General features: G+C 39.6%; 3 protein-coding genes across 3 annotated transcripts; all 3 read left to right on the plus strand.

Annotated features, from left to right (window-relative positions):
• The first annotated feature begins 21,263 nt into the window (after positions 1 to 21,263).
• LOC131948572 (protocadherin-11 X-linked) lies at positions 21,264 to 72,115 on the plus strand. The gene is made up of 10 exons (XM_059310164.1): positions 21,264 to 21,620; positions 22,118 to 22,456; positions 35,399 to 35,613; positions 36,193 to 36,354; positions 36,794 to 36,942; positions 37,385 to 37,617; positions 38,053 to 39,327; positions 63,581 to 63,685; positions 69,162 to 69,294; positions 69,944 to 72,115. Exons 1-10 carry the CDS (start codon positions 21,333 to 21,335, stop codon positions 70,399 to 70,401), a joined length of 3,357 nt encoding a protein of 1,118 aa, XP_059166147.1. The 5' UTR covers positions 21,264 to 21,332; the 3' UTR covers positions 70,402 to 72,115.
• Positions 72,116 to 82,910: 10,795 nt separating this feature from the next.
• Positions 82,911 to 88,080, plus strand: LOC131948573 (uncharacterized). The gene is made up of 9 exons (XM_059310165.1): positions 82,911 to 83,169; positions 83,635 to 83,716; positions 84,577 to 84,692; positions 84,875 to 84,901; positions 86,178 to 86,253; positions 86,674 to 86,789; positions 87,147 to 87,173; positions 87,396 to 87,512; positions 87,877 to 88,080. Exons 1-9 carry the CDS (start codon positions 83,052 to 83,054, stop codon positions 87,936 to 87,938), a joined length of 741 nt encoding a protein of 246 aa, XP_059166148.1. The 5' UTR covers positions 82,911 to 83,051; the 3' UTR covers positions 87,939 to 88,080.
• Positions 88,081 to 121,299: 33,219 nt separating this feature from the next.
• On the plus strand, positions 121,300 to 127,529 carry LOC131948574 (serine protease 1). The gene is made up of 7 exons (XM_059310166.1): positions 121,300 to 121,566; positions 122,589 to 122,634; positions 123,014 to 123,284; positions 124,333 to 124,454; positions 125,149 to 125,325; positions 125,754 to 125,948; positions 127,210 to 127,529. The coding sequence occupies exons 1-7, from the start codon at positions 121,432 to 121,434 to the stop codon at positions 127,371 to 127,373; spliced, it is 1,110 nt and encodes a 369-aa protein (XP_059166149.1). The 5' UTR covers positions 121,300 to 121,431; the 3' UTR covers positions 127,374 to 127,529.
• The last annotated feature ends 16,650 nt before the right edge of the window (positions 127,530 to 144,179 follow it).

The raw sequence follows: 144,179 nt of genomic DNA on the forward strand, positions 1-144,179 counted from the left end.
GCAAAAAAAAAAAATCGAGATTTTTACAAATCTCGACGTTTTACACCTCACTGATACGGAAAAACATAATTTTGCAATCTTTTCCGTATGTCTGTGTGTGTGTCTGTGTGTGTGTCTGTCCGTGTGTAAACACGATAACTTGAGTACCGTTACAGCTAGGTTGATGAAATTTCATATATAAGTATTTTATCAAAATCGTAGATCCGTATCAACTTTTGAGCGATTTCCGATAACCGGAAGTGGTACTTTTCCTACTTTGAATTTTTCAAAAGCCTATAACTTGAGTACTATTTCAGATAGATAAATGAAATTTCACATGTAAGTAAAAGATCTAATTCTCTACCTTCTGTTAAATTTTGAGTAATTTCCGTTGACTGGAAGTAGTAATTTACGCTACTTCCGATTTCTCAAAAAACTAATGTAAATTTTTAAAGTACTAATAATATTGCGCACTATTATACGCGTTTTTATTCGGCGTTTGCTTGGTGCGCAATGTTTTTTTTATGAGATTCTATTCTATTTTTAAAAGTTTAAGTATTTAAAATGGATTAAAAATCATAACTATATCCCCAGTTACCATCCCCTGTTGTTTTATATAAGAATATTCGAGAAAGTTTAGGGGAGATCACTACCGGTTTATTTAAATTCATTTTTGTGTACTCATTTAAACGTCAATGCTTCATTTTAAATCTGATTTTTTTTTTTTTTTTTTTTTTTTTTTTTTTTTTTTTTTTTTTTTTTGCTGTTATACCATTGTCGGAAGACTAAACTAGACCGTAAACCTAAACTTAACTCCATCCCCACCCCAGCGCTACCATCTAACCGTAACCCTAAGCGTAAATCTAACAGGTGAAAAACAACATCGATGGCGCTTGACCCATATATGATAATGTTTTATAACCGCTGAACTGTTATAACATACAACCACTAAAATAACATACAACTACACTTACCGCAGGCTCCGATAGCATAAATACTCTCTATTAACAAATCCTACCAGAGCCTACCACCCAACTTGAGATTAAATCTTTTATTTTAATTAGTAAATTAAATATAAAGTAAAGTATTCTCTTTAGACCTAGAGATTCATCGGGCAGATGAAGTAAAGCTCATAAAAAATAATATGTTTCTTTACCTCGCGATATGAACGGGAGGTGTGGTCAGTATTTAGCCCAGTCTCCTTTCTTTCCCTAACATGAGTTAGGTACCAATTAGAGCTGGGTGGACTCGGTGACGTTCTACTGACTTGTACCCGGATTTGAACTCGAGACTTTAAACGTTAAATATCGTTATTTTTAATCCGTTAGATAAAAAAATTATACCGTTTCAACGTTTGGTTCTCTTGATTAATTTATATTAATTATATCTGAGCGTATAAAACAGTTATTGCATTATTTATATTATTCTCCTTGTTTGTATTTGACGGTAACTCAGTTAATGAACCTTAACCTTTTATACAAAGAGATCGCAGAAAAGGGGGAAAAAATCTTTATTAAATCGTTGTTTGATCCGAAAAAAATGAAACTTTGATAGAGCTAATGAAGATGTATCGAGACAGGGGGAGACTATCAGAGCACGAATGGGCAGGGGAGGGTACCGGAGCACGACTGGACAAGGGGAGACAATTTCAGCACAAATGGACTACTCCGGTTCGATTTTTTTCTGATTTATCACCCTGTCGAAAATTATCAGCGAGGGTGAAATCAGTTAACCCTTCTCCCCCCTTCAACTCCCCCAATATTCCATCAACCGTTTCTCATTTAATTTGGCACGCTTAAAAAACGGGCTCCCCAGTTTGTTGCTAATTAAAAAGAATAGATTTGCAACGCTTGAGGTACTTAAGTTTTAAGATTGTATTTGTTTAAATTAGCTTCGTTTTCGCAGAGGTTTTAAAAAACTAATCTCAGACCCAAAGTTCAGCCAAGAAGGGCGGTAATTCAACCATATTTTTATTTATAGCTTGTATCTGAAGTAGTCTCACAGTATCGTGTCAGCGAGTACATTTTTCTCAGAGTGGTTGGTTTAGTATTTGTACTAAAAAAAACAACCAGGATCGATATTAACGGTGCTTCGATACTTCAGCCGTAACGTATATCCTAACCTGAAATTTGGCATACTACTTTTGAAGAAAAAAAGCCAAGTTATCCATTGATCGTGTTAACAAAGAGTTGGTCACAGCGAGAGACGCCTTTATGGTATGGCCCTGGAAAATACCATTCATGTTTTACAAGACAGCACTTTGTAGAGCGATGGGACGGCATGGTCTAAGCGTTAGAGCGCTAGGCTGCTAAACCGAAAGTCTCGAATTCGAATCCGGGTTCATATACCAAAGCCAAGAAACAAACATATGAACTCTACTTCATCAGCTTAATGGATTGCTAGGCCCTACCATTTGACGCGGTCTAGACTCTGGTCCAAATACACCCGACTTAGAGAAAAAAATGAATTGGGTGCTTGTTGAGTTGGATACGATTGTGCAGATTGTCTGTGATGTTGGAATAGTTGCATGATTCTCCAATATAAACAAAGTAGCACCCGTTTCTGTGACCTCGGCATATGAAGGAGAGTGGTCAACCGTATTTATTCAGACGGGAGCCCGGGATCCGAACTCTAGACTTGGTTAACAGCCGTAATCTAAACCATTCTACTACGCCTTTCACAAAATGAGCGTTTAGATGAATTTCACAAAAAGATATACATTTTAGAAGCTTTTTTTTGTGTCCTATAAACAAGTTCTTATATCGTCTCAAATTGCCTCATTTGCTATTTCAGAGGGCCGCATGCAACCACATTATTGGTCCCTCATATAACCAACGTTCCCGCTGACGTTTATTTTGTGTGCACGAAGTTCTTAAAGTCTTATAAAAGAGTATCTATATATATATAATTCTCTTCTGGGAGACGTTAGAAAACAAGCTGTAAGCGCGCCGAGCAGTCCCCTCTTTTCCTCTCTAGGCATATCGCAACCACCCCCACACCCACATGGTCTGGTGAGCTGTAGTTCACGCTAAATGTTTACATCGTAGAGCTGGGTTTAGTGACGGCTATTAGGGGCAGATAATTTAGTTTAAAAATATTTTATACTTAGGGGAAGTAACTAAGTGGAGGCTGCTTTCACGTGGGTGGGGGTGGGGGGGTAGGGGTTGGGGGAAAGGAGGGTTTTAGTATTTTAAAGCAAATATTTTTAGTGGCAGCATTGGTACTGTCGAATTCACAAATTATGAATTACTAAAAAGTAGAAAATAAAACAACTAAATAGCGGCGTATGATACGCCGCGGGTCGGCTCGCATTATGTATTTTACAAAATGACTGTGCGGCGGTTTGGAAACTACTGCGCTGCAAAAAAAAAAAAAAAAATTACAGAAACTACCGTGAACACTATTTATCGCTAAGTCATCAAAAGTGGTTTCTTATATCTTCTGTAAGAGTTGGGTTTGTTTCATCCATAGATCCAGAGGAACAGGTCACGAGGTGGGGAGTAAACATAGTATACTCTAAAGTTCACAAGGTGGGAAGTATACAAAGTATACTCTAAAGTATACTCTATAGTTCTTTCAGTGTTGGTGTCAGTTACTTTACGTCACCGTCACGTGATGAGGTTCCAGACTTACCAACCGTGCCAGACCTGAAGTGTTTCCGTACCGCTGGTCTGACCACCCCCTGGATCTAATCCAATTTGGACGGTTCGTAAAACGGTTAGATCATAATGGCTGGAGATCAGTTACGGGAAACGCACATGGTACGTTATTTTGTGACGTAGTACACACATTACCCTTTACACACCACTGGTCGCAGAGGGCATAATACACGGGTCAAATTTTAAAAAGTGACCGCTATATATTGGTACCAATTTATACGTTATTTGTTGTATATTGTATCTAAATCTTACTTAATTACAGTCCAACACCCTTGCAAGTGTAAGGTCAGCTAAATACAGATTTCCTTAATCCTTTATCCTGAGCCATATTTTCCAACTATTTCGTCGTATTACAAAACACACAAAGGTCTCTAAGACAGGGGTGGACTGGCTGTATCCAAGAGGCCCGTGAAGTTTTAAAAAGGGACCCCGACCCCAGATTGAAATTGTTATTGGGCATTTTTGTTTTCAACCAAAGCTTGAATTTTACGCATAGGTATGAATAAATGGTAAAGTACCAACAATTTAAAAAAAAAAATTAAAACCTTATCTATTGCTTTAATAGGACGTTTACAGCACAGTTCTTCAGTGTTTCTTCCGGACTTTTTTATCCGAGGGAGGGGGGGGGGCACTTGATATTTTCGGGGGGGGGGGGCGGTCGACATTAACCGGGGGGGGGGGTACTCTAGTAAAAATATATGTTTACCATATAAATTCCACCTCGTTCGGGGAGGTGGGGGGGGGGGGGCGGAAAGGGGGGCGTTGCGCCTCCCTCCCCCCCCCCCCCGACGAAGAGATGCCTGGAAGAAACTCTGCAGTTCTTGTGGCCCAACTAGTTGTTTTCTTCCTGTGGGCTCACGGGATTCTCCCGGGAGACCGGCGGGCCACTCACCCCTGCTATAAAATATCTAAGTCTTATTAATTTTTTTTTTCCTAAGTACTACTAGATCCAAGACTTATTAATTTTTTTTTTTTTTTTTTTTTTTTATTAATTCAATTGTTTTAAACATTTAAATCAGTAATAATAATATATTTGATAGATTTTACATAGCATCAAAGACATGAACAATGAACATCAATTGCATATATAATAATCAAAGGGAAAAAATAAAATGGCATAAGAACTAGATTAAAATAAGGTGTGCAAACTAGGTTTCTCTTCACTGCTTAGTTTAGTGTGCTGCGGAATCAAAAGTTCACACTGTAGCCACCCATGGACAGAAATAGAAACGACCTTGGGAGAAGTGTCTCTGTAATCATGTACTGATCTATCATTCTAAGTCTTATTAATAAATTAATTTTTTTTTTTTTTTAAATACTTTTATTTGCAATTAAAACAAGTACATCAACATCAAATTTTTTAACATAATTTTGAACACCAAATGAAAACGAAAGGTTTTGCAAATGTACATAATATGAATATTTACATTATGTCATGTATTTGATTATAAAAAAATTGCAAAGGATGACAGTAAAAGGGGTGAAGGTCAAAAGAAAGTGTCAGAAGTCTGGGTGGGGAGAGGAAAGGAAATTTTTTCAGAGAGGGTCAATGGGACAGTGAAGCATTTTCTATGTAGGGAAACAACTTAAGTTGACTAGTTGAAAGGGTGTTGTAGTGGTCGCATTGAGTTTTCAAAAGGTTGCAGTGTGAAAGATGAGGGGAAAGAGACAAGATTTATAAGTTCTGGATATTGATGTTGCGGTGGGTGGTGGGGTCGTTGGAACAGTTAAAGGGATTGTTTTTTTTTTTCTATCTTTTTTTTTTTTTTTTTTTAAATACTTTTATTTGCAATTAAAACAAGTACATCAACATCAATTTTTTTAACAAAATTTTGAACACCAAATGAAAACGAAAGGTTTTGCAAATGTACATGACGAATATTTACATGATGTCATGTATTTGATTATTAAAAAAAAAATTGCAAAGGATGACAGTAAAAGGGGTGAAGGTCAAATGAAAGTGTCAGAAGTCTGGGTGGGGAGAGGAAAGGAAATTTTTCAGAGAGAGAATAAATTAAAATAAATGTAAAGAGTCTTAAGATTGTATTAAGTCAAGATCTAGATACACTTTCAGAAATCTTCTTTTTTTTTAATAACATGAACACTGTTTAAGGATAAGAAACTTTAACTAATAAAGTAAATATCAACAAAAATAACCAAGTCGATATCACTTATTAAATAGGGTACACAAATCTAGCAAAAATTTAAAAATAAAAGATGTAGCTATTCGAGACATTTAGAGTAAGTCAAAACGTCAACAGATTATCTGGATAAAAACGTAACAGTTCTGTCCCTTTATTACAGTTGTCGCCCCTGGTAGATCACGTCTGCGACATTCCAAGGCTTGCACAATGACACATCCAACACCAACAACCACGGCATTTGTTGGATGTACGTGGTGTCCGTATCACAATGTTCTGAGGTTCGCGGGTTATCTGCGTGGAATTATTTCGGTTAATTCCCCTTGTTTCTGTTGGTTCGGACTAGTTAGGATTAGCGCTCGTTTGTTCTAGGATTATAGTAAGAACAAAGACGTGGAGAATTTTCTTGTGTTATTAGACGTTATCGGTTTGTTTAATAAAGGTAGTACAAGAATTAAAGGTGCTAAAGTATTTGTACAACAAGAAAAAAAATATCTTCATTGGGCGACTGCAGCTATTGTTTAATGTGAATGCTCTTTATGTATCATTTAATTGTAGGACAGTATACGACAGCCTTTTAGGACATGACAGGACACTGTTTAGCTAATCTGGTAATAATTTTAGGACCAGACGGCTGAATGAGAGATGCTGTTTAAAATTCTTGAACAGTGGTGTAGGTCATTATTTTAGGACATTGGTCCCCTGTATAGGACATTACACATTAACATAATGTTGTGTTTTGTAGCATAGTGTTATTGTACAGATTTGTAGCACATAAACGTTAGGACCTCAAACAGCTGTATAACCCATGATGTTAGGACCTCAGACAGCTGTATAGCACATGATGTTAGGATATAATATAGCTGTACAGTACATCCGACTGCAGGACATGATGCTAGGACATTGAACTGCTGTAGAGTACATGATGCTAGGACATTGGACGGCTGTAGAGTACATGATGATAGGACATCAGACAGCTGTATAGGACATGATGTTAGGACATCAAACAGCTGTATAGCACATAATGTTAGGACCTCAGACAACTGTATAGGACATGATGTTAGGACCTCAGACAACTGTATAGGACATGATGTTAGGACCTCAGACAACTGTATAGGACATGATGTTAGGACCTCAGACAACTGTATAGGACATGATGTTAGGACCTCAGACAACTGTATAGGACATGATGTTAGGACCTCAGACAACTGTATAGGACATGATGTTAGGACCTCAGACAACTGTATAGGACATGGTGTTAGGACATCAGACAGCTGTATAGGACATGATGTTAGGACCTCAGACAACTGTATAGGACATGATGTTAGGACCTCAGACAACTGTATAGCACATAACGTTAGGACCTCAGACAGCTGTATAGGACATGATGTTAGGACCTCAGACAACTGTATAGGACATGATGTTATGACATCAGACAGCTGTATAGGGCTTGATGTTAGGACCTCAGACAGCTGTATAGGACATGATGTTAGGACCTCAGACAACTGTATAGGACATGATGTTAGGACCTCAGACAGCTGTATAGGACATGGTGTTAGGACCTCAGACAAACTGTATAGGACATGATGTTAGGACCTCAGACAGCTGTATAACCCATGATGTTAGGACCTCAGACAACTGTATAGCACATGATGTTAGGATATAATATAGCTGTACAGTACATCCGACTGCAGGACAAGATGCTAGGACATTGGACTGCTGTAGAGTACAAGATGCCAGACAAATAGTGGTCTAATGTGTATTCGAACATGGGACAGCTTGCACTTTCAGCATTATTATCTAGCTATGCTGTAGCCACCAAATACTGACGTCATTATCTGGTATTTATTAGCTACCCGTGACAGAGATAGCCTCTATATAGCCTGCTTAACACTCCATAAACACTCGATACTCAACAATCACTTCAAACGTCAAGGTAGCCATAGGCTGCTATACAATCAAGTCTTAGGTAGCCATAGGCTGCTACACAATAAAGTCTTAGGTAGCCATTGGCTAAATCATCACTCTGAACTTGTAGTTAGCAAATAGCTAATCAACAATCACTCCAATCCCTTAGGTAGCCATTAGCTACTCAGAATACAATAAAAGCTAGGTAGCCATTGGCTACTCTACTACACAATCAAACTCCTAGGTAGTTATTAGCTACCCAAAATACACCAAAGGCTAAGTAGCCATTAGATACTCAACAATCACCCAAAAGTCCTTGGTAGCCATTAGCTACTCAAAATACAACAAAAGCTAGATAGCCATTAGCTACACACAACACAACAAAGGCTAGGTAGCCATTAGCTACACACAACACAACAAAGGCTAGGTAGCCATTAGCTACACACAACACAACAAAGGCTAGGTAGCCATTAGCTACACACAACACAACTAAGGCTAGGTAGCCATTAGCTACTCCACCGTCTACTCCAAACATCCCACCCACGATGTACTTGTCACTTCGCTATCACATCCAACACAAAACCCCCAACTAAATTGTCCGAATATCCCTATCTCTTCCGGCCTAGTGGTGACATCGTATGACATCAGATGTCAAGTCGCAATTTGTCCGACAACTCAACCGATCCGACGGACGAGATTTCAGCCAGACCACGTGACCGGTGACGCAAGGCGAACGGGAGGGGGAGGGGCGTATCAAGGCTTATTATAAAGTGAAGTTGAGAAATGGAGCGGTGTCCGACTTAGACAAGGGCAGACAATTCGGGATTTGATTTAGAGTGGCTCCCCCTGACACGATTTGGCCGGCGATGTGCAGGAAATTGAAACCTAAATTGGTTGACTCCACCGGCCAGATTTCTATCAAATTGTTTGCAGCTTATGTGTTGGGTTCGGGTCTATTTGCAGATGACACTTTTATTTATTTTGATACAGCGACAAATTGTTTGTCATTATCCTGGTCATGTAAGGGTGGAGATATTTACGCCTTATCTCGACTGCCCCCCCCCCCCCCACCACCACCACCCTCCAACACCTCGCCTAGCTTTCTGATCTGTGGCCAGTGTTTCTTCCAGACTTTTTTCTCCGGGGGGGGGGGGGGGGCACTTGGAATTTTCGGGGGGGGGGGCGGTAGACCTTTTTCGGGGGGGGGGGGGGGGGGGGCGGACACTGTTAAAAGTATATATTTTCTATATAAATTATATAAATTTAATTTCGTTCGGGGTGGGGGGGGGCGGTAAAAATTTTTTCGGGTGGGGGGCCTTCGACCCCCCCCCCCCCCGAAGAGATGCCTAAAAGAAACTCTGTCTGTGGCCTATTTAACATGCATTTTTTAAAATGCAAATGGGGACGACGTGGACGGGCAGGATGCCACTCGACAGCTACCGCGAAAGTCTCTAGTTCAAATCTCGTATTCCATCCAGCACTGATGGGTACCTGAAATAGTTCCTTTTTAGACAAGACAGTCCATACCGCAGATGGAGCAGAGTTTGTCTGCTTCCTCTTACAGCAGCAAAATAAGGTTTTATATGCATTGCCTACACGTGAGGTGGTGAGTGGGTCGGGGGTGGGGTTGGTGGTGAGCACCGGTGACACCATTCTAGAAGGTGACACTAAAACCAAAAAAAAAACAACAAACAAACAATAAATAGTAATGAGAACATATACTTTTTCCAATATATTTTAGAAGTTATGTACATCGTTATACACATAATGATTCTGTCCTGGAGTGAGAAGGGGGGGGGGGGGGGTAACAGTAAATCGAGTATAGTTTTAGTATAGCAGATATATAACCTTTGGTAGAGAGGGGGTGACACCCTGGGATACCACACCTAGAGACGCCACCCATAGCAACGCAACCCACAGCCTAGCTTCTCCCATTTGCCAGCTTTACTCTGCCGCCTCAGACTTGACTATTTGCTTTATCAGTCACATTTTTAACTCAAAACAATGAAACAATATAAAAATATTTTAAAAATCAACAACAAAACAACAACAACAGAACAATGAACTTTAGATGCCTGACCACGGTTCTTTTCGACGTGTGTGTGGGGGATTTACTGTCTGGAATTTGGAAGTGCCGGGTATCAGATTTTAGCTGAGGTATTCCCTGCTCTCCCCCTGGTCTACCGGAGCTATTGTCTGGCGCGAGGAGCTGGAACCTGGCGTTCTTGTGTGTCTGGCACTATGTCATGGGGGTGGGGGAGGGTCAGTGTTTTATCCAGGCATCTCGGGGTGGAATCCCTTTGACAAAATAGAAAAGATATATTTTATATGGAAAATATAATATTAAAACCATTGTACGCTACCCCCCCCCCCCCTTCCATTCCCCCCCCCCCCACCCCACCGGAACAAATGTCTGAATGTAACCTTGTTGAGTGAGTGTCAAGACAGAAATGTATTGTACAGCCAATATGTTTGTCACGTCTTAACGTGGCAATATGTCACAGTAGAATGGTCACGTGATCTGTAACATAGTCAGTTATTCATTCACAATGGTCGCACTTTTCTGTTTTAATTTTTAATGCAGCTAGCTTCTTAACATTTGTTTTTTTTTAATCTATAATTATCAAACTGTGAGAATGAACGTTTATGTTCAATATCTTGCTGTTAATCATTGTTCTTCTTCATATAGTGATCCGTGGCTTGTGCTAGTTTTCCTCAACCCCCCCCCCCCCCCCCCACTTCACATTCATAAGATCCACAACATCCCAATCCCCCTCTCCAAATTTAACATCCCCCATCTCGACCCCTCCCGCACTTCACATCCACATCATCCAACCCACCAACCCCCCCCCCCACCCCCTCACACACACACACATCTGAATATCCAACCCCAACCCCCCTCCCCCTCATCTCACAAATTATCTGAGAGTTAGCCCCTACGAATATCTTTGGCTCTTGGTTCCCCACATTCCCTTGTTGATTGGCTGGGATAAAGAATGTTGTCTGCTCTATATACCCCCTCCCCCTCCCAAAAAAAATATTTCCCGTCTCAACGAAAAAAAAAATTCAAGCAGAATTGACCTAATTCACATATGCGGTTAAGTAAATCACAAACAGCCTTAAAATCTTGATTCTCATACAAATTATATCTGTTCGTGGTTCCTATCTTTGTTAGAGGCATAAAGTTAGGTAACTCTCTTCAAACCTCTACATCACATGACCTCCCGGCATGCTGTGCCGTCATACCGCTGTCATATATGGTTAGTGTTGGCAGTTGTTATAGCCGGGCCCGTTGTTTCCAGCAGATTTTAGTGGTAGTATAAGAAATAGTTGAGTTGTGAGAATAGACGAAGTGTGTGAATAGATGGGTTGTGTGCGTAGAAGGGCTGTGTGAATAGATGGCTTGAAAGCATAGAAGTGTTGTGTGAATAGATGAGTTGTGTAAATAGATGAAGTGTGTGAATAGATGGGGTTGTGTGCGTAGAAGTGTTGTGTGAATAGTTGAGTTATTTAAATTCAAGGGTTGTGTGACTAGATGAGTTGTGTAAATAGATGAAGTGTGTGAATAGATGGGGTTGTGTGCGTAGAAGTGTTGTGTGAATAGTTGAGTTATTTAAATTCAAGGGTTGTGTGACTAGATGAGTTGTGTAAATAGATGGATTGTGAGCATAGACTGGTTGTGTGAATAAATGAGTTGAGTAAATTCAAGGGTTGTATGCATAGACGAATTCTGTGAATAGACGGGTTGTGTGAATAGATTATTTGTGTGTATAGGTGAGTTGAGAAAATGTAAGGGATAGATGAGTTGTGTGAGAAAGAGGGTTGTGTGAATAGACGAAGTGTGTGAATATATGGGTGTGAGCATAGTTGTGTTGTGCAAATAGACGACTTAAGTAAATGCAAGGGTTGTGTGAGAAGGTGGGCTGTATGAATAGATGTATTGTTTGAGTAAAAGAGTTGTGTGAATAGATTGTTTTTGAGTGTGTGAATAGATTAACTGAGTGGCTAGATTAGTGTTGTTTGTAAAAATGCTTTCTTAAACTGTTTGTGTGGTTGATTGATTGAGTGAATCATTACACAAATACATTTTGAAACATAAATCGTAATAAACAGTGTAAACGACGTACAATACGTACAATAATACACGATGTAGACAATGTCATGTACACGATACTATACAATAAGACAATGACACCTACATGACATTCACAAATAAACCGCGGGAAAGTGGTTTGTCTGGCCTCGGGTTTCACGTCTGTCTCCTCTAGTCGTCTGCTCCGGTAACTTGAGTGCTCGGCACTTTCTCCACCCTCGGCATGTTGCTCGTACATTGCTCACGTTCATGTCTGGCATTGCTTGCTCTCGTGGTAGTGTTGTGGTACTCACGCTGGTCGGACGCACGTGCTTTACCTGGCCATAGGAACAACGGGGGATGAGTACGTTGGATTTGAAGGGTTTAGGTTGTGCTGGTCAGTCGTCTCTGTGGTGATGAATGATGTACAGCTAATTCTCCTTTTTTTTTAGTAAAATTTTTTTTTTTACAATCACGATTTAGTGTAAGCAGTAGTAAAGGTGGTGGGTATTGGAATACTAAAGTGAAGCCTAGCAGGTCTACAACAGAAGGGGGTGGGGGTTAGATGTGTATCCCCCTGACCACCACTACATTGTCCCTAATCTATTCATCCTACAAGACTATTCAGCCAACTTTGCTTCTCACATAGATCTATCTACTTGCCTGATTGTATATCTACATACTTAGCGACAATTCTTTTCTACTTACTTTTTTTTTACTTACCGATTTTGCAACCTACTTACAAATACACTAACTTACTAAAATACCAACATAACAACCAAGTCACCAAAATACCTATTGTCAACAAAATACATTTCAAATTCCCCACCCATCCACCATCCTACTAACTTATCTACATACCATCCTACCAACCTATCGACCTACTAATGTTCCAAATGTAATAACCTACCGATCATTGACCAACCTACCTCACAACAACCCACATCACGTCTAACACACCAATGTCTTCACCAACCCACCAGCCCCCCAGCCCACCAACCCACCAATCTACCTTGCAACGAACCAAACCAACCTACTTCTTACCAACCTAACACATAGTTACCAACAACCCACTCTAAAAACACAAATTTCTCCACTAAACTACCAACCCACCAACTTCCCATTTCACAACCTACCACCCACCTACACCACACCACATACCCACCAACCTACCACCCCACCAACCTACCACCCCCACCAACCTACCAACCTAGCAAGCCTATACTTCACAACCAGCACACCACACACACTGCTAGTTACCCTGTCTCCTAACCTCCCGACTAATGACGGCGACACGCCTCTAAGGTTGAGCGCAACGGCTAATCAAACGGATGTGTTGTTTGGCTAATGAGTTATAATTAAACTAACGAGCTGAACTGTGTGCACAGGGGGCGTGTGCGTTTCCTGGTGAGTACCAACATTTGTAAACCACGTATTTTGTCTGGCACGTTGCTATGGCGACTGGGGTTTCCTTTCAATGTAAAAGCCTATTCACCTGCATACATTGATATTTTCATCTTTCTGATCGCAAAACTAGCTCCAATACTGACTGCATTCAACATATATATGTCATGTACGCCTTTACAGAATAGTTTCATATTCCTATTGTTGAGAAAGTGTCGATATTATGTGAGCTAAGGCTCCAGAAGTACTTGAATGTAAACATAATTAGTTATAGTAGTAAGTAGTAGTAAACTTCCCTTTCAAACCTGACGGTCTATGGGGCAAGTGAAGTAGAGTTCACTTATTTCTGTGACCTCGGCATATGAAGGGATAGTGTGGTCAGCACTATGCCCAGCTGCCTTTACTTACCCTAACGTGAGTTATGTACCCATTAGAGCTGGGTGGACTCAGGGACGGTCTACGGACTTGAACCCGGATTCGAACTCGACACTTAGCGCTAGGCCACTCTGTCCCATATAATTAGTTTTAATTAATCCTATTCACCTTCTAATCCAACTCTAATGCAGTCTTGTCTTAATAACAGAACCGCCATAATCTAGGCCTATATTTTATTCTATTCCCGTTTCAGATTTTCCTGCAAAATACAATTAGCTTTACATAGGCTATTGGTAAATTTTTTTTTTTTACTGCTTATCCCTTTGTCTGTTATGTTCCATATGTCCAGTCAGTGGCGGAACTAGAAAAAAAGGGCCACCCCGCAAAAAATTTTTTTGGGCCCCATATATACGTATATATATATATATATATATATATATATATATATATATATATATATATATATATATATATATATATGAAAATGTATATTAAGCCCCATATACATATTACACAGGGCGTATATGTATATATAAACAAAATACGAAAATACGATCATATACTACTCATTTCGGTCTTGTTCAAGTACTGAAAAAGACAACGGTCAAAATAATATATAGCATGAAAGGTTTGTATGTGTAATGGTTTCTCGCGTTATGTTTATTTTTATGTGTTTTTGTATTTATATTATTAGTTTTAAATACATTTCCTGTTCATACTCTGCCATTCTCTATAATGTATTTTTTAAAAATAATAATTAAGAGAAGTAATTGTTTTTTTTAAATTTGTTTAGTGCCAATCTATTAAAAAGTGTTTAAGAGCACACATATTTGACTATTTAAATAAGGGAAATAAGTCATGGGAGTGGTTTGAACGTTTGCCCTTTCACACTACAACTCATGTACATTTTTTTTCTTTTACGCAACAGCGTGTGTTAGCCACTGTAGAACATCGCTACTGTAGTAGATCTGTTTGTTTTTTACAAAACCACTATCAAGGTGCCAGTGGCGGAATTATAAAAGGCTTAGTTGTTGGGGCGCTAGTTTGTACACACTACTACAAACATGTCACGGTTTACAAAAAGAAATAAACGTACATAAAACCGAAATAGTACAGCATGATAGTTCTACCAATGCAACAAACGAACATTTTACATTATAAAATCACAATGGATTGTGGGTCCCTAATCAAAGTTATAGAGAAGCAAAAGTCGTCTTAATATCTAGCGGTCTCTCTCGCGATGAATAATTTTTCAAAAGAATTTTGCCGACAACAGAATGTGTTTGATTGTAGAAGAAAGAGGACTCGGGATGGTGTCCATAGAATAAAGATAATCAAACCGCGGCTACAGTATTCTTTTTACAAAACAAACATCAAGTAAAAAATCCAAGAAAATTGTCTTTTTTTAACTATACAAAAATTGATTATGGCCGCCTGTGGGCCCCTAAACGGCCTGCCCCCCCCCCCCCCCCCCCCCCGCATTGCGGGGTCTGGCGGCACTGTAGTTCCGCAACTGTGTCCAGTGACCCTACAGCCTTCACCTTAGTTTTTTTTTTCACGCTGTTATCTAATTTAAGCCTTACAGAAAAACGCGAGCAACGCTTTTATAGCGAGGCTACCCCTAATTCTCTCCCCTCCCTTCACACCCAGTCAACTTTTCCATTCGGTGTCAACACAAACGCTCGCCATTTCTTTTCCGTGTGAAATCATTTTATTCTCTACCCTTTTATTCTCTCCCTTTATACTTCTCTCCCCTTTTTTTTTCAAAAATTTGTGTGAACCTGTTACAGCGGACGTTGATTGGTCGTCACCGTGACAGGTAGGCGGGGCCTTCCCGCCGTGGAGACGAGACGCGCCGCGCGCCGCGGGACGAACGTGTGACTACGGTAGCGAAGTGGTCTCGCGCGGCTGATCAATGTGAGAAAGTAGCCAGTGTCGGCTACTTAGTGCACGATTTAGGAGGCACCAGTGAACGTTTGGGTCAGCGAGATGATTTTCTCACAGGTGTCTGCGAGTGATATTTTCTTCTATTGGAGTTTTATAGTGCTGGAGTTCTGAGTTAAACGTATCGAATCTGTGACTTGTGATTTGAACTGTGATTAATGAATCGGTTAATTAATTTTAAGTGATACGTATAGAAATATATTTTGGATCTTTGGAGTAACAATTAGCAGGTGATTATAATTAACTTAATTTTAATATTTTAAATAAAGTAATGTATTTAAATTAGTTCTCATGTTTAAATAAAAAACACAGTCTTTAACAGTTTAAAACTGTTTTCGATTCTGGAACGACTTCCTTTACGCCGACTTTAATAACATTACCTATTATCCAACGGACCTTTAGTCCAAACCATAATCCAATGTACAAGCGTATGCAATATTTCCAAGAGGGTACGGTGACATAATTTCAAAAAGAACGAACAATTGTCTTAGCCGGTCCACACAACGCGGCTACGGTAAAATTTGCTGGGGGATAAACTTACTTTCGAGTTTTAAAGACATGTTTACTGTTTACGGCTTGAGGGTTAAGGTTAAGGCTATTTTAATAATTGTATTTTCTTGTTCACCCTAACACTTAGATACATATGATCACATAGATACTTCACTAACCCCAACCCAAAAGTTCCGTCATTAACCCATCTTCACTTAATCCTAAACACAACTCTAAACCTTGCGCTTTCTACCTCAAGCATATGAGGCAGCCTGTTTTCTTTATAAAGAGTTTCTAGAAGTTAAGGTACTCCCAGCGTAAACTATTTTCCTAAGTCCATACCACGAATAGCTCCATGAATATGATACATATAGAAATTACCTTTCTAAGTCATTATTAATTCTTTTTAAAAAATCGGGTACCTTCTCAAGTCTTTGCCTATATAGAAAAGAGTTTAACTTTCTAAATATGTCACATACAGAAATTCGAACACCATCTTAAGTTATATCTAAAAATTAGTACATCTCCCCTAAATATGTCACATTTAGAAATTCGAGTACTTTCCTAAGTCTATGTTATATCTTAAAATGAATACAAGTTCCTAATCTGTCACATATATAGGCCCTACCTTCGGGTAAATTCCTTATAATCTCGATATATATTTGCTAACCGTTATGGCTAGTGTTAGATGTACTTGTGCACGGCAACCCCATATGTACAACACAAAATCACGTTGAAGTAATCAACATAACGCAAACTTTGAATGATTGTCTGTATTGTTTTATTTGTGACACGTTCAGACATATAACATACAATCACGCTGAAGTAATCAACATAACGCAATCTTTGAATTATTGTTTGTGTTTTTTTTTAAATTTGTGACACGTTCAGACATACAACATACAATCCCGCTGAAGTAATCAACATAGCGCAATCTTTGAATGATTGTCTGTGTTGTTTTATTTGTAACACGTTCAAACATACAACATACAATCCCGCTGAAGTAATCAACATAGCGCAATCTTTGAATGATTGTCTGTGTTGTTTTATTTGTAACACGTTCAAACATATAACATACAATCCCGCTGAAGTAATCAACATAACGCAATCTTTGAATGATTGTCTGTGTTTTATGCGTGGCACTTGTCGTTCAGAAATACAACATACAGAACATAAAAACTAACAAAAGCCAGCGGAACAGAAGAAATGTTCTGGGTTATAAATTGTTACGGTTATTATACACATTTTTTGGGTCTGTTGTGAATTAGCTTACCCTCGTGTCGCGGTATTGATCTAAGCGTCTTGGGCATTGAGAAAACAAAAACCCTAAAGACAAATGCATGTACATGTCTTAGATCTAGCAAAATCCATTCCAATTGTGGTATTGTAAATGGCTTCTGTCAATTCCGCGACGCTTAATTCTATCTTAGACAAAAGACTCGAGGTAAAGCTAGTATTATGGGATAGCAGTGTGGTACGTCTAAGCCAATTGTACCCTAGTTATTATTAGGCTCGAATCGACAAGCCGTACCCACTAGTTCAAGTAGAGGGGTATAGTTGACAATTGTACTTGAACTGTAGAGGTAAGGGTTAGGTAAATTAGTTTAGGGTTACTGGGTTTAGTGTTGGAGTAGCGTCGCCGTTGTTTCTGCTAACTGTACGGTCGAATAGGGTAAGGGCTAGTCTACCGTCTTAAGACTAGCGCCTATTTCAGTTTCAATTCATTGCCCGGGGTCAGTTTCTCACCCCCACACCCCCCCCCCACGTTTGTCCACTAGACTGCTCTCCATTACGGTCACGTGACCACCGCCATATTGTAAACTTGTAACTGTACATACCTATCGATCACATGACTTATATCAGCCCCTCCACACACACGCACACAACAACACGAACACACACACACCATGTCTTAATGGCAATTATTTTAATTACCCGTTCGTGGAGACACAGGGCAGGTCCTAGCCTAGAGCTAAACTAGAATTTATTTGTTTCAGTAAGTCTTTGTGTGGGTTTCTTGTGTGTGTTCTAACTAGTAAGGTTGATCAATACGAATTCATTCGCATCCTTATTGTGTATATATCTATATATATATATATATATATATATATATATATATATATATATATATATATATATATATATATATATATATATATATATATATATATATATATATATGATGCGTTCAGGCTGTTAATAATGATGAATATTGTGTTCATTTGTCTGTTCACTTCCCTGTGGAGCGTTAACATATGAATACAGTTATTCTAGACAGGCCATGCACACCCCTAACGTTTGACGAATGATCCCTTTTGTGCTCTGTTTTTAGTTGCGTTTGTCACGTGTTAACCGTCACCGTTTGTCTACTAGCCTTGCATCTCACACCAGCATGGAACTGCAGCTTTAAAATTTAACCGCAGTTCCTCCTGTTTTTAATAATTAAGAACCGTTACATGTGCATTATAAACATATGGCAAAACTAACAACCCTCGCCTCAAATGTAATACCGAATCAAATCCTCTACAGTCTACAGCCCACATGGGGGGGGGGGGGGGCATCATAATATACACACATCGAAATAAAAGTATGCTAATCCAATAAGCCTTTGAAAAACAGGGTAAAATAACATTTTCTAGATCAAGTTTTTTTCAGTTAATATTTTTAAATTTATCATAAATATGATTCACATTATGAACTGGGGATTCTTTATGAGCCTCAGGTCGATGTATGTTCACGTGGTACCCGTAACTGAAAGTAAAAAGAGATCAGCAAATGTATTTAGAAAGACGTTTGTAATTATGTGGTACCACATGGATAGCCCCCATCTTCTGTAAGTTGTTTGGGGGTGGCAGGGGGGGGGGTGAGGTGGGGGAGGGTGGAGTTCTGGTATGAACCTTTAAAAAGAGTGAATTCTTTCACCAACATAATTAGTTTCCCGACTAGACGTAATTAGTTTTCCGTCCTACTGTATCTACCGAGGTTGAAAACAACAAGATGAAAGTGTTTTAAAAGAAATTGCGACCAGTACTGTTTATGTACATAGCTTATAACAGAGGAAGCTAATTACTTTATTAATATATGGATAGGGTAGCATATATTAAACATCAATGAAAATAGTTATTTTGAAAAACATCAATGAAAATAGTTATTTTGAATAAGTAGAGATGTCGACTCCGTTAGTAAAAAGGATCTTAATTATATTTAAAAATTAATTTTCGACGAAAATTCGCAACAAATGTTGGGATAACTGGGCAATTGGTGGGATATGTGTAAGGATAATAGGATAGCCAGTAGAGTGTAGTTACTTGAAAAGCAGGATGTTAGGATATTGGTACATTAAGAAGAGTATCATGAAAGTTAAGTAGATAACGGTAAGCTTTCGTAACTGGTTTTCCGTGGGGGCAAACGAATAGCTCACGTGTTTCTGTGACCTCGGCGTATGAAGGTCTAGTGTGGTCAGCACTATGCCCAGCCGCTTTTACCTTCCCCAATGTGAAGGCTGGATAAACTCGGGGGCATCATATGTACGCGAGTTCGAGATTCGAACTCGAGATTCGAACTCGGGACTTTCAGGTTAGGGTTCGTGCGCTCTACCGTCTGACCACGCAGTCCCATTCGTAATGCAGGTGATAGGATACTGGGATTGAATAAGAGTAATACATTAGGATAATTAGATGACTGGGATATTGGGGTTACTAAAAAACAGACCACTAGGGTAGCAGGATTAATATAGTTGGGGGACCTACACACAGGTAACTAGGACAGTAAAATGTTAAGCGCAGTAGGTCGATTAGGATATGCGCCACTAAGATAGTAGTCTGACCTGAATAGAGACATGTTTGTTTAAATAGGAAAAAAAATTTGACTAGAGATTTATAGCCTACTACGGCACTAATATTAGCAGTACTTTTACCCTCCCCCGCCCCCACCCTCCACTAAAAACTAAAAAAAAGTGCTGTTTCTCCAATGACCTTTGTCACGACTAATATTAGCCGTGCTTTTAACCCCCCCCCCCCCCCCCCCCACTAAAAACTTTTTAAAAATTCTGTTTCTCCAATGACCTTCGACACGACTAAAATTAGCAGTACTTTTAACCCCCACCTCCACTAAAAACTAACTTTAAAAAGTGGTATTTCTCAAATGACCTTTGACCCGACCGTTATCGGACAACCTGTCGCACGCGCTGCTCACACGTAGACTATCAAAGCACCGTGCACCGTCACCTATCACACGTCTGTCTCCTCCTGCCCTGCTCACTACATGCGCGCGTGAGTTCATACGATAACTCCGGGCTATTTTTAGTAACAGCTTCACCAGGCTTTTCACATCCGGTATCATTACATGTAAGCAAAGCTGACTTTCATGTCGGGGGTTATCGCCGCTTACATCACGACGTTGTAGTCGTCGTGAGATAGATGTATTTAGACTACGACAGACTACAAATAAACAACGGAAGTCGTAATTTTTAGTTTTACTGTGAGATAAGTTGTTTTGGAGAAGTCAAGCTTAGGGCTATTTTAGGGTTCGTATTTCACACTGTTATCATCATGATGAAATGTCTTGGTTGAGTGGTAGAGCACACGGGGACTGACATAAAAGTACAGTTAACGGGTTCGAGTCATATACGTTGATGGTTAAATGTCCCCAGCTGTAAATAATGGTATATAGTCATAATCAAAAGTCGCGGATACTTGAACTCTACTTCACCTGCGCTTGCTCGCTGTATTATTATACGCTAAATTTACTGTCCACTATTTTGTGGGGAATCACATTTTTTAATAAAAAAAAACAAAATGGGAGGGTGGGGGCGTCTTTTTTTTGTTAGTTCAATCTTTAAGCATCGTTTAAAAAATACGTCAACGTAGTGAAATTCGAACGGGGTAAAGGGTAGGTGGGCGTGGGGGGGGGGGGGGTAGTGCAAGTGCATCGTGTAGTTAACTACCTATATAGACACGCGTGTGGTCTGTGTAACATAAACAATTTTAAATAGTTAGTTTTTCAGCTATAGTTACTGTTTAAGTAACCTCTACTAAGCCTGAGTTAAAATGTATACGTAAAGTGGTTTTATTATTATATGGGCCTGTTATATGTGGTTTTCCTTTAGTACGTCATTTTATTCCGTCGTTAATATTAGTTTGTATATTAACGTCTCTAAATCGACTAGTGAATAATTTGTGTTTAATTCATTATTTTTGTTGATTTTCAGACGTGTAAAAATCGGATTAAAACCACATGAATTGAAGGTTTACGCTGAGGTCAACACTATCTTCTAATCAAGATACTAACTCTGTTCTGTGAACAAGATCAATCACCAACATTCGATTGGACCTTACTGTGTTGAGCAAGAACTCCAAGAAAATGGAGAGCTCATTCCGCAAGAGTTGCTCGCTCTTGTCAGCCAGGGGCGTGTATCTGGTTCTCCTGGTGTGGGGGTCCGTGTGTAGGGGGAGCCAGGGCGCCGACCCCGTGGTGGAGCTGGGGGTGGACGAGGAGACCAACGTCGGCATCGAGCTGGGGAGTCTGGGGGACGATTCGGTGCTCCCCCTGGGGCTGGACGCCTCCGTCAGGGGCTCGCTGAGGTACAGCCTGCTGCCTCAAGGTTACCCAAGGTCATCGTTGTTCAGGGTGGATGAATACACCGGACAGGTAAGATTTTGTTTCTATAGGTAAAGTTACCTGAGTTTTAGATGGAGAATACCTGGATGAATGGAAGGCATAGGTACTCATGCTCGAAAACTGGTTATTCTATTGTCTATTTTAATCCGTGGAACCTCTGAGTTTGTTCAGCTATGATGAGTACCTGTCATTTCCCCCTGGCCAATGTCATGATTCCCTTATGCCCTTTCATGTAAAGCGTTCAAGAATCATATAGAGTGTTGGTTTGCCCTATAGACTACATGTATAGAATCGTACATATACCATGTGTTAAGTTTGTCCTGACAAGTCACGAGTCTTATAAATATAGTACATAATATATTTAATATATTTTGTATAAAGATACTTGCTTAGTTTTTAAAACAGCCACATATTTTTTACATCAGATATAAACATTTTAAATGCAGCAATGCTGGGCATTAGCCTAACAATACAAACAACTTCTGTGTGAGTACTATTCACGTATTTACTAACCCTCTGCTCACTAGGTGTTCACCAAAGAGAGAATCGACAGAGAAAGCTTGTGCGGCTCGGATAAAAAATGCGACCTCGACCTCCAGGTCGCGGTCCAGTCGGCGGTCACCCAGTTCTTCAAGAAGGTCAAGGTCACGGTCAGGGTCGCGGACATGAACGACAACGCGCCCCGCTTCCCCCGCCCCTCCATTCAGCTGAACGTCATGGAGAACGCCGCCGTTGGCACCACACTCCTCCTGGAGGCCGCCACCGACCTTGACAGTGACGTGTACGGGGTCAAGGAATACGAGCTGACCCCGACCAGCGGCCCCTTTTATGTCAACGCGAGTAAAGGCGAGGACGGCAGGAGCGTGGTGAGTACTTGGCCTGTCTTACACAGTCAGGGGCGTAGCTCTTATACCCACATTCGTTTGGTGTATTTTTCATTATAAACTTGTTACCCCGGGCTTGTCACCCCCATGCGTGTTACGCCGCTACAGTCCTTTTGTCGCATCTCTTCCGTTTAACTTGTATATAACTTACACTACATGATATGAACAGTGGCGGAGTAATGTGAAGGCTGACCGGGCAGCAGCCAGGGCCCCTTTATAACTATACCAATAAATAAATACACACCCTGATATATTGAGTCATTTTATGCCAGGAGTTCTGCTCCACCACTGAAATTGATTAAACCATTACTAGCTATGAAATGTAATTTTATAACTTAGATAATTTACGCTATGAACATCTTATGAACATTTTTCCCAACGGTATCACATTTGTAAAAATAAGTCTTTACAATTTCCCTATCGCCTTAATGTTAATTTCCATTTCATCTCTTAAAAAGATGTTTTATAATTTTCCTTATCACCCTTTAAAAAAAATCATTACAGTGTTCGCTATCGCCTCTTTAAAAAAAAAAAAAAAAAGAAACGCCCCAGTTGTTTCCGTTCTTCACCCCCCAATAAATATTATTCTTATCCCTAACACCCCCGTCTTATCTACAACTACCCCACACTTCTCTCTCCCCTGGTTAATTGAAATCTGTCAAGTCGAATAACTCTAAGCGGTAGATCGGAGTAGCTTCCCCTTGCAACATTTTCCTTGTTGATACGTATGTAGCTTTCTCTGCTCCACCAGAGCTATATTTCATCAGCTGGTGCCGTAGGTTTATGAACTGTCGGTACAGGCTTGTCTTTGAGTGATTCTTTTTTTTTCTCTCGGAGGCATCATGGTGTCAAAGAGAAAAAAAATGGGGAGGGAGGGAGGAAATAATTGTGTTTACACAGCGAGGGAAAGTTAAAGTGAGGAAGGAGGAAGGGGGGGGGGTGTTGAGATTGTAGAAAGGATACATGGAGCTCAGACATGCTTTGTTGAAAACTTGACTGAAGCCATCGGATTTTGGGGGAACGGGGAATAATAGATGTGTCAAGGATGTCTTGGGAGGGGAATTACTTTTTTTTACGGAGGGGGGGGGGGGTGTCTTCTCTGTTAGTTCAATCTTTGAGGATCGTTTAAACAATACGTCAAGTCGGTGGCGTCAAATGGGGAAGGGAAGAAAGTGCATTGTCATCGCTACACTTTTATTTTTTATATTTTTTTTTTGACTTCTTATACGTCCGCTTCTGGTACGGCTGCTTAATTTCAGTAGTGGTTGTGGTCTTTGTAGTTTTAGTGACGAGAGAAAGATAATTCTTGTGTAACGTCACAAAGTCATATCTTGTGTCGTCACATGCTCGTGAATTGCATGTGATGATGTCATTGGTAATAATGTGACGACAGAAAGTAACGTTTACTGTTGTGACATGTATTGTCATGCTATTTAAACATCCGTGGTGTCAACTACTACTTGTGTGTGACATGTCATAATACACTTTTGACATATGTCAGTGACACGCCATTGCTTTATTTTTTTAGCAATAAAATGAATTCACAAAGAAGATTAACTTTAGTCTTAATCCAAAGCATCAATCAAAGATTAACTGCGCAGCTTACTAGTAAATATAATAAAAACGACTAAATTAAATTTACTCATAAATTATTGGTCAAGTTTATTACAGTCAAATGAACCTATTGTCACTTTCTCTAAGGGAATTCACGTTGCTGCTATAGAAATAAAATTACGTTGTTTGCCTTTATTATAAACTCAATCTGCTTCTCTTGCAAGCAGTTCCCAATCTGTTCAAATCTGCATTTGGTAATGTAATTAGGATCACCCCACACTTCACCCCCGTGTAGTGCATTCGACAAGGCCGGCCCGGGGGTGAGTACACTCTGGCCATCTCCAGGCTGGCCATCAGGCACACCGCAGAAATGACTTGAGCAGGGATGGTTGCTGGTTTGTGTTAGGGTGGAGTGTAGCCTGGGGTTTAGTGGGGGTAAGGCAGGCCTAGTTGTACCGCGGGCGAGGTGTTGTATGGAGGAGTGGGTGGGGTGGAAACAAAATGGTGTGGAAGTGGTTGAGAGAGGGGTCGTTTGGTGGTGATGTGGTGCTGGTCAGTAATGATCGGGTGCTAAGGTTTTGGGCGTTGACCAGTGGTCGTTTTTTTTTTACTGTGGTGCTGGTCTTTGGTGCTTACCACTGGTCATGTTATGCTAGTCACTTGTGTTTTGGTGCTGTGGGCAGTAGCGTTTTTTTGGGCACTGACCAGTGGTCATTTAGTTCTGTTACTATGTTGCTGGTCGTTGGTGTTTACCAGTGGTCATGTTGTGCTTATCAGTGGTGTTTTGCTGCTGTGGTCATTAGCGTTTTGGGCATTGACTAGTGGTCATTTTGCTTTGTCACTCTTGTGCTGGGCGTTGGTGTTTACCAGTTGTGCTCATCAGTGATGTCGTGGTGCTGCCCAATGGCGAGTTGTGCTGTTGTATTAACAATTCAACAAAGATCCAACAAATTTTTTTTTCACCAAAACCAACTATTTTTAATTAATGTACCCTCAGTAAACAGATAAATCCGCTTGATGTTTCTAGATCCCTGAATCACAGAATTCCATGAAACTGTTTCTATCGTCTCATTAATAAACTAAGACAAAGAAATATCAAACGGATTAACTCCCCTTTCCCCTGGGGATAGATTAATTTTTCAAGCCTTATATCCGAGATAATTATCCCCCACCCTCCCTCCCCTCATTAAAACATGCAATAATTAACGCGGTCTGCATGTGGACACTGCTCTCATTATTTCCTCGTCCAACCAGTGTTACTCGTTTGTTTTTTGGTTTGTAATCAGAGAAAAATGTTACCTGAGAACGCAGGATGACACAGGTAACTGCAGGTGTTGCCTGCAGGTTAGATCAATTGACAGGCATAAAATCGATCTTCATTTTCTTCTTAAATTATTATTACATAATTTTATTTTTTAAAAATTTAATATTTTCTCTTTGTTTCCTGCTCAACATTGTTATTATGAATTTAAAACAGATTATTACTGTTAATCCTTTTCCCCCCTATCTAAATCATATGGATTTCAATACTGAACTGTATATAGGGTTGATAACCACATTGAAATGGCGCTAACCGTAAGACTTGGTTGGAAATATTTAGTCACCATCATTTCCGGGTTGACTCCGTCTTCATGAAATGGTTACACTTGATGCTGTTGTGGGGGAGTAGGTCTTTTTGAAGATGTGGTAAACCATGTATCGGTGATGACGAATACATATAGTGATAAGTATAGTACAAATAGTAAAAAAAATAAAAAGTAACGTATTAATGGGGGGGGGGGGTAGAGTAAAAAAAATGCTATATCGGAAATATTTTGAAAGTATGTATTAGTCACTCGTTTGTATAAATCCGTGGAATTCAGAGGTGCAGTAGAATAATGTGTAAGCCTATTGAGTTGTAAATCTCTAGAATTTCGGCAGACGCCGAAGGTGGTACATGCGGTGGGTCATAATTGAACCCAGGGAGATCACAGCGAACGCCAATGGGGAGTGGATACATTGTTTTGTTTGACGAACGGGGGGTGGGGGGGGAGGGAGTTCTAACAACTAATGCTTTAAGAAGAAATACAAATTTCGTTTTTAGAAAACGAGGGACACCACCCCCCCCCCCTCCCCACAGGTTTAGGGAGGGTCACATACACGTTACTTGAAGTTGGGCTCGGCCAGGTATGCGCTGCCTCTGCAGGCCGCTTTTTGTCCAGCTAAATGGACACGTTGGCTTACAGGATGATTGGTTTATGGGCTAGACACGTTTATGGCGACTTCCATGGTGACTGACCAGCGATGACGAGCCTGGTGTCCGGTCATGTGGACACGTTTTATGATGTCCAGCTACCCCAGCGTCCAGCTTGGACAATGGTGACCTTGTCAGGTCAGTCAAGTGTGGGTCAGAAGGGGGAGATTTATGGCAGGTCTGTTAGGTCTCTGTGTGTACAGGTGCGGGGTGTTTATGACCGGGGTTCTTGACGTGCAGGGGTTTGTAGGTTAAACAATGGATAGGTCATGTTGTGTTTGGTCTTTATTGTTAAATTTGTTTATTTGGTAGGTCACTTACACGTTAGGTCGTGCGAGAATAATTTGATAAACTGTTAGGTCATAAAATTGGTTTTCAGTAAAACTTAGGACAGCTAACTTTTTGGTCAATAAAGTATAATGTCATTTACGTGGTAGGTCATTTATATATCTCAATTGTTAGGTCTTTTAACGGTTAGGTCTCTAAATCGTTAGGTGTCATGGTAAATACCTGTGGTTACATGTTTCTACTGCTGTTGTGCTATGGTTTCACAATGGTACTGTTGTATAAGGTTCCACAATGGTGCTCTTATGCTGTGGTTAACCCATAATCAAAAGAACAGTTTTCAACAACAGTGAATAACTGCCGAACTTAAAAATCAGCAATCCAACAATCGTTTTTTTATACGTTCAACCAAGTTGACACGAAACATACAAATATCTCCACACTAAATGAACTCGACATTCGTGAACGAATGTACAATCCTACATTCAATATTAGGGACAATTGTCAGCGTACGAACAATCATACATTCAATTTGCCTGACATTTGAAATCCTTGCCCACTTCACGCTTGAGTGAGCGATTGTTTTATCAGAAGACTAGATCAAATCAAATTGAATTGTAAAAAAAAATTGGCATGGCGAAATGGTTTTTCTGTCGTACCCCGGGGCGCTGTTAGGATGGGGTTAGGGTGGGTGGGTGGGGGAAGACAACCAATGAATTCACTGAAGCGTTTAATTATACTAGTGTGGGATATTCGAAGTTTTCTATCATCGTAGTTTTTCGTTTCACATATTTGATTTGTTTCGTTTAATAAAATCCCGGTGCCGTTTTTAATGATGTATGTAAACGAAAATTAAAACTGGCTTTTAAATTGATTTATATCTTACGAAATTTTTTCAAAAAGTATTAAAAATAATGTATTAATATACTGGATGTAAATTAATTTTCGGAAAAAGTGTTTAACGCTAATGGGTGTAGGTGTGTGTATTTTAGATGGGGGGGGGGGGGGGGGGTATAGACTACATAAAGATTGTATCCAACAGCTTTTCCTACTTGTAAAAATATTTCTCATCCGTTCATTCTGTTCTTCTTTTGAAGTGCTGGTCAGTAAGAAAAATGCTTTCCAAAAGTCTCACTACCCACGGTCTCACCTTCACCTGTTGTTTGGTCAGTGAACCGGTCAAATGGGCAGGAACCATTAGGTTAAGTCCCTTTACCTATTAACCTAATGGTTAAGTCCCTTGACTTGTTTAAAGAACTTACCCGAAGAGTTGGTCAAGCAAAGCGCCGAAACTAGTTTCAAGGGAGGCGATCGGACTGAAAGCTAAAGGGGAGAGCATCAAAGGCCGCGTTTCAAGTCTTAACGTTTTTCTACAAAGGCCGAAAATATTTCTTCATGTGATCAGAATTGTAATTATGTTAATGGCATGAACGATAACTGTGACTCACACAAGTAAAAAAGGGGAGGCGAGCACGTTCTGTAAACATTATTGTGTTACGCGGAAACGTCTCTATTTTCACGGGTCACATTTTAAAATAATTAATTAGTTAATTTATAATTTAATAAATGCATTGAAGATATCATATTTTAATCATTCTCTCCCGATAATAAAAATTCCTCCCAAGCTCTGTAGCATTATTTGGACGTCAGATCCGGTTTCGCGTGGTGTTTTCATACGGGTTAAGTCCGAGTGGCTAGTTTTTCATGGCTGGAATGTCTGGTGCCAACATGGAGCTGAGAGTGCCAGAACGGTCACTCTGAAAGGTCAGTTCTGTCAACAGAATTGACCACACCCGGGGCAGCTGCAAAGCTGGCGGTGTCGTGTCCGGTGCAAGAGGTCAAGACGAGTGGTTACCGCTGTTGTTGGTGGGAGCTGAAGTTGGGTGGGGTGGGGGTAGGGGTATAGAGTAGTTGAAGTGTGGAACGTTGAAAGATGGTTTGTTGGTGGGTAAATGTGTGGTGTGTGTTGGTGAATGTACGAGGTGTGGGTCGGTGAATGGATGGGGTGTGGGTAGGTAAATATGTGGGGTGTTCATGGGATAAGTGTGAGGTGTGGGTTGGGAGGGTAATGTGATTGGAAAATAGTTAATGTATGATCTGTGGGTGTTTGAATGTATAAGGTGTGGATGCTGTGAGTAGGACATATAATGAACATGGGGGTTGTGATTAGGTGTGTGGGTGTGTTGGTTATGTGTGGGTGGTGGTAGGCAATGTTCCCTCTAAGGGGAAAAAGTTAGTGTGCAACGTATATTTTGTGTGCGCGGTGTTCTCAAAATCTTATAAAAGGATATATTTTTTTTACTAAATCACTGCGCGGCAGCTCAAAACTACTGCGCGGCCGCGCAAACCGCGCAGCTTAGAGGGAACACTGGTGGTAGGTAAGGGACTCTGGTGACTACATTGGGTAGAATACCATGAAGTAAAAAGTTAAGAAATGTTTGGGATGTGGGTGGGTGAATGTGTGGGTTTGGGTGGCTACGTGTGTGGGATGTGGGTTGGTGAGTGTGTGGAGTGTGGGTGGGTGAAAGTGTGTGGCATGTGGGTGGGGGTGTGGAATGAGCGTGAAGAAAAGAAAGCTTGAGTCTCAGGTCAGAGCCTTAAGTGTATCGATCTCCAGAGCGCTATTGATTAGATCAACACGACAGTTACAGTGACCTATCGAAGTGTCCGTCTAAACCGGACGTGACGTAAAGGACTTTTCAAATCGATCTCAACAGCTTTTGGTTCTAGCAACCTCTGACCCAGAACTGATTGGCTTTACTTCACTATTATCGATCTCTCAATATCTCGGCTGGGAGTTACGTAGCTGTTTTGTTCGCCAGATTTCTACATTTTTTTTCGATACTCTATTCCAGATAATATTAGCACATTTTTGAATATGTAAGTAAAGTACCCTTTCAATCTTTAAGGTCCATGAGGCAGGTGTAGTAGAGTTCACCTCTTTCATTGACCTCGAAAATTGAAGGGATAGTGTGGTCAGCACTGTGCACAGAAGCCGATACTTTCTTAACGCTAGTAAGGTACCCATCAGTGCTGGGTGGAATCAGGGCGTTCAAACTCAAGACTATTGGGTTCGCAGTCAAACGCTCTACTATATGACCACGCCATCCCTTTTTGAAAATGTCTTAATTTAGATGTACCAAGAATCACACTTCAACTATTATTTCCGACTGTATTACTAATACAGTTGGGGGTGTGCCTAACCCACAAGAAATCATACTATTACTAATACAATACTAGCTTAACAAATAACTCAAATTCTTTCTAGTTCAAAGAGGGTTTACGGCCCCCACTCCCCCAGATACACGCATAAACACACCTACACCCACCCCACACACACACCTAGATTTATACCACCGATGTAACCAGCCAACAGGTGTGTGTGACTCACACACACAACCATTGACCCGTGTCCAACAACTTCCATTCTCCCAACCACCGTACAAAGTTGCCTTTTTGTTGCCGCTGCTGTTAAACCCTGTACCCCATAATTAAAATAAACCTTTTCAAATCTGAATGCATCAACTTCAATGCTTTACCCCTTGTTCCATGGATTTGTTCCACTTCTTGCGTTCCTCGTCACCCACTTTGCGAAAACATTGCGTAACGATTGTTGTGAATTTCCTGAACTCTGTTAGTTTTTTGTTTCCCACAATGCCCTTTCTGGCGATAATAAATCGATAATTTTCTTTATTTTAACTTTTTTTTTAACTCTAGATCCCAACCTTAATTATTTATAAGTGATCAGAAATGTTAAAATGTTTTTAAAAGATGGCTGATCTTCATAACGGAAATGTAGACATACTACTATAAGTAAAAAAAAAATAATTAAAATTTCGTCCAGATATTTACTTTAAGGTGTCAAATTCTAAATTTCGCGTCATCCAAAAACAAAAATTAACGTTAAGAAAACGCGAACTGTTTTCTTAAAACCCTGACAGACCCAGAACAGACCCCCGGGTTGATTAAAATCTGATCGCGTCGCACCCGGCGAAAATAAAACGGAGTTTGGCGTTCTGCGGTCAGCCAAGCGAGCGATAGAAAAACAAAGCGAAACACGTTCCGCGCGCCGGCTATAAATAGTTTCCGCCCGGGATCCGCGAAGCGTAAAATTGGCAGGGAAACATGAAAAGATACTGCGATGACGCCAGTTTGTAAAAATGCTTTATCGCGTTTTCGTATCTAAGTTGTGTTTTATTTACTTTCGAAAAAATGTCATTTGTGACTGATGTTTTACACACTGCCTACGGCAAGGTAGGGGCGACAGAGTTTTTTTGCCTAGATTGCCGTGGATTAAAGTAGATTTACACAATTTACAAAACAATTAGATGCAGGATTTACTTCGCTCAGTACAAATGCTGTTGTATATAAAAAGAAAAACACATTAATTCTGAATTGGCCAACATTACTTTACATCTATTACTTTTTTTGTTCACAAAATAGATGGGTAAAAAAATAATTAACGTTTATTTTAAAATGGATTTATCTATCTGGATTACGACTGACAAGGAATAGAGTCTCAACTGGATTAGTGTAATCTTTAAATTGATTGCTTCTAGTGGCCATTGAGATCTAACTGTAGATCAGCTATCCTTACCGTATGAAAGCTTTGATTGCTGCTAACTGTAGATCATCTATCCCTACATTATGAAAGCTTTGGTTGTTGCTAACTAAAGAGCAGCTATCCCTACATTATGAAAGCTTTGGTTGTTGCTAACTGTAGATCAGCTATCCCTACATTATGAAAGCTTTGGTTGTTGCTAACTGTAAATCAATTTTCCCTACATTATGAAAGCTTTGGTTGTTGCTAACTGTAGATCAGCTATCCCTACATTATGAAAGCTTTGATGGCTGCTATTTATGAGCTAACAACACCTTCCTTAAAATAACCTTAATCACTTTTTCCTTTCGTCTACCCCCCCCCACACATCCCCACCCCTTACAACAATCCTTGACCTCCTGAGTGACCCCAGCACTCACGCGCGTCAAGACAGCCGTCTGTCCATCAACGGTCAGCCGCGTGAGTTGTCCACCACACATGCGAGCAGGTGCACTCACCCCACCATCCCCGCCCGTCCCTCGCTTGACAGCGGCATTCCCCACTCCCCTTCCCGCGTCAATGACGTAACACCCAGACTGCAGACCGGACGCTACCGTCAGGATTCTTGACCCAAACGGCACCGGGATGCCTCTAGGGCCGACACATCTCGCCAAACTTCTGAGACATTCCGAGATCGCGTTCTGTCTCGCGAGATTTGATCCTAATTTGATATCTTAGGGGCAGCTGCGGGATTCTGGACATTCTGTTTATTCTTGAGTCTAGCATGAGCTTTCTGGAAACCGCCAGGAATTCTGGGGCAGTTGATATATAAATGATAAAAAAATAAAACTTTCTAGAAAGATATTTGTGTTACTTTTAGACCAAATAGGTCTGAAAGAATTTTTTTGTCATTGAAATTGGTGTAGATTCACGTAGAAATTGATCATGTTCTTTATGTTCAAAGCGTTAAAGAATGGGGTTCAAAGCGTTAAAAAATGGCATTCAAAATAATGTGAACACAAAAATTAAATTTGTAGACATCTGCCTAAATAGTGAATGAATTAGAATTGATATTTCTTTTGAAACGATAAGTGATTGTTTTGCTTAACCATTATAATGTCTAGCTCGCTTAATGTTTTAAATACTGAACTAATATTAACTACCGGTGAATCAGAGTATCAAAAAACCAACCATACGACTATTTCACCATTTCCAAAACGCGGTCTTCTAGTGCTAGTTAAGGAAAATTGTTCAAGCGGAAGTTGTGGTACTCTGATGTGCTTTGAGCGTCCCTGGCAATGAACAGACTTTTCCCATCCCGACCCCCCCCCCTACCCCCCACCCCTGACACACACGGTAACTGTCCATTACCGCGACCAATATGCTGCTCCACCGAAGACCAGGTCAGACCTCCGTTATCGATTCATAGTCACGTGGTCAGGGTGTGTTCCTCCGGGGGGGGGGGGGGGTCGGGGTAAGGCAATAGGGGGCGAGCGGAATCAGGGGACGGATAATTTTTTTTTGAGAGATAGGGATCTCATCAGAAATTATTGGCTCTGCGGGCTGTATCATTAATTACCATATTAATGTAACCTTAGGTCACGTGGGGTGGCTGGTTTTTATGAACTGTGTGTATTGATGTGGGGGGGGGGGGACTCAGTGTTGGTGGTAGGGTTATAGAGATACAATGTTATAATAGGCCTGGTGGTAGGTTTATAGACACACAATATCGTATCTCTATAAATATAGAACAGACAGTATTGTTATAGCCCTAGACAACATAAAATAATGTTTGAGGTGCATTAGCATTTAGCCAGTCACAACGGGAGCATAGGTCGTAATAAACTATGAAGTTAAAAATACACACACATAAACACACACACTATTATTAGAAATAATGCCTTTTGTATACAAGCATACATCTAAGCTACTGTTAAATCTTTAGTTTATTAACTCATTCGTTGAGTGCGTTTAAGTTTAAGTCTTGTTAGCAAACGATTAATTTGTGAAGTTTCATTGCTGAACTCTGCTTTACCTACTCTGTCAAGTGACAGTTGATTAAACAATCCATTAAGGCCTAGAAAAAGAAATATGATTCGTTCAAGTAAAATAAAACATAAACTTTTCCGCCATCCGGATATTTTTAACAGTAACATCGTTTGCATTCATTAGACGTCGACTTCTTAAAGAAACATCTGAACGTGAGACAACTGGTTTAACGCCAAAGTCTCAGCCACTTTACTTTCAACTCATACACACACTACATTCATCCCAGTCCTCAGCTTATCATCCAAATAAAAAAAAAAATCTTTCAGTAAAAGATAGAAATAATTCCCATTGTGCTCGCTTTTATCACTACCAAAGAGCGGGAAGCCCCGATTGAATTTACTTTCACTTTCGCAAATCTACTCCATTGTCAAGGAAAGATAACTCCCCGAAATCACTTTAGCTTTACTTATCTCCCCTGGTTAACCTTCCCCCTTTTAAGCCCGGTTCCCCCCCGTATTGTTTTACCTCTAATTTGTCTCTCACTGCCCTTTGTTCCGCGTTTGATGTCGGTCATGCGCAGTCCCACCGGGAACAAAACCCCATTTATCTCCGCAATAAAAGAATGCTAGCCGGGAAATGTTTCCATTGGTCAGCCTCCGACTTTCAGGTGCTTTGTTATTTTATATCCGCCCGTAACCCCTGGCAATGAGAGGGGGAGACGATAACGGGAGCATGCGTGATATGTTTTGCATGTTTTTGTATGCATTCAGACAGTAAAGGGAAATAACTCTATTTTTAAGGCGGTAAGACAACCCCCAAGGGACATAATTCTGGCTGGTTCTCAAGTCAGCCAAAGTCTTGAATGAAATTCCGCACTTTCTTGCATCTCACTCATGTTTTTTCTTTCTTTTCTTTATAGCTTTCATTTTTATATTTAAAAAGTATTGCAGTCTATATGTAGTAATTTTATTGTGGGTTTATGTAAGGATTTATCTCACGGGACTTTGATACCTTTAAGCTAGACCAGGGGTCTCCAAACTACGGCCCGCGGGCCGTATGCGGCCCGCGAGGTCCTCTCATCCGGCCCTCGGAGATCTTTTTGTCCACGGAAAAAAAAATGTTGGAAGTGGCTGAGGAAAAATTCAAAATAAACTGAAAATGTAGCATCGGATGCAAATACCATTGAAGCAAATGCGGCCAGTTTCCCACCAAATGATCACCTTAAAGACAAGTCAAATAAGGGCGGGTGGGTTTTATAATTATTTCCCCAACAAAGACTTACCTAATATTAAAACTTTTGCATCAAAGTACCTTTCAAGTTTTGGAACAGCATACAAACTTTATCGAGAATAAAATAGGCCTACGTGAAGAACAATTTGACAACAAACTTGGACCTCGAGTGTGTTGTCGGTCCCCGACAGTGTTTCTTTCAGACTTTTTTCTCTGGCCGGGGGGGACGGGACGGGGCGCTTGAAATATATATATATATATATATATATATATATATATATATATATATATATATATATATATATATATATATATATATATATATATATATATATATATATATATATATATAAATTCTGTTGGGTGTAGACCTTCTTGGGGGGGGGGGGAGGTGCTCCGCCGGCCCGAAGAGATGCCTGAAAGAAACTCTGGCTCCCGAACTTATATTTGATTGTTGATGCGGCCCTCGGGCTTAAAAGTTTAGAGACCCCTGAGCTAGACCATCATATGGCAATAGTTTTTTTTTCAGAGAGGCTCTCTTAAAAAATATACCCCACATTAGATATGGAGAGCAGCACTGATAGTATAACCTAGGCTCAGGATCAGCGTTATGTTATAAATGTAGTTTATTTATATAATATACTGTTTGTAAAATGGCCCAAGAAAACCAAACACGTTGATTCAGTTTACTCCTACTTGTCACCTCTAGTTTAAACCTAAACCATACATTTATATTAAGGATTAAGATTAGGATATGGGTTAAACTTGTATTCATCTACTACTACAATTTTACAAATCATTTCATTATGATAGTATTTTACATCCTGGGCAGGACGTTTCATTAGTTATTTTTGTTTGCCAGTATCGCTAAACTAACCATAACCATAAGTCCGCCTTACACTAAAACCAATGACAGTATTATAATAAAAAAAAACTGCTGTATCCCATACACGTACGTTTTGTTTTTACAAGAACCAGTTTTAATATTACAGTAGGCTAAATTCCATCAAATTATACACACCATACGCATACACACGCACTATGTGACGTCATCACCACCACAAATCTATTTTTGTCAACTTTTGATTGACAGGTGAGTCTCGTGCTGCGCCAGGAGCTGGACAGAGAGACCAGGTCGGTCATCACCTTCACGCTGACCGCCAAAGATGGCGGCCAGCCCCCTCTCTCCGGCACCGTGGCCATTGTGGTCAACGTGGAGGACGTCAACGACAACGCTCCGGTCTTTGACAACTCTCTGTACAACGTCAGCCTGCCGGAGATCGCCGCTATCGGAACCAGAGTCATCATGTAAGGGCTTTTTTTTGGGGTTTTTTTTTTTTTGGGTGGTTTTTTTTGGTCGTTTTTTCTTGTTTTCTTCTGGTGTTTTTTTTTTTTGGGTGGTTTTTTTGGTCGTTTTTTCTTGTTTTCTTCTGGTGTTTTTTTTTTTTTAGTTTGGTTGGTGAAGGGAAACCTTCTCTGCGTAACATCCAAATTACGGGACGGTTTGACCTACGCGGTAGAGCACTAGGCTGCTCGTCCGAAGGTCTTGAGTTCTAATCCAGGTCCAAGTCAGTACTACGTCCCTGAGTCTATCCAGCTCTGATGAGTACCTAACTCATGCTGATCACACTTTTCCTTCATATGCTGAGGTCAAGAAACATATTCCCTACTTTATCTGACCTATTCATCGCTAAGTCAAACGAGGATTATTTTATAACACCCACAGTATGATGCCCCACTTAGTGCTAATCGGACTAGCCCCTTATATGCTTTTTATGTTACCTCTTTAGCACTGAGTCTTTTAACATGCAGCCTACTGAAGTCAACTGAGTTATTATCCATAGCCTTAATAGATGTTTCAACGTTATGTTTTGTTACTTCTCACAGCGTGACAGCCACTGACCTTGACACCCCACCCTACGGGATCAAGGAGTATCGTTTTGCTTCAGTCAACCGTGAAGACGTGACGAAATATTTCGCTATGAACTCGTCCACAGGGGAGATGGTGGTGAGCGGGTCTTTGTTGGAGAAACAGGGCGAGACATTCAGGTGAGTGGAGGCTAGGGGTAGGGAACGTTGGGGGTAGGGGAGGGTGGGGATGGTGGTGGCTGGTGGTGTTGGAGAGTGGAGAGTGGTGGTGGTGGAGTGTGATGGAGGCTGGTTGTTGTGAAGGCTGATGGTGGTGGTGTATGTTGGAGGTGGAGTGTAGTGGTATTGGAGGCAGTTTGTTTTAGGGGTTGGTTGTGTTTGGTCAAAGCTTTTCCAGGAACAATTGGGTGTTTTTCTGGTGATGAGATTGTCCTTAGTAATTGATGTAATTCTCTAGTAAAAGGTCGAGATCTTCAGAGGCCAGTCTGGATCTTTAGTGAAGAAATGAAGATATCCAGTAATGATCTTTGATAATGAGATTATCTATATTTATAATCTAATGATCTTCGGTGATGATGAAAACAACTTCTCTAGCACGAATATGATTGCAATTTTCCAGGATATTTGTAGAGTGCCTGGACAAAGGGTTACCGCCCCTGGTCTCTCGAGCGGAAGTGGATGTGACGGTGGAGGACACAGTCAACAGTGCGCCATCCATCAACACCAACATCATGTTTGGCGGCTCTGTGTCGGAGTTGGCCCAATCAGGTAACATCGATGGCTCTCTGATAATATTATTTGTTCGGTGACAAAACATAATAAGACGCGTGGTCAAGGTGTCCAACACACAACTGCTAACCTGCAAGTCTCGATGTCTGGTCGTATCTCTAAAGTCCACCTATCTCTTATAGGGCTGGTAAGTAGGTCACCAACCAGTTCTACGGCTCAATAAAACCTGCATGAACCATAGATCTGGTTGGTGACCTGCTTACCAGCCCTATAGGTACTTGATTCATGGTAGGAAAAGTAAATGAGGTTGTTCATGAAACTAGCTTTCTATAGCTTATATCCAACTCTCTGTATGCTGAGGTCACAAAAACGATTGCATCTGTCATATAAACGATCATGCTCGAAAATGTTACTTTACTTTTACTATTGCCCTTGTTAATAACCTACCTTTACTCCCCCCACCCACCCCTCCCACACACAGGTACAGTGGTGGCACTGATTGACGTCATAGACCGTGACGCAGGTCTCAACGGCATCGTCTCCTGCTCCATCGTCAGCGACGCCTTCGAGCTGCAGCCCCTGTCTATCAACGAGTACAAGGTCATCGTGGTCAAGCCCCTGGACAGGGAGGCCGAACCTGTGCACAACGTCACCATTTTCTGTGAAGACGCCGGCAGTCCCCGGATGTCTGATTCTGTGAACTTCATGATCAAGGTAAGAACGAAACCACCCGAGACCGGCATGTTAAATTATGTGTTAAGATATTAATACATTGACAACATTTGTTTTCTCATAGTAAGTAGTAGAGGGAAGGTGTGGTCAGACAATATAACACATGATTACAAACGCTATGCGTAAATGTTTGAATCCGGGAGTGACCTGGTATTAAACGCATAAGGTCCCTGAGCTAACTAGTGATGTGATTTATACTAGTTACTAAAATATATACATTCCACATATTAAATTGCCTGAATACTAAACAGCCAATCCTGCTAATGTTATTACTATTGTGTTATGCCTTATTCAAAAGGTGACTGAATATCCAAAATCATTTTGTCTTTATTATGTTTTTAAAGCTCTGTATGACATTTTGATGTCTCTTATAAAAACACGACCTTGACATCTTTAACCGGTTTCCGTTGTGTCTAGGTGAAGGACGAAAACGACAACGCCCCCTACTTCACGGAGCAGGTGTACCAAAAGTCGGTGCCGGAAAACAACCGGCCCGGTCAGATCGTTGTCAAAGTCTCCGCCAACGACAACGACAGCGGCGACAACGCCCGCATCACCTACACCCTCATCGACGCCCCGGAGCAGCTGAGAATCGACCCCCGGGGCAACATCATCGCCGTGAAACCCCTGGACCACGAGACCCAGCCGGTGCTTAAGTTCAAGGTCATGGCCAGCGACAACGGCGTCCCGCGGCTGTCGACGACGGCGGATGTTCTTATCGAAGTCACGGACATCAACGACGAGGTCCCTGTCTTTGAGAAACCTTCCTACGTGTTTGAAGTGATGGAGAACATGCAGGAGAACACCACCGTCGGACAGCTGACCGCCACAGACAACGACAGCGGTGAGAACGGCGCCATTTCCTACTCCATCTCCCCCACCCTCACCCCTTTCCAAATCCTCCCCAACGGTCTGATCGTCGCCCGGGAAACGCTGGACCGCGAGCAGAGGTCATCGTACAGCCTGACGGTCTACGCTGAAGATCACGGCAAGCCGGCGCTGACCGGAAGTGCCAGTGTTTTGATTAAAATTGGCGACCAGAATGACCACAAGCCCAGAATCATATACCCACGTAGCGGGAACAGTACGGTTGCTGTAGCTTTTGATGCCAAGCCTGGAGCGGTTGTGTTGAGTATTCTCGCGGAGGATGAAGACGACGGGTCGAACAAGGAACTCGAGTACCATCTTGCCTCGAGTTCCGGACGCTCGATGTTCGAACTATCAAAAGTCAAAGGTGATTTGATTCTTAGTCGGGCTTTAACTTCCCAAGACGCAGGGCGTCATAGGTTAACTGTTGTCGTCACCGACAAAAGCGCCACCTACCCGCTTGTATCCAATACCACATTCGACGTCATCATATTCGCGCCCAACGAAACCGAGGCTGCAGGGCGGGATAAAGAGAAAGAGCACGTGATGGTGGTCATCATCCTGGGCGTGGTCACCGGCATCGTCACCGTCGCCGTCATCATCACCATCGTCGTCATCCGGCGCGCGGACATCCATCGCCGGAAGTACATCCAGAGCCGGACCAAACCCCCGCCGGATGTGGAGAGGCTGGAGACGGAGAAGGTCAGCGTGGGGTTCGTCATCAGCAACACGGTGCAGGACGGATCGAAAACGAGGGGGAACAAAGATGGCGGGGATGACGCGTCGCGTGACGTCACACAAGATGAAGGATTTGCGGACAAATCGGTGAGTACTGATTATCTTTCTTAAGCATCGACCTGATGGTGCTAAATGCTTGGAAATAAATCTGAATTAGGCTCCACATGTTTAGTTATTATCGGCTCTAATGAAACAAATCATGAATAATGAGCAATAATATGAAATGTCTCTATTAACTCGTGCGACTAAGTTTCCCACAACTTCTTGTTATAGTTCAGCTCCTGTAAATCTACGTCGAGAAAATTACTTGTTAATTTCTTGTCAAGTGTTTCATAACTTGACACTCAAGTGGCGAGAAACTTGACGTTCAAGAGAGAGCTAATGATGGGGCGATAAAGCTGACGAGATTTACCTAACGATCGTGGCTAGATCTTGGAAGCGTCATGTTCCATTCTCGCCATGTTCCATCGTTGTCATGTTCCATCTTTGTTCCACCGTTGTCATGTTCCATCTTTGTTCCACCGTTGTCATGTTCATACTTGCTCTACATACTCTTATGTTCGTGTTATAATACTCCAATTCTGTATTATACGTTGTATGTGTCCTATCCCCTACTACTTGTTACATATTGTACCGCTATATGGTATCTGTTTTTTTTTTTAAATTTTTACCTAATCCATGTACCATATTTTAATCTCATTGGTTTTTCTAGTTTCGATATCAACGTTTTTGTTTCGTTTATATTTTTTGTTCTATTACACATGTTCCATGTTTTCTAAAATATTTCTCCATATTCCAACCTTCGTCTTTATTGCTCTACCTGTATCCCACAATGCCTTAAATATCTTTTTCATAGCCCAATGCTTCTTGTATCGTATTCCATTTTTATATTTCTATCTACTTTTACCCCATTTTAAAATAATATTATTACCTGCTCATGCATCGAAGTCATGTTCTCCCATATCCCATGTTTGTTGTTCCCCTTCACCATGTCTAAACATCCCATATCCCATCTTCCTTCTTCTACATTCCCAAAATCCATGTTCCTATAATGCTTCATGCCACATTTTCCACGTAATGAAATTTACCCCCCCCCCCCCAATCCACCAACGTACACCGTATGTTTTATTTCTCTTTGTAAGCAAAAAATATAAAACAAAATAAAAACTTGGAATTCCGTTCGTGATGGTCTCGGCTCCGAAACGAAATTAGAAAACCATAATTCTTCTTTTGGCCTCGTCATTAAAGCGGTAACATATGTTTCTGGTTGGCCAACCCTTCGTTTGATAGAAACTGGTTGGGGTTGGTTAGTTAGTACCAAATGGCAGTGGGGGTTTTTAAGCGGGGGATTTTAGGATGTGCTCTAGGTCTGACTGCGGTCCTAGAAGGGTGTTACTGGGGTGGGGTTAGGGGTGTGTTAGGGGTGGGGTTAGGGGTGTGATAGAGGGCGGGGTTAGGGGTGTGTTAGGGATGTGATAGGGGGGTGGGTTTAGGGGTGTGATAGGAGGGTCTGGGTTAGGGGTGTGTTAGGGGTTTGATAGAGGATGGGGTCAGGGGTGTTTTAGGGGTGTTATAGAGGGTGGGGTTAGGGGTGTGTTAGGGGTGTGATAGAGGGTGGGGTTAGGGGTGTGTTAGGGGTGTTATAGAGGGTGGTGTTAGGGGTGTGTTAGGGTTGTTATAGAGGGTGGGGTTAGGGGTGTGTTAGGGGTGAAATAGAGGGTGGTGTTAGGGGTGTGTTAGGGGTTTGATAGAGGATGGGGTCAGGGGTGTTTTAGGGGTGTTATAGAGGGTGGGGTTAGGGGTGTGTTAGGGGTGTGATAGAGGGTGGGGTTAGGGGTGTGTTAGGGGTGTTATAGAGGGTGGTGTTAGGGGTGTGTTAGGGTTGTTATAGAGGGTGGGGTTAGGGGTGTGTTAGGGTTGTTATAGAGGGTGGGGTTAGGGGTGTGTTAGGGGTGTTAAAGAGGGTGGGGTTAGGGGTGTGTTAGGGATGTGATAGAGGGTGGTGTTAGGTGTGTAATGAAAATTGGTGTTGGCGTTAAGTTTGTATTGTGATAGGTATAGATGTGTAAGCGCTGGAGTTTGTGTGGTGTACGCGTTAAGTGTATGCGGTGTACATCCGTCTACACGGGGGTGAGGGGGGTGGGGGGATTGTTGTGTTAGAATTGTCCATGCTGATATGCAGCATATTAGACAGGTTGTAAATATACGTGTGTAGACGAGAATGGTTGACAAGAAGTGTCATAGAAAATGTGGAGTAATGTATGGTGTATGGACAACCCGATCTGTTACTGTCTTGCTTTTGTGTGTTTATGTGTGTGTGTGTGTGTGTGTGTGTGTGAATGTGTGTGTGTGTTTAGAATAAATTAGGTTTTATTTTTTGTGCTGTAAGGTTGATATTTGGAGCATTGGGTGCAAGCTGGCTTAGGATGAGACAGGAAAAGACAGGAGAGTAAAAACAAATGCGAGAAAAAAAAAGTTTTGCGTGTGGTCTTTAGAGTGAAAGTATGGGACTACGTATAACAAACAACACAATTTATATCAGGATAAAAGAGTAATTTTTTCTAATATGTCGAACTCGTTTAGATAATTCTTTAGGTTAACTACACGAAAGAGAGAGTAAAAACAAATGCGAGAGAAAAAAAGTTTTGCGTGTGGTCTTTAGAGTGAAAGTATGGGACTACGTATAACAAACAACACAATTTATATCAGGATAAAAGAGTAATTTTTTCTAATATGTCGAACTCGTTTAGATAATTCTTTAGGTTAACTACACGAAAGAGAGAGTAAAAACAAATGCGAGAGAAAAAAAGTTTTGCGTGTGGTCTTTAGAGTGAAAGTATGGGACTACGTATAAAAAACAACACAATTTATATCAGGATAAAAGAGTAATTTTTTCTAATATGTCGAACTCGTTTAGATAATTCTTTAGGTTAACTACACGAAAGAGAAATTAAACTGTTTGATAAAGTTATATATTCAAAGAAATTATAGTCCGTAAAGCTAAAAAATCGGCACCCTCACACCCCCCCCCCTCTATTATCCACCCCACCCCTCCTCCGATTCGAACAATGAGTGATTTGTCTGACAACTCTTCACGCCGGTCACGTGACTGAAAAGGCAGAAGTGGTCTTTGATTCTAATGAGACACTTGAAACCTAACGTTTCTCCTGAGACGTTCGCGGACCTCCATCTGCGTCCATCGGAGAACGCCGCCATTTTTTTTCTTCTCTCGCAAGCCGGCACGGAAAGGGTTAATGTTTTAGAGGCGAAAATTGTGGGGAGAAATTGAGAGTTAAAACAAGGGTTAATAAGATACTTGTCGTCAGGGTCTTCCGGTTCAGGTGGCATAGGGTTAAATCGTGATATTTAATAAAATAAGTGGCTGTTCTGATAGACGAGTGAAGCGTTTGTTTATTCTGTCAGTGGAATGTCCTTGAGTTTACCCCGCTCTAACTCAAGTTAGGGAAAGTAAAGGCGGCTGGGCATATATATATATATATATATATATATATATATATATATATATATATATATATATATATATATATATATATATATATATATATATATATATGAAATCTACTTCATCTGCCCAATGGATCGTTATGTCTAAAGAGGAATATTTACTTTTGTCAAGACATATGTGAAACAATAGCTAGTAGTTTGGCGTGTTTCTTCATTGATCAATTTTCGCCTGATGATGTAGCCATATTAGGCCTGTCTTACCAGAAGTAGATAGACAGGAACTTGCCATGGACTTTCCATGCAACTTTATCCTGGGCAAGTAACTTCTACAATGTCCCGTTGTACCTAACATCCTATCTTGTGCCGTTTGCAATTCGCTTTTCTTAACGACAATTAGATTACGACATTCGCTTTGTATTCTGTTTAAGTATATTATTATATCATATAAGCCTTGGCTATATAGTAATAATGTAGATATAGTATACTTTTTCGAATAGCATATGTATATACATGTATATAAGTGAATATAATCTACAAGAACACCAACTTAACACTAGGAAGCGACCACATATATCTGGTTACAACTCGTATACCCCACCCCTCCAACCATCACGCCGCTCGCATATTCTCATATTCCACTTTAGAAAGTTGCTCAACATTTCTGATTGAAGGAGCAAAGGGAAGTAATCCCCGAGCTGCAGCGTAGCCCTGGGCTGTACTTGACCTTTAGGGTCACTCCAGATGAACGGGTCTCGCCCTATAATCCCGCAGCAGCTAATACCCGTTTGCTTGTACTCCAAGACTTAAAGAATTTGCATTGTCCGAACTGTCCCCTGCGCTTCAAAACCCCCCAAACTGCAAAGAAGATTGTATCCTGCAGCTAATCCGTCTTCAAAAACTGCTCCGGCTTTTTACCCCCCCGAGTGTAATATTTACCCAACAGCTCACGACCAAGGGGGGCGTAACTCCCCACGCCGTAATTACTCGCGTAGATGGCGCCTCGATCCACCAAAGCTCGTGTTTACACTCCATCGTTTCAAAGTGTTTTGAATTAATTTTCGCCCTGCCCCGTGTGTGATGTTGTCGTTGAAGCTTCCTCAGGTGCTAACCAGTACGGGAATTTGGGATTTCATTTAAATTTTCGCCCTGCCTTATTTGTTTCGGTACGATTTTTTTTTTTTTTGCCAGAAGTTTAAAATAATAATAAAAACTCCTCATCTAGTTCCGGAGTATCGTCAACATACGGGTAACATATGTCCCGTCCTGATCGCTTTTACACGACGTTTCTCGGTACACCCATCTCAATAATTCAATCAGATTTGGGCATGCTCCTTCTGTGAGGATACATATTTGATGTCGTTCCTTGCGTCGTTCCCGTTCTCTCCTCGGATGCGCCGTCACGGTTTGTTCTTCTGGTTTTAATTAAACAAGCCCGTTTGATCCTATCTGGGAATGTGTCTCGCATTTGCAAGGGGTTATTTTCTCGTGGTATTTTGTCTAGAGTTAACGCACTTTGTTGTTTTATTTTCTAGAGTTGTCTTCCCTTGTCATTGAGCAACCCGGAATTGTTTACTAACGTAGGCTTTTTTTAAACCCTTTATAGCCTGGGTTGTTATCAATAAACCATTCTATACGATGTTTCCATTGCCATGCATCATTCCTACTGCCTCAGGAAAATCGCTTTAGGCCTCCTCTTTGTGATGGACATTTGGGCCTGTCGTTTCTTGTTATACCCTATATTTTCTGCCCGAGTACACTAAAGTGATAGACGCAACATTTCAGATATCGAGTTTTCCATCCACACTCGGTTAATTGTTTTTTTTTATCTAAAAGTTTCCCTTAGAACCTGGCGGTTTATGGTGCAAGTGAAGTAGAGTTGACATGCTTCTGTAACCGTGCATATGTGGTCAGCACTATGTCCAGCAAACTTTACTTTCCCTAACGTAAGTTAGGTACCCATTAGAGCTTTTTTTTCAACCTAATCTCGATGACTACAATCTTTCTCACCATACTATCATTTGCTATTGCTTAGCTAAATACAGACCTGTGACCATGTCCATGTTTGTGACCAGTTTACCTTAGTTTCAACTACTATTGACCTTTCTGTTATTGACTTATCAATAACCTCCCAAAAAATCACCCTCTGGCTATATTCCATAGACGTTCTACATATATTGATCATATTTTGACGACAGCCTTATACTGTTTTACTTTCTAAACTTATTTCTCTGATTTCAAACCTGACCAAAGACTTAATTCACCTTATAAAAAACACAGCAAACCTATTCTTTGTTATGTAACGTGTGTTATCGACCCAGACTACACATTCAAAACACATAACGTACCCCATCTATCACCCAACTCTCTTGTTGACATTCACCGGCCTGCAAATTCTCCCCCTTGATGCTGTAAGCGCTCATCAAATTGTCTCCCTTCCCCCTGCGTCACATCCACTAATAGCTATAAAAAGCTCTTGTTTGAGGTAACTCCAGTTCATCTTCTGCGCTTTACTTGCAATGGAGTTGCATTAGCCAAAAGCGCCATCTCCCCCCCTTTTAAAATGGCTGACTCTTTCCCCCTCCAAAAACTATCCCTTCCTTCCGTGTCAAAGAAAATTGAAAATTTGCATCCCCTAATTGGAAGAAATCTTGGCCGCTGATTTACGCTGCAGTCCCCGGGGGTGGGGCTAAAACTTTAGCCTCTTTTCATTAGTAGGAGGGCCTTTTAAAAGCTTTTCAATCCATTCTCTCTCTCTCCGTCTGTGATACTTCCAGTTTAGTTTTTGGAGTTTCCGGTCTATTTTTGTTTGTGTCTGTGACGTCAGTTGGTCCACCCCGTCGTAGTTAACAAATGACCAACATAAATAATATTAGCATATGTCCAGTAAATACCCAGACATACAGTAATTGAAAATTGAACATTAATCCTTATCAGACTTCCTCGCAAATACCAGTTTCGATTCAGTAAACCAATACACTAATAGCCAACAGAAAAAAAGATTTTTCACAGAAAAAACGCAATTTCAGATTTAGAAAAAAAAAACTCATCAATTTAATGCTTATAAATAACTTGGAATTAACTAATTTCACTCCAATTAGCACGAAATCGGACTAATTACGGTTCCATCTGTTAAATTAACACAATCACCAGAAGAGGCACTAGCTTTAGTTCCTCCACTATACACCTCCCTTCCACTATACACCTCTCTTCCACTATACACCTCCCTTCCACTATACACCTCCCTTCCACTATACACCTCTCTTCCACTATACACCTCCCCTCCACCATACACCTCCCGTCCACTATACACCTCCCCTACACAACATACCTCCCCTACACAACATACCTCCCCTCCACTATACACCTCCCATCCACTATACACCTCACCTCCACTATACACCTCCCTTACACAACATACCTCCCCTCCACTATACACCTCCCCTCCACAACATACCTCCCCTACACTATACACCTCCTCTCCACAACATACCTCGCCTCCACAACTCACCTCCCTTCCACTAAACACCTCCCCTCCACTATACACCTCCCCTCCATAACATGCCTCCCCTCCACTATACACCTCCCCTACACTGTTTACACCCCCTGATCTCCCACACATCTAGATAGAGCTGCCTACATTATCTCTCTGCTACAGTTTGTTGTTGGAGATCACGTGCCACATAAATATTTACTCACCCTACCCCCTCCCCCTCCCCCCCAACCGCTGCCAATGTAGGGCCCACATATGTGTCTATTAACATTACCGCCATCCCAGTCTTCATACCTCAATAGTCAATTCTTTGAAGTAATTAACACGACTGCTATTTTAACTGCTTCTCCTTGTATAAGTATGAGAAAAAAAGTAATGTCAGAATTTCAGTTAATTTTTCCGAATAGTTGTCGTCACCAAAAAATAAAAGCAAGTATGAAATTCAACTCTGTTCCAAAAACACCCCACCCCTTCCCTATTTATCCTGAATATTTGTACATGCATCTGCTCTTATTGTGTTTATTTTAAATCAACGAGGTGCAATAAATATTTATTCCTGTTATGTTAATCAAAGAGCTGTTGTACATCGAACCCCCCTCATCACAGCTAGAGTGTAATCCGTTTCCATGACGACAGGTACAGATTGGCCTTCTGTCTCCAGACATGCCACTCGCCTCTATTTTTTCCCACGTTTTCTTTAACTTGCTTTCTCTGTTTGTTTGTCTTTCCAATCAAATCTTGCGATCGAAATTTCTGGCACTTCCCAGTTAGCTAGCGCGCTGAAATTTTCAGGGAAGCTTTCTTTTGGATGACCATTGAATATTCAATTGTTATTATTACTAAATTGATCAATGGAAACATTTTATTGAGCATTTTAGACCGCTATATAATCTATATATATAATTCTCCTCTGCTAGCGTTAGAAAAAAAACCAGCGACGCGTACCTCGCGCGCAGTGAAGCGAACGATCACATGTCGCCACAGGCTTAGGGGCAGAGAATTTAGCTTGAACCGAGTTTAAACTTACAGGAGGTAGGCCAGTTTGGAGGAGACGATATGGTCGAGTGGTTGGGCACACGATTGCTATCCCACTCGACACGGGTTCAAATCTATGTGTTCTAGTCAGTAACGTATTCAAACAACGTGTTTTTTACGAGTTGTCTTTTTACGAGTTGTCTTTTTACGAGTTGTCTTTTTACGAGTTGTCTTTAATAATCATTAAAAAAGTTTTAAAAAACCCACGTTTTCTGATTGAACTAAAAAGTAGAAAATAAATACTATACATCACAATAATGCAAGCGATCACTCTACTATAAGCGATCAAAAACGTGGGGCGCCGTGATTTTCTTACAGTTTGTAATACTGTTGACTCTCTACAAGCTCCCTAATAAAAGTCAATAGTATTGTCTAATCAATAGTAATATAACTTTTACTTCGGCGCCCCACGTTTTCATCGCTTATAGTAGAGTGATCGCTTGCATTATTGTGATGTATAGTATTTATTTTCTACTTTTTAGTTCAATCAGAAAACGTGGGTTTTTTAAAACTTTTTTAATGATTATTATTGCGACTTTCCCCCTCGCGTGTTCCTCTCCCCTCCCCTCTCGTGTTCCTCTCCCCCTATCATGTTCCTCTCCCCTCCATCTTTCGTGTCCCCCCTCTCTCGTGTTCCTCCCCTCTCTCGTGTCCCCCCCCTCTCGTGTTCCCCCTCTCTGTCTGCACGTGCCTCTCCTCCATGACGCCATTTAGGCTCACCCGCCAAAAATCAATGCCAGGACGTCCCGTGCTATTGTCTGCGTGCTGACCCTGGGTTTCAAAGGTCGGCTAATTTCAGGGGTACTGCGCATGTCAGGAGCGCACTCTCTCACGTGACACGCTCGCCTGTCATTGGTCACTTTCTCAACGCGATAGTGTGCGTGTAGAAGGGAAAAGTTCGAATCCTGAAGCAAATGAGTCTATGTCTATGTCCTATGTCTATGAGTCTATGTCCTGAGTCCATGTTTATGTCCTGAGTCTATGTCTATGTCCTGAGTCTAAGAGTCTATGTCCTGAGTCTATGTCCAGAGTCTATGTTTATGTTCTGAGTCTATGCCTATGTCCTGAGTCTATGAGTCTATGTCCTGAGTCCATGTTTATGTTCTGAGTCTATGTCTATGTCCTGAGTCTATGAGTCTATGTCCTGAGTCCATGTGTATGTTCTGAGTCTATGAGTCTATGTCCTGAGTCATGTCCTGAGTCTATGTCGAATTTATTGACCATGATAGTTCTGCTAACATGCATCCTCTCACTCGAACTCAAACTCGCTCTCACGCGAGACTTAACCAACTACAATCGTGTGTTTATTAACGTTACATAATGAACATTTTACTCGGCGTGCTCTCCCTTTACGGCAGACAGATAACAGTCACCATGTGAATTATGGTTTTGGGCATCTCTATGGAAATTTTAAAAAATAATCACATGATTAAATTAATTTTGAAATGGAAACGTTTTTGAAAAAAAACTAAAGGTTTTCTATTGAACTCTGAAGGCTAAACGTCTCTTTATAAGATGAATTTTTTCTCACAAAGATAGAAATATGTAATGTAAATTTAATACTACATTTTAGCGTATAAAGATAGAAATTAAATAATAATGGATACTTCGTGTTTTATAATGTAACTACATAAAAATTTTATAACAAATACCTGTCTATGTGGCTTATAACATTTGATGTAACACAATACAGAAAATATGCATTACTTCTTACTGTAAATAATGGTGAACCAAGTAAATATGACACTTGCCCGTCGCTATAGCAACGCATGTTTAGCTGGGTAATAATGTTTTATCTGGTGACTATAGCAACTGCTGGGTCGTGGAAGGAGGGGAAGACAACCATGTAATAGGATTTCTCCCATGGTCAAAGGAAGGGTCCGGAGTTCGGGGTCAACTGTGTGAGCCGTGAGTAAACAGTGCATGTGAGCAGGGTTCACGAGGGTGGGTTTGTGGATAATAGGGTGTGAGTGGGTGGGAAGGAGGGGGAGGGAAAGATACTGGTCGTAAGGGTACTGTGGTGTTATACTTAACCGGAAAGTTCTGTATTTTTATCTTTAAAGAATATCAACGTAATAAAGCTTTCGTGAACTCTTCTAACTAGAATTTTTATTGTTGCAAATACAACATTCATCTACACTGTTAGTAATATCCGTCTTTGGAGTAAAAAAAAAATTAATATAAACTCCTATCTGATTAATTTTTGTTTAATTTGTTTTTCATTTATTTTTTCAGCTATTTTATTTTTGTCATCAGGATGCGCAACTTTATAATTATATGTCTGTTTCTAATGCTTTTTTTTTTTAAAAAAAAAACCTAATTATTTCACAACATTTTTTTATCAAACAAAGCAACAAAGCCAACCGGATTAACTTTTTTTTTTAAAACCATGAATTACGGTCTTATTATTTATAATTAATATCGCTTCCCGCCAACAGCTAAATGATTTTTTTTTAAAGATGCGCCTATTGTCATATTCACCCGCTTCTAAAAATAATTCCCAGTGTAAATTATTTACTCTAGCCCTTGTTGTACTCAATGAAAGAAATAATCTTGTTTAAAAAAAGCAGAGTCAATAGCGGGTCTAATTAAATACCTCACCTCCCCCGATAAGATAGAACTATAATATTACAATAAACCCACCCCCGTAGTTTCCACTCCCCCTGGATCCACCAGTAGCCCCCCCCCCCCAGCCCTCCAAACAACTGGGACCTGATAGAGTCAACACAATCTCCTCTGGCACTCCTCGGGTTCTGTTGACCGATGCATGCTGGGAGGTTTCGAGTGTCTTCTCCATCGGTCTGTGGGTACCCGCGTCCAGCCTTGACCCAGGCGCCGTCCACACAACTTCAAGAACGGTTCCAGAGAAATTGTTTCCTCAAACATTGGATCCTCTTCCTCGCTAGTTCGTCAATATCCTCACATTTTTTAAAATCTCAAATGTAATAATACTACATTCCACGTTCTCCGAAATATCATCTTTTCCCGTTTTTGCCCAAGATACATGGGGTGGATGAAGTAGAGTTCATCTGTTTTAATGACTACGTCTTATACAGAGATAATGTATCCCTAACGTGAGTTGGATACCCATCTACTTACTTGAACCCGGATTCGAACTCGAGATTTTCGGGTTACTAGTCTAGCACTATCGTTCGGTTACGCCGTCCCCTCTACAAAATATAAATGAGCTAAAGTAAATCTCACAGATTTCATTCGAATCACGATCGACCTTGATACAGAGAAACTTACGCTCTTCTAGCTGATTGAGTGCTGAATAAATTAGTTAAATAAAGTTGTCATTTACATCCCCCAACTATGTTACCCGATTATAACTGGGTTTACTCATAATTTGTAGGTATCAAAATAAAAGCCCTTGCATGAGAAATATTCAAACCCAGGGCCCTTATGAAACAACGCTCTACTGCTGTTTTTAACCAAACGTTTATTTTAAAATCAATGAATATTTAAACACTGCTGCAGAATCCGTTATCTCGCGAGAGTCTCGCACAACGGGACGTGATCATCACATCAGACGATCAACACTCCCCTTTTCCCTGCCACCCCTGAATCAATACCCCTCGTCTTGTGTCCATTTTGACTCACCCCTCATGCCTCAACATCTTCATCTTTTTATTTTTTATTTTTGCCATAGACACAAATTTTGAAGAGCATACTGCAATTCTCGCATACTCTCAACCTCTGCACCCTGACTTCAATGATGAATTCAAACCACACTTGTAAAGCCGTTTTCATATTTAGAAATGAAATCTGTGTTATTCTAACTCCCCCTGACCTTTTTTTCCCCATCCCCCCACACTGTGATTACATCGTTTGTGTTAGAACTACCCCACTCCCCTCACACACACACACACACACACACACACAATTTCCCTACCCCCCACCCCAACAATTGCGATTTTTTTTTGCGATTAAAAAAAATCGCACAATTCTGTTGAGGAGGAGATAACGATGTTTGAAGCGCCACCTTCGTGTTGCAACATAAAAAATAACTTTAATGAACTGTCGTCGAACGCCCTTCCACCCTACCTCCCCCACCCCCCATCCTCACACCCACTTGACAAAGAAAGTCCATGTTTGATGATTAAGGGATTTCACCCGTTTCCTAATGAATAATTGCCAGAGTTTTGGACACCGTGTTTTAAAACTCTGGTCTTTAAGCCGATTCTCAAAAAACATTTTTTTTTTTAAAATCATTTAAGTCAAGATTTATTTCTTGTGTTATTTCAAACACCGACGCTTCCTTTCATCGGGTTGCAGTTTGCGTCTTCAACAATGGATTAGGTTTAGAATTATGGTTTAATCTCTGATTTGTTTAAGGTTGTCGTTTATTTATTTAGCCTTGGTATTAATTAAACTCTGAATATGGCAAATCCCAAATGGCCTCACAAGTTTTAAATACGGTGGGAAAATGGTTTGGTTTTAGATTATTAGCCATTACTAGTTTTACCAAAAAACCCATTTACCTATAGAGTTTAATCTATATAATTTTATTCCTTTTGATAAATTCTCCATTTAACAATGCGTCGTGTTATATTATAGAATAGTAGTATAGTTGTGCAAAAGAAAATGACAAATGTGTATTGTAAAGTAAACCTTAGTTTCGCGCCTATTACGACTAAAGAAAAGTTGACAATGTCTAATTGAAACGATGAATGAAATTCTTAAAAATTTCATTTCCTTACAGAAATGAATGTGTGTTATGTATCTATTTACACATACAATAATAATATGACCTGTGTTTTTTTTTCTTAATATTTTGTCCGTGTTGTATTTCTGCCGTCCATATTTTTTTAATTATCCCACAATCCCACATCAAAGACCGCCGAGATAATCAAAATCTCGATGACGTCATTTCCCGCACTAGAGGGTATTTGAAGACATGGTGAAACGTTGTGAAGACTCTCGCTTATGAGGATAAAAGGAGTTCATTAACTCGGGCTGGAAATATCCTGCAAGTTCAATAGCGAAACCTCCATTCCGTCATAGGTCACGTGGTTACCGTATACGTGAGTTTACAAACCAGTTCCCGGGGGAGGGGGTTGTATTTATGACGTCATGATAGGAAAGAAAAACAGATCTAGTTCTAGAAAAAAAAAAGCGTTTAAAGTGTTGAAATAGCATCGCTTGTAGTGAAGTTGGGGTTTAGTTTTCATTTCGCTTTTTTCCCCTCGCTCTTACAAGACGAGAACTTTTCAAAATGGTATCTTGTTGAGACGCTTAGCGTTTGTTCTTCACCGCTCCGGCTTCCAAACACCTCCCGGGTCCATCTCTTTGAACAAGTACACCCCCCTCCCTCCTCCACCCATATACACACCCCTCGACCTCCCCTGGGCCATCGACACCCCCGTCAATATGGATTCACTAGCCGTTGTCTGCTGGTGTTGCTGGATCTGAAGAACCCATTGAGGCCGGCAGCCGTCTAGGGGAACACTGGACGGCCAACAATAGTGGACACGAGCAGTGACCCCCGGGCTATGACTAGCTGATGGTCGGGGCGATGGGACACGGGAGGGGTACGATCAGTAGAGCGATGGAAATATGGGAGGGGTACGGTCAGTGATGTCCCACATCAAGGTGGGTGTTCTTTCCACGTCCGACAGTCGTTTAAAGTGGACGAGAAATTGAATTCAAAAGTTAACACAGCTTAAAGATCCTTCTATCTTACATTTTGTTTTCTTATTTCATTAGTTTCTTATATAATCATCGTTATTTATGTTCGTAAACTGAGAAGTAAATACTGGATTAGTTTTAATCAGCTTATCGAGTGATTGTTTATTTAACATTTTTAACACGAGATGAAACAAATAGGGCCTACTTAAATCCTGTAATATATATTCATGTTAGGTATTTTATTGACCCCTAAAAGAAAATCAACTAAATTGAAGATAGACCATACCAACACAAGAGCTAAAATCTCGGTCATACAAATCTAACATTAATTTTCACAACAAAAAACGTTAAATATAATTCTTTTTTTTTCCAGTTTGAGATTCCCAACAATTTCCTTATCTCTAGGCTTATGTAAGCTCCATCACATTTACCCCGCGACAAGTGCACGCACTACTTCACCTATAATAGTTCGCGTAAAAATCTACTCCCTCTCAGCTCATGTCGGCCCGGTCCTAATGTTTGCTTAACATTCCGTTGTTCTTTCATTCCAACCCAGGATCGCCCCTCCCCCCAGTCGGTCTAAACCCCACAGGTTCCCATCTTCTACGCACATTTGAGACGCGGACGGCTAATTAGTTAATAGCCGTACACCAATTAATAACCGGTGTTTTTTAACCGCATCAAAGCGCCATGACTCCGCGATACTCAGGGGCCCCCCTCCTGAGATTTACTCAACTCTGGAATCTTCTCTGGCGGGGTTGGAGACATTCCGTCTTGATCCTCCCTCTCAAGTATTAACCCCCCCCCCCTCCTCCCTCTTCTCTTTTCGCCCCACGTCCCCACTCAAAAAATGTTATGAAACCGTCTTACTCTGAAAGGATCGACCCCCCCCCCCCCTTTCCACCCAAATAGTTATTTGTTAGTTATTTTCTCTATTTCTAATCTCTCCTCCCCCAACTACGTATTCAACCGACTTACCGTGTATATAACCCATTTTCAAAATTTAATATGTGATTTCTAAGAAAGCAATGATGGTACATAGTATCATATAAAAATATAAGTAATTTTTAAAAAAAAAACAAACATGTTTACTTGGTTACAGATATTTTAATTAATTTTTTTTCATGTGAAACCATTGTTTTTAAGTTTATTTTTTTTTAATAGAAACATGCTTAATTAATCTGGTTTTATCTATAATGTGAAAATGCAATTGTAAAATGTGTTGATGGAAAGGATCAGCCTTATGAACATAATCTTCGAGCGTGACTTGAACGCTATCTGCGCCAAAATTAGAAAGTTCAGTTAATCTTCTCCAGATAACCCACACGTTTTGAGTTCGACAGCCCTCCCCATGAAAGTTTTGTGACGTAATACTGCATTTTTCAATCTCATCTACTTTCGTCACAAAAAAATAGCAGTACTTTACTTTATATTTGTACCTACTACGTGTAAGCAATTACCATTTCAGTTTCAAAACTTTGGAGACGTTTTACTTAAAATAGCCAGTGCAACGCCTAACCGGGACGGCTAGATAAATATTCTAGCACTTGCATACCCACATGTATTGCTGCGAAAACCAGCTTATGCTTTAAGAAAAAGATGGCTGGAAGAAAATCGTCTGATTCACGTGCGCTAATGCATGAAATATGAGTGAGCTCAAACGCAATCATCTGTGTGAGTAAATGTCGTTTGGTGCCAGCCTGAGTTCGTCTGCTCATCTGCTTTAATGAGCTCCATATCCACCCCTGGATTCCGCGAGAAACCCCAGCAGGGGAGGAGGTAGCGACGTAAATCATAAAGTTTATTTTCAATTTATAAACATTTTATTAAATCACCTCCATTTTTTTCCCCCATCGCGTTAAGAACGGGGAGTTAACTCTCAGGGAAACGTAACTCCCACCGCAGCTGTTTTTAAAAGAGTTGGTGTTCGTAATTCAGGTTCGATAATAATTCGGTTCAACATTCCAAGTCTGTCTTAGGAGCTGAATATTTTATCAGCCTCTCGGCTCTAGAGAAACTCGACTACTTTTCTCTCGTCTACTGGTGGAAATTCTACCCAAACAAAACTCGGCTGGAAAGTCTGCCGAAGGTTGTTTAACCTTATAAATTATTGCTGCGCCTTCCCGGTTTCACGCATGCGCAATGTTACATCAACATTGTAATTACCATTTTTTTTTTGTAACGCTTTCTTTAAACACAAAAAAAAAAATGCACCAAAAATATAACCGATGATGTAAAGTCGGTCCCACACTGCCGGTTAAACCGGGTGTCATTGAACCGGCAAAAAGACCACCTTCCCACAGCACTGAGTGCACCTAACCCCCGACCACCACACCGGTTCTCACTTGGCAAAGGGGAATAATTTAAAACCGCTTGAACCGGCAGTGCCTATTTCGCTAAGCTGATGGGAAAAGCCTCTAAAGCCGGCAGCCGGATCCAGCCTTAGATAAATGAAACTAATTTGACTTCTTGTCTTACGCTTACTGTAGCCACCCCTCCTCATCTACACAACTCGCAGACTCTTGATCCCGCCAACTCTCGTCTTTTGACGAGAGGCGCCGGCGTACCGCGAGAATCTCGCCATGTACCGCGAGAGTCTCGTTCATGTTCAACACGAATCTCTTCTCGTTACAACTCGTAAACATAAAACCCCCTTCTTTACTGAAAGGTAGATATGTCCGTTTGTTTTTAAAACACGGACAGGAGAGAAAAAAAAAGGAAATAAAAAATGTGGATTTTTACAGGTGAAGCGAAACGCAAATGTGCGTGTCAGGATGGGGAGGAAGGGGGCGGGGATGAGTTAGACAGATGAAACGGGTTAGGGTTATTTATTTTCCCGCAGTAACTTAAGGATACAAGATACCCATGTTTTCGATAAAAAAATAATTTTGCTCCCCAAAATTTTTATTTTTTAATTCGGTACTAATACCTTTTGTCTATCTAACCCGAACATTTCGGACTTCTACGCCGTACGGTTATCCGTTTATTGCGATGTGAAACATGGTACCCCCCGGCAAGTTTTCACACTACTACGTGGACAGCGGCTATCTTCGAGCGAGTATTACATAATTTATTGCCCGCGAGGCACCATAAACTTTACAGCAATCTAAGGGCCAAGCACTCGTGTACCCGCTGGTGTAGTGACCTTTTCTTTTGTTCTACAAATAAGTGGGATAAACGTTGTTTTCTACCATGTAAAATTTGATGTCAAACTCCATATAAGGGCATGCGCGTAAAAATAATGAATGGGAAGAGATTCATTGATACGTTTGACCAATCATACAATAGTACAGTAAATCAAAATAATCTGCGATAGGATGCAACTAACCACGTGTGCTAGGCAGCCATCTTGTTTCTACATAAACAAAACAATCGCCTGTCTTAGTTTGTTTACTTTATTTGCATATACTCTTTTATTTGTTGTTTTAAAGTTATAGAACAACATTAAGTTTAATAATTGAAACTTTGCCTAGAAATGTACTGTTGATTGTCACTGGAACACTATTAAACACTGTTTCGTACGCTTTATTATACTAAGCTGAAACAATGCGTCATGGACATATCTATCAGTTTGAAGAATGTACTGTCCATCCCCTTTATCCCCCTCATCCCCTTCTCGCCATTCAACCAACGGCCGGTTTATAATCTTGTTACGGCATGCTGTGATAGGCTTGAACGCGTTCATCAGGCTTTACACCGGACTGTATACGACACATGTGTTAATGTGTATGCCCGCCCATCTCTCCGTACAGGGTTTGCTAGCATCGAATGTAAATACTAGATGGGATAGCTGATAAGCATTCACTTAGGCCCTGTACTTGACCCTATCTACACAGACGTATTATTCACGGTTGAATGAACATTGGTAATCTATGGCTCATCGGTTCTTCACGCACTATCCAGCGGTTGGGTGGGGTGGGGTGAAGGGGCGTGTCTAACCTCAAGCGTTGTACCCAGCGTTGTGTAGTAGGCTATTATCATAAGGCAATAAACTTGTGTAAGCTACAATAGACATTCTATTGACGTGAGAAGACCGACTAACAAACAAAACTTAATCTGGTTTGATGATAGCTGTTCTGAGAATAACAATCGAATGATAGGATGTTTAAGACTTAACAGTCATTAATTTATTACCTGTTGTATGCATATTTTCTGCTTACACAGACAAATCTATCTTAAACTTACAACATGAATCAACGCGTATTTTATTAGCCAAATGGTTCTTCCACACATAACAAGAAGTCATTTTCTGTTTGCTATAAGAGGAAACGCACAGTGCCTTTTTCTGCCTTTCTTTTCACGTTTTCTCAACTTTGCATTTTTACTCAAAATTCAACATTCAAATCGCTAAGGCTTTGGAACCCTTAGTGTAACAGCACTGAAACATTCCACATGCATTTAGCATTATACCATCTACAAAACTACGTTTGTACATTAAGTTTACTACAATACTTTAGAAAATATCAATACTTATGTGACACCACTCCCTAATTTCTGTACATAAATTTACGTAAAAATTTGTAATAAAAATTGAGTACAAGCTATCGCAATGAAAAAACGTAGAAATGTGTAGTTTGGTTTCGTAAATCTAAATCTTTCATCCGCTTTTTAAAATCTCTTATGGGAACAAAGCCTTAGCGATTTGAAAAGGTGTTAGTTTTCACACCTTTTCGCGGTTCCCATGGCAACCAGTACTGCTATTGACGGCCATATATTATTTTTGTCTATAGCCTAACAACTAGTAACATATGTACTTATTAAATACCCAGAAATGCGTTAAATTAAAAAAAAAAATCTATCCGTGGTGTCTACCCTTAAACCTCGATGGCACACGGAGAGAGTACAGTCATGAGTAGACGAACACACACGGCTGTAGGTACGGAACGTAACGTAGAACACGTTTTTTTTTTAATACAAGGTTTTTCTGTACAACATCTGTTTTTATAATGTACATACATTTATATTTTTCTAGCGTAGAAGCGGGGAAGTTGATTTAGAGTAGCTAATAGAAAACGTGACGATTTGTTTACGGAGGCGACGTCGAGTGCTCGGAACACCAGGAAGAGATATCAGAATCGGCAAGCAAAAAAAGTAGGATGAGTAGCGACCATTTTGTTTTGGCGTGTTCGGAACTAGGCAACGTTGAGATTTGCGAAATACGGATAGTTTTCGCTTATATAATACTAAATAGACATTTCTTTTGCAATCATAGATTGTCATATACAAAAAAAATATTTTTTAACTCTTTGCATAACGAATCTTTATCGTTTATTTTTTGTATTTTTCCGACTCGTTTAAATTTTCAAAGACAGTTGAAATCTCTCGAGGGTTTAAAAACTTCCGAAAACAATTTTTTTTGGTGGTTGTGTATTTGTTGTGTTTGATGTAAGGCATTAGACCGGGAACAGACTCTGGGGAAAGGGGGGAGGGGGTGAGGGAGATGTTTTGGTTTCCTGGGGACGAGAAAGTCAAAACCGTGAAGTGTGACTGTGGTTTCCAGAGTAGGAGCGCCTGAATTATGGCCGCCGTTATGTTCCATCTCTAGCTGTTTGTATACACAACACTGAAGAAATAATAGATGTAAAATACATCCGACGGATTTACGACCGTGTGCCTGTATAGAGTATGAGAACGTAACAACTGGTCTACCATTTAAATGGAAAACTCGACGTTTTCATTTTAAATTGGGCAGAGTGGTCGTTCTTGCATGGTCTACTTAGATTTATTTCTGAGTTACAGGCCCTGCCCAGTCAAAATGGGTTCACGGCATTAAATGTTTAGGTGTATTAGCACTATGCGGAACGCAATAAAAACTACAAGACAAAAAGGAAAAATCAGTTTTATCTTCATGGCATATTGATATCTACGTCAGTATATAAAAATTGCCGATATAACCGTATACAACATAACATCACAAAGAGCACATAAAAAACTTGTAGAACATACCTTTGGAAAAGAACATACTTATTACTTAGAACGTGCATGCTATTGCATAGGACAGACAAGGATTAGCAAACATCCAGTGTAGAATTTTGTAATTTTCTCATGACTAGAAAGCTCCAAATACCACCTTTTAAAACACCATTACACTCTCCAATCACCTTACAAAAACACCATTCATACTCTCCAAAAACACCTTAACAGTCTCCAACTACCATTTAAAACACCATTAATCTCTCCAATAACCTTACAAAAACACCATTCATAGTCTCCTATCACCTTACAAAAACACCATTCGCACTCCCTAATCACCTTACTAAAACACCATAACAGTCTCCAAACACCATTAAAAACACCATTACACTTTCCAATCACCTTACCAAAACACCATCACACTCCCTAATCACCTTACCAAAACTCCATTCACACTCCCTAATCACCTTACTAAAACACCATAACAGTCTCCAACCACCATTTAAAACACCATTACACTCTCCAATCACCTTACCAAAACACCATTCACACTCTCCTGTACACGATTCCTGCTTACTCGTACCACCTCATTATAAACGACCGTAGTCGTAAGTCGACCCTCCGTTAATCCTCCTTTATCCCCGAGGATTACTCCAACACTCCCCAGCTGGTTGAGATTTGCAGACGGCACCAGAGTCTGGCCTCTTAGATGTCACTCACCTTTGATTACCGTAGACATGACATCTCTGACATGTAGATATGCCAACACACCCCCATCCCACCCTCCCCCACACCTCATTCCTTCTCCGAAGTTGGTTGGTCTGTTAAGACAGAGAAGCGAATATTTTCTTGAACCGGTCTTATAATCGGAATTATAACCGATTCCGGCCTTATAACCGGTCTAATAGCCGGTCAAATAACCGGTATTATAAGAGGTCTAAAAAAGCGGCCTTTCTTTCAAGGCGTAATTTATCGAAATTCACACGTCTTAAAACCCCCCATAAAAACAACAAATCAATGTAGCAAAATACACAACATTTGTATATGTTTATTTCACACACTTATAGTGTATGTTAAAAAAAATAATTATGAGTAACATAAGGTTTCTCTTAGAGACATATGTTGAGGGCGTATGTTTTAAAGACACAGTAAAAAGGGGGAAAGGGGTGAGGGGGTTGTAGGTTGTCCGTCAAGGAACTAATTGCCAACACATCTCCCACTCTCAAAGACAGCGTCGTGGTACCGGAGAGAGGATTAACGCTGATTCTTTCTGATCTCACTCGGGGTTATCAAATCTGGCGGTGAATTCAATTATGACGAGATTTACAGGAGGGGAGAGGGGTGTGTGAGAACAGGAGAGTTGGGTGGGGGAGGGGGGACCAGGGCGGGTGTTGGTGGAGTTGAAACAGACGTGGGGGAGTGGGGGTTGACGGATTACAGACTGGCAGTGTGCTGGGTCGGCGTGTTTGTCAGTTGCCTGGTTGGTGTGTAGTTTGGTAGTGTGTCGATGGTCTTGTAGTGTGCTGATAGTAACACACTCATCTGTGTGTTCAGTCAAATTCCAGTGTACACAGACACTAAACCTTGTGTCCGCCCCCTGCTAGTGTGTTACGTTAAACTCCAGAATGCAATCAACTTTACAGCGTAACTGTCATCTTGAAGTGAGAAAGTCACTTATTATAATTACATGACTGTATGCCACTCATTGTGTAGTGTGTGAAGTCATTACATTAGCGTGTGTAGGGAGATAGCAGAACGCTAGTGTCCACCTGCTCCCTCAGACAATGACCCACCCAGGCATCTCGGCGCCCGGGGGTGGACCTTTTGATTTCCCCACCCCCTGTTTAGTAACATTACTGTGGGCTATCTCGCGACGTGTCGGCTTCACCCCTAAGCAACACGGTTATAATCAACTTATTAACATATTCCTATTATCTAGGGGCCATCCTTTTATCAATTTAGCTCAAACAATTTTAACCTTATAGAAATAGATTTTGTATTGAATTTGTTTTCATGTTCTAAATGACTGTGTGGTATTTCGTGAGTTAGGTATCTTTTTTGTTTATATTTTTTTATAAGCTTTAACTCACATGTTAAAATAGGTAAACTAAAAAGCTGGTTTTTAAATTGTTTATTCATGCTCTCCCCCTCACCCCCGCTCTCCCTCTTTAGATAGAACAAGAAAGAAAATCACCAAAAAAAAAAACGAACTTCAAAAAGCATGTTCTGCCCTGTAAAATATCTAATTTAAAAAAAAAATATGGTTATAACCCGGATATAGTTAGGTAAACAATCATCAAGGGAAGCAACTCCTATCTCAGTTCCGTCCCTTTTCCTGGGGAACTCTTTTGTTTACCGGCCTGACAAATAGGAGCGAACAAAGCACAGTCCAAGAGAGATGGAGATTCCTAGACGGGGAACCTAATCCATCTTGTTCCGTTGAGCTTCTAGATTTGCGCTCTGATTAGCATTGTTCCTCTCAGTCAGTGGGGGGGGGGTGGGGGTGAGGGGAGGGGGGTGTAGGGGGATGGATTGATAGCTACATCTGATGGTATCACAAGTAGGAGATGGCTGAGACACAAAAAATTGATCCGTGAGCATTTCCGGAATGTTGGTGAGCGATCGTGTATGTTGCTGTTGCAGTGGGCGTATGTGTTGGTATGTGCAGTGAGTATATGTGTTGATGTGTGTAGTGGGTATGAGTGTTGGTGTATGTAGTGGGCATATGGTGTGTGCAGTGAGTATGTTGATGTGTGCAGTGCCGGCGTGTGTTGGTGTATGCTATGATTCACGTTATATATAATGCGACAACGTGTGTTACCGAATGTTACACACTCATGCACCGATTTGTACTCTGGTTTCAAAATGAATGACATGGCCCAAAACGCACCAGAATTTCGATGAATTATTAATTCCTCCTGCTGTTCCATTGCCCTGTACAACCTTAGTGTGTTTGTTTTTTTTGTCATTTCCCTCCTAAAGTTAACTTTTGTGATTTTAAAACTTTGCTTTTATTCATTTCCCCTTAAACTTTACATTTTGACGTTTCCCTATAAACTTTACATTTTGCCATTTCCTCTTAAACTTTACAATTTGACATTTTCCTTTAAAGTTTACATTTTGCCATTTCCTCTTAAAGTTTACATTTTGTCATTTCCTCTTAAAGTTTACATTTTGTGATTTTCCTTTAAACTTTATATTTTGACATTTCCTCTTATACTTTACATTTTGCTATTTCCTCTTAAAGTTTACTTTCTGTCATGTTGCCCCTCTCTAATCACCCTTCTTGCATGGGCCCATAAACACACACGGAACTCATTACCTCCCTTTAGTAGACTCTGTTTACTTCCCCTGGTCGTCATAGACGCGATCGCCTCCTCTTGATATCATCCGTGACCTTTTCTATCCGCCCCAGAATCCTCTATTCTCCGCCATCTTGATGAGCTTAAACTTCGACATCCGCTGTGGATTCTATTCTGGCTGTGTCCCTAGCTAACATCAACAAACGCTGGATCTGTCAATGTTTAATTATATCCTATAGTTTAGCTATCAGTTTCCTGGAATAATTATTTTCTTATATAACGGATTCAGGTACGCTTTGCAAGGACATCTCTAATATATCGGGAAGATTTAGAAAAGGTTATAGGTACAAAGCTGGAGAAGGCGTGGCCTGGCGTTAGAGCGCTTTGGTGCTAACATGAAAGTCTCGAGTTCGAATCCGGTCATTAGATCGTTTCAGAGTTTATTTATCTCTAATATAGTGCTGACCACACTATCCCGAGTTCACGGAAAAAGGTGAACTCTTTTTCACTAGCCCCATGGACCGTCAGCTTTGAAAAAGGAACTTTATAGGTATAAGGCCATATACCCCAACCATGTTTTGATTTGATAACCCTCATTTAAAATAGAAACCAATGCTTTTGTAACAGCCATGGGTATCTTAGCTCCAATTCTCCCCCTTATCTCAAACAATGAATTATATTACCAAGACAGACATCAACATGTGCAATCTATTTCACCAACATAATCGACATCCAACCGTCGCGACCCCCATCTCCCAAGGGGTCATTCTTGAAGCCCAACCCCCTTGGGTCAGTCTTGAAGTGTTATGGTAAACACGACCGACCTTTAGTTCTTAGACGTGTGCACCTGACTGCTAAAGGTCACATCCGGTGTTGGGGCCAGCAGTAGAACCATCTACTGAGGGCTGAAACCCGAGGCCTTGAAGTCTAGAAGGTTCCATAGAGCCAGACGGGGTAGTTTTTCTGTCTACATGTCTGATGACTTGTGGGTACCGTCGGCGTGGATGAAAGTCTGAAACTAGACGGTTCTCATTTTTTTACAAGCCTTGAACTATAAGCCATCAAATAATCAATAGATTGGGTACCTTTCATAGTCATAACTCAATGTGAGCGGGGAGTTACCTGCTATTTTTAAAGATAGAATTTTTTTAAAAGTTGTTGAGAATGTTGTATCTTCTTCTTCTGCGTTCTTAATTTAGTTTATGGTGGAGGATTTAAACAAGTTCAACTTCGGGCCCCATACATTTTCCCTTATGTTGAACGTGGAAATAAATGATACTCTGGGTTCTTTATAAATCTTTATAACTCACGATGTTGTTATAAAAAAAAGTACAAAAAATTAAATTATAACGAAGTCGTTAAAAATAGTTTCTTATTTCTTATTTTGTTTGCATGTATAATGGTTCAAACATCCTTACATTTTTCTTGAACCTGTTCTTTAGAAAAAAAAATCAGCTCCATCTAAAGTAAAACTTAAGTTTGACTTGTTCTTTCTCCTCTACAGCTGAACTCTTCGCAAGGGTCAGGGACGACAGTGGAGCAATCTGATTGGTCAAAAGCTCTGAGACTTCACCAGGATTTGCTGAAGCTCCATGGCGTAGATGCAGCGGTAGGTAACTCTTTCTATAACACAAACATTAAACTGGTGTTATCTACCCTTGTGCTGGTTGACACTTAAATGCAGCTGGTCTATTAGATTAGTATTAGTAATCCTAACTATCCCAAACTGCTTGATTAGATATTCTGATACGTGTAACTTTGAGAGATTAGTATTGGGAAAAATGAGAATTATGTTTTCAGAATTCGACAATAACTTTTAAAATTTTACAAGCATTAATATCGTACAGCTACTATTTAACCCCTTTTTAGCTAAAGAAAGTCTTACAAAAACATGAAATTTGTGGTGTTGCCAGTAAGCCTATACGAATGAAGAGTCTGTGAATCAATCCGCTACTTGTGCGACATCCCATCCCTCCCGATACAAATTAGTTCATTTATTTGTTGTCAAATGTGAGATAAATAACCTTAACTAATCAGTAGCGTTAAAAAATATCTTGGTCTGACCAGTATTTGAACCCAGAACCGTTGTATCAATCCTCACGCCTTGTCGACGTTTAACGTGGGAAATCTAAACCTGTATCTGAAATGACACGTGGCCGTCGGACCAGAAATCCCATATTCCCTAGCGCCCATTACGTCATCGCTTCCATCTCACTGCTCTCACCCCCCCCCCACCCCTCTCCCCACCATCACCCGTACCCCAGTTATCACGAGAAACAAAATGGAATTTCCGGGATGCTCGCCCTTTGTTTCCCTTTTTACCTCCCTTACCCAGTGATCAGCCCCCTTCCCCATATTTTTTCAATCACCCAAACTTTAGGAGTCCATTAAAAATTCACCCCCGCCCCGCCCCCATGTTCGCACGCCTCCGCCCCCACGAGCCGTTGAAATCTAAGCTCCATGCTGTAATCAACTAGGATGCATAATTAAATTTCCTAACGGCGGTGACGTTTCGCAGGCTCTCCCTGGAATTATAACGCGGCGACGATGTTGCCCAGGCGACGAAGAAATATAATCGCGAAATTTCATTGCAATGAATTTTGACGTCATTGAACAAAAAAATGTCGTTACTGCGTTTGAGGTAATTTAATTAAAGCCCAATGCATTTTCAATTTCTACTTTAAAAAAATCTCACGTCATTGTTAGAAAATTTAACTTCTGATCACGCGTACCACTCTAAGATGGCAGAAGATACATGAAGTCCGCTGTGTTCTGTTTAATGGATGAAATAAGCGAGTATACCAATATAAAGCATCTTTCGAACCTGGCGCTTCACTGGTCAGGTGAAGTAGAGTACATCTGTTTCAGTGACCTTCGCATATAAAGGGTACTATGACCAGCACTATACCCGGTCAACTACTTTCCTTAACATGAGTCAGGCACCCATCAGAGCTGAGTTGACTTAGGGACGTTATGATGACTCTAGCCCAAGACCTGAAAACAAGACTTACGGATTAGCATTCGTACGCCCTACCATCCGACCACGCCGTCCTATATTAGGATACTTAGATATTTTTTTCAAAACATCATACAAAATAATTACGTAAAGACTTAATGCAAGGCGCAAATATTGAGTTTACTCAAATAGTTTGTCTATGAAAATATTTCTAACCACACATGGGTATAATTAAAAACAACTTATCCTATTTAAATAGACTCACTAAATAGATCACTTGCTACGTAATGGTCATCTATAACTCTATTTCGCAAGTTCTTATTTTTTTCTATTGCAATTGGACATCAATAGGTCTCAAACCTTTCTAATCTAAAAGGACGTCAATAGATCTTAAATCTGCCTCAACAGGCATCAAATCTGCCTTGAGCAAATTAACATCGGTAAAGCTCAAATGAACTTCAATTAGTCCCAAATCTTCCCCGGAAAAAATGAACATCAATGCCTTTATAATGTATTATCATCGAATGAACGTCATTTGCCTCGAAACGTCTCAATTCAGTATGTCCCTAAATTGTCCCATATCGAATGAACGTCAATACGTCCGCGGTCCTCACGTATCGCCTTAAAACCATCGTATGCCTTGAATAAGAAATCCAATGCACATTTCCAGTTAAACTGTTTGTGCGTCTTTTATTCATTACCCTGGCACCCAAAAGCGCCCCCACCCCCGGGGACAACAACGGCCCGTGCACCCATTCCCTTGATTAAAACCCGTGGAGGTCCAACGAATTCATCACCGGCACCAAATTGAAATCTGAAGTGACCGGTTAATCCAATAAGCGCATTGATCCACCGTCCATGTCGCGGCTAATCGTGCTCACCCTCATCCCCCTAGGACCGCGCATCATTGTTTGCTCACTGCGCGTGCGTCGATGCACTCACGTTCCCGTGCACGTTGGGAAAACCGGAAATCACGAAGGTGTCCTGTAAGTTAAGTGTCTTTAATTGTCAGGTTTATTTATAGCGCTTTTTCATTTTATGGTACTAACTGTATTATTTCTGGGACTTTTGCTTCGTGAGGTATCTAACTATTTCCTATATCAGTAAAGTGTATCGATTCTTAACTAATAGAATAGTACCTCAACCCTAACCTTGGCATTAACCTGTCATTATTTACTTTTCTGTTTCAATCTCTACCCTATTTTTAATTCATTTATTAGCATTGAAAGTCTCGATTTTCTAATCTAATCGTGGAAGGTAAAAAAAATAATTGTAACCGGTACCGCATTTAACGGAAAAGTATTTGATTTTCTTTGTTCTAGCATATACCGGCACAGCTGTGAATTACGTACTCCAATTTTTTTAAAAAAAGGTAAAGGAAATTTCCAGTTAGCGTGGGAATTGATGCGGTCTACTTCACATGAGGTCATCAGTGTTTGGGTGAAACGTCACGACGCACCGCTACGATTCCCTGCACCCCTCCCCCATCCAATGGATGGCGTCTTTAGATTACGTGTCATCCCAGCAGTCAGCCATATACAGATGACAAAGTGGATTGCTTATTTCATAACACATCACTGCATCACTTCCCTTGTTTTTAACTCCGCGGTGAATTACCTCCCCGCTTTTTAAATAATACTCCAGCGGGAGTTTCCGTTTTGGTTTCGCTTTCATCCCCTGCTAGTTCCTGTTTAGCCCAAGTTGGTGCATCAGAGGGGTTTCGTTTTGTTTACTTTCTGTGTCCTATTCCCAGCGTGAGTCTTGCCTTGACAAGTTTCAGCTGTTTACCTTTCATCGAGAAATCTTTCGGAGGTTTTCATAAGAAGTTTCAATACCGTGCTAAACTTTTGTACAAAGTCTAATACTTTGAATCTTATCGATACTACTAACTGTATCGTCCAGATTTTTTCTTCTTTTTCTTCCTCTTAATTGGAAGAGATTCTCTTCAACACTATCAAGTATTAAGCAGTGGCGTAGGATCGTCTCAAGGGGGGGGGGTTCCAATTTTTACCCGGGGAAAAAACTTTCGATTTGCACCCCCCCCCCCTCAAACTTTCGATTTGCACCCCCCCTCAAACTTTCGATTAGCACCCCCCCCTCAAACTTTCGATTTGCACCCCCCCTCCTCAAACTTTCGATTTGCTTTCCCCCCCCCCCCCCGTCAAACTTTCGATTTGCACCCCCTCATACTTATATATATATATATACCGAGGGGTCTATTGGGGGGGTTATGACCCCCTAATCCCCCCCCCCCTGCCTACGCCACTGGTATTAAGTGTCATCTTGTTATGCACCATATAGACCGTTGACTCCGATTTCAGCCTGCTTTTCTTTTGGATTTGCTTCCATAGCCTTTGTCCAACCAAGAACAAACTACAAGGCAGTAGTTGTTTGATTTTGCAGTTGTCTCTCCTAGATAAGTTGCTTTCCCTAGCTATTCGAGCATCATCTGCCCGAGGGTTCGAACTCGGAACTTCTCCGTTCAACCATGAGCTTAACCGACCCGACCACGCCGACCTCCAAATATTTCATAACGATACTACTGACTTTTGTATAGAGTCTCAGTCTTTGTATCGATACTACACATTTCGGTCCAGGCTTAGAGCTTTGTATCGAACCTCTCATTTTGTAATCGAATATCAGACCTTTGTAACGATTCTCAGCCTTGTATCGAGTTTTGACTTTTAAATAATAAAAAAAAAAAACAGAATATTATTGTCTTTAGAAGATACGGTTTTTGACCCTAAGAAAAAAAAAACGCCAGGGCATATATTTGTTCTAAATTGGGCATGCGCACATGAGGATTTTTAACCGGATGTCATAGCGATTATCCATTTTAAAGATTATCAAGCATTAAAAATAATAGATACATTAAATAAATTGTTATTTATCAACACAAATGAATATTATATTTACAAAAAAATGATAATTGCATATCCCTTTTTTTCTCGACAGTTCTTAATATCAGATAAATGGAAAATTTATTTTATAATAAAAATCGATCGTCCATCTAAAAACTCCCCCCCCCCCCCCCCCCCCCCACCAAAAAAAAAGTTTAACCAAATCTGATAAATATCTTCACCCTCTCATCCCGCCGTTCAGCTAATCAAACGAGATGGATTAAAAACTACGGCGGGCCCATCTCGAAAAATGACTCTTGTAATAAAGTTTGTCCAAGTGCATTTGTCCACCATCCACCGCTCACACACGCGAAGGGGTGAGCAACTCTGGCACCCATGAGCATGGAGTGAGTGAGGAAGAAAAAAAAATCGGTTTTTGAACGCGCAGATGATAAAATGTCGGCTCGCTTTAATCGAAATATGCTCCTTGGAGCGTCCATTTTTTTTCTCTCTCCAAGGTTAATATTGACTGTGATGGGACCTTGTCAAAACATAGAGACAAGATGATGAAATTATGAGCAAGAGAATCCGATAAAAGCTGGGTGGGGGAGGGAGAAATTAGAAAAAAGTTTTTAAATTTTTTTAATTTGATTTGATTGTGTGTGTGCACTCATCAGTTCGTTGATGGGTGCTCCCTCGTGCGCGTCTTTTTGTGCGCGCGGGGAATTTAATGAAGATGGGACATGTGTGATTAGGGAAATGGTTTGAGTTGCAGTTGAACCGGCAACTGGTTGGGGAGGTGGTGACGTGAGAGATGATGTGGTTACCTGGTTAGGTTGGGTTGGGTTGAGTTGGGTTGGGTTGGGTTGGGGTAGGGTAGGTGAGGTTAGTTTAGGTTAGTTTAGGTTAGTTTAGGTTAGGTTAGGTTAGGTTAGGTTAGGTTAGGTTAGGTTAGGTTAGGTTAGGTTAGGTTAGGTTAGGTTAGGTTAGGTTAGGTTAGGTTAGGTTAGGTTAGGTTAGGCTAGGTTAGGCTAGGTTAGGTTAGGCTAGGAAAGGCTGGGTTAGGTTACGTTAGCTTAGGTTAGGTTATGTTTTGGGTATTTACTAACTGGCCGATTTGAAATTTATGCAAAAAACATTCATCAATCATATATTTGATTTTTAAAAAATCTTTAAAAAAAATTAACTAAGTTAATTCCTGCGTGCAATTTATAAAAAGAACCCACTTTCATTTTTTTTAAATCGTGCACATTAGCTAATCAATAATTATATATTTTTTTTCTTTCTAGTTTCTAATGCAGGCGTCAAAAGGAGATGACGTCACGAGCGATGGATCTGGCGAGAGTACCACATGTGACAGTGGGCGTGGCGGAAGTGAAGAGGAGAACGGAAGCCACGGGAGGGCGTCGCCCGTTAATAAGGGTAATCAATACATTACATTTGTGGCGGCAGGCGAGAGACGGCATTTGTTCGGCTGCTCACTCTCAGCGCGCGTGATTAATCACGTGATGTTTTAAAAATAGATTCGGGAACATAAATTAAAGTTTAGAGGAGTTAAATACTTGAAAAGGGGGGTGGAGGGGTTTCAACGATATTAGACTTGTATATATTAGAATAAGAACGTCTCTGAGCCCAATCAAGCTCTGATGGGTACCTTACTCACGTTAGGGAAATAAAGTCGGCTGGGCATAGTGCTGACCATATTATCCCCCCTGTATGACGAGGTCATTCAAACAGGTAAACTCTACTGCCCCATGTGTCTTGGGCACAAACGGGAAATGATGATGATATTAGAACACGGGTAATATAATAGTGAGTTCGAAACTGTCAAATATACTAGTATCTCTTATATATATATATATATATATATATATATATATATATATATATATATATATATATATATATATTAGTATTATTACATTTAATTTAGTATCTAGTCGATGTCGTAATCAAATAGTACAAGCTATAATATGACACGATAAGCCTACTTCAAATGCTTCAGTTTGTATTCTGTCTTATCATGTCGAGTGTATTTAAATTACCATATGTTTTTTTTTTTTCTCTCCAGATATTTCTCTCTTCAACAACCTGAACAACCCCCCTCGACCACTCCGCCAACCCTCTGGTCCAAGGGTTGCCAACATTCCACGCTCGGGACTTCCCCTGGCCTTGACCCGCCAGCAAGGTCAACCCCACGAGCTCAAGTCCCCCTCCCAGTCCAGCCGCTGCGGGGTCGGGCCCGTCAAACACGTGTCCTTCCGGGAAGATTTCCGTGGCGATTGGCCGGAGCTCCTTCCGCCCCAGGCCCGCGTCCAGCCAGTGTCCGGCGAAAGATGGGGATCTACATTCGGAGTGGACGTCCACAAAGGCAATCTTCGCGGGGACCTCAACGTCAACATCGACCACAGCTTCGACACCGCGGACGACGGCAACAGCACCACCACCAGCGGGAGCTACACGGTCGATGACCTCTCACCCCGGGGAATCAATCTACACAGTTATCTCCCCGAGCAGGCCGTGGTCTGATGGAACCGGAAGTGCGTCCATCTCGCGGGGGAAACCCTCGTGGTCAACATCAAAGTTAACGCCTCGTTTTGAATACAATGGTGGGAGTTTGTTTCACGTGGCTTTTGTTTAATCGTGACACTTGCTAAACGTGACAAGCGTTTAACGTGGCAGTTAAACGTTCAACGTGACAAGCGTTTAACGTGACATTTATTCGTTCAACAAAAACATCTGTTCAAAGTAAAAGCTTCTTGTAATGACAGCAGCATTTGTAGAAATATAGGAGAATGCTAAAGCTCGTATAGCTAGTCAAAAATGCCACATGTACTAAAAGTAATCGAGAAATCAATATTGACTATTGATTACTTGAATTGAACTGGGATTTAATTCTCAAGCGTGAAGCAGAGAAACTGGGATTAAATTCTCAAGAATACAGCGGAGAGAGGACACATCTGTTGTTCGGGCTATTCAACGCACACAATCATCTAAACACAAAGATCTCGTGTTCTCCCAGGTATTTGAACTCAGTCCGCAGTGAACTGAACTACCTCGGATATCTAACCCACTACCGCTATCGCCACCATCTCAACCAAAATCACCATATCTACTTTGCAATCAAATTATGCAAAATAAAAAATCAAAAGATATACATTTTAAATTTATTAGTTTTGTGTTTTTAATACTTACTACACCTCAAGTAAGTTTTATGTCAACTAAACTTTATACAATTTATGTCGGAAATGTGGTCGGGAATTGTTCCTAAGATTTCCGATGGACTGTAGTTCCCAATACGACTCAAATACAGGAAATTATCGACAAATCAACTTTATGAAAGTCAATTAAAAAGATGTAAACAAGATAGGCCAAATTTTGTAAAAATGGGCTGCTGAAAACATCGCACGCCTTGGGTAAATAAATTGTTAATATCGTAAATACACCACGATGTACGACCTATTGCTGGTATATTTTATCCTTTGGCGTGTTGTCCATTTAAATTGTCTAAAAAATCAAATATTGTAATATACTGATCATTCACAAACATGTATATCTAAGCTAACGATGTTTTGCCATTAAATCGTTTAGCTATACAGAATTGATGTCGAGACGTTAAAGCAAAAAATACATGTATTAGATTCTATATCCCAAGTGTGAAAATGTATAAAAAAAAAACCTTGACCATACTTAATAAAATTACAATACTTTATTTATAAACCCTAATAAATCTGCAAAGTCGAGTGATATCGAGCTAAATTAAATCTTTATTTTTCGTTAAATTCTAAAAACAACGAACTTGTTTCAGCAAAAATTCTTAGTTTCAAAACTATTTTCCCCGGAAAGTTTACTTGAAAAAAAAATGTGAAGATATATCTAACCGCTTGCCCGTCTCAACACTCAGCTTATCTGTAATCTGTTGAAACATGGCGCACTTTTTTTTCTCTCTCTAGCTCCCGTGGGAGGGCGGGGGGTTAAGGCACGTGTAGATATACAAGTGTACATCTAGATTTAAACTGTGTACATGTGTACACGCCATATGTATATCGTGTACATTAATTGACAGTATTATTGTTGTTATTGACTTGTTTGCCAATGTAAATTAAAGCTTATCATTTTGTTTTGGTATGTTTGCAGACAAAGTTTTAGTTTTTTAAAAACTTGTTTTTTTTTGTCATTGTTTAGTTCGTGTGTTGTGTGTAAATGATTGGGGTCGGGGAAGATAGGAGTGTGGTGTGAGAAAGTTGGGAGTGGGGGTGGGAGATGTAGATATGTGCAGGGGGAGGTGAATATGTGTGGGGAAGGTGGGAGTGTGGGGAAGTTGGGAGTGTGTGGGGAGGATGGACAAAATGGTAATGTGGGTTGGGAACAAAAGACTAAATGGGGAGAATAAATGAACTGAAATAGTATTGATGGAATTGATTTAATGGAGAGTATATAGTATAGACCATATAGACTTACATTCATGTTTTTGCGAGCGGTAGAACTGAATGCACTATAATGAACACAATATTGATGAAATGTGTTCGGAAAGTTTGTAAGTCTTCGGCGTTTGTTTTTACTAGTCGCATAAACCATTGTATATCACTTGACCCATCAATATATTATGTTTATAATGGTCTGTTGACTTCATCATTATATACCATCATTCAACTTTTTGGTTTACATGAGTGATTGTTGTGGATATTTACCTTTGTTAAAATATTTTTACTGTTTGTGTGGTGTGGTTGGGTTAATATTCACAACTTGTTTTTTTCTGAAATAAAATTAGCAGTCATCGTATGAAATTTCCTTCACCCATTTGTTTAAGATATGTATGTATGTATGCTTGAACAGTATGTATATTTAAACTTACGTTATCCTCTTTGTTAAAATGGATGAAAGTTTGTGGATATGATTGTATGGTGTATTTAATGATGTTGATTTTAATGTGTATTTACTTTACGATAATATGAATCCATATTGATACGATAAGCTTGGGATGAAATAAATATGTTTTAAATAACATGGTAATTGTTATCTTTTTCACTCACGGACTGTTTTAGACATTTTCTGTTGTTGTTCCAATAATGAATAACCTCATAGTGAAAGACCTTCAAAAGTGAACTGTGTAGTGAAACCTGAATGAGACACCCGAAATGAGAATAGCCGTACCAATAGACCGTATTGAGACATAAGAGAATAGCCGTACCAATAAACCCTACTGAGACATAAGAGAATAGCCGTACCAATAAACCCTACTGAGACATAAGAGAATAGCCGTACCAATAAACCCTACTGAGACATAAGAGAATAGCCGTACCAATAAACCCTACTGAGACATAAGAGAATAGCCGTACCAATAAACCCTACTGAGACACAAGAGAATAGCCGTACCCAGCAAGGCTCCCGAGACCTCCCAAACTCCGCCTAACATCGGACCATCGTCGTGAGTACTACCCCAGCTGTCCTTACTTTCCCTATCTGCGCGTGCACGCCAACTGCACGTGCAGCTGTAGCAACAGCACAAGGGTCAAGTAAGCGTGAGCACGGGGCGTTTATTTATAGCCTGTATCCACCTGTATCAGCCCCTGATATCTAGACTAGAATCTAATTGAATCAGACACAGATAATGATGGGCGGGTCTGGTTTTGATAAAGGTAGGCGCCGTGGGACTAGCTGCCTCCCAACAAGAAGGGTGACTTCACCAGACTGTCTTAGGAGAAAGCAAAATTTGCTCCTTAGGCTAATTACAGGTTCATTAGGTTTGTCTTTATTAATTATTTGCATTAGCAGAAGTTAGAGTGGTGGAACGATAGTTGGTGAAAAGAAAACTGTGAGCACTGAAGTTCGAATTCCGGTGAAAAAATCGTTTTTCTAATAATATATAGATTGTGAATGAGTGTATCTCTAATTGGCACTTTTATGCACTTAACGGTGTTCCAAGAAATTAAAAGTGGTTAGAAAATACTTATAAAATACTGGAGTTCGAATTCCAATAAAAAAATCGCATTTCTAATAGTATATAGATCGTGACTGGAGTCTATCACTGTCAGTTTAATGCATTTAATGGTATCTAAAGAAAATAAAAGTGACTAGAAAAATACTTATGGCCACACTGTTTATATCTAGCACGGATGTGTGTGCAGTTTATAGAAAGTACAGTAGTCTAAACACGCTTTATTAGTAACACAGTTCTTGATAAGGAGACGGTTGAAGCAGCGTGGTCGAGTAGGTAGTTTCTCTTCCCCCAGGAAACATCTGACTCGAATGACGTCAGACGTGTACCAGACAGCCACAGGGCCGACATAGTGCTAACAGCACACTCACTTAGAGTCTGCTGAGGTCAAGACATGAGGTAAATTCTACTTCAACTTTCTACTTCAACTTTCTACTTCAACTTTCTACTTCAACTTTCTACTTCAACTTTCTACTTCAACTTTCTACTTCAACTTTCTACTTCAACTTTCTACTTCAACGTTCTACTTCAACTTTCTACTTCAATTTTCTACTTCAACTTTCTACTTCAACTTTCTACTTCAACGTTCTACTTATCTAACATCTTGAATCAATTTTACTCTACAAACAAACCAAAATTGCTTCATTTAATAATTTCCGGTATATAAGGTTGCAAAAGTATTTTACAAAACATAAAAAATTTTTTTTTCTAGAAATAAAAAAAGCAAATGATTTTAAAGAAGCAGAAATCATAAAATAGTATTTTTTCCACTCCATTTCATTGCTAACCATGCATCAACAACAAAATGAAACGTAACCCAAAATTAAAAATACAAACATGTTTATGGCACGTCTAACTTTCATCACTGCTCAACATATACCCCCACATAAAAAATAAATAAATGCCAATCCTCAATTATAAGGTAGCAGACCAAATACACTTCTTTCGAGCAAAACAAACAACAAAAAAATGGCTTTGTTTATATCAGTTTCCATGGCAATAATACAAGGCATCAGGTTCCTGTGAGTGGGTGAAAACGAAATGTAAGCCTTTTAAAAATTACATTTTATTACATTTAACCAGTGTAATTATGTGTTGGGGATAAGTTATTCTAAAAACAAAAGGTATTAATGTTTTATTTTGATCCCGCCTAACTCAAAACACCGCGAACAACAGGTAAACTTAATGATAAATATAAATTAAAGGATAAGTGTGGTTTATGTTTTCTAATCTGAAGGTATCAATCAAAACTTGATTAGCTGGAAAGGTAGGGTGATGTCCATATTCGCTTGAACCTTTCACGTAAAGGATGTAGTTGTTGCTGAATAACAACTCGTTTCGTTAGGATTAAAAAAAAATCATGCTACCATCATGTATACTGTTTTAAATTCAAAACATTAAATTAAACAGGAACTACAGGTATGTTAAAATGTATTTTAAAACCTGCCGGAAACAAAACATAAATACAATTTAAACTTCTGAAATCGAAATAATACAAAAAATGTTAAGTGCAGTTTTAATTGTTTTTTATTTAAACATGTATTTTTCTACCAGATGTAATTTAAAAATTCGTGTCAAAAATTGTTGTGGTAGTCTTGGAGGCGATGATTTGACAACGTCCCTTCACCCCTTCACAGCATACAACCCCCCCCCCCCAAAAAAAAAAAACAAAAACAAAAAAAAAACGTCAAAAATTCAACAGGCGAGCCTCCATCACATCCGTGTAACACCAGCCTCGTTTTCAGACCTGACGTCCATGTACCACCCATGTACTGACGTTATCCAAACCATCTGAGAACGTCCCCTCACGCCCGTGACAGTGCCATTTATCAACATCCCGCATCTAGAGCAGGGATACGATCAGGAAAGTGAGTACTCCAATTCCCGAAAGTAGCCGTAATTTGCCGAAGTGTATCTGAACGTGTTTGAGAACGTGCAAGGCCGATAATCTTGTAATGAGTACACGTTGCATTGTGCACAAAAAAAAAAAAGAAAATTAAGTAGGCCTATTCTTTCGAACCTAGAGGTTCTTGGGCGATGCAAACGCAGAGTTCATGTACTTTTATTTAAGTAATTTGATAATATAATATAGGTCATTTAATTTTTAAAAGAAATAGAGTTTGGTTCTAGGGTTAGAGTATGTGGGACATCAAAGACCAAGTCAAACACCAACATCAAAGACCAAGTCAAACACCAACATCAAAGACCAAGTCAAACAGCAACATCAAAGACCAAGTCAAACACCAACATCAAAGACCAAGTCAAACACCAACATGAAAGACCAAGTCATACAGCAACATCAAAGACCAAGTCAAACAACAACATCAAAGACCACATAAACCAGCAACATCGAAGACCTAGTCATACAACAACATCAAAGACCAAGTCAAACCGCAACATCAAGGACAAAGTCAAACAACCACATCAAATGACCAAGTCACACAACCACATCAAAAGACCAAATCCAACAGGAGATAAAAGACCACTGTAAAGACCCCAAAAACCTTCTAGACAAAGTTTGCCGGCTCCCCTAAAACCGGTCCACGATTTACTACCGTGTGGACATCCCAGAGCCGGCAATCTCGGCTTCCACGGCCGGAAATAATTAAACCCCCGCACTAAACCACAACGATAAACCATTATGGCCCCATTAGACAACGTGGCTTCATTAACGATCCGCTTATTAATTTTGGGAGCTTCCAGCCCCACAATCGCTCCCAGAACGGTACTTTGGGTGCTTCCCTCATTAACTCCGTGATTTATGAGCGGGCGCGGCGTCCCTAGCAACCAACGTAAACACGGCTTTAGTGCCTTATTTGGTGGGTGTTTTCTGCATGGCAGGGACCGGGTTCATTGCTTGTTGATACCCGCTCGCAGTCAGCTCTATAATCGAGCAGAGCCATTTTATGAAACCTTTCATAAAAATAATGATCATCTAGTCCACGTCTATTTTCATGAATGTCTGTTTCAGAATTATAAAATTCCCGAGCACGAATATGCCAATTATTAACTCTGGAATAAAAAATCTGAGGGTTGACTAAAAAAAAATTCTATTATGTTACTGAATAATCAGAATTTCTAAATTGTTTCGTTTTTTTAAAGAAAATATTTTTTTTTAAAAATGAGGTAATTACCTCCCCCTGGAACAAGAGAAATAAGTCATTAGTTATTCGCCCCTGGACTGTATTACCCGCTCTCTACCCGTGGGTCACGTGTTTGCATCATCTTTTAAAAAAATCCTTTAATTTTCCCACCCCCGGGGTAAAAAGAGAACAAGGGTATGATGTCGGTCTTCGTTTCTTTCTGTTTCAAACTATTGTTACAGCCTCGTTGTGATAATTTTTACGGCCTCATCGTTAACTAGCTTCAGATAGAGGCAAAAACCTGTTACGTTTTTTTTTAACAAAGCTTCATGGGAAGTGTGAATACGGAGTTTTGTTTGGTAATTGAAGAGGAGTTTTACAAACTTGAAATTGAAAAGTAGTTCTCCAAGACTTCGGTAATTGTGTAGTTCTCCAAAACTTTGGTAGTGGGTAGTTCTCCAAGACTTTGGTAGTGGGTAGTTCTCCAAGACTTTGCTAATTGTGTAGTTCTCCAAAACTTTGGTAGTGGGTAGTTCTCCAAAACTTTGGTAGTGGGTAGTTCTCCAAGACTTTGGTAGTGGGTAGTTCTCCAAGACTTTGCTAATTGTGTAGTTCTCCAAAATTTTGATAATTGAAGAGTAGTTCTAAAAACTTTGATAATTGAAAAGTAGTTCTTAAAAATTTAGTTTTCCAAAACTGTAGTAATTGAGTAGTTCTCCAAAACTTTGGTAATTTAGTAGTTCTCCCAAACTTTGGTTATTAAAAGAGAGAAAGAGAGAGAGGGATTGAGGGTCGTTTTTTTTTGGGGGTGGGGGGGTGGATGTTGAACGATGGACTCTATACAAGAATGCCTAATGCAAAACCTACTAAGTCAACTTTTGGATAAAAATTTATCCATATATAGCTTTCTTAATCAATAAAGTAGTGTAATAATTTTTGTTGTAAGATGTATTCTTTAGAATCATTTTTTTTAACAGTAAAATATCGAAAATCCTAAGATTAGTTACGAAGAAAAAATGTATTACAAACAGTTCGTGCAAATATACGTATACTCTCTAAAATGTTTTTTTTTTCTCTTTTAAATTTTGCCAGGGGAAAAGTCAATGGTTAATAAATGAAATAGAGTAAGTTTGTTTCGTGGAGTTGAATGATTTAAAATTGTTTATTCTGGGCAAAGAATGGGAAAAAACAATATAAATCGTTGTCAAGGAAACAGAATATACAAGTGCGAATTCCAAAGTTCGTCTGACTGTAAACAACATTAAACCCAAGTCACTTCTGACGGTGATTGTCAAGCTGAGAAGTTTCTAGAATAATTTGCTGCCCAGGTAGGTGCCAGAGTCAAGACAATCGTCTGCGTCTCGCCTTAAATCAGATATGAATTTAGAATACAAAAATTCCAGCATATGACTAGCACAACAATTAAATGATTTCAATCTTTTATGATTAAAAAAAAATCTAAATACTACTGCTTGTAACATTTGGTTGAAACAATCACTAAATGATTTTAATCTTTGATCAGCTGTTTTAAATCATTTGGACTGTATCAAAATAGCAATAGCCTATAGACACAACTTTCGTGTTATTTCAACTTCCTTAATAAAACTTTTTTATGATTGGGTGTGGATTAGTGTTAAAGTGGAGTGCGAGTGTTAAATAAATTAAACTTTCTTTCAGGGTTGGGTTTTTATAATCCCCAAACCCCACTAATTCACAGGTAATTGAAAAGTTGAAGCTGGCTTGTTAAAAAACAAATTACTCTAATGTCGTCACTTCAACAAGTTGTTTTTCTCCCAGAAACCTATTCTTGTTAAAAACGAATTATTGAATGACGTGATTTCAATAATTTAAGCTTTTTTACCTTGTACTCTATTGGTCCTTTTTTTTTAATCATGTAAGTGTACTTCACAGAATGTACTTTCTCTTGTTTTAATTACCTATAGTGCAACAACACAGTTCATATTACCTCTCGCCCCCCCCCCCCACTACAGCCAAATATATCAAGCTAAGACAGGACTCAACAAAGAGACAGGCCTGTAATCTCTAACTCAAGTTTTCCAATTTATAACATTGTTAAGAGCGGCTCGCTATCGTCTTTATTTATTTCCTCTGTCTCTGTTGATTGTTAGGCCTATGACAGGAAACGTAAACACGTTTTGTTTTTGGAGATGGATTGCTAGTCACGTGACTTGGTCTATCGTCTGCTATCGTCATTCAAGAGGTGTAGGAGGGGGGGGGGGGGTAAACAAAAAATGTCGTTTCCCTAAAAAAAACAATACATGGTAGTTCGTTGCAATTAAAATACGATACATTATTCCAGAACTGCGCGTATTTTGATTCTCGCCTTCTCTTAATGGTAACTCCAGTTTTCCCCGCTGACGTCATCCATCAGCGGTGACGTCAGCTGTCTGATCTAACGGCAGATGGTCGCCATAAAACTTGCTGAGAATATACGAAATTCGGGGGTGGGAGAGGGTAATTATGGAAATAAGATACAAATAAAACGCGAGGGTAAATACATAAAATATGAGAAACAGTTTATTATAGTGGAGCATCCGTGTTCGAATACACCTCGTACATGTGGGGAGGGGGATGGTAGATAAACTTCCGACCTAAATTTACAAGTGTAAAATGGGCATGCGCAGCAATTTTTCCCGTGATGTTAATAAAGTTAGCAGGGGTAATATCAGCCACAGGAATCAGGACATGAAACAATTAGCAATAAAATCAAGGTTTTCATTTCCTTTGTTCTCTAGTTCCAGTAGAGTTAACCCTCCCCTCCCTACACTAAATAGCCTCTCAACTCCTATTTTCAGTCTGTATGGGTAGAGTTACAGAGAAAACGAAAATACCTTTGGGAATACCCAAAAATGTGAATAGATCACATCAAAGGTTAAAAAAAGAAGGGAAAAAGACAAGCTATATCCAGATGGGAAAAGTAAATGCATATTTTAGGGCAAACTATACGTGTACAAAATTTGTTGGGTAGAAATTATTGTTGAAGTGTGCATGAATATTAAATGAAATGATGTGTTTAGCGTATTGTTTTGTATTTACGTTGTGGTTCATCATTTTTTACCATTGGTGTCCAAGACACATTCAGCTGATGAAGTTCAACAATGACCCTATCACATACAGGAGGGTAATATGGTCAGCTCTGTGTCCAGCCGCCTTTGTTTCCCTAACGTGAGTATACATCAGAGTTGAATGGACCCAGGGAGGTCCTATAGACTAGAGCCCAGCTATAGTAGAAACCACGAAATTTTTTTTTACCGCCCCCCGCCCTCCCCCCCCCCCCCCCCCCCCCCCCCCGAACGAAATGAAATTTATATAATTTATACAGACAATATATAATTTTAACAGTGTCCGCCCCCCGAAGAAAGTCTACCGCCCCCCCCCCCCCCCGGAGAAAAAAGTCTGGAAGAAACACTGCTAGTAAGTCACCAACAAATAAGGGAAGTAATTCACTATCCGGTCCAGACAAGAGTTATCAGATACTGTTACATCGACTACAACGAACCCGTGTTCATCTTTACGCATGCGCGGAAAGCCGAAAAAAAAGTCTCACGTGCCAGGGTGAGCAGACGCAGCCCCCCGCGTGTTGACGTCGTGTTTGTCAGGAGGCTGTCGGTGCGCAGACGAACACGAGAAAATCACAGGTGGGACCGCTTGCCTCTCTTGTCAGCTGCCCGGGCACATGGTGGTGGGCGTGGTCTTCCCCTTTTAAAAAAAAAAATGCCACCCGTAAGTTGTGGCCCCTTGACAAGCCAGGCTAGCGATGCCAGAGCTAGCCGTGGTGTGTTCCATGTGGGGAGGATTTGTCTAATTAGTAATTTATACCTGCTCGTACACTTGCATTAAGTGGAAGTGGGGGGGGGGGGGGCGTCCTAAAATGGCGTCAAACACCTAGGGCGGAGGTGAGGGGGTGTATTTCAGATTAGTATCACAATTAGTTTAGTTACGGGGGGGGGGGGGGGGGGGGTAAGAAATATGAAGTAGTTTACACTTTGTACTTAAAAACACAACAACATGACAAATAAGTTTTTTCAGAAATATTTTAGAAAATGTGCATGGAGATTTCATGACGTCTTTGCAAGGACCTGTTTTTTTTTCGCCTTCGTGTAAGGGGGGTGATTAAGTAAAGTTACCCTTTCAAAGCTAGCGGTCTATCAGGTTCACGAAGTTGAATTCACCTGTTGTTACTGTGACCTCGGCATAGGAAGGGATAGTGTGGTCAGCACTATGCCCAGCCCCCTTTAATTTCCCTTACATAATTTTAAAGCTAAGTGTGCTCAGGGATGACTTACGGTTTCAAGCAGGGGGACCGAACTCGAGGAAAAAGCAGGACAGTGGATATATATATATATATATATATATATATATATATATATATATATATATATATATATATATATATATATATATATATATATATATATATATGTGTGTGTGTGTGTGTTTGTGCATGTGTGTCTATATAATTTAATTAATGTTTGCCTCAGGTATTGATAGTTTATAAGAACATAACCTTTAAGCGTTTAAAGATTTATTTCAATGTATGTTGCCCCATGCCCCCCCCCCCCTCCCACACCCCCACATCTGTCCTCTACAATCATGCTCATTGTGTGCTGTATTAACACACTTAGGTTAATCAGCGTGTAAGTTGTGTGTTAAATAGTGTCCCATCTGTCGGACGCTGCAGCGCTAGACGATGCAACAACAGATGGTTGCAGTGAGTCGTTGTTCAGTGAGGTCATTTTTTTAGGTCTTTGTGGATGGTGGTCAATTGTTAGGTCTTTGTGGAGGTCTTTGTTGACAGTAGTCAATTGTAAGGTCTTTGTGGACAGTAGTCAATTCTTAGGTCTTTGTGGACAGTAGTCAATTCTAAGGTCTTTGTGGACAGTAGTCAATTCTTAGGTCTTTGTGGACAGTAGTCAATTGTTAGGTCTTTGTGGACAGTAGTCAATTGTTAGGTCTTTGTGGAGGCCTTTATGGACAGTAGTCAATTGTTAGGTCTTTGTGGACAGTAGTCAATTGTAAGGTCTTTGTGGACAGTAGTCAATTGTAAGGTCTTTGTGGACAGTAGTCAATTGTAAGGTCTTTGTGGACAGTAGTCAATTGTAAGGTCTTTGTGGACAGTAGTCAATTGTAAGGTCTTTGTGGACAGTAGTCAATTGTTAGGTCTCTCTAGAGAGTAGTCAACTCTTCGGTTTTTCTAGGACATTTTGTTTACTATGCGAAGGTACCAAAGAAATATTTGTGATTACTGATTTTGTTACAGTTTTTTTCACGTTTTCCTGATTGGATGGGATTTATTACAAGTGATGTTCGGCAATAATAAAACAAACTGTGAACATACAAACACACAAGGAGTTCTTATAAAGGTACGGTTTAATGCGGATTTTTTGTCCCATCAATATACAATCATAACTTTCAAACTTTCTTATGAAATAACACAGTTAAACAAATGAAACACCATCTATCACTAGTGAGGGGACCGTTTAAATATTTAAAAACTGGATGCGAACTTAATTTTTACGTATTATATAGACTATTGGGCATATTGCCTAGCTTCGATTAGGTTTTCGAAAAACATTTGCGTAAATTCTTACTCTGTACGTAAGGTGTGTTATAATTAAACCAATAATAATATTTGCTCTATTTCTAATTTAAAACAAAAATTTTGAGCGAAAACTGAATATTTTAATTCATTAATAACGAGATATTGCTTTCTTTCTCACTTAGCTAATTTAATAAATGTCGCTGGCTAGTGATAATATATAACAGTGTAACTTGTTAATTAATGTGATAAACTTACTTTTCACATAATCAATATTACAGTGCTATGACATTGCTCCAGTTTTTAACCAGGAAATGTATTTATTGCATTACACCCAAGTGTGACTGAGGCTATAATTAGTTGACCTATTTTTCTTGAACTTAATCAAACAAACAGCGCCATTTTGTGAAATGTATTTCCCTGAATTTACACAGTCGTAATCTACAAACGGGAAATATTGTTGTAGATATGATATGTACCTCACGATAGTGTGATACACGTCAGTGTGTCTCATGGTGGTGTGTCTCATAGTAGTGTGTCTCATGGTGGTGTGCTAACGTGTCGTGTGTTGTTCCTGACAGGTCACAAGGTATTCAGCATGAACTGGTATGTGTACCTCACGATATGGTTTACCTTAGGTGTCGTCTACTACCTGTACAGGTACGAAGGCACTTCTGTCTACGTGTTGGCCAGGCAGCTACTACAAACGAACTTAGGTAAATTTTAATATAGCTGATGTAAGGGATAGTGTGACAAGAATAACAAAACAAATACAGAGTGTTATAGATCTAGATTTAAAAAAAAAAAAAAATATATCACACTATAGTGATTTCAATGCATATGAATATTTTTGACAGTTTCTTTTAAGGCATCTCTTCGGGGGTGGGTGGGGAGAGGGGGGGGGGGGGGGTCATAGCCCCTCGAAGCAAGTCCACGTAAAATTACATAGCAATGAACGAAATCGAATGAAAAAATATAACAATATTTATACCAGTGTCCAACCCCCTCTAGTTTCAGTTGCTTCCACCCCCCAGAGAAAAATTTATGAAAGGAACACTGTTTTAGAAGATGTGTAGTAGTTTGAAAGCTTGCGTATTTGCTTTATATTTTTCATTTAAAATATAGTTAATATGGTATTTTATACATCGTTTTGACAATGTAGTTTTTTTTTTTAAATTAAGGCTGCAACTACCCACGATGTCTAAATGATTTTGACCAGAGAGAGTTTGAGATTGACGTTAATAATCAGGAGGATGTTTGTCTGTAAGACTCAAAATTACCGTACAATTCTTTTTTTTTTGGTTATATTTTTACTTTGGCTTGGAATCTAATAAAAGACTGTTTGGTTTTCATTATTCATGTTTTACTGCGTTAGTAGGTTGGCCTGTTTTTTCTTCTTTTTTTCTTTTCTTTTTTAATTAAATGGAAGTTTAATCACAGACCTGACGTTTTATAGAGATGACGAAGTACAGAGATTCTTTTTCCTGTAATCTTTTTATATGAAATCTTTTTCATATCGTTATATATGACTCGTTCAAAATCATAAGTCAAGTCTGAAATAAAAATTCACAAAGCCCCACACCCCGCTATTTAGAATTACTGAAACTGTTTATATAATGAACACGTATTCAGTACTTTTTTTTTGTAAAATCCAATATATATTTTACATATTCTACCACAAACCCTCCCATACCCACACATCTAACTGTCATATCTTCCACATCTAGGTGTGTTGTGTTGGGGATAGAATACCCCTATGTAGCAGTTACTGAAAACAGTGATACATACCTTGCCAGTTTGATTGTTAGTTCGTAAATTAAATTGTACTATAAATAACCTGGCCAAAAGCCTATCAAATAGCCTGGTTTAGTAGAGGCTAACGTAAATTTAGCCTCGGTTAAGTAGAGGCTAACGAAAATTTAGCCCAGGTTAAGTAGTGGTAAACGAAAATTTAGCCTCGGTTAAGCAGAACTAACGAAAATTTAGCCTAGGTTAAGTAGTAGCTAACGAAAATTTAGCCTCGGTTAAGCAGTGGCTAACGAAAATTTAGCCTCGGTTAAGAAGTAGCTAACGAAAATTTACACTTGAAATTCAATGTTTGCTTCCCCCCCCCCCCCCCCCAGACTGGTTACAGTGTTCCTCATGTGTATCAACAAAAACTGTCACCTGAACAAAAGTGAACTTGACCTTGAGATGAAAAGTTTAAAGACCTTGCTCACAGCCAAGAATGTCCACTGCGGTAAGGACGTACAACTTTAACTCTTGCGGCAGCCATTCCAGAGTTTATACTCTTAGTTCTAATGACGTACAACTTAAACTCTTGCGGCAGTCATTCTAGAATTTACACTCTTAGTTCTAATGACTTAGCAGGAAAAAAAATGCTGATACACATTTTATAACGGTTGATTGTTTTTTTTCCAGATTTTCATTTTGACCATTATAAATCGGGTAAATATCTTAATTTTGAGAGATATCTTTTGAATGTGTTTTTTTAAAAAAAAATTATAGTCTTTCTCTTTACGTCTCTTTTTTACTTTCTCGTATATACGTAGTATAGAGAAAGTATTGTAATCGTGCAAAAAAAAAAAATCGAGATTTTTACAAATCTCGACGTTTTACACCTCACTGATACGGAAAAACATAATTTTGCAATCTTGTCCGTATGTCTGTGTGTGTGTGTGTCTGTCCGTGTGTGTGTCTGTCCGTGTGTAAACACGATAACTTGAGTACCGTTACAGCTAGGTTGATGAAATTTCATATATAAGTATTTTATCAAAATCGTAGATCCGTATCAACTTTTGAGCGATTTCCGATAACCGGAAGTGGTACTTTTCCTACTTTGATTTTTTTAAAAGCCTATAACTTGAGTACTATTTCAGATAGATAAATGAAATTTCACATGTAAGTAAAAGATCTAATTCTCTACCTTCTGTTAAATTTTGAGTAATTTCCGTTGACTGGAAGTAGTAATTTACGCTACTTCCGATTTCTCAAAAAACTAATGTAAATTTTAAAAGTACTAATAATATTGCGCAGTATTATGCGCTTTTTTATTTCGCGTTCACTTGGTGTGCAATTAATTTGTCTACGAGATTTTATTCTATTTTTAAAACTTTAAGTATTTAAAATGGATTAAAAATCATGTCTATAGCCCGAGTTCCCATCCCCTGTTATTTTATATAAGAATATTCGAGAAAGTTTAGGGGAGATCACTCCCGGTTTATTGTATAATTGAACGAGTTATTGATCAGGCATTTTGATCATAACTATGAGCTATACCTTGTAGAGAAGAAAAGTTTTTAACTAAAGAAAACAATATGTTTCTTTAATTGTAACCAATGTACACCATGTAAAGTAACGGTGTGGTCGAAGGTAGAGCGTTCAACCGCTTATCCAAAAGCTTTGATACCGGGCTCTCATTGAGTCTACTCATCTCTAATGGGTACCTGACTCACGTTGGAGAAAGTAAATGGGTATAGTGATGGCCACACTATCCTTTTCCTATCCCGGGGTCACTCAAACAAGTGAGCTCTACTTTACCTTCCCGAAAACCGTAATTTCGACCACTTTTAACCGACCAATTTCTCTGAATCTTATAAGGTGGGTTAAGACCAGATGACAATGCAATTTGATAAAAAACTTGTTATTAAAACGTTTTTTAATGCATTTTCTACACTATGTATTTTATTGTTGTTTGTTAAAATGGTTTTTTTTTCACTCACAGAATGTAAGCTAACCGAAGATGAATGCCTAAATGAATATCACAAGCAGTCTGAAGATGGGCCCAAGTCTAAATGCAGGTAACTTCACACGTTCTCTAGATGGTTGTTATTTTAATTAACACATTACATCAATGTGTACATGCAATAGTAGTTACCAATATCTTGACTATTTTAAAATTAGAGTTTTGATTGGTTCGATTACTCGACTGAAATATAGAAAAAAAATCCATCATTCAGTATCAGTTCATTTTCGCCACACTTGAGGAAGGTCGTCTGGCCTAATTGCATGAAGATTTCAAACAATTTTTCAATTATTTGTATAGGCCGTATATTGTTTGGTCAATTTTTTAATGTCCAGCCGCTTCCACTTTCCCAAACTTGAGTCACTTGCTCATCAGAGATTGGTCGACTGACAAGGAATCTATACGGTATAAATACGCTTTTAAAAAAAATAAGATACTCTCCATTCTGTTTACTGCGTGAATTTGATTGTTCCAGACGGGTCCGAGAATATCTACAATGCCGCCTCCAGGGCTGTCCGATGTCCGTCCACAATCAGTTAACCTTGGTGGAGGATCAAGAAAGGGAGTTAAGAAGTGTAGGCCTTAAATGTGGTAACCGCATGACTAAGAATTTTGTAGTTCAATATCATGTTTATTGATGCTCAAATGTGTTACAATATTCATACAAGTTAACATTTGTTTATTTTAATTTAAATATTATTATGAGTTTAAATACGTGTAAAAAAAAAGATTGTAATTTCATTTCATTAGATTACATTTTCTTAAAGAAGAATACAATTTCAGTAAATGTATCATTTATCATAATAAATGGCTAATTTATGTATATCAGAGACTGCGATGTAGAATTTCTGAGCTTTATCCATTGAATAATGACACAAATGAAAAATATGTTTTAAACGAATTAGCGTTAGTTTAGAATTTGATTTTTTATTATTTTATTTTTTTCAGACTACGACAAATATAAATTGCTGACAGGTAACCGGTAATTAATTAATGAAAAAACAAATGTATAGCCTAATTATATCGTTAACTTAAATTTAAAAAAAAGTAAAACAAACAGTCGTATTTCCACGTGTTAAATCCATGTTTTCTTTTTAAGTAATCGTATGATAATAAACAAACATAACACAAAGGACATGTTTTGAAATTTCGTATTTGCATATTGTATTGTTAAACCAAAGTCAATGATGTTTCCAGCCCCAGATTGTTCCAGGCCCAACGTGTTTGTGTGTAGGAACAGGGCGTGTGTTCACCAAAGTTTTAGATGCGACGCTATAAACGATTGTGGGGACAACAGCGATGAAAAAAATTGCTGTAAGTCTAGCACAATTATTTCTGTTCCACGTTTGACGTAAATTTGTTGACGTAATGTCGTGCATATGCAGACTTTGAATGTATTATAATTACAGTTGCATTCTAATGGGTCTCCTAAATATAAGTAAAGGCATCCAATAAAGTGACACACGCTTTCTTTTATAGTTATTTAGTAGTGTATTATTACATTTTTTTTAAAAATCATTTATTTTCTACATTTAAGTGCATTATTAAATAAAAGCGTGTTATTAAAACGTTCTTTATGTATTTTTTACTTCTGTCATTGTTGAAAAACGATTAGATATATGAATTACATTATTATTGTGTTGGATATTAATGCATGCATTTAAACTTTACAACTCAGATTTCTTCAAACCTTCCCGATTTTCAACCAAAGGAAAAAAAGAAAAGAAAAGAAACAAGTGAATTTTAAACATGGCTACTTTTCGCTCTATTTAAAATAAATTACCTTGTTGTCTTAAATATTTTAAAATTATTTGACTTTGTTTAATAAGAATCAATCTAAAGGTATTTAAATTATTAAAAATGTAATAGCTTTTGTTTTATAATAAACACATAAATTATAAAAATTGTGAATTTATAATGTGTATCTGTGTGAGTCGTAATGCCATTTATAAGTGGATGTCACCTATCTGGTAAATTAGTAAATTCTTTTATCACGTTAACGATAGCGCAACAGCTGGCTAGTAAAACAAAGGGCAACATAAAAATACCGCACAATACGTCATGTAATGCAAGCTGAAATTAAAAGCATAATAAGTACCCTGTACATGTTCGGTTACAATTTATATAAAGTCATTTACCAAATCTTGTACCTATAATTTAAAAAATCTTAAAATCGATTTTTTGTAGTCGAAATTAAATTTTCAACTGAATATTATCCTTATTGAAAATTCGCAACTAGAAAATTTTTAAAAATATTTATAAAATATTGTAGCTGAAAACCAGTAACACTAACAGAGATTTAGTAAGAGAATAACTAGTACTATTCCGGTTACCGGAAATCACTCAGCGATTAAAGAAGTCTACATACAAACTTATTTATACGACCAGCCCTTTCTAACTGAGGTTATCTAAATAGATTGGCGTGATGTAGATGGGTCGACGTGATCTAGATAGTTTGACGTGATCTAGATAATTTGACGTGATATAGATAGTTTGACGTGATGTAGATGTGTCGACGTGATCTAGATAGTTTGACGTGATCTAGATGGTTTAGCGTGATCTATACACATCAACGTGATCCCCATAGATTGATCAATATTTCCATTTCCCACGGACCTGTTATGATACATACCGACATCCATATGTGCGTTAGGGTGGGGGTGGAGCTGGGGGACGGGAGGTACATGCTATTATAACAAACAGGTAACAAACAGCCCCGCGGGGTGCCGGGAAAACACATCTACCTGGGGTTGTTTGTTGTTAAGTCGAAGATTTACCACCATCTGGTGTCTATTTCAAGGCACGGAAAAAAAAACGTGTGTGTAGAAATAACCATTGGACATGATCTACATTTTTGTAAGTACACCGCGTTCTGAAAAATTACTCTAAAACCTGTTTCAGTTAACGGGTACAATTGGTTACTTTAAAAGTTGTTTTTATCTTTTAGGTACCGACGGTGTACCAGGATCTGTTACTTTTTGTGTAAACCAGTTCATAAGATGAGTATAGCATCTACAAATGAGTAACCAGTGTTTCTTTCAGGCATCTCTTCTATCACCCCCAACCTCTAAATAACACCTAACCCCCCCCCTCCGACCGAAAAAGAATTCATATAGAAAATATATACTTTTACCAGTGTTTGCCCCTCCCTCGGAAAATTTAGTCCCCCGCCACGAAAGTTTCCAGTTCCCCTCCCCCCGGAGAAAAAAGTCTGAAAGAAACAATGTGAGTGAAAAGGGAGAATACTGTTAAATGCTGTTATAATAATATATAGGGATTATAAAAAAAAATTAACGTGTGGTGTTTTCCGGTTACTAATTTTAAATAACTACTCTTTTACTGTCCCGGAGCAAGAAACAAAGAGCGGTAACTATGCGTGCAGCCAAGGTCAAGGTAGACGTTGAGCATCCAACACTGAGGTACTCCGGGGAATTCTCTGAAGGCTTCCAAAACAAGAGATGAGCTTTTGTTTACACCAGAAATAGGAGAGGGGGAATCCCGAAGGGGAGAGGACTATGATGGATAATAAACACCTTGTCGGGATGGGGGGGGGGGTACATGAAGAATAAGAAGGGGGATCCCAAAGGGAAAACAAAAAAGGGGGGGGGGGGGGTGGCGGCGAGAGAAATTTGGGGTGAGGGGGTGAGGTAAGTTTAGAGGTGTAAGAATATTGTGGTGAAATTCTCGAATCTAATAATGTATACATCTAATAAGGTAATGTACATTTGTAGTGAGGTGATGAGTTTTAAGTTTTGACTAAATTGATTCGACGTGTGTGTTGGGATCGGCTATTGTCATCAATGTTTCACGCAATTCAAACCAGACTGCACTCGTTTAATAATATTGTTGATCCATTGCTATAAAGGTAAAACTTGTCGTAACTGCCCGAGGTCGCACAAAACAGTTACGATTAAGCCTGCTAGTATTGATGGAGATGGTGTAGCAAACTTTCTGATTCGGCCTAGGCGCCCTTTTATGTAAACTACGTTCCCAGCCATTTATAGTTTTACGTTGTATAAGATAATTTCAGAACTATGTTCAGTTATCATGATTAAGCGCCCAAGCTTTTTGTTTAAGTCATATCATCATGTAACTTTAATAAGGTAACACTAAACTACATTTATTTTTTTACTTTTTAGTGCATTCTTTCATTTGTGGTTTTTTGTGTGTTTTGTGGATATTATAAAAGCCTTTTTTCCTTAAAAAAATATATTTTATGTGAGATTTATTCTTCTTTTTGACTCTCTATAAATCTAGATAAGATCTAGTAGAAACTTCGAAACGAATTTGCTTTCTATTCTTATTCTTATCTTATCTTATTCTATCGTGTTGTTCTATCCGATTCAACCCCCTCCCCATCCGCTAAAAAAATATATTTTCCACGACATTCTTAGCCTTCCATTCTTCACCTTCCTCATTAGATTCCATTCCAGAGCTTTTTAGTGATATTACTTTTTAATTTTCTGGAGAAGTGCCTTATCTACCTCATTATATTTTAAAATTATTCTCTGTCAAATGATGTAGGCTAACTATGGAGTATCACCCAGATTCCATTACGTTTTTTATATTAACCACCATCTTTTAGAAAGCAGGTAGTACCGAGTGAATCAAGGTTTCAATTTATTATGTTCTCTAGTTCCTGTTAAGTCTTTCTCTTAGACCCGCCCCCATCCCTTCCCTCTATGATGATATATACCAGCACCATCGCTCCAGGCAATATGACTAGCATACGATTCTCTACCAAACTACAGAAGTGGGGAGGGGGGGGGGGGAGTTCCCTTTGGCGTCTGTTTACACGCGGGTGTCTGTGCCATCAAATATTTATGATCGCGCAGCAGGCTACACGTGATGACGCTGTACACCAAAACTGATGACGTTTTAGGAACGATACAAACATCGTGCTTTGTTTCGTCTATGATTAAGGTTCTAAATTTTAAAATGCGTTTGACTTCTTGAATGCTAAAGGAAATATACTTGTGTACACATCTCAACACACGCATCAATTCCCAAAATTGCCTTATAGTGTTCAGAATTCACTTTGAAAAAAATACAATTCAATAATGATGTGAGATAAATAGTATTTGACATTAGTTACTAAACGGTTAAATTTAAATGCAGCGGTGGCTGATGGACCCAGTGGCGTAGCAAGGTCGGGTGTCACCCGGTGCGGCACTTAATGGTGTCACCCCCCAGAGGCATAGCGACCCTTCCCGGGGGCAAACTTTCAAACTTTCGATTTGCACCCCCCCCCCCCCCCTCAAACTTTCGATTTGCATAACCCCTCAGGTTTTTCTCTATATATTTTGCTATTTTTTGCCTTGGTGTCACCCCCCCTAAATGGTGTCACCCGGTGCGGTCCGCACCGCACCCCCCCCCCCCCCGCCCGCTCTCGCTACGCCTCTGGATGTACCTACTCCACAGTCAGCCATATAAAATCTTCACCAATTGCCTTGTGTAGTAGTAGATGTACGCTATTTTACTGTACTTATCAGCAGCCATTGGATGAATTGATCTGTAGAAGACTTTTAAAATGTACAAAAGGAAAGTTAACCTTTATCGTCTTAAGTTAACGATCCATCGGACAGATGAAGTAGAGTTCAGTTTCATAACCTTGGTATTTGAATTGATGTGGTCAGCTCTATGCCCAGCCGCCTTAACTTTCGTTAACTTGAGTCAGATGTCCATCAGAGCTGGGTGGACTTAGGAACGTCCAGCAGATTCAAGTCCAGATCGAGAATCGAACTCGAGATGTTCGGGTTAGCAGTCGAGCCCTCTACCATCCGACCACACATAGATGACAGTATACGTTAGGGTGGCATATACGAGGGAGGGTGATGCTGCTTGAGGGAGGGGATAGACGTTAAAGAGAGGGGATGGGGAATTTCGTTGTCGAAGAAGATAAGTATAATATTTTATAGTAAGAAGATCTTAAAAACACACCAAAATAAACGTTTTCTTTACATTATAATAATAGCGTTGGTCGCTAAAAATAAAAAAATAGAATATAATATTTAGAGTGTCGTCAATGCAGACACCAAATTTGTGACGTCAGCAATGAAAGCGATTATTTCATTACAGCAGCAGGCGCTAAATCCCCCCCCCCCCAACCTTTTACTTCAGCCATGTTTTTTTATGTTAATTTAATAATCAGCCACGCCCACTGCATTTCTTTTTGTGGCCAAATTTGCTGAGAGTTTTTGTGGCCAAACCAACTTGCTGAAATCTCTCAAGTTTTCCACGGAGAAGAAGACCCGTTTCGTCAGGCAAAAACCAAAAAAAAAAAATTGCATGGAAGTTTAAGCAAAGCGGAAAGGATGGGAAGAGGGAATTGTGGGATCGGGTTGAAGGATTGTGGGTAGTTGCTAAGTGGCACAGCGAGAAAAAAGAATGATGGCTTCCATGTTTAACGTACTCGTAGATACAAGTGTGTTAGATGTTTGTGTACTTTGTACTTTGTTTCCAAGTCTATACGCATTTTCCCGGCGTATTTGCATGTTCCTAGTGTAGTTGTCTGTTGCCATGTATTTGTATGTTGCCATGTATTTGCATGTTTTCGCGTATTTGTATGTTCTCGTGTAGTTGCATGTTCCCGTGTATTTGTATGTTCCCGTGTATTTCCATGTTCTCGCGTATTTGTATGTTCCCGTGTAGTTGAATGTTCCGTGTATTTGTATGTTCCCAGTGTATTTGCCTGTTGTCATGTATTTGCCTGTTCCCGCAATTCTTTTTCTCTACGAGATTCTATTCTATTTTTAAAAAATTTAAGTATTTTAAAATGGATTAAAAATATTGTCTATATCCCGAGTTGCCATCCCCCGTAGTGTTATTTAGGAATATTCGAGGAAGTTTAGGGAAGATCACTCCCGGTTTATTTGTGATGGTTAACAACATAACACTAACACTACTTGAACAAATTAGATTCAACCGCTTTTAACTACTATTTTAATTTATAAATACGAATCTTTTCCAAATAGGCCAGGGGTCGGCAACCTTTTGAAGCGGAAGAGCCAAAAGTCTCAATTTTCAAAGTTTCCCTGGTTTTAAAGAGCCACTAACATTTTTTTATTTCAAATATTTTATTTTTTTATTAAGATTATTAGTATTTGTGCAAGGAGCTGGAGAGCCGCAACTTGATATCAAAAGAGCCGCATGCGGCTCGCGAGCCGCAGGTTGCCGACCCCTGAAATAGGCCTATATATTACTAATATAATTTTTAAAAATTAGAATACAAAGAGACCATTCACTGAACAACAGTAATGGATCAGATCGAAATTAAAAATAAATATATGTATTTTGTGTTAGTTGAGAAAAAGTTGGTGAATTTTGTTTTTTGCTTGTGTGGAATAACTAAAGCTCTCGCATAAACATACTAAATGGAGGGGAAATTGGGATGGAACTTGGGGCTGAAATTTCTTCTCGTTTTTATGTGGTCTCTTGAAACGACAAATTGTAAAAAACCAACGAGAAATTCTAGGATGCCGTAGAACGATATTTTAGAAGGTTGCTTCCCCTGAATTTGAAGATGTAACACATGGTCTCCCCTCTTGAGCTTGCTCCGCGAAGTACTTCGTGCTGTCATCGATTGTCTGCCCTTGTCGAGAAGACACAGCCGAGTCTGGGAGAGATCTACTGGCGGAGGGGAGTGAAGATGGCCCCTCGGTGAAATACGGCCCGGGGGTCGGCTTGCGTCGCTTTGAGTTTTGGCGCCGTAAGGGGTACGCGGAAGAAACATGGAGGCGTACAGTCTACATGTGTGTACGTACATGAGTGTGTACATGTGTGTGTCCGGGGCTGACGTGGGGTGGTGCGTACAGTGTCACAGTGTTTCCTGTGACCTAAGACATGCGCACTGAGGCGCCAGTTGGAATGTCAGTAATGTAAAAAGAGTAGGGAAAAAACATATTTGACATAGAACTGAAAAAATAGGGGAAAAAATTGATGATGTACTATTTTAGTACTTTTGGCCCTAATCAATATTGTAGGACAGTAGAAAATTTTTACTTTTTTTTTCATTTACTTCGTTTTTGTGTGTGTGCCTCCGACATGTAATTTACAGCGTCAGTTTGTCTTGCCATGTTCACTTTAGTTTTTATCATCGGCCTGTGAGGACTGATATAGTTCTAAATAGTAATACTTCTTTCTGACATGCAGCCTACTTTCATTCATATAAGACGACTTACTTATACATAGATCTAATACAAAACGTCTAATGACATTTTATTTTTAAATCTGAAAATGCAATTGTGTAATTAAAAGATGACTCAATGGATTTTTTTATCGATGTAAATCAATCTTATAAGTAAAGCTGAAATAAATTAGGGATTAAAGAAAAATAATTTTATAAATATTATAATCAGCCGGACCCCCCCTACCCCTCATCACACACCGTCACAAAATTACGGACCCCCCTCCCCCCTACGAGTGTGACGTCATTTATGGACGACCCCCCCCCCCCCCCTTAAACAATACAGTTTAGTTGGTTGTAGACTTGGTGAAGTTTTTAAAAATTCTACGTCGCAGTATCTGTGTATTTTCAATGTCTGTGTATTTCCGCGAGGCAGACTCCTCTGGTGAGACTTGGAAGTTTTCGTTTCCTAAAACATTGGTTCAACTCGTGTTGTTTGCTTTATTGCTGGGGTCTTTGGGCTGTATCATACTCAGTATTTCTTCCAGGCATCTCTTCGGGGGGGGGGGGGGGTGGAAGGGGGGAGGGTGGTGATTTATGTAGAAAATATATTCTTTCAACAGTGTCCGTCCCCCCTCCGAAAATATCAAGTCTTCCCCCCCCCCCCGGGGAAAGAAAGTCTGGAAGAAACACTGATCATACTGTTGTTAGATGGGGTTGCTATATCTGGGGTACTATAACTTGTATTATGGCAATGATGCTTGCTGGTTTTGTGTTTTTGGTAAAGCTGTTTACTATGATTGTGTCTTGTTCCGGTGTTATGATTTTCGCTGTTGCTTCTGTTGTTATCGGCTTTGCTGTTGTTGGCTTCAGTGTTGCTGTTTCAGAGTTGGTGTTGGTTGCGACGTTGGGGTTATCTAGTTGTGTTGTGTTTATGTTGCTTGTTGCAGGTTTAGCTGTTAAGACTTCTAGCTGAATATATCAGGATCTGTTTGTTGACATTGATTAGACTATCATATATATATATATATATATATATATATATATATATATATATATATATATATATATATTTATATATATACATATGATAAGGGGAAGGCAAAAGGAAAATTAAATTGAAAAATTGGTGAGAGATTGGGTCATTGGGACGAGGTCGATCAAAGGGAGGGGGAGGGTTTGGGTTAAAGCATGATGGTTTAACAATTTACACATAGGATAGTTTTAAACATGTGTACACAAACGAGTTTGAAAATGTATAACATGATGTAAACAAAGGCGCTAATAAAAAACAGAAATAAAAAAACATAGCCATAATAACGGCGCGGAGAGTATCGGTGTGTGTGTTTACACTAGTAGGAGAATAGTTGTGAGATCTTTAGTTATGGATTAGCCACAATGTCAACTTTTGATTTCGCATCTGAGGATGGTTCTTATCATATTTTACTTTCTCCATTTAATTACTTTATATTTATACAATTGATGTTTTGTCTTGAAGCTGTGTAAAACTACCAAATAAATTATTATTACTATTTTAAATGTTTAAAATAAATCAATTAAAATTAAAAATTAAATTTAAATTTAAATTTTAAAAAAATGTCGGAGGACTGCTATAGATATAGATGCTTGAAAGGGAAGAATGTTTGATTTGATGTGTCTCATTGTAATCAAGATAACATTCCGGATGCTTAAAAATTTTATAATTTTAATTTTCTGTAACCCTTAAATCATCATTTAATTACACATTTTCATTTTCAGGTTGGTTTTTATTTTTTTATTTTTTATTTTAATTTTTTTAAATAACCATTTAACCATACGTTTTGTATGAGATCTATGTGTAAGTAAACCATACCTCCTCTACCCAAGACACCGGGAAAAGAAAGATATACCTATTTTTTCTTGTTTATATCCACAGTATATTGAATCACCATTAATTTAACATTAAAATTTTCAGGTTTAAAAATAAAATTTACATTTTAAAATTAGTTATGTATTAGCGAACAAACGAAAATGTTTTGATCGTGAAGGGAAGGGTAGACTGCGAGAGTGGGTGGGGGGGGGGGTCTCTATGGGCCGGTCGGGGCAGTGGTGCGTGTCTTGATGGTTGTGTGTGGCTGCTGTGGTGGGGAGGGGGGGGGGGGTCGGTGCTATAAGGGATGGAAACCTTCCTTCCTAGTTTAGGGTGTTGTATAACTAGGAATTTAAAAAAAAAATTGACAGAGACCCTTGCGAATTATTAGGAATACTAAATAAGACGAATTCAAGAATAGATACACTACTTACAATACATAAAAATAAAACTTGTGTGATTAAAATATAGTTAATTTTAATTACTAATTTCACAAACTAATTTTAAAGTTTTCGACAAAAATACAAAGCAGTTTTTTTTTACTTATTATTGGCAACTAATCAAATATTAATATTGTGACAAAGTTTATTTTAATATTTCTCTCGGCTTAGGCAGTGCATTGTTTCTCACCTCCCTTAATTTATCTTCATATTTTAATCATGGGAGGTAACGATCTTTAAACTTTTTTATACGCCCCTGTAACCCCAAATTTATTTCAGCTCCCTCCCCCATCCTTAGCCCACCACAACGATGGGAAAGGAATCCCTTAAATCATAATTTTATTAGACATTTGCATTTTCAGGTGGGTCTTTATTTATTTATTTTTAAATAAAATTTTAATCATTCGTTTTGTATTAGATCTATTTGTAAGTAAGCCATACCCCGTCAACCCAAGACACCGGGGAAAAAATATACCTTTTTTTTGTTGTTTTTATCCACAGAACATTGAATCACCATTAATTACTTATTGTGACAAAGTTTATTTTAATATTTCTCTCAGCTTAGACAGTGCATTGTTTCTCATGTCATGTCATGTTTGCCTGTCGTCCCTACTGGGACATAGGCCGCTGACAAGAGCTTTCCAGACGTCTCTGTCCAGGGCTAGTCTCTCCAACTGTCCCCAGGTGTATCCAATCTTCTTGGTGTCTTCTTCCAGGTCACGTCTCCAGGTCTTTCTTGGTCTGCCTCTCTTCCTCCTGCCTTGTGGATTCCAGGTGAGGGCCTGTCTTGTTATGCTGGATACAGGCTTCCTGAGTGTGTGGCCAATCCATTTCCATTTTCTCTGGAGGATCTCTACTTCCACTGGCAGTTGATTTGTCCGTTGCCATAGAACATCATTTCTGATGGTTTTAGGCCAGCGAATTCGCAGGATCTTTCTGAGACATGCGTTTATAAATGATGCATTGTTTCTCACCTCCCCTTAATTTATCTTTATATTTAATCATGGGAGGTAACGATCTTCAATTTTTTTTTATACGCCTCTGTAATCCCAAATTTATTTCAGCTCTACTTAAAAGCACACCACCCCCCCCCCCAACCGACCACGCCGATGGAAAAAAATCCCTTAAATCATTATTTAATTACACATTTGCATTTTCAGGTTGGTTTTTATTTTTAAATTTTTTTTTTTATATTTATTTTTTTAAATACAATTTTAATCAGACGTTTAGTATTACACTAATTAGATCTAATTGTAAGTAAACCATACCTCCCAAGACACCGGGGAAAAAAAGATATACCTATTTTTTCTTGTTTTTATCTTCAGAACATTGAATCACCATTAATTGAACTTTAAAATGTTCAGGTTTAAAAATACAATTTAAATTAAAAAAAAAATTAGTTATGTATTAGTAATTAGTTAAACGAACATGTTTTGGTCGTGAAGGGTAGACTGCGAAAGTGGGAGGTCTCTATGGACTGGTCGGGGCAGTGGTGCGTGTCTTGATGGTTGTGTTTTGACTGATGTGAGGTGCTACTGTAGTGAGGGGGGGGGGCGTATTTATAGGGAGGCAGGAGCCTTCCTTCCTAGTTTGGTATGGGACGAGTTAGTTGTATAACAGAGTGGGATTTAAAAAATTGACTAAGAAGCGTGTATACTTTCGAGTGATCAACTAAATAAAATAAGGATTCAAGAATAGATACACTACTTACAATACATAAAATATAAGTTATGTGCTTAAAATATAGTTAATTTTAATTACTAATTTCCCAAACTAATTTTAAAGTTTTTGACAAAAATACAAATCAGTTTTTTCCCTTATTATTGGCAACTAATCAAATATTAATATTGTGACAAAGTGTATTTTAATATTTCTCTCAGCTTAGGCAGTGCATTGTTTCTCACCTCCCCTTAATTTATCTTTATATTTTAATCATGGGCGGTAACGATCTTCAAATTTTTTTTATACGCCTCTGTAATCCCAAATTTATTTCAGCTCTACTTAAAAGCACAACCCCCGACCCCCCCCCCCCCCAACCCACCACGTCGATGGGAAAAAAATACCTTAAATCTTTATTTAATTACACATTTGCATTTTTAGGTTGGTTTATATTTATATTTATTTTTTTTATATTTATTTTTTTAAATACAATTTTAATCAGACTTTTAGTATTACGCTAATTAGATCTATGTGTAAGTAAACCATACCTCCCAAGACACCGGGAAAAAAAGATATACCTATTTTTTCTAGTTTTTATCCACAGAACATTGAATCACCATTAATTAAACATTAAAATGTTCAGGTTTAAAAATAAAATTTAAATTTAAAACAAAATTAGTTATGTATTAGTTAACAAACGAAAATGTTTTGATCATGAAGGGAAGGGTAGACTGCGAGAGTGGAAGAGGGGGGTTCTCTAGGATCCGGTCGGGGCAGTGGTGCGTGTCTTGATGGTTGTGTGTGGCTACTGTTGCGAGGGGGGGGGGGTGCGTGCTGCTAGGGGAGTAAGAACCCTCCTTCCTAAATCCTAGTTAAGCATAGGATAGAGCAGGGGCGGCAACTTGCGGCTCTTTTGATGTCGAGGTGCGGCTCTTCAGTTCCATGGACAAATATTAATAATTATTTTATTTTCTTCTTGAAACTAATAAAAATATTAGTCTGCAACACTCGGTAATGAACGATTTAATAATAAATATAAACAATAAACACTCGCTATTCTATTTGCGAATTTGACATTTTATTTTCTCAAATATCTCCCCATGAGTATTATCAACAGCTTCCTAAAGTTTCATGGCGATCGGATGAAAGGTGTAGTAATGAATAAAAGACAAACAGACACACACACACACTTACATACTACATACATTGATATATATATATATATATATATATATATATATATATATATATATATATATATATATACCTAATCCTAATCAAAGATCATAATATTAAAATAAAATGTTAGTGGCTCTTCCGTCCCAAAAGGTTGCCGACCCCTGGGATAGAGGGTGAGTTAGTTGTATAACGGTGGAAATTTTAAAAAAAAACTGACTGAGACTTGTGCGAAAAAATAACACAGTGTTTTAATAAGATGAATGCAAGAATAGATACTCTACTTACAATACATAAAAATATAAGTTGTGTGCTTAAATATAGTTAATTTTAATTACTAATTTCCCAAATTAATTTTAAGTTTTTCGACAGTAATGCAAATACGTTTTTTTACTTATTATTGGCAACTAATGAAATATTAATATTGTGACAAAGTGTATTTTAATATTTTTTATCAGATTAGGCAGTGCATTGTTTCTCACCTCCCCTTAATTTATCTTCTTATTTTAATCATGGGAGGTAACGATCTTCAATTTTTTTTAAACGCCTCTGTCATCCCAAATTTACTTTTAATATTTGTATCAGCTTAGGCAGTGCGTTGTTTCTCATCTCCCCTTAATTTATGTTCATATTGTAATCATGGGAGGTAACGATCTTCAAATTTTTTGTATACGCCTCTGTAACCCCAAACAGTTTCTTCCAGGCATCTCTTCTTGTTTTTATCGTTTGGCCAATTATAAATACCCTTTTTTTTTCTTTTGTTCTAGACGTTATATAAATGAAAAATTGGATATGCCTTACACATTAAATTTACTTTGTACATCTTAACACATTAAAACATCTAACCTACCACTACGTGCAGGCTGAGAAGATTACATGAAAAATTTTCCCTTTTAAACCTGACGGTCTATGGGGCAAGTGAAATAGAGTTCACTTGTTTCTGTGACCTCGGCAAATGAAGAGATAGTGTGGTCAGCACTATGCCCAGCCGCCTTTACTGTCGTTAACAGGATTTAGGTACCCATCAGAGTTGGGTGGACTCAGGGATGGTTTACTGACTTGAACTCGGATTCGAATTCGAGACTAACGGGTTAGCAGTCCAGCTCTCTACCGCTAGACCACTCCGTCCCACGGAAGATTACTTTTACATATTTAAATTTAAAAAAAACTCTATGTTTATAAAATAAATTCAAATTTGTTATTTGTTGTGGGAATTGTGCTGTTTTGGTAGAGAGATATAATACAGAGATTTTATACTACAATGCAGTTAATTGTTTGTTATTATTATTATTATCAGTTTTAAAATTTTGCTGTTTAGAATGTTGGATGTGTAATTTGAAAGAAAAGAATGTGGAGCTTATTCCAATTGTGTGGACACGACTTTAGACTTTGCTTCTGTTTCCGATACACCAACTGTCGTCAACATTATTTGATTAATACGGTGTGGTTAAAATGGTGTGGTTAAAATGGTGTGTTTAAAAATGGTTAAAATGGTGTGGTTAAAATGCTGTGGTTAAAACTGTAAAGCGGTGTGGTTAAAATGGTGTGACTAAAATGGTTAAAATGGTGTGGTTACAATGGTGTGGTTAAAATGGTTAAAGGGTGTGGTTAAAATAGTGTGGTTACAATGGTGTGGTTAAAATGGTGTAGTTAAAATGGTGTGATTAAAATGGCGTGGTTAAATGGTGTGGTTAAAATGATGTGGTTAAAATGGTGTGGTTAAATGGTGTGGTTAAAATGATGTGGTTAAAATGGTGTGATTACAATGGTGTGGTTACAATAGTGTGGTTAAAATGGTTAAATGGTGTGGTTAAGATGATGTGGTTAAAATTGTGTGGTTTCAAAGGTGTGGTTAAAATGGTTAACTTAGTGTGGTTAACTTGTGGTGTTGTGAACTTGGTGTGGTTAGAATGGTGTGGTTAACTTGGTGTGGGGGAGAGTAATAAAAATAAAAGCTCTTTTTTAATTTAAACCAATGCTAGTTAAACTAAAAGGACTTTCTTGTATATTATGCTATACAGAACACTTATATCTTACACACACAGAAACATGAACATAAGTACACTACACAGAATGAGGTTGATTAGCGTACACGTACACAACACTGACATGTACACAAGTACAGTGCTCCAGATGACCGAGAATCTCGCGAGAAACAGGATTTAAAAAGCGACAGGTTTAACAGAGGGGAGGAAACGATAGAATGTCTTAATAAATTAGACGACCCCCGAATGAAGTTTCAAGCACACAATACAAAAAATTCATTTTACGACCAACTCCCCCCCCCCCCTACTCCCCCCTCCCCCTCCCCACACATCACCAACACAATACCAGCTATTCAACACGTGGCTTGTAAATCTCGCCTATTGTGAGCCACGGGACACCCCCACCCCTTCCCCCCCCCCCCTCCCCCTCACACCGGCTCGCCACAGCTCTCGTGTTACCTTTCTCAGCTCTATTCAGGTCCCAGCCTCTTCATTAACCGCCCATTTTTAACGCTAAAAGCCAATTCCTCTTTCACCTGTTGGTCACACCCCCGCACAGAACAGGTAGAGAGAGAGAAAAAAAAAAGAAAAGCCGTGTGGTCTTGGATGGACTGGCGGTATGCCATTCCCCACCCCTTCCTCCCCTTCACTTCTCCTCACTCCCCCCCCCCCCCATCCCACATCCCCCTATTGACACGGTGATGTCAAGCCAGGATTGAAATGATAGTGGGCGTGTCGCAGGTTCTAGAGTTTCCCAGACAGGAGCCGCCGAGCATTTGACTGCACCCCCCCCCCCCCCCACACTTGGAATTGAGCATCTCGTCTGCACCTCCACGATTGTCTACGGCAGACGATTTGCATCTTTTATTGGAATTACGGCCTGACTTCCGACAGCGAACACCGGAAATACAATCATCCCGAAACCGGAAATACGGGTGCATTGTTGTCTGTTACTAATGTTAAAAACATCTGAAAAACCTCTAGATAAAATCTTGATTTTGTGAAAAATACAATTATCCTATAAAAGTAAAGAAACTTCTTTAGACCTAGCGATCCATTGGACGGATGAAGTAGATTTCATATGTTTCTTGACCTCGGCATTTGAAAGGAAGGTGTGGTCAGCACTTTGCCCAGACGTCTTTACTTTCCATAACGTGAGTTAGGTACCCATCAGAGCTGGGTGGACTCGGGACGTTATACTGACTTGAACCCGGATTCGAACTCGAGACTTTCGGGTTAGCAGCCTGGCGCTCAACATCCTATATTTCACCACCTCATTAATTTAATAGATTATTTACAATCACCTTTGTCATATCTGGCACGTACATTACAAGGATAGCTATTACTCGTCTACAGTCTAGCATTAAACCAAATTTAAATTTTAAAATTTACTTTAGATTAGGCAGGCATATCGTAAATTAGTTTCCTTCTAGTGAATACTACAAACGATTATTTTAAAAAATGACTTCAAGTGTTTTCACATTTTAAATTAAGAATATACTTTGATAATAGATTAAGAAAGTGCTGGTTATTTTCTTGTTATTAGTGCATTTTAAAGCTACTAATCATAAAGATTTTAATTCATGTAGTATTTGTAACTAAAAGTCTGGTTTACCAAACAAAATTAGACTCTGGGTTAGTGCTTCCATGGAGTATCGTCTTGACCCTTACACCCCTTTACCGACATGACCCCTAAACAAGTGGCGTAGCTACCGTAAAGCTAGCGTAAGCAAGGCATAGGGGCCCAAGGCAAATAGGGGCCCTTTTTCGAAAGTTTGAGGGAGGGGGTGCAAATCGAAAGTCTGAGGGGGAGGGGGTACAAATCGAAAGTCTGAGGGACGAGAAGGGTCGCTACGCCTCTGAGGGGCCCACTAACACTTTTAGCATATGGGCCCAAAAATCCTAGCTACGCCACTGCCCTAAACCCCTGTACCATCATGAATCATGACCCCCAAAACCCCTGTACCATAATGTTCCCTACACCAGTAGCATTATAATCCATACACCCCTGTATTATAATTACCTTACACCTTTGTACCATCATAACCCCTAGACCCCTGTACCATCACGACCCCTTCACCCCTGTACCATCATGATCCCTACAACATTGTACCATCATGACTCCTAAACTCTAGTACCATTTTGACCCTAATCAAGACTCTGCTATCAATATGTACTATGGTGAAAATTGGTGACTCCAGATACCCTTTAGTAATAACATGACTCCCGCTACCCGTTAGAATCATCGTGACTCTGCTGCCCATTAGGACTATAGTGACTCTGGCGACCGTGTTGTACTATCGTAACTCCTGCTACCTACAAGTACTATGGTGACTCTGGATACCCTCTAGTACTATTATGACTCTGCAACCCATTAGTTCTATGGTGACTCCGGTAACCGAGTTTTACTATCGTGACTCTGGATAGCCTCTAGTACTATCGTGACTCTGGATAGCCCCTAGTACTATCGTGACTCTGAATAGCCTCTAGTACTATCGTGACTCTGGATAGCCTCTAGTACCATCGTGACTCTGGATAGCCTCTAGTACTATCGTGACTCTGGATAGCCTCTAGTACTATCGTGACTCTGGATAGCCTCTAGTACTCTCCTGACTTTCATATGTCCTTGTCGCCAGTAGTGTCCAGTAAACTGCCCAGACTCCTCGCCACAATGACATCATCAACACTTCAACGGGTTGACCAGTAAACGAAAAAAATAACCGACCATCAACCCCCCCCCCCCTCCCCGCTAGCCTAACCATGCATATCATTAGTACCGAGACGTCCCCCCCATCATCACCTCATCTTCTCGCTTCCTCCATTAGCACTTCACAGTTACCATCCCTTGACCTCCCCTGCATCTAACCCCTGCCCTGTGACCTCTATTAACCCCGTGCACAAGACCACAACAGATGCGTCCTCTCCGGCCACATCACGTGTCAACAACGACCCCGTCACCCGTCTTCATATCAGATCCCCACCCCCACCCCCCAAGTCATCAGATCCCCCACCCCCAAGTCATCGTACGTACCCCTCACGTTAATTTCCTGTACCCTCAAACCCCTTAAGGCAAACTTTTTTTCTTCTATAACGGAGTTGCTCTTCACAATCTCCACCACTCCAAATATTCTTATTAGCCTTACATACAATCATACAATTGTGAATGATTGTTCAATTGACAACCCTCTCACCGCCCCCCGCTCGACTTTGTATAGACCCCGACCCTAATGCCTCAAATGTCTCCATTGTGTCCACCCCCGCCCACGCCCCTTAACTTCTGTGTAATTAGATCAAGTAGATAACAGCTCCGGGGTTCAGGTTCTGGGATAGAGCCCGGGGGTGAGGGGTAAAAAGGAGGGGGTGGTTGGATGAAGATTGAAGACCGGGGGTCGGTAAATGACCAGTGGTGGACATTGATGATAGGGAGAGTGGTCAGTGGCTCGTGCTTGTAGATGTGTTGTGGTGGACACTCGGAGTGTGTGGAGATTGTGTGGGGAAAGTTTGTCCTTACTGTCACGCCATGATCGGACTGTGTGGAGATTGTGTGGGGAAAGTCTGTCCTTACAATCACACCATGGAGCAAGTACTTAATAATTGTCCTAAATTCACGTCCTTGTAATTATAATTTTCCAACAGTCAATGTGATTAGAATTGTCCAATAGTCAATGCAATTAGAATTGTCCTACAGGCACATCAACATCAAAGAAAACCAGCGAATTCTGTGACTCAAATTTGACATTACGTCTAATGGGAACCACCCCCCCCCCCCTCCTTTTTTCTGCTAAGACATTTCTATGGTTGTGCATGACTGGACTAGATGAGACCTGTCAGTCATTCAACAGACAGCTGTCAATGACGTCGACGCCAGATGAGTCAGATAGTGGTTCCAGCCAGTCAATGTCATGCCTAATAGAGCTGATGATAGAGTTGGTACACAGTTAATTATGGCTGATGTGGTGTACTCACCGTTTTAATGGCACTATACTGAGACTGGGCTGCACTGGGACTGGGCTACATTGTGCCTGGGCTATATTGTGCCTGGTTATATTGGGACTGGATTATATTGGGACTGGTTATATTGGGACTGGGCTATACTGAGACTGGGCTACACTGTGACTGGGCTACATTGTGCCTGGGCTATATTGGGACTGGTTATATTGGGACTGGGATACATTGGGACTGGGATACATTGGGACTGGTTATATTGGGACTGGGCTACACTGAGACTGGGCTATATTGGGACTGGGCTATATTGGGACTGGGGTACATTGGGACTTGGCTACATTGGGACTGGTTATATTGGGACTGGATTATATTGGGACTTGGCTATATTGGGACTTGGCTACATTGGGACTGGGCTATATTGTGACTGGGGTATATTTGGACTGGTTATATTGGGACTGGGGTACATTGGGACTGGGCTACACTGAGACTGGGCTACACTCAAAATGTGCTACTCTTTCATGTGACACACTACAACACTTGTAGACTGAACAAGTGATGTCTGAAAGCTACCTATGTCAAATCCTGCACGTTATTCATTTCTACTCGTGTCACACGGATGCAAGTTTCACGTTGATACATGTGTCACGTTCATTCTTGTGTCACGTTGATACATTTGTCACGTTGATACACGTGTCACGTTGATACAATTGTCACGTTGATACACGTGTCACGTTGATACACGTGTCACGTTGATACACGTATCACGTTGATACACGTGTCACTTTGATACATTTGTCACGTTGATAGATTTGTCACGTTGATACACGTGTCACATTGATACATTTGTCACGTTGATACACGTGTCATGTTGATACACGTGTCACGTTGATACACGTGTCAAGTTGATACACGTGTCACGTTGATACATTTGTCACGTTGATACAAATTGTAATCAAGCATTATTTGAGATTTTCGTCTTTTTGTGTCTTGTGTCAATATATCTTGTGGTGGATGTGTCGTGGGGTCGATGAGTCGTAGCATGAATAACGCGGTGCTAAGTGAAGTGCGGGTTCGAATCCTGTCTAGTTTTAGACTGCTTTTTCTATGACTTTAACACGTACCTCTGTTTACCTTTGACACTGAGGTAACACTCTAGGTATGTCTATCTTGCTATTAGCTAAAGAAGGATAACCTTAATTCCTTCAGTCACTCATCGTGGTAGAGTTAACACACTTGTTTTTCCAGACCAGACAACACAGAACTGTCTAACTATGGAATGGTATGAACTCTCTTGGCATTAATCTGATTAAAGATAAAACCATCGAGCGTCCTTACAATAAAACTACAACATTTTGGTTCTAGAGCTTCACCATTACCTCGGGCTAGGGACACACAAGGCATAAGTTTGGGGGATAATTACTATAACGTAATTAATTACAACCCGACTAGTAGCACTAATTACACATGTTTTCAAAATACAAAAATTACCCCGTCTGTTCGGCTACAATAGTTCAAAAAAAAAAAAAGAGAATCGATTCAAGTTACACTAAATATGCCTTCAGCATTACCGCCCTTTGACGGTAACTCTCCCCGGCTAACACGTTATGCGACTCCCGTCTGTAAGTCCCGAGCCGTAATTAATTCCCCTTAATACGGGTATCAGACTACAGAGTTGCACCCCTTGGACCAGGGGCTCCGAACGTGAAATCAGGGGCAGACAATTAGCCAGGCGACATGTTTTCTTATTAAATACTGTTCATACCGGCGTGAAGAATATCCCCACACATTATCGCTGGGAAACCAGAAGCCTTATAGAGGGGGGGGGGGAGGTGGGAGGGGGGGGGTGAGGATTTAATTAGTGCCCGTGGCCATCGTATGGTTTGTTGTGGTCTGTTGTGGGTGCTATAGATAGGACCACGAGAGGGGAGGGGGGAGACACATCACGCACTCGGGTTGGTGAAGTGTGATCGAGAAGCGCGAGTTATCGCTCTTGTCCTTGAAGTGTTGACGCCTGATGATGGGGGGTTTAAAATGTAAACCAATTACCTGCCCTTGTTTGGGTGTTTTAAGCACAAATAAATGGGAGATGGGGGGGGGGGGGAGGGGTGTAGCCACATAAAAATACAACACAAAAATACAAACGTAAATACTACTGAAGTTGGTTACAAATTTGTCCTTTGGGAAATTTTTTATAGAAATAAACTTTGTGTAAATGTTTAACGTTTTCATCTAGTTGGCGTTTTGCTCAGTAAAATTTTCAAACGCTGTTTTTGTCTGAGACAAAAAATAAAAAATATAATGGATAATATATGTATCGCGTTTCCTTTTCGAACCTAACATCCATGGGGCAAGTGAAGTAGAGTTCATCTGTTCCTGTGACCTCGGCATATGAAGGGATAGTGTGGTCAGCACTTTACCCAGCAGCATTTACGTTCACTACGTTAAATTAGCAACCCATCAGAACTGGGTGGACTCAGGGACTTGAACTCTGATTCGAACTCGAGACTTTTGGGTTAGCTGTTCAACGCTCTACCGCTAGGCCACCCCTTCCCAGTATAAAATACAAATATGTTAGAAGATAAACCACATAAAATATATCTGCCTTATAATAAAAAACAAAGAATTCATTAATTTTTTAATAATTATTGTTCGTTACGTTTCACATTTTTTAGTTTCTCTACCCAGATTCAAATGACAACAAAACGAAATTTCCCTTCTATACTACCTAGTTCATATGTTCGCCGTAGACCCCCTCTATACTACCTAGTTCATATGTTTGCTGTAAAAGCTTCTAAACTACCTAGTTTATAGTTTTGCTATAGACCATCTCTGCACTACCGGGTTCAAATGTTTGCTGTAAAAGCTTTTATACTACCTAGTTTATATCCTAGTTCATATGTTGGCTGTAGACCCCTTTCAACACGGTGTACACGGTGTTTACTGAACAGGAAATTGATCTGTAGGCACATACCACGTGCTTGCTAACGCCGCCATTTTGTTTCGATTCTCTATCAAAAAGTCAACACAAGTCATCCGCATGCAGTCAGCTGTGTAGAACTAGACGGAGACATCCCATCTCTTAAGTCCACACGGCAGCCGGAACCGGAGAAGTCAAAGCCGGTTTTGATTTTCCCGGCAGAGGTCGCATTCAGCGGAGAAATTTGATGGCGTTATACGTGCGGGTTAGAGTTTGGATAGAGCCGCCATGTTTGTCGTGAGCATCAAAAGTCAACAGACAAGACGGGGGTTAGAGTTAAACAAAATCCTGAGATCGTATCAGGGGAGACAATGAGCAAGGGGACGGATTATATTGTCGGGGTAATACAAAGATGGCATTTTATTTACTGAGCGGGGATGTCAAAGTCGCATTTTACGCTTTGAATATTTTTCGCTTTGTCACTTTCCTACAACTAAACTATTCTAGCTCCAATTTTGTTGGGGTTTTTTTTTAGAGATTTATAGACTGTTGTGCTCTAAATCCACCAAGGAAAAAAAACTAAAATTTCACAAGGTAGAGTTAAATATATTTGCTGTTTACAGAGCAAGACAAGGACCTGCGATAGAGTGACCATAACGTTTTCAATGACTGAGCCAGAAAGAGTTCATTTTGACAGCGAGACAGCTAATTTACTCCAAATCGACCATCAAGCAGGCACGTTTGAAAAGCAGTTGGCGAATTGTGTTGCTAGTCCTTTTCACTTCAGTCATTTTTGTATTTTCAATTAACTCAAAACCTGAAGCTTCGACCACCCCTTCCCCACAGTTTGTTTAACTCCGTATCTGACCAATTATTGACCCCTCCCTCCCCCCATCCAACATACTCCTACGTATCTGACCAATTATTGACCTCTTCCCCCCACCCCCACCCCCCTTATACAACTACGTATCTGATCACTTAGTTTAAGCACAATACGTCTATCCAGTGACCGCCCCTTCAAGCCACTAATACAATTCTGTTTCCGGGGAGGTAATCCAATAATCTCCCCTACAAATGTACATCCGGCTTGTCACGTCACGTTCACATTAGCTCACGTAAGGAGTTATCTTCGCTTGGTTACCCTTCCTGCACTCCTCCATTCTCTCTATCCTGTAGCTCTCTACTCTTCTTCTCTCTCCTTTCTCTTTCTCTTTGTCTACTCCTTGACTAAAAAAAAAGTTAAGTTAAATTCCGTTTTCGAATCTGACGGTCCAAGGGGCATGCGAAGTGGTGTTTACCTGTTTCGACATATGAAGGGATAGTTTGGTCAGCGTTATGCCCAACCGCCTTTACGTTCCCTAACGTGAGTTAGGTACTCATAAGAGCTGGGTGGACTCAGGGCTAGGCCAATCCGTCCCTGGGTCATTTTAATAAAGTTCTAATGGTCAAGGTAGTCACCAGCTTGTGTAAATCTTCCTCACCTGCCCAGATGGAGTTTCTCATCTTAGCTTTTTGAACTCACGCGCGTAATACTGTAGTGTTAAAAACATCACATGAAAGTTAAGAGTATCCAAAAAGGAAAACTCTTTGGTATAGTACTAGTACTCGACCACACGTTCCAACTTGTAGAAGATCCAAAATATCTGGTTATGATTGATTAAACTCTTCAACACTCAGCTGTCCTTATAAGCACCTATATAGTGTCAGTGTCATATAAACACATCTGTTGTAGGTACATATACCAACAGCATGTAAAACTACATACACAATGTGTCAGCTACAACGCTTACCACAGGCACTGGTGGAGAGGGGTCAACGGGGTACGGTCAGAATCATCGTGCACGTCCATTGGCCAGAGGAGTCACGGTAGTGAGAAGTCTGGAGCTCTTCGTCTTATCTCTTGCTCTTGGGAGGGGGGGGGGGGGTAAAGGAGGGAGTTTTTTTTTTGGGGGGGGGGGGGGTGGGGGGCGGTTATTTGTTGAGGGGATATTGTTTATTAAATTTTACAGCATAGACAAATCCAGAAGAAGAAATGTCTTACTGGAATCAAATAGATATAGATATTTACAGGCAATCGAATTCTACTGTCCATTGCTTGGTCGGCTACGTCCTAGCCTGTCGTGTTTAGGAAGGATGTAGGAGAACAGCTTGATGGAGTATGGGGGATGGGGGGGGGGGGCGTGATTCACAGTGTGAATGGGATTGTGTGACTCAGTAGTTGACTCTGAGAGCAGACTTCACTACTTGATTGAAGGCAGATTTCATTCAATGTCTGAGGGCAGATTTCACTAGACTAAGGGCAGATTTCCCAACATGACTAAGGGCAGATTTCACTAGACTAAGGGCAGATTTCCCAACATGACTAAGGGCAGATTTCACTAGACTAAGGTCAGATTTCTCTACATGACTAAGGGCAGATTTCACTCGACTAAGGGCAGATTTTCCAACATGACTAAGGGCAGATTTCACTAGACTAAGGTCAGATTTCTCTACATGACTAAGGGCAGATTTCACTAGACTAAGGTCAGATTTCCCAACATGACTAAGGGCAGATTTTCCAACATGACTAAGGGCAGATTTCACTAGACTAAGGTCAGATTTCTCTACATGACTAAGGGCAGATTTCACTAGACTAAGGTCAGATTTCTCTACTTGACTAAGGGCAGATTTCACTAGACTAAGGTTAGATTTCCCAACATGATTAAGGGCAGATTTCACTAGACTAAGGTCAGATTTCTCTACATGACTGAGGGCAGATTTCACTAGACTAAGGGCAGATTTCCCAACATGACTAAGGGCAGATTTCACTAGACTAAGGGCAGATTTCCCAACATGACTAAGGGCAGATTTCACTAGACTAAGGTCAGATTTCTCTACATGACTGATGGCAGATTTCACTAGACTAAGGGCAGATTTCCCAACATGACTAAGGGCAGATTTCACTAGACTATGGGCAGATTTCCCAACATGACTAAGGGCAGATTTCACTAGACTAAGGGCAGATTTCTCTACATGACTGAGGGCAGATTTCACTAGACTAAGGGCAGATTTCCCAACATGACTAAGGGCAGATTTCACTAGACTAAGGTCAGATTTCTCTACATGACTGAGGGCAGATTTCACTAGACTAAGGGCAGATTTCCCAACATGAATAAGGGCAGATTTCACTAGACTAAGGGCAGATTTCCCAACATGACTAAGGGCAGATTTCACTAGACTAAGGGCAGATTTCTCTACATGACTGAGGGCAGATTTCACTAGACTAAGGGCAGATTTCACTAGACTAAGGGCAGATTTCACTAGACTAAAGGCAGATTTCTCTACATGACTGAGGGCAGATTTCACTAGACTAAGTGCAGATTTCACTAGACTAAGGGCAGATTTCTCTACATGACTGAGGGCAGATTTCACTAGACTAAGGGCAGATTTCCCAACATGACTAAGGGCAGATTTCACTAGACTAAGGTCAGATTTCTCTACATGACTGAGGGCAGATTTCACTAGACTAAGGGCAGATTTCCCAACATGAATAAGGGCAGATTTCACTAGACTAAGGGCAGATTTCCCAACATGACTAAGGGCAGATTTCACTAGACTAAGGGCAGATTTCTCTACATGACTGAGGGCAGATTTCACTAGACTAAGGGCAGATTTCACTAGACTAAGGGCAGATTTCACTAGACTAAGGGCAGATTTCTCTACATGACTGAGGGCAGATTTCTCTACACAACCGAGGGCAGATTTCACTACATGACTGAGATATCGTGGTCCTCACATTGACTGTGATTGCATGTTGTAAATGACTGAGAGAGATAGATAACTTAAATAGAGTTACTTGGTTTAAAAAAAAGAAAAAAGCTAACCACAATCCACCCATTATACCCCACCCCACGCAGCGCTTATTCGTGTCAAGACAGATTAGTAGAATTTCTGTTAAAGATCAGGTAGCAGACGACAGTAACCCCCACCCCCTGCCCCACTCTTATCCCAACTATTCCAAATCCTTGGATGTATCACTTACATACATCACCCCCCCCCCCACACACACACACACCCTCCACACCCCCGAGTCTTATACTAGCGTGTTTGTTTACTTATTTCACAGCGGAGATTTATAGCGGAACCTACCCGGGACAAGATAAGGGACGTAATTCAATGGTGGCTGCTTCACTCCCCTTGGCCAAGAGGCAGTAAACGTCTAGCGAGTCAGCTAATCACCCCCCCCCCTCCCCCACACACACACATTGAAGTGCAGGCTGGGGGTACCGGGCTAAGATTGATAAGCTAACCTCGTCTGCTAATGACCAGGATTGAGATATTAAATTACACTTGGAATAAGACAAGGACTGAACGACTCGGAACTTGTAACCTTCCATACAACAATTTTACTTTCAAGAATTTCTTTTTCTTTAAAAAAAAAAGGAATTTTAAAGTTTTTTTTGCAAAAACAAGAAAAACTTTTTTCCCGTGAAATATGTTGGTAATGTGGGATATAAAAATGCCTTTAACTCTTTCAAGGCGGATTGGATTTCTAGTTTTATTTAAAAATATAAAAAATTTGGTGGTAATTTTCGCTTAGCCATGCTATGAAATTACGATGTGTGTACTACAATAGGCACTACGTATTTTTTAAATAAACGTTGGCGCTATTATTCAGCATAGGCAGTGCCGGCGCCAGGTTATTTAGCGCCCTAGGCAAAGCTTATTAAAACGCCCCCTTTCACACAAATTAATTACTAAAACATATATCTAAGAAAACAATTAATAAAAGTGACAGATTAATTTATTAGCAATTGCATACACGTTATAAGTAGACATCAAAATCAAATTTTACTTGCCTCCTTCGTCTCAAAAGTTTGTACTAATTCCTTCAATTCCAGTTTGCAAGCGTAATCACATTTTAATTTTATTGAAATTGTTGCTAAGTCCACGAGTCTACTTTGTACTTTACGACATAGCCCTCCCCCTTTAGAAAATTATAAGTGCTTTCCCCCTTTAGGAGAGGGTGAAAAATATGAAAAGGCAATTAACTAGTCACTATTTTACAACCAAGACTGTATGTCTACTAACCAGAGGCGTAGCGACCCTTCCCGGCGCCCGGGGACAAACTTTTCGATTTGCACCCCCCCCCCCCTCGAGATTTTGATTTGCACCCCCCCCTCAAACTTTCGATTTGCACCCCCCCCCTCGAGATTTTGATTTGCACCCCCCCTCAAACTTTCAATTTGCAACCCCTCAACCTTTCAATTTATTTTTCCAACCCATTTTGGCGCCCCCTAAGCTCGGCGCCCGGGGACATATGTCCCCCCCCCCCCCCTCGCTACGCTACTGCTACTAACATTAAACATTGCAATCTACAACGGCTACTGATGTATTTGTTTTTCAATTTGATAATGCTAAAAAAATCATACCAAACTATTTTGTTTAGAACTTAAGCTCTATATAATTTTTACAATTGCAAACAATAACTTAAAGTTGTATTTAAATGTTATCGGTCACAACCTAAGTTGCAGGAAATTGAAATGAATGTTAAGTTAAGCAACGAATTATCTCCCATTTGAAAATCCAAATACCAAAATTTTATTCAAGGGAAATAACTTTTACAAGTATAGCTAAACTAACCAAGTGTAACTAAGACATGCTTCAAAAACATAATAAAACTATCTAAATTTCATTATATAATAATTATAACAAATCTTTTATATTAGCTATGTAACCTTGTAAAAGCAATATATTTTATAAATTGACTACTTAACTGCAGGTTTTGTTTGAAAGTCGAAAAATGGTAGCTTTATTATAACATATTTCTATTCAATTTTGGTGACATTTATTGTATTTTACTTTTGCATAATATAAACTTTTTCTAAAATTTTGGATCCCCTAAAAGAAGGGACGCTTTTCAAATAAAATCTAACACGGGAAACTATTTTTAGACTTTGCTCGAAAAATTGATTACATATAAACAAATTATAATATGAAAAATCAAAGTTTACCGTTAGTTATAAATTCCATCCTATTTAATATTATATATTAATACTTTTAGAGTGGTAATATAGATTCCTAAAAAACTAAAGATTTTTAAACCAGAGAACGCCTACTTTTCTTTGTAGTGTGTTCCATACTGAATTGAAATCGACTACTCGATATACTCTATTACATTCACAACACATATCAAACTTCGATTCCTAAACATAACTAGACTCGATGCTCCAGAACTACGACACCAACTTGCTTAACTCACCAAGCTATACAAAAGGTACTCCCAATCAACAACGATTTCACTGGACCTACTACTACACTTCAACAGTCAATATAATTCGATACCTTAATACCACAAGAATCAATACTCCCGAACTCCAGAACTAAGATACTTCATCACCTGCATTCTCATTTCTCTATTACCAATCTATTCCACTAGACCTTCAACTACTAAAACAGCCGAATAAAAATTATGAGACTTTAACACTTTAACACTTCGATACTTTATACATACGAAACAGAGTTTCTTCCAGGCATCTCTTCGGGGGGGGGGGGGGGGCGAAGCCCCCCCGAAAAATTTTTACCACCCCCCCCCCGAACAAAATGAAATGTATATAATTTATATAGAAAATATATACTTTTAACAGTGTCCGCCCCCCCCGAAGAAAGTTTACCGCCCCCCCCCCGAAGATTTCAAGTGCCCCCCCGGAGAAAAAAGTCTGGAAGAAACACTGATACGAAACCATATCAGCAACAGCCTTCCGCCGTTACTCCTAAATCTAAACGATTAATCAAAACTTACCAAATGAGTACAATACTTTGAACACCCCGTCATTGCAAAACTCTATACATCAGGACAGAGAAAACGAAACTTCCAAGCCCTATTAAAATTATATAACCGTTTGAAATGTTCGAAATTTAAATTACCAACTTATTTTAATCGTTTTCTAAATCAATTAAGTGACACCTAATTAAAAAGGCAAAGTTACCGGTAAAAAGCGCCCCGACCTTTCCAAATTAGGGATGTGGGGTTGCATTTTCACCATCGCGAATAAATATAGGCCTTTATAGACCTACTTTTGGGGCGGGGGTGCAAAATTGATAGTTCGTCCTGGGTGCCGAAATAGATCGTTACTCCTTTATAAAAGTTATTAATTATTAGGTACTTTTTGATAATAGCGATTAAACCTTTTGCGTCCCCCCCCCCTTGGAATGGCGCCCTAGGCGACCGCCTAGTTCGCCTTATAGGTAGAGCCAGCCCTGAGCATAGGAGTTAGTTTTTTTAAAATAAAACAAATATAAAAAACCTTGCTAGCAATAAGCTTTTAATTGCACTTTCATAAAAGCTTTGGTTGCTAAAATATGTGAAAGATGTCATTATTACTAAACAAACAGACGTTGCAAACTAAATAAAAGTTTGTAAAAAAAAAAGGGAAACTAATATAGCAATATGTGATGTCTATTTATTAATAATCCACACTTCTTTCTAAAATATAAAGAATATGATGTTGTGAGTGACTCACATATAACCCTATATATGACTCACAGTGAGTCATATATAGGCTTATATGAACTCAAGCTCCTAAATTTTGAAAGGGAGGGGGATTGTTTCATTCTAAACGAAGATATTTAGATGTTTAGCATTTCCAAAAGTGTTTTTATACATTACAATTTGAAATTGATAAATGTATTTTGTGTTGGATTCCGTATTCGCGCGGATTAGTAAAATTTTGCACTATTAAATTGTGATTACCAACATTTAAACAGTATCAACCTAGATACCAAATATTTAAAAAGAGGTGTTAAAATCTCCCTTAGTCAGAGGAAACAAATGAGTGAATAATTAATAGGAGGAAAAGAGGAATGCTATTGCAAGTGTGTTTGTGTGTGGTTTAGTGTGTGAGTATGTGGAGGGGGGGGGGGGGGGGGTGAGGAAGGGTGCACTCATTTTTTGGCAAAGAGTCAGACTTTTAGTGAAGGTATGTGACCGCCGGGGGGGGGGGGGGTGCAGCTAAATTAGCCATATCCCCCACCCTCTTTTCGACTTCCAGTTTATTTTTCTGGAAATATGTAATGTTTAATATACGAAAACAAAAGCACAAAACCAGAGGCGTAGCGACCCCTCCCGGCGTCCGGGGACAAACTTTCGATTTGGCGCCCCCCCCCCCCCCCTATATTTGTTATATTTTTAATTCAAAATAGCAGCTAAAATGAGCTTATTTTGGCGCCCCTAGGGTAGGCGCCCGGGGACATATGTACCCGGGCGCCCCCCGGTCGCTACGCCTCTGCACAAAACAATGAAGGAAAGCGTCGTAAAGACTCGACAAATTAGCCATCTCTGAGCGCTCTAAATGAAACGTACGATCTCTTGTCAGAGGAGTTTATTCAACGTGTAATGTTAGTGTAAAGTTCCACTTTACTCGTGTAGCGAGAACAGTTTTCGTATAGTTTTATCGCAATTTTCATATATACAAGAATAACTTTTTATAATTACCATTTGCCTATAGCACGCGATTAAAGATACAAGGATATGTCTATATATTTTTAAAATATTATTTTGAAACTGCAATTTTAAAAAAATGGCCCTTAATAATGTATGTTATCAGCAATTAAAAAGCAACATCAAAATAAAGGCAAGTTACCAGTTACTAGGATGCCGTCTGATAAAAGTGAAAAAGAGAGAAAAAGCCGGAAGTGATAACAGAAATTTGGCTAGTTGTTTGCTTTCTTTTAGAAATAAAACACGTTTATAGCAGCGCATGTTTATTTTCTATATTTGTCTATTGGCCATATCTGTCCAGCTCAAAGACTTGCCGGAACCTTAAACCACACAAAGGTATTATGAACAGCCCTCTTACGGCACCTAAAGACTAGTAGACACAACAGCGGCGGCTGAAGTCAAGTGTAATGGCATGATTAAGACTAGCCCCGACAGACGGTGTCGCCTTAAAAAAAAGTACCCCGCCTCTCACAAACGTCCGGTGTATAGTTACACAGTGTCCCAATAAACCATGCTAAATCAGCGATAATCTGCCTTAACGCGCCCCGCTCTTCAGCCGATGCCACGCCCTTCTTTTAGTTAGTGGTACCCCCGGGACAAAAGACGGGTAGAACCTACCCCGTGAAGCGGAACCCATTAGCCGTCGGATGCATTCATCCCTCGGATTAAGACCGGCATCACAAAGCTCAAATGTGGTCAGTGTGTTCACGGTGGTGTAGCATGTCCAGTGTTCGAGTCCACCCTAGCCGCGTCACGTACATCAAATACAACCTTTCATTTCTGGAGCCCGTAAACAAGTTTTATTTGACCCGGGTACAATGCATGTGGACTGAAAGGAATCGTAAAGTTAAAACCCACCCGCCGTAAAAGGGAGTGTGGGTTTTAGATCCAACCCTCGTAAATTGTGGTTTCCTTCTGTTGTTATACTGTCAAAATTATATAACAGTCTAGTTTTTTCCCGTTTAGTTCAAATAACCATCATTTATGTAAATAATATCTATTTTATTTATTTGGTCAAATTCGAATTTTGTTTAGTAAGTGTTGTTTTACAAATCTCTATTTTTTTTCATTTCACGCTGTAACTCAACCTCCTCCCCCCCCCCAGTACACTACCCAACACAAACACACACACACACAAACACACACACACACACATACCTATCCGGTTAGACTAAGCAATAGCTTCTCAGTAAATTTGTCAATCTTTTAAAGTTTTAATGACACCCAACATGAACATTTTATCTGTTTCTGTGCGAACTGCCTCTACCCACAGCATTGTGACGCCACTACTGCGTCTTATTTCATTCACCTCTAGCCTTGTGAGGCAACTGATACTAATTACTTCAAATACTTTAATATGTTGCGAACATTCACGTAATTTGAACATCAGCCATCTAACATTTTATTTTAACCCCTATTATCTGTCTAACATCTTTGTTAATTTAGGCCTATGCAGCTTAAACATCGTGTAACAAACAATGCTAAATAGTTTGTTATTTATTTCAAGTGTCTTTAAGCCTCTGTGTCATTTTGTAATTAACTAGTGTATAACTTGTGTTTACCTTCTGATCTTATTCTCCCATCCCATGTACCCAAAGCATGAGATTCAAAAAGTACACTAGCATTAAAATGTTATAACAGCTCATAGTTAGGATTGAAGAATTATCGTCCATTCATGCTTGTTTCCACAGGACCTTATAGACTTTAAAACTTTACAGTGACAACCAACACAACATAGACATAACCTGGCAATTGATAACTCTAGCAATTAGCTTAACTGGATAAAGTAGCTATTTAACTCATGGAAGATAATTGGGCGATAGAAAATGTGGGTTCAAACCCAGACTAAGGTATACTTTTCTAGAGTGTTAACTTGAATTAATTAATTTTTTAATTAGTTTGTACTGGGAATTAAAGCTTTGTATTAAAATAGAAGGAAGGGAAATAATGAGGTCGGAGGAATAAAAAAACACATTTTGAATAAATTAGCAGGTGTGGTGGACAATGTCTAGGTCTATTGACTTGACAGCTTATCCGACCCTTCATCGTTTCCCTGTCTTTGTGTGACGTGTGAGACTTGACAGGTACCCTTGTCCAGGGCCCCACTCTCAGGGTCCCCGCAACAAGGACCGGGCTTAGGGTGACCATAGAGCAAGTGTGAATTGTTGTCTATCAACGTAAAGCCCTCGTTGAACGCCTCCACGAGAACCCGCATCAAGCTGATCTCTTCTCGCGAGCCTGACAATACAGCAGAGACAAGGGCCATTAGCGCGCAGGGGAGATAACCAAATAAAAGCTGAAACGACAAAGGGAAGATTTTTATCAAGAGTGATCGCTACTAATTTAAGCTATTGTCCTTTTCTTTGAGCGAAAAAACACTCAGGGTAAATATTCATTGCTTAGCTATATTTTATGTTAAGCGGCGTGGTTGTGCGACCGCATAGTAGTTTTCAACAGCACCTTAATTAACTACTGCCTGCCCGTCTAAATAAAGAAAACTTTCCATATTTACTTTAATTACTTCGTGGATTATAGCTTCAACTATAAATCAAGAATACTTTATTGGTTTTAAAAGTTTTTTTTTAAACTAAACAATATTAATAAACTCAAGTAGGCTTATACCTTAACAAAAATGTAGTCGATAGTCAAACGTTGCGGTATAAGCGGAATGCAACAAGCTTACACACGCTTACACATTACGCTTTAACTCAAGAGAGTAGCGACCAATTCTGACGCCTGTGGCGGACTATAAATTTTGAGCCCCCCTCCCTCCCGTCTCTATATAGGCCCATAGTTACTTCTGTATGTTAATTATTCTTGCTGCGGTTTCATTTTGAGTAATGTATTACTACTCGGCTCATGTTTGTAAAATATTCTATATGCAATGTGACATTGAGAAAAAGGGTATTCAGACCAAGAGGTAGTCGGATCTTTAATTTTCCAAAGAAAAAAAATGACGTAGCAGGTAGTTTTCAAAAAATAGGAAAAGTTTTACTAACATTGCAGCAAAGATTAAAATTCGTTGACCAATTATGTTATAAGAAAATATGTAATCTTTAACCCAACCCCAAACTCAATACACATGATATTACATTGTTTAAAGACCCGCCTCCCCCACCTCACAGACTGATCCCGATAAAAATTGTGCGTGAGTGTATGTGTGTGCGTGTAAGTGCAGGCATGATTGTGTATGAGTCTATATGTGAATTAGTGTATATAAGTGTTTGTATTATGCGTTTGAGTGCGTGTGAGCGTGCGTGTGTGTCTATAATTGTGTGTATAAGTGTGTGTTTAAGTAGGTGAGTGTGTCTGCATAACTGTGTGTGAGTGTGTATGAGTAGGTGTGCGTCTGTGTATGAGTATATGCATGTGAATGTGTGTATGAGTGTATGTCATTGTGTCAAAGTGTGTGTATGAAGATGTTTGTGAATGTGTGTGTGTGTGCATGAGTATACGTATGAGTGTTTGCATGAGTGTGTGTATGAGTGTGTGCGAGTGAATGCGTGTGTGTACGTATGCTGAGGAAGGTGAGCGCTAATTCTAATTCACAACCAACATGACAGTTCATATCGAGAGGATGTCATGAGGTTGGCGTCAACAAAAACTCAACCGCGAATGTTGAGGCATGTTAATAATTATTTCACTCATCGTATTAAAACAGTTATCAAGAATAATTTATACTGTACCGGCATCCCCACCCCTTTTTTTTTACCGGTGATTTAAGTTGAGGATTAATTTGACCAACACTGTTTCTAATAACCCATGGTATGACTCGGCGATCTGTTGTTATTCGTTGTACCATAGGTCATTCTGACCCGCTACTTTTAAACGTCAACATATGTTGAATCACCATTTATAAGAAACACAACATTCAAATTGTTTCTATTGGCGGCAGGCGAGGACCCAATTTTAACATTTTCTCACGCTCGTGGTGACGATTTATTGCCGATCGTGCACGATTTATTGCCGATCGTGCACGATTTATTGCCGATCGTGCATGATTTATTGCCGATCGTGCATGATTTGCGTACATTAATTTCTGGGACAGCCGGCAGAGAGCACCGGGAATGTAGTTTTAGGAGGGGAGGGGGAGGGAGACGGGGGACATTGCGAGGTGACAATAGACAGTGACAGTGTCACAACAACCTAACGTAATCAACGGGAGCCACAGCAAGACGTGGTTTACGAGTGCGAGGCGCAGACCTGTATAAGTATACAAGGGTTCTCAATCTCTGAGTGTTCGAATATAAATACAGAGGCAGCTATCCTTTGCATAGTAGTCTTCACATCACCCGAAAAAAATACAATGTATTTTCGATTAGGAAAGGGGGGGGGGTGTTAGAATCTTATAGGATCTTTGTGGAAAAAGTTTTGTTTGTATATACGCATATTTAGGATTTTTTGTTTAAAAAATATACTTATAAAATATAAAGGTTATGATTAGCTTTTTTAAAAAAATAGTTTGAGATCCGTTAAATAATACCAGTACTGAACACATTTTTCCCACGCTAAAAGCATTCAATCAATTTGACGGAGATTCAGCTAGTTAGTTGTCCGTACATTTAGCGGTCACACTAGATAGTCTGGAACATTCTGATTTTGTCTCTTGTCTGGGTTATTAGCAAGACTGGAAAAACTTAGTTGATGATACACGGTCGATGTTCCAGTTAATGTTAGGTTGGATGATGAGAGACGTGACGAAACCAACGATGATGTCTTCAACCCTTGTGAGCTGTTTGATTGTCGTTACCTCTGTACTGTTGAGAGGCTGCTCGGCTGCTTCATATCACCAGGTACGTGTTCACCTTGTTTTCCTTTTACTCCACGCGTCATAGACTCTATAATACCATCTGGTACTATTAACATCTCTTTGTTGCCATCGACTCTATAATACCATCTGGTACTATTAACATCTCTTTGTTGCCATCGACTCTATAATACCATCTGGTACTATTAACATCTCTTTGTTACATTCGACTCTATAATACCATCTGGTACTATTAACATCTCTTTGTTACATTCGACTCTATAATATCATCTGGTACTATAACATCTCTTTAACCATCATTTGTTACCATAGATTTTATAATACCATCTGGTACCTTAACATCTCTTTTAACATCATTTGTTACCATTAATTTTATAATACTTTCTGGTACAATTAATATATCTTTTATCCATCATTTGTTACCATCAATTTTATAATACCATCTTCTATAAACATTTGTTACCATCGACTCTATAATACCATCTGGTACCATTAACATCTCTTTTACCATCATTTGTATCCATAGATTTTATAATACCATCTGGTACCATCATATCTTTTACCATCATTTGTTACCATTGACTCTATAATACCATCTGGTACTATAACATCTCTTTTACCATCATTTGTTACCATCGACTCTATAATACCATCTGGTACCATCATATCTTTTACCATTATGTATTTCCATTGACTCTATAATATTATCTGGTACTATAACATCTCTTTTACCATCATATGTTACCATTGATTTTATAATACAATCTCCTATAAACATTATGATCTTACCATCTGCTATCATCTTATTTAAAATAACATAATGAAATAAATAACAAAGATATTTGATACTATACAAAGTGAAAAAAATATTAGAATGGATTATATCCAATACTTTGGTGATTGATTAAAGTGTTGAACGATTCTTGTCATTAACAATTCAAATGCGTGTTTTTTTTAATTACAAGAATTGTATTGTATCTCCATTAATTTGCCTTCACCCCCCCCCCCAACACACACTCATTCTCGCTTAATATTTCACAATTTCAGCGACTCGGTTATCAGAATCCGGACTTTAAGATGGCGCCTTCTGCTGGTAAGTTTCTAAATCACATATTGACAAGAGATTCATGGATGCCGCGATCTTTAAAGTAATGCTAAACCACTTCGGCGAGGTTATCTGGTTAAAAAAGAAATCGACTATAACTACAGTGTCATTTTTATCTTTATTTTCATGGGTAGCACAATGTGTTTTGTTTTTTTTTTAAATTTATTATCCTAGTTGTCAAATTTTTTATTTGTTATCACGGGCAACAAGATTTATTCTTTACCCCAGTGTCATGTTTTTTTTATCATCATTAGCAACATGCTTTAACTTATATTATCGGTTCGTTTACGCAATATCTAAAGCGCCAGATCTTATAAAGCTTCTCATTACATTAAACATTAACCTTGTCCTTACCTATGTCCAACAGGTACTGTGACATGCGGCAGTCGACACTTTGACCACAGTGACGTCAACAGATTCATAGATACCCGCAGCACCAACGACGCGTACCCAGTTCCCGCCTGGAAGTCTATGGACCATGCTTCAAAGATTGTCGGTGGCAGGATGGCGGTTCACGGGTCTACCCCCTGGCAGGCTGGGCTACACCGCGTCTACTACAGCCCCACCAGTACTGCTCAGTTCTGTGGTGGCACCATCATCAGTGAGCACTGGGTCCTCACCGCCGCGCACTGCGTTGAGTAGGTTATTTTTAACTTTCATTGGGGGTTAGGGTTAAGCTATGTTACGATAATTCACGCTTCGGTAGAAATTCGTCACACATTTTTTTTTTTTAATCACCAAACATTCAAGCTTCAATTAAATCCGATACTTTTAGTTTATTCTCCACTAATTTAAAACTAAAAAAAGTTTATTTTGTGAATGATAATTAAATTGAAACTTGAAACTTTCCCGGGAGGGGGGGTTGGGGGGGGGGGACAGGGATACATGTAAAAGTATGTATTTTCTATATAAAATCTATTTCCGTCAAGGCGCCCCCTCCTTCCACATCTACATTAGACCAAATACTTTTCACCTCGGATGCTTGTTTAAAGTTTATTAAAAATCAATGCCAATCATACCAAATGCGGATTTTTATTCCCCCCCTCCCCTCCACACACACACACACACACACACACGTACACACACATCCACACACACACACATTCAAACTTCCTCTACATTTCTCATTTTCTTTTTCCTGTTCGTTTTCATGTTTATGCTTAAGTTCTCTAGAAGCAACGGGCTAATCATGACGTGTTTGGTAATATTGTACCCGGTTAATCTTGCCGTTTCCGGTTCATAGGTACGTGACCGGTTAACCTTGACGTGTCCGGTTCATAGGTACGTGTCCGGTTAGCCTTGACGGTCCCGGTTCATAGGTACGTGTCCGGTTAGCCTTGACGGTCCCGGTTCATAGGTACGTGTCCGGTTAGCCTTGACGGTCCCGGTTCATAGGTACGTGTCCGGTTAGCCTTGACGGTTCCGGTTCATAGGTACGTGTCCGGTTAGTCTTGACGGTCCCGGTTCATAGGTACGTGTCCGGTTAGCCTTGACGGTTCCGGTTCATAGGTACGTGTCCGGTTAGCCTTGACGGTCCCGGTTCATAGGTACGTGTCCGGTTAGCCTTGACGGTCCCGGTTCTTAGGTACGTGTCCGGTTAGCCTTGACATGCCCGGTTCAAAGGTACATGTCCGGTTAATCTTGCCGTGTCCGGCTAATCCCATTTATCTCACGTTTTGTCTGCAGAGATTTACAAGTGTCACAGCTAAGGCTAGTTGTGGGTGATCACAGTCTAATTAAACATGACGAGGGGGAGCAGGTGTTCCGTGTGGAGAGGATTTTGGTACACGGGAAGTACGACTACAAGAGTAAATATAAAGTTTTCTCAATGTTGTTGTGTCCAGTGCCTTATCCAATCACATTAAAAAAAGTAAAGTTCCTTTTCAGACCTATGCGTTGCACAGGTGAACTAGAGTTCACATTTTTCTTGCCCCCAGTATATGAAGGGATGAAGTAGTCAGCACTATGCCGGGGCGACTCTAATTTCCCCAACGTAAGTCAGGTACCCATCACGTTCAACAGCCACAGGTCCGAACCACGATCCGAAACTCGAGATTTTCGAGTTATCAACCCAACGCTCAACGATTCGTCCACGCCGTCTCACTCCTCCCCCCCCCCCCCCTCACCAAACCCCAACCACCTTTACTTTCCTTAACATGAATCCGGTCCTATTAGGACTGGATAGAGTGTTGCATCTAACTGATTCAAATCCTACTATAATAAGCGACAACGTTTTAATAAAGGCGGTTTGTCTAAAAAAAAAAAAAAAAAAAAAAAAGCAAATACCAACAATTATAATTATTGCACACAGCTACACGCGACAAGACATATATGTATGTATGTGAGTGTGCATGTGTATGTGTACGTGTACGTAAGTACTTGTACGTGTATATAACCACATCTCTTATAGCAGATATCGCATATGTGTTCCTCTACCATTTAATATCTTATTATTATTGGATCTGGTGTCACCCAACCTTCGCGATTTATCTCTCACAACAGCTGTACAGAACGACATCGCTCTGCTAAAAGTAAAACCAGTCAACGGACGGGGGATACGGTTCAATGATTTCGTCCAGCCCGCTTGCCTACCTAAGATAAACACGCCTTACCGTGACGGAACTACCTGTATAATATCAGGCTGGGGAGATGTGGACAGGAAGAACATGGACTTTTGGGGTAAAAGCATTTTTGTGTGTCAGAATTTGTAGTCACTTGTTTGAATGGTCACATGTTATTGGTAATGTCAGTGGCGTAGCGAGGTCGGGTGTCACCCGGTGCGGCACTTAATGGTGTCACCCGGTGCGGCACTTAATGGTGTCAACCCCCAGAGGCGCAGCGACCCTTCCCGGCGACAAAATTTTATATTGCACCCCCCCTCCCCTCAAACTTTCGATTTGCACCCCCCCCCCCCCACCTCAAACATTCGATTTGCACCCCTCCCCTCAGATTTTTTTCTATATATTTTGCTATTTTTTGTCATGGTGTTACCCTCCTAAACGGTGTCACCCGGTGCGATCAGCACCCCCCGCACCCCCTCGCTACGCCTCTGAGTAATGTTACAGTTATGAGGTATTTTAAAAAGTTTGCCTACTAAAACTTCGCAGGTGATGGCAACTCCCCCGACGTACTGATGGAAGCAGAAGCGCCTATCATTAACGACACAACATGCGAGGATGTTTTACGACGTGCCGGTGCTCTCACTTTCAGAAAAAAGAGCATGGTGTGTGCTGGTCACTTGTCTGGAAAGATGGACACGTGCCAGGGGGACAGTGGTGGTCCCCTCGTCTGTCGTGTGGATGGTGAGTACATCAAGGTCATTACATGCTAACCTAGCAGTCCACGGGGACAGTGGTGGTCCCCTCGTCTGTCGTGTGGATGGTGAGTACATCAAGGTCATTACATGCTAACCTAGCAGTCCACGGGGACAGTGGTGGTCCCCTCGTCTGTCCTTTGGTTGGTGAGTACATCAAAGTCATTACATGCTAACCTAGCGGTCCATGGGGACAGTGGTGGTCCCCTCGTCTGTCGTGTGGATGGTTAGTACATCAAAGTCATTACATGCTAACCTAGCGGTCCATGGGGACAGTGGTGGTCCCCTCGTCTGTCGTGTGGATGGTGAGTACATCAAAGTCATTACATACTAACCTAGCGGTCCATGGGGACAGTGGTGGTCCCCTCGTCTGTCGTGTGGATGGTGAGTACATCAAGGTCATTACATGCTAACCTAGAAGTCCATGGGGACAGTGGTGGTCCCCTCGTCTGTCGTGTGGATGGTGAGTACATCAAGGTCATTACATGCTAACCTAGCGGTCCATGGGGACAGTGGTGGTCCCCTCGTCTGTCGTGTGGATGGTGAGTACATCAAAGTCATTACATGCTAACCTAGCGGTCCATGGGGCAGTTGTAGTTGAGTGGATCTGGCACTATAAATAGCGTGAGTTAGGTATTCATGTTGCAGTAGAGTGGAACTGGCACTATAAATAGCGCGAGTCATGTATTTCTGAGAGACGTTCTACAGGTTCGAGCCTCGGATCCGAACTCAAGAATTTAGGGTTAGCAGTCGTACTATCTGCCACCCGACCAGGCCGCTCCATGAGACAAAAGTATTCTGTCATGAATAGTGAGATAGTGGTGGTCCTTCTGTCAGATAGATAGTGAGATAGTTGTGGTCCTTCTGTTTATGTAGATAGTGAGATATTGGTGGTCCTTCTGTTTATGTAGATAGTGAGATAGTGGTGGTCCTTCTGTTTATGTAGATAGTGAGATAGTGGTGGTCCTTCTGTCAGATAGATAGTGAGATAGTGGTGGTCCTTCTGTTTATGTAGATAGTGAGATAGTGGTGGTCCTTCTGTTTATGTAGATAGTGAGATAGTGGTGGTCCTTCTGTATTGTAGATAATGAAATAGTGGTGGTCCTTCTGTCATGTAGATAGTGATATAGCGGTGGTCCTCTAGTTTGTTATGTAGATAGTGAGATAGTGGTGGTTATGCTGCCACCCCATGCATATATTTTCAAATATCAACGACAAATTTCCAATCTCTTTCTGTTCTCTATTCTCAGATGTCTACACAGTTCTGGGCGTGACCTCATGGGGCCGGGGGTGCGGCCAACCCAACGCACCCGGGGTGTACGCAAGGGTCAAGACGTACTCGCGCTGGATCTACATCCTAATCCAAATCTACAGCAATAATGATCAGCAGAGGTTAATCCCTCAACGTCCTTAAGTATGGATTTAAAGTCCTTTCACCATAATTGAGCAGTTTTTTTTTCTATTTACCCAGATCTAAAAATATATAAGAATTAACTTTCATTTGAAGGAATCCAAAATTATTGAACACAAAATGTTAATCTTCTAATAATAAAATACACCCATAAATCTCTATAGGCTTTGGCTTTGTTATAGTATACTTGTATTACTTTGAGTGAAATCTATGTTCATTATAAAAAATAACAGTCTGTTATAGTTATCTAAAATAAAAATAATTTAAACTGAATTGTTTACTACATGAGAATAAAGTAAATTAAAGTGGTCCTTTCGAAACTGGTGGTACATGGAGCAGATCAAGTAGAGTTCACCTGTTTCTGTGACCTCCATGTATGAGGGGATAGTGTGGTCAGCAATATGCACATCCGTCTTTACTTTCTATCAGTGGCGTAGCGAGGTCGGGTGTCACCCGGTGCGGCACTTAATGGTGTCACCCCCCAGAGGCGTAGCGACCCTTCCCGGGGACAAACTTTCAAATTTTCGATTTGCACCCCCCCCCCCTCCCCTCAAACTTTCTATTTGCACCCCCCTCAAGTTTTTCTCTATATATTTTGCTATTTTTTGCCTCGGTGTCACCCCCTAAATGGTGTAAACCGGTGCGGCCCGCACCCCCGCCCCCCCCCCTCGCTACGCCTCTGCTTTCTATGTCTGAAAGAAACACTGACAATGCGTTATTCTTATATGGTTATAAGAGATCTATTAATCTGAAACGTGAGATAGCTCGAAGTTAGAAATCAAAAGATTTGACCACAAACCCACCTAGAAATAACAGAAAGACGCGCAGAACCGACAATATAAAGTTAAAAAAATATAAAAAAAAACAAATTGAATAACCAGAGTATAGGCCACATGAACTATTTTCTTCAACTTGTTTTTATTGGGTCAACATGTGACTGTAAAAATATACATCCACGCCCCCACCTCAGCACCCTAACCCTCGAGATTTAAGTCTTTATCCGTCACTTAATTCATTTCACGACAGATAGACGATGTATGGGAATTTGTGATACGAGGCTATATCGTAGAAACTTATTATCTCCCGTGGCTAGCCATTTATGACTATTTAAGGGAGACAAGTTTGAAATAAATTCCGGGATTAAACTAAATTAAACAAGAATATAACAAACATCAAACATTTCATATCGTTTAATGTACTAATAAATAAATTATACAGCAATCTTTACAAATTGTTGAAAATTAATATTTATCGAAATTAATATTTGTAATTAAATAAATTCATAAATGAGTACCTTAAAATTAAACGAATTATATTTTATATAATTAATGTTACTTCCACTCTGTTTTAATACCTTTTATCCTCTTTGACTTTCGCATTTATTAATCTTTTATGTCATTTTATTTTCTCCTTTCAAATACTATTTAAAAAAAAAAAAAAAAAAAAAAAAAACTTTAATTATATAAAATTGATTTTCATGTCTTAGCTATGACCCTTTGAGGATCAAGGGACACCGGTGTCCAAAATTTTCAAATTATCGCCAAACGAAATTGGAATAACATAGAGTTGTTGAATTTGCTTTAAAACATTTATTACATGATAGACTTAACATAAATAAGGCTGTTTTCAGTATATATGAGATAGTTTTGTTGTCATATGTATGGAAACTTTCCACTTTTAGACCATTTGAAAGGCTACAGTTACATTTTTATATAATAAATACTAAATGTAACAGAGACAAATAACTGGTGGTTTTTTAAAGGTTTACTATAGAGGTATTTTATTTACAATTGTTTTTCCTAATAGTTTCACTTGTTTTTTAAAAGAATAATTTGTTTTGCTGGGGACATATATGTCCCTACGGTCCTGAAGGGAGCTAACTTTTTTTACAATGTCGCTAAGCATGTGTTTTGGCAGTTGAATATATATAGGGGCAGAGCTTTTATTTACTATTATTGAACAAAATACTGAGCAAATACTGTTTATAGACAATTATGACGATGAAAACAACTTGCTTTTTGATGAAAAAGATGTGAATTTTCTGTAGAAAATGTCGACAAAGTAAGTGTAGAAGATATAATTGAATGACCTGTCAAGTCCCAGAACAGATTGTCACCAGTGATGAAGCCTATACCTCATTCTAGTCATTCTATTTTGCATACATTGCATACATCGCCAATCTCACATGCTATATAGACTAATATTCCCTCTAATCTGTATGGTCGCGCAGCCGATCAGTATTTTTTAACATGCCGCGCTTTCATTTCGTAAAATACATGTAATCTTGTATATGACTTTTAGAACACCCCGCACAAAAAATATTCGATGCTCACTAGATTTTTTCCCCTTAGAGGGTGCATTAATATTGGCAAATACCACTCGGACATACCCCCCCCCTCCCCACACCCGATATTTCCACCTCGGAGTTATTACCCAATGACTAATTATGAGTAAGTTAGGACTAGGGTTAGGTTAGGGTTTATGTTAGGATCAAATCTTGGTTTAGAGTTGAGTTTAGGATTTGATATTAGGGTTAGATATAGGGTTGGAGTTTGGGATTAAGGGCAGGGTTCGTCAGCATCAGGGGGGGGGGGTATTTGACGGGGGAGGGGATGGGTAATGTCCTCGACCCGAAGCTGACACTTTACATTATCATCTATAGAACATCATTTGCCCAACGAACAATCAAACGTCCTCGTGAGATTTGAAAAAGGAAACTTAAGAAAGATATTGTTTTCAAATAGAGGTTGCTGGAAACACACTTTGAAATACAAGTTATGGGAAATTTACAATAGATGTTGATTGTAATTAAGATCCCATTGTTATTTGGCATATTTTGAGTGTTTGTAGCTCTGATTATTGATAATAGTAAACAGTAAGTGATTCATTTTCAAACTCATTCGCAAGACATTTGTAGATTTTTTAGAATGAAACTTGTAATGGGATAACATGTACTTCTAAATTTAAAGACTACTAGTTCACGGAACCTCTCCATGTTTCATATGTTGATAATGTGATGCCAATATATAGATTTTAAGTAAAAAAAGGCATTGATACGTACATTTAACAAGAATTCAAGCCTGGCTACAATGCAAAATCAAGCTTGAATATATGCAAATGATAGCGTGAGCTCCCATTTAGGGATTACATAAAAGAAATATTACTTAAAGACCTGGTTGTAGAGGCAAGAAGTTCACTTCAACCTCACAACCTGAACACAAGTCGATGAATCAAATGAACAAAAACGCAGGAGTTATGCACAATGGGCAAGGGAAAAGATTGAGAACATAACTGGCAATATGTGTGATGTCTGCCATATTCGCGTATATTACATAACATCACGTAACTGCTTCCAAAAGCTTCACTCATAGATGACTACACACTCATAAAAGACATACATGTGCTCTCATTACTGATATTCTTAGTTTCCAATATACCAGAACAACAAACACACGTTTGATCACCTTTGGAATAGACATTTTGATATAGCGCATAACACAACCTATTTTCGATAAATGTCCCTTGAGGACCATAGGGACATATGTCCCATGCTGTATCTCAAAAACTATTTAATATATCAGAAAACGGTTAACATCGGTTAACATTTTTGAAATCTACGTGTCATTTTACTACTAAATATGTGCACAGATATTTAAAATTATGCCTGCATTCCTTGTGGTCCTGAAAGGGTTAAACCATCAGATAAATTATTACTATTTTAAATGTTTAAAACAAATACATTTAAAAAAAAATAATTTTCATATTCGTAGTTAACTACTAGACTTACATCTGGTAAAAGACACTATGGTTTCTCTTCTGATAAAAGACACTCTGGTTTCTCTTCAGATAAAAGACACTCTGGTTTCTCTTCTGATAAAAGACACTTTGGTTTCTCTTCTGATAAAAGACACTCTGGTTTCTCTACCCATCGAGAAAATATTTTGCCTTTAACCAAAAATTTCCGAAAATGTATGCAAGTCTAAGCAATGTCAACAGTCGGCTTAAGCCCACTTTTCAGATTCCTCTGGCGAAAGCTGTTGAGAGGAGCTGCTAATGTCCCGGCACTGGAATTTAAACCAATGGCTTCGTCCTTTTCAAAAACAACAGTCCCCTTAGACCTGTCGAATGATGACTGTCCAAATCCTTTCGACTACAACACGATGCAAGTCTATCAAGCATTCGTGGCCACGTCATTAGGTTGCTAATTTGCAAAAATCCCATTCTACGACTCAATCACGGCATAGTCGATACACGTTTATTTTAGCTCCGATGCCTATGATGTCACCATGCTACACAATGCAACTGAGAGCTACAGAAAATACATTTTCAGTTTTGCTAAGTACGACTGGATTCGAATCTACGGAACCCTACGATGCCCCCCCCCCCCCCCCTCCACTTTCATTAATAATGACATACTCATTAAGGCCTTAGAACAATAACTAAAAAAGAACCCGCAATTCAAACATCGCTCTAACAAACAACCGTAGAACAACCATCTACCCAGACAAACATCAGATACTCTACACGACATTAAATTAAATTACAAAGACAAGACTATAGACATCCTAATAGACATACCAGGCATACAACAAGCCTACCAACGCTGCTCATCTACAAAACACTGGACAAACCATTGCCGCCAATCTCACCTCAACCCACCTCAGTATGTAATCCAATGTAGGGAGATCATTAATGACATGTAGGGAGATCATTAATGACATGTAGGGAGATCATTAATGACATGTAGGGAGATCATTAATGACATGTAGGGAGATCATTAATGTCATGTAGGGAGATCATTAATGACATGTAGGGAGATCATTAATGACATGTAGGGAGATCATTAATGACATGTAGGGAGATCATTAATGACATGTAGGGAGATCATTAATGACATGTAGGGAGATCATTAATGACATGTAGGGAGATCAGTAATGACATGTAGAGAGATCATTAATGTCATGTAGGTAGATCATTAATGACATGTAGGGAGATCATTAATGACATGTAGGGAGATCATTAATGACATGTAGGGAGATCAGTAATGACATGTAGAGAGATCATTAATGTCATGTAGGTAGATCATTAATGACATGTAGGGAGATCATTAATGACAAGACTTTCCTCCCACAGTACCAGAGTGACCACCACCCCCCCCCCCCCCCCCCCACGCTTGAGTGGGCCGCAGCGAATCCAGACCAGGAAGCACACGATAACATCACCAGGCATGAAAAGAACATGTCGCGTTTATTATAGAAAGGGGATATTGTTGATAGTGACAGCGGTGATGTGTGTGTGTGTGTGGGGGGGGAGGGGTATAAATGGGTGTCGCTCTTACATCTGTCAGATCCCCTTTGGCGAGACATGACAGACGGCAAGATGGGTGTGGGGTTATGTGTGTCAGTAAGGGTGGATTTGAGTTGGGTTTTTATATTTTTTTTATTTTACTTTGTGGTGGATGTTTTTTGTATGTTGTTTAAGGTGTGCATGTGAAGAAGGGAGGGGTGATCAGGGAGGGGTCGCAACAATTCCTCCACAGATTTTTCGCCAACTACAAGTTGTTTACTTTTTTTTTGGGGTCTACCGACATTTTGCCTATGAACCAAATGAGGGTAGACCAAATGTCAGATACGAAACCGTCTTACACGACAAAATCATGGCAAACTGTCGCAAGACCATGGGGTTGAAAGCCGGTTGGTGCGTCACTGTTTCCTAGTAAAACAACATTGGGACTTGATGGTGACAGAATCCGTGTCATGTAGACACGATGAAGATAATTATGCACAGTTAGTCAATGGCTCTCAATGGTAACTTAGTTCCAGATTGACGACTGGCGCGGTTGTTGTTTTTTTTAAAATCTTTTTGTCTCTGGCGTTGTGCCGGGTAGTAGCTGTTAATTTTCCTACATTATTTGAACTGAATGGTTACACCATTTCATCTTATGCAACGTCAATAGTGATACGTGTTAGTGAAAATTACCAATAGTAATAGCCGTCAATGTAGGCAAGATGTAATGTGTAAATACAAGCTTACATACGGATCTAGGCCTGTTTGTTAAGGATTCCACAACAGAGAAGATAATGAGTCCGCTGAGCTCTAAGTAGTACCTGGCATACAATTGTAAACTCGCTATTTTTTTCTGTTGAACCGGACGCATAACATAAACAACATAATATGCTTGATTTGTTAAGTTACATAACGCGGTTAAACTATCTATTTCTGCTAAACAGGCCGCAAGAAGTTAACACAATCTAGATTTGTTATGCTACATAAGGCGGTTAATCTATCAATTTCCAGTTTTCAGCCTCTAAAAGAATCATCAACGTACAAAGCCAGCAGTTGAACACATCACAGATGAATCGCGTTTACATCAGATAGCGAGATAGCCTTTATCAGGAATGTCCGTAACAGAGCTATACAAATGTCAGTTTTGAATCGCCTTGTATAACGGTAACGCCATATAGCTGTTAAAGCAGGTTTGTTTAGGTTCAAGTGTAGAAAGTTACAGAGAAAGAAATGATGGTTTTTGACATGGATTGGGACGGGTTGTATGGGCTGAGGATTAAACAGCCTTAAAATTATTAAAATTTAAATAGAGATATGTAATATATGTCGAGAGACGAAAGGGACATATTACCACTATCTCGATGAGAGTAATTTAAAGGGAGTAATTTTTTTGTTTTAGGTTTTTTCATAAAGCGGTATCTGAACGTGAAAGCTAGTAAAGGGAGGTAAGTTAAATCTGAATGAAAATAGACGAATTGAATCAAGGAAATAGCTAAACTTTTTCATACGTGCTCAGTCAGTAGTATATTTTCTGGCATTGCTCATAGAGTGATTAGAAGACTCATTAGGATAGTGAATAATTGGTCTGCTTAACCAGTTAAAAATAAACACTACCCTCCATCATTATATGTGTTATTGAAGACAAACTATGGAGTACAGCACGGATGCTTAAAGGTGGGAAGGGAGGTAAATGTTTCTGTCTGTCTATGAATAGATAAGGGGAGATTACAATGAAAAATGGAAGACATTTGCAAAAAAAGGTGGTAGTTTCGTAACGCCTGATAAGTGAAACAGATTGTATTGAAATTTATTAGAAGTGAAATTAGCCTGAGATTAAATAGTGATTTTTATAGCGGAGACATTTTGTGTTTGTATGCTTTCGTAATCTGGGCTATCCCTTCTTGTCATTTTGATTTATGTCATGTGTAAAGTTGTTTTTTTAGCCTGCTTAACCTAAATATTCATTTCACCTGTAATATATATGTTTGCAGACAATGTTCCCTCTAAGGACCAAGAGTGTGTGTGCAAAAAATATGTTGTGTGCGCGGTGCTAAAAATGACTTGGGCAACTTTATATGTATGTTTAGGCTTACAATTAAGCAGAGTAATGAAGGCATGCATTTTGATATAAATTAATAGTATAATGTGTAGGACTAGTGAAACGTATGCAATTAAAAGAAGATACGAATCCCATCAACATAAAATAAAATACACAACAGAAACTTTCAGAGTTATACTTAGACAACATGTTATATGATCGACTTACTATGTTAGTGTAATGCAATCATATGTTAATAATGTTAATACCATAACGGTAATACAAATACAACAGTTTAACATGTTAACCATTTTAAAAAGCTGACTTGAAAACAAAATTAGCTAACCTTTCAGGGGCATTTATTGCAATTTCTCGCGTCTAACCTTGCCTTGCTTCCACACCTTATATGCTTTGTTTAAATCCTCATCCTCTCCAGCATTTAGATATAATTTAATTCGCATTAGATTCTCCAAATGTGTGACTTCAAGTCTATTTCGTGCTTGCACTTTAATGCTGTTCATAAGACTAAAACCTCGCTCGCAATCAGAGCTGGATGCTTGAAAAGTACAGCATATGTCAATTAACTTTGCCAATGAGCTAAATTGTTCATCGTTTATTAAAGTAACTCCTGCGATTTCAGTAAGTGAATTTACTGAACCTGATTTGAGTTTTTCACTGATCTGAAATTTGAAGTCATTGTATTGCGTGATAAATGACTCTTCATTTGTTGTTTGTAACAAGTCTTTGCACTTAACGCACAGTTGTTTGATCTCTTTGACGCCAAATTCAAATGCACAATTTTTTAAACCAGTATGATCAAAAGCTGACCAAAACTGCAATTCATCTCATGGAAACCTTACATTTAAATGATCGCAGATCGATCGTATAAACTGTGTGATTTGTCTTGTGTCGATTCCTACGTTTTCATTCAAAATTTTCTTGGCATTATCATTCCAATATACATCTTCACTCAGGTATTGTGCTTCTAATTTGCGTATTTTAGAAATGCAAAATTGATGTGCTTCAATAGATGATAAATTACTTCGCTGCAACAACATTGATAGATTAGCTAATTCAGTTAATACATCATTAACGGTATAAAGCGCAACTTGATACAGGGGATCTCTTAATGATCTCAAAACATAACAACAAACAGGATCATTGCAGTCTTGGACTTGTTCTTCACAGTAGGCAGCTAAAACATCAAGATTTCTAACCAAAGCACTGACAGCAAAGTGACGTGACAACCAACGAACTTCATGAATTGGTCGAAAAGAAATTACATCCATATCATGCACCTTGGCCAATTCTTTAAGTGCGCCCTTTTTAACTGAAGATCGACTAAATAAGGTGTAAACCGTGCGTAAGAGAACCTCAATATTTTTAAACAAATTAACATCTTTCCAAGCGTCAGAAAGTGTCAAGTCTTATCGATGACAACACAGTGCTGTTCAACAAGATGGGGGACCTTAGCCTTCAGTAAAGCAGCTAATCCCTTCCTACGGCCGAACATAACCGATGCTCCGTCTGATGTTATCATTACCATGCGGTTCATATCAAGTTGATGTTCAGTGTAGTACTGTGTTATGGCTGCCTCCAGAGCTGAGGCATCACATGCGGTAAGCTGAATTATCCCACCAAAAACGATTTTGTAGAATAAAGAATTGACTGGACGAAATTTAAAATAAAGGATTAGCATTTTATATATTGTTATGTCAGTACTTTTATCAACTATAAGCGTGTGGAACGATGCTACTCGAAGTTCTACCAACTGTCTGGTATAGAAACATACTTCACCATGTGGTTATGAATCAGTTGTACCGACAGCATCGAGGCGTTCATCCTAATGGCGAGAAGAACATTATCCGTTAGGATTCGAACTTGATCCTCGTTTGACCGCTGGCGCTCATTTTGTTCAATTCGTTCTTCTCGCTCATTGTTAGTTTCAACCAGCAGACTTTTAAGGCCAGTCCCATTTGAGCGGGTGTACAAAATCGCAACATTTTCTTCGTGAACACGTGACAAATGACGTTTACAGTAGTCAATCTTCCATGATTCCCAACGCTTTCCTGTGACAAATTCGTTGTCTTTGTTGGTTTTGTTACAAGTATTAGCAGCACAGAACTTACACTTCAGTCCAATCTCATCTAAATATTCATAGATGCTTCTTAATTCAAATGAAACATTCTTTGAATCTGGCTTATCGGTTATTACTTTAACTTTGAGCCATTCCAGTTCAAACGAATCTCTCGCTTTTTTTTTTTTTGCTGCATTGTTTTAACGCTTGTTACACACATTTTTCTTTTCAACATGTTCAAATAGCACAGAGTAGTAAACTTTTATTCCTTATTTACTAAACCAGTCTGTGAATACTGAAACAGTTCGATCCAGGTGCACGTAATAATCACAATAATTGGATATACAGTATATAAATCCTTAAACCAAACAGAGTAAAACACATCCACCTTAAGTAACCTAGAATTTGCATCTGACTTGGATAAACCGTCATAGTATCAAGGAGGTGGGTGGGGTTGGAAGATGGGGGAGGGCAGTGACAATAGAAAATAAAACCTTGCATAGTCAGCAGTAGTATATTAGGTCACTTTTGGTTATCATGGGTGAGCAGGAGCAGGAGCAGGAGCAGGAGCAGGAGCAAAGGCTATATAGGAAAATACTCACCCAGCCTGGGACAATGACATATAGCAAAATACTCACCCACCAGGCGCAGCCTGCCGCAGCCTGGGACAACGAGATATAGTAAAATACTCCCTGGGGGAGCAGGAGGTACACCGACATATAGCAAAATACTCACCCATCTGGGTGAGGGTGGGTGAGCAGGTGGCGCAGCCTGGGACAACGAGATATAGGAAAATACTCACCCACCTGGGTGAAGGTGGGTGAGGGTGGGTGAGCAGCCTGGGACAATGAGATATAGTAAAATACTCACCCACCCTAGGGTGGGTGAGCAGGTGGGGGAGTAGGTCAGTAGGTCACCACCGGTGACCTTGTGACGTAATTAGTAACATTATGACGTAATCATTGACCTAGTTACGTAATTTTAATGCGTTTTTTAATTAGTTTTAATGAGTTTTTTAAATTTTAATTAATTTTTGACCTAGTTACGTAATTTTATTGTTTTTTAATTAATTTGATTTTAATTACTTTGTTTGTGTTTTGTTTGTTTATTTTTAATAAGTTTAATTAATTCGATTTTTTATTTATTTTGTATTTGTTTGATTTTAACTTTTTAATTATTTTTATTTTGTTTATTTTTAATTTAATTATTTTATTTTTAATAAGTTTAATTAATTTGATTTTTATTTATTTTGTATCTAGTTACGTAATTTTAATTTTATTTTATAATTAGTTTGAATTTTTATTGACTAGTTATGTAATTTTTAATTACTTTGATTGTTTAATTAGTTTGTTTACTTGTTGTTTAATTTAATTACTTTGTTTATATTGTGTAAGTTTTATTAACGAGTTACGTAATTTGCTTATTTGTTCGAAATTCATTTTATTTCTTTGATTTTAATTACTTTGTTTAATTTATTTATTTGATATATTTCTTTTCTTTGTTGTTTAATTTGTTGGTTTGTTTATTTGGTTGTATGTATGTTTTAAATTCTCCCCTACAACGACCGTGTACAAAAAACAGGTTAAATTCTCCACCACAACGAACGTTACAAACATAGAACATTCATTAAAGATAACGATTAACAACACCTGTTACTCGCTAATGGCACCCGGCACGTATCGATTCACCAGCGAAGTTTTCTCACCGCTGCCCGTTTTAATGGGAATGTATTGATCGCACCCACGGGGCCATCACACCTAATTAATTTGGTCATGCATCGTGGGTTTTTCCCCGCTCGATTTGACGGGTCATGATGATTTATGTGGGTTCGCGAAGCGATCCCACCGGGGGGTATGGTAATTAACGACGTACATTAACTGGCTTTCGGCGAAGCCAGCGTTAAGTGTGGGAACATCTGTTACCACGTTAATTGATTTTTTTTTTTTTTTTTTTTTTTTTCCCCCCCGGTTGGATCCCGTGCTTTTCACTAACAGTTATACGGACAGTATCATAGGTTTTTGGTTTTCACCGAGGCAATGTTTTGTTGTTGGTTGGTGTAGAGTTCATACTAAGGTCGGTGAAGTTTTCACCGACGCATGTTTCAAACTCTGTCCATTCATGTCTTGGAGTTGTTGCGGATAGAATTTATACTAGGGTCGGTGAAGTTTTCCCGATGTAATATTGTTTTTGTCTTTACAAGTTCGTTTTCTGATGGTGTGTGTGTGTGTGTGTGTGTGTGTGTGTGTGTATGTGAGAGCTTTTTGGTTTGAGTGAAAAAGTTTGATTTGCGGTGTATAACTTACACCGATGTTTTGACTGCATAGGATTTCAAAGTTGGATGGGAAAGTTGTCACACCTTTTAATCAGCTATTACAATTAATCACAAAAGAGCATTTAAATGTACATAAAAATTTTATTTACTTAAAACAACTCCTGTGTGTGTGTGTGTGTGTGTGTGTGTGTGTGTGTGTGTGTGAATGTGCAGCCCGTACAAAAGGACAGTCTGGATAATGGCGTCGATGTTCTTCTTCTACCACATCACCCATTTTCCATCCCCTCAACGTATTCAAACAGAAAATACACTTGACAAGGTCGCCAGGTCCAATGAAGATAAAACCATTTTTAGCCAAACTGATAGGGTCGACCGGGTAGACGTCGGACCAACACCCCGAAAATGTTTGCAACCTTTCCTCCTCATCATGGAACCTAATGTCACTGTCCCTGTCAGAAGCTGGGTTGGGTGGTGGTGTCTCATCAAGGGGCTCAATAAAGGTTCCACCTATAGATCGCTGTACAAACACTCTCTCATAACCTAGATTCATCTCCCCTTGATTTGTCTCATGAAAGGTACTGATCATCTGTACAGGATACAATCTCACTTCCTCGGGTCCAATATCAAGACCCGTTTCCGTTTGATCCGACATTCCCGTGCTCTCACGGGAATCCCATCCACAGCACTGAAGACAAAAACATTCACCGGACATGGTATAGGGTGCTTATACGGCGGTGTTTATAGTATTCCCTGAATACCACACCTGGGTGGGCTATCGATCAATACCGTAAAGAGCGGTTTCCAACTCGGATCCAGTATTTTAAATGGTTGATTTTGATTTCAGTCATGGCTCTTATACAGGATACCGAGTTACATAACTTTCAGGGACAAGTAACAAAACAATAACTCACATCAAAAATTTAAAAAAGATCGTTTATATCATAAGTTTTTATTGAATAAAAACAACCCCATCAGCATACCGTCATGGTTCTGTCTTATTTACATATTTACATTAAAGTCTCGTTAAAGTCATGGTTGGTAAACTAAAGGGTCTTATATGTCTAGGGGAGATGTTGTGACATTGTCTGCGTCTACTTGTCTTTTAATGTAAAAGTAAGAAAGTGAGTTTCTGTGTTGGGTGTAAGTGTATATCCCCGTGTTGTATGCTCTGAACCCTGTGTTTGTCCCACCACTTGGTTCCTTTGTTGTGAGGACCTGCATGAAAGATTCTTTGCCTAGTGTGTTGTGATTTTTAGATAATCCTTTGGTTGATGTTTTATTATACTCGCCAAAACAGTGGTACGTCTTACTACATAAAGATACCATCCCATCCCCTTCATATTCTAGCTTAAACAACCCCGGTGTTCTTTTTTCATAAATTTTCCTAGCCCTACACCCCAGACAATGACTATCTACCGTGCCTTTGCCGCTTATAAATTGTGGTCTATGTGAGTCGCATACTTCTGAGGGGAACCATTTGTCGTAAATGTCAAAAAACTCGTGTTCTAGTCCCGGTCTAACGGCTTTTAACAAGTCATCGGTACTTAAGGCTAAGTATAAACTGTCCGTGTCCATCTCACATAGCTGAAAGTCGGTTCTATCTATATATTTGTCTATAAAGTCATAATAAAATTCTAACATTCTAAGTTTTGCGTACTGATAAACGAAAAAGCCTATCTGAAGAGGGAGATCCCAAACTATCTTCTTTTTTAACGTTTCTACTTCGTAAACAGCGTCGGTAAGTTTTGTCATTTTTTTAAATCGTGGATTATTAATACAATCCCCTATATCCCTATCACTACAGTAGGTCATGTCCGCATGTCGTGTTTTATCCGTCAAAGTTTTACCGTATGCCGCGTTTCCTAACAATTTCATTGTTTCACTAGTTATTGCGTATTTGTCGTCTATGTCCCCCTTTCTTCGCGCGTCTGAAACTGTATCCCCAAATGTCTTAAAACATGCAACTGGATTATATTCAACGACTTGATAAATTTTAGTTACCACCAACCCATGATTTAAATACCACTTTAAAAGGGGGGTCGCTAATAAAATTTTCTCCCCTGTAAAGCTACCGATTAAAGTCCGTCTACCGCTAGTTAATAAGTTGTTATCGATCGCGTATTGTCTCATAAACGGTCCGATGTCGTCGCGCGTAACGTACGTATTTTTAAAAATAGGTGTCATCTCACTAAAATGTTCTCTTAAACTATCCGGTACTTTAATGTCGCATTCTATCAGTCCAAAACACGAGTCGTCTAAAACAGAATCGATGATCTGTTTTTCAGTCAGGGGCCATTTCTTACCATAGGTCGGTGTCGGTGTTTTTTGTGATTTGTCAATAGATTTTAAATAGTCTTTAATAGTTGGGTTCATTTTTTTCTGGTTCCCCCACTCACATTCCCACATTTCTACAACTTTAACGTCAACAGTCTCGGTAAGGTACTTCGTAATTTCGTTTGTCTTTTTAAATAACTCTGTCAAGGGTCTGTTACTAATAGGATTTACTGTTCGGTCTTTGGTTAAGGGGCAGTCGGGGTGTCCATGAAAGAGGCAGCCATGGAACTGATAAACGGTTCGACTGTTCGCGTCCCACCCGTCTACTCTTATATGGCGAGATCCTAAGCTAACTTCGCCCCCATTAAACGCGGTTTTTAAAGTTACCCCCTTTGTTTTTGAAACCCACGATAACCACTGAAAGGCCTGTTCCCCATAATGATTCGTTTTACGCGGTCTAAACCCCTCCTCACTATTTCTAATAATCGGAAATCCCGTCGGCATTTTTTGCATTAAAGACCATAAATAAAGCGCGTTTGCGTCGTACCCCTTAATTGCCTGTACCACCTTATTACTATTCCCCCTAATGAACGTTTCACCCTTTTCGTGATGTCTATGAAAAATAATGGAGGGGCCCCCTACGATATTATTTCGGATAGTTTTATGTAACTCTGATTCGCGCTCGGAACACAAAGAAAAAGAAACGTTTTCGGGAAGTGTTTTGAATAAGTATTTTAAGGTTACCCCCGGGACAGAAATCGCGTCTTTAAAAATATCAACCCCTAAATTTTTGTAAAAATTAGTTTGCTGCTCGAGCGCTTCGATAAACGGTTTTACATCGATATTGTTATACCAAATAAGATAATCTTTAAACGTTTGCATCCCCTTCTCTACCCAAATTTGCCTACACGTCGCGTACTCCTCGTCTGAAATGTTACAATTTTTTAATGATGAAAAAAAGGCCGAATGCGGAGGTAAATCCGTTTCATCTAAGACGGCTAAATTTTTTACATATTCGTACGGAAAAAATCCCTTGGTCTCTTTAACATTATACGCGGCGAGGTATTTACTATAGCTAAACCCAGGTGCTAGATAATTAACTATATCTAAGAACTTTAATTTATTAGTTGATATACACATAAAATTATTATTTCTTTTAACTACATATTTAAACGGTGTTTGTTTATCTTCTTCGTCATCTTCGTCATCGTTACAACTAGCTCTAGGTCCCTCCTCTAACCCCTCTTCTGTGTTTGAATAAGCTAAAAAGTACTGAATAAAATACGGCTTAACGAGATTTATATCATATTTTCCTGAATTAAACCCTATAACCGGCATTTGTCGCAAATACTCGTCTAATCTACCGCTAAGAAACCTATCAAACCCTTTGTCGTTCGACTTATTATCACTACCCCTAGCTTTAGGTGGAAATAGCTTCCTGATTTGCTTAAAAACAGGCTCGAACTGTTTTCTCAAAATTCCATAAGCTGCCTCAGCGATTATGTGGAGTCTGTCAATAACCCTAGTCACTAATTCTCGAGGGTCACCAGTCGAAATAAAACAGATGGGTTCGACGAACCCATCTACGTTTGAGGCGACAGAGCAAGACAAAGGCACGTGTTTGGCTACGCTTTTTGTAACTCTACCTAACGTGGGTAACTCGGTATGGTCGAAATAGCATTCGAAATCGTAAGTTGCTCGGAAGGGATAAACAAAGTTACTTTCTACATTTAACCCATAGGACGCTAAAAACTCCCAGATTGTTTGGTGTGTCTGATAAACCCCTCCCTTATACCTATCTACTGGTTTCCCCCCATTACACCCTTTCACGTGTCTGTTCATTTGTTGAACGGTGGGCCATAATTTGTTACACACAGAACACGCGAAAGAGTGACCCGCCCCACCTATATTATTAATGTACATAAACTGATTTTGAAAAAATAAAAGATACATGGTCTCCCTAAACCTATCACTACTTCTAAGTTTCGGAAAAAGGCTCTGGTTTTCGTCAAATTCAAAAATCTCAATATTTACACTAAAACAGGACTCTAAGAGGGGAATTTCGACCAACCTAACCCCACTAAAATTAGCCAAGGTCCCGAGACCTTGGTGTGCTTGCCACTGTTTCGCGAGATTTAATGTTGGCTTTCTAAGATTTATTACGGGTGCTCCTAAATGTCTGGCTAAACATCTAAAAAAGGAGAAGTTGTCTGTGTAGGGTTTTGAATGTGAATCCTGTTGTAACATGTTAATGGCGTGATTATGTTTAATAAAGTCAGGGATGTCTGTGAGAAGGCATGTGGGTGAAGGTTTGTCTGTGGTCGTGTGTAAGTCTACCGCATCTCCCCTAAGGTCGTCTACAGGAAAAATAGTGGTGTGTGAATTAAGGTTACTGTCGATGTTAGTCTTTACGCGTTTGTTGTTTGCTATGTCGTCATACGTCGTGTGTCGTTTTAAGGAGTTAGTGTTGGTCGCGGTACGAGCTGTTTGGCTCGCTGTTGAGAGTTGGACAGTATGTGTGTCGGTCACTAATGTGGGTTGGTGTGTTTGTCTGTTGGTTGCTGATGGGGTGTCGCTTGGTATAGTTTGGTTGTTGTGTGCTGTCTTATAGTGGGTTGTTAAATTTTCTCGGCGTGTAAATACTTTCCCGCAAGTTGAACACGAATGTCTTCCTCGACCATGTGCCGTCTCTTGATGTCGTATGAAATGTTGATTACGGCTGAACACTCGGTCGCAGATCTCACATGTGAAGCGAGTCATGGCTGGGTGGCTGTTAGGTTGGGCGGCTTCCATTATTGATGAAGTGTCTAGTGTGTGGATGCTTGGGTAGGTCGCTGGCTATGGAATAAAAATAAATACATA

This window comes from Physella acuta, unplaced genomic scaffold (assembly GCF_028476545.2).
Source record: "Physella acuta isolate Inbredline_101_S28 unplaced genomic scaffold, ASM2847654v3 ptg000649l, whole genome shotgun sequence".
Taxonomy (NCBI): Eukaryota; Metazoa; Mollusca; class Gastropoda; family Physidae; genus Physella; species Physella acuta.

Bases quoted from the DNA above. Each gene is read 5' to 3' on its own strand.
- LOC131948573 (XM_059310165.1), top strand. From the start codon at position 83,052: ATGAACTGGTATGTGTACCTCACGATATGGTTTACCTTAGGTGTCGTC. The intron at 84,902-86,177 runs GTAAATATCTTA...TTTCACTCACAG, and splicing joins TTTTGACCATTATAAATCGG to AATGTAAGCTAACCGAAGAT. The intron at 86,254-86,673 runs GTAACTTCACAC...TGATTGTTCCAG, and splicing joins GGGCCCAAGTCTAAATGCAG to ACGGGTCCGAGAATATCTAC.
- LOC131948572 (XM_059310164.1), top strand. From the start codon at position 21,333: ATGGAGAGCTCATTCCGCAAGAGTTGCTCGCTCTTGTCAGCCAGGGGC. The intron at 36,943-37,384 runs GTAACATCGATG...TCCCACACACAG, and splicing joins GTCGGAGTTGGCCCAATCAG to GTACAGTGGTGGCACTGATT. The intron at 37,618-38,052 runs GTAAGAACGAAA...CGTTGTGTCTAG, and splicing joins CTGTGAACTTCATGATCAAG to GTGAAGGACGAAAACGACAA.
- LOC131948574 (XM_059310166.1), top strand. From the start codon at position 121,432: ATGTTCCAGTTAATGTTAGGTTGGATGATGAGAGACGTGACGAAACCA. The intron at 123,285-124,332 runs GTAGGTTATTTT...TTTTGTCTGCAG, and splicing joins ACCGCCGCGCACTGCGTTGA to AGATTTACAAGTGTCACAGC. The intron at 125,949-127,209 runs GTGAGTACATCA...CTCTATTCTCAG, and splicing joins CCTCGTCTGTCGTGTGGATG to ATGTCTACACAGTTCTGGGC.